At 46.8% G+C, this 116038-nt stretch overlaps 2 protein-coding genes across 2 annotated transcripts; one reads left to right on the top strand and one right to left on the bottom strand.

The window, feature by feature from the left end:
• The first annotated feature begins 15106 nt into the window (after positions 1-15106).
• HOMER2 (homer scaffold protein 2) lies at positions 15107-101587 on the top strand. The gene is made up of 9 exons (XM_065871304.1): positions 15107-15326; positions 62351-62507; positions 71372-71503; positions 87060-87152; positions 91998-92104; positions 95979-96135; positions 98127-98237; positions 99420-99500; positions 100696-101587. Exons 1-9 carry the CDS (start codon positions 15322-15324, stop codon positions 100882-100884), a joined length of 1032 nt encoding a protein of 343 aa, XP_065727376.1. The 5' UTR covers positions 15107-15321; the 3' UTR covers positions 100885-101587.
• Positions 33205-33360, bottom strand: LOC136118827 (small ribosomal subunit protein eS27-like). Its single transcript, XM_065872145.1, has one exon. It carries the CDS (start codon positions 33358-33360, stop codon positions 33205-33207), a length of 156 nt encoding a protein of 51 aa, XP_065728217.1.
• Positions 101588-116038: the final 14451 nt, after the last annotated feature.

The raw sequence follows: 116038 nt of genomic DNA, 5'->3' as shown, positions 1-116038 counted from the left end.
ACAACTAACACTGTCTTAAAAGAAATTGTGAGGTTTGACTCTTTTCTTTCTCCTCCTCCACTTTCTCCTCTTTTTTTGTGTTTATAATGCATTGATTGACCCACGTAAGTACATATTTCTATATAACCTGTTTCAAGGTTGATTTGATTTCTTTAAAAATTTTTGTTGGAGTATGGTTGATTTACAATGTTGTGTTAGTTTCAGGTGTACAGCAAAGTGAATCAGTTATACATATACATATATCTACTCTTTTTTAGAATTTTTTCCGATATAGGCCACTACAGAGTATTGAGTAGAGTTCCCTGTGCTATACAGTGGTCCTTATTAGTTATCTATTTTATATATAGTGCTGTGTGTATGTCAATCGCAATCTCCCAATTTATCCCTCCCTCCCCTTACCACTTGGTAACCATAAGTTTGTTTTCTACGTCTGTAACTCTATTTCTGTTTTGTAGATAAGTGATAAGTGATTTGATTTTTTAATTTTTAAATTAAATTAAATTTAATTTAATTTAATAATTTTAATTTTTAAATTTTCCTTTCCCCTTACATTTTACTGAACCCTCCCATTCATCCTGGGCCCATCACCCTGGCCTGTTCCTCCATATTGCCTCCCAGTTGCTCTGAGTTTTAACATAACATCTCTCTTCAGTTTATTCTTACCCGTTCACTCGTCCCTCAGTTCTCCTGTACTCCTAATGCCATGTGTGCCGTACCCTCTAAAGTGACCACGAGTTTACCTGCTGGGAAATCGAGCCCAGAAGTGGGTTGGAGGACCCACCCTCCTTTAGGAGACAATGCATCTATTGTTTAACAAAGCACCTCAATGTGTGCCTTTATCTAATCCTCACCAATACCTTCAAAAGGAGGTACCGATATCACCCATTTTACAGTTGGGGAAACTTGAGGCACAGGGAAGTTAGGTAACATGTCTCAGGTTAATAAGTGGGGGAGCCCAGGTAAAACTCCAGACAGCCTGCTTACTTAACCGCTATGCTCTACCGCTTAACGCTAAGAAGTGGTTACACAGACCAGTACCTCAGAGGGAGGAGAGATTCACCTGAGATCAAGCAAAGTAGCAACTGCTTCTTTCTTTTTTTAAAAAAAAAATTAATTAATTTATTCTTTGGCTGTGTTGGGTCTTCACTGCTGTGCGCGGGCTTTAGTTGCAGCAAGTGGGGGCTACTCTTCTTTGCAGTGCGTGGGCTTCTCATTGCGGTGGCTTCTCTTGTTGCGGAGCATGGGCTGTAGGCGCGCGGGCTTCAGTAGTTGTGGCGCACGGGCTCAGTAGTTTGTGGCTCGAGGGCTCTAGAGTGCAAACTCAGTAGTTGTGGCTCACAGGATCAGTTGCTCCACGGCATGTGGGATCTTTCCAGACCAGGGCTCAAACCCACGTTCCCTACATTGGCAGGAGGATTCTTAACCACTGCACCACCAGGGAAGTCCCAACTGCTTATTTCTTATAGGTCAAGTTGGCTCTGGGTAACGGTACCCTTTATTATTTTTTCTTTTTTTTTTTTTTTGCAGTACACGGGCCTCCGTGGCATGTGGGATCTTACCGGAACGGGGCACGAACCCGTGTCCCTTGCATCGTCAGGCGAACTCCCAACCACTGCGCCACAAGGGAAGCCCTATTATTTTTTCTTAAAAAAATTTTTTTTCTAAATTTTTTTTGTTGAAGTATAGTTGTGTTAATTTCATGTGTATAGCACAGTGATTCAGTTATACATATACATATATTTTTTTCAGATTATTTTCCCTACAGCTTATTACAAAATATTGAGTGTAGTTCCCTCTGCTATACAGTAGGTCCTTGTTGCTTATCTATTTTATATATAGTAGTGTGTATACGTTACTCCCAAACTCCTAATTTATCCCTCCCCACCTCTTTTCCCCTTTAGTAACCATTTCTATATCTGTGGGTCTATTTCTAACAATATCCTTTACTTTAGCATTTCTCAAAAATGTGTCCTTTGGAAAACTACTTAAGGTTTCATTGTTAAATTCATTTAATTTAGGAAATACAGTGCACTGTATTCACTTAGTAGAGTTTCCTGAATCTACATTGACATATTAAAAGTTCTTTAAAAAAAAAAAAGAAACCCACACTCCACAACTAAGGAGTCCGCATACTGCAACTCAAAATCCCGCAGGCTGCAACGAAGATCCCGCATGCTGCAACTAAGACCCGGCTCAGCCAAATAAATAAATAAATGAATAAATAAATATTAAAAAAACCCAAACCAGTAAAGAAACCTATTTCAATTTGTTTAGCCCAGTATTTCCCAAACCTGTGAAATATGGAACCTTTCCCCGCTGCATAACACCTGTTGATATTCCATGGAAACACTGCTTTATGTAACTTTCTGGAGTGATGATAACAAGGAGCTGTTTCAGAAATTGCGTTTTAATTCAAGCCTTACCAGCTTTATTAAGAGGAAGACACTTCTGAGTTTCTAGGCTGTTTTGCCGTAACCCTCTCTGACTCATTGTACGGTGGGGTAGCTGTTGAGAGTGGGGAGGATGTCATATTACAGTTGCACTGTACGTGGGGGGGGCCCACTGGAGCAACCAGAACGTGAATGAGCCTCCCAGGCTTGTATCAGAAGGGCCTCAAGGTGAAATTTCAGCTCAGACGGTGTAGCTGGTATCCAGTGTCTCTGTAAAAACTGACCTTGGATTTGGTAGATATAAGCTTCCCGACTTATTTCCATACAATGACCCAGCTGGGTCTAAAGGTAGGATATGATGTCACCAGCTATCTATAGTCACTCCCTAATTAATACGTGGCCAATGAATACCTGACTCTGTTCTAAATTGGGACTACATCTCATTGTCATCCCTCAACTGTGGGAAACCAAGCCAGGGGACCGGGACAGGGCTGCCAGAACTTGGGATCAGCCGAGGTCTTCAGCAGTAGTGATAGAAGTAAGAGGCAGCACGTGGACCTTTCTTGGAGAATGTGGGGGGAGGAAGGGCCAAGTCTGCAGGGGCAGCAGGCCCACGGGAGTCTTGGGGCCCACTGGACCTGCAAGAGTTTGGGAAAGTAGTCTGAGTAGCTTCCGGAAGCGTGAAGTAAGTCTGGCTGGGAGCCTTTACCTACACAGCCCCAGGCAGCTAGGTTGGACCCCCTTTGCTGATGGAACACTCTAGTTCATTCTTTCCCAAATTTGCCTTTCATAAGAATCACTCCAGGGCTTCCCTGGTGGCACAGTGGTTAAGAATCCGCCTGCCAATGCAGGAGTCACGGGTTCGAGCCCTGGTCCGGGAAGATCCCACATGCCGCAGATCAACTAAGCCCGTGTGCCACAACTACTGAGCCCACGTGCTGCAACTACTGAAGCCCGCGCGCCTAGAGCCCGTGCTCCGCAACAAGAGGAGCCACTGCAAGAGAAGCCCGCGCACCGCAACGAAAGAGTAGCCTCCACTCGCCGCAACTAGAGAAAGCCTGCACACAGCAACAAAGACCCAACACAGCCAAAAATAAATAAATTAATAAATAAAATTTATTAAAAAAAATAAAGAATAACTCCAGGCACTTATTAAATATGCAGATTTCCATACCCCACCCCAGAAATACTAAATTGGTCTGTTTAATAAATGCTCTGAGTGATCTATGTGATGAGTTTGGGAAACACTGCTGTAGTTGTTCAAGGGATCTTGCTCAGTAGTAATGGACTCAGTCCATTCCTCAAAGTGCTTTTTTTTTTCCTGTTGAGGAGGAACAGAATATGCCACCCCAAAATATGACACTTTGGCATGAGAATTATTATTATTATTTTTTAATAAATTAATTTATTTTTGGCTGTGTTGGGTCTTCGTTTCTGTGAAAGGGCTTTCTCTAGTTGTGGCAAGCGGGGGCCACCCTTCATCGCGGTGCGCGGGTCTCTCACTGTCGCAGCCTCTCTCGTTGCGGAGCACAGGCTCCAGACGTGCAGGCTCAGTAGTTGTGGCTCACAGGCCCAGTTGCTCTGTGGCACGTGGGATCTTCCCAGACTAGGGCTCGAACCCGTATCCCCTGCATTGGCAGGCAGATTCTCAACCACTGCGCCACTAGGGAAGCCCCTTGTTTTGAACTGAAGACAATCAAGACCCAACAGACTCAGAAAAAGCTGTTTACCTTCCCTTACCTGACTAAAAGAATTTAAATAGAGGGCATGTACCAGGAAGATAGCTAATACCAAAGTTAACTTTTTATATCAGGAAGACTTATCTGCATGGCACAGCAAACATCTGTTTACTGAACATCTGCCCCTCTCATCTTCCTGTGATTTGTCTTCCCTTTGAAGCCCCTGACCCCCACCCGCTTCTCCTTAGCTCAGGATGGCATGGAAGCCTCAACGGCCTGACTGTCTTTGGGTCTCATATCTTTGGGGCTCCCATACATATGAAAATTGTTTTTCTCCTGTTCATCTGTTGTATGTCAATTTAAATATTAGACCAGCCAAAGAACCTAGAAGGGAAGAAGGGAAAAGCTTTCTGCCCCTACACTGTCAATTAATTTTTTGGCCTGACTTGGGATTCCGCAAGGGTCTTGTGTTCTCTCAGAAGAGATGACAAGGATCTTACCCTTCTCATTCTCATCTTCTTCAGGGACTTTGGACTTCTAGCCCCTCTGGCTGAGGCCAGGTCATAGCCTGTTGTTGGGCCCCAGCTAGAATAAGTTTATATGTTTCCTCCCTTTTCTTGGGTTATCATTCCCCCTCTTGTTTTAATAAGAATTCATTTTAGAAGAGGTGGTTTGGTGGGCTGTTCGTGCCCATTTGGTGCCTTTTATATTAAACCTCCTCTTTTATATTATCTCTAATTAGCCAAGAGTATTTTTGGAACACATACTATGTGCAGAACTAGGAATAAAAAGTAAATTAAACATGTCTCTACTTTCTGGGACATGTTTGGATTTGGGATAAAGAAAAAGTGCTGGAGACGGATGGTGGTGATATTTGCACAACAATGTGAATGTACGTAATTCCACTGAACTGTACACTTAACAATTATGAAAATGCTACAATGAGGTATCACCTAACACTGGTCAGAATGGCTATCATCAAAAAGTCTACAAATAATAAATTCTGGAAAGGGTGTGGAGAAAAGGGGACCCACCTACACTGCTGGTGGGAATGTAAATTGGTGTAGCCACTATGGAAAACAGTATGCACATTCCTTAAAAAACTATAAAAATAGAATTACCATATGATCCAGCAATCCCACTTCTGGGCATATATCCAGAGAAGATGAAAACTCTAATTTGAAAAGATACATGCTCCCCAGTGTTCATAGCGGTACTATTTACAATAGCCAAGACATGGAAGCAACCTAAGTGTCCATTGACAGATGAATGGATAAAGAAGATGTGGTATATATATATAATACAATGGAATATTACTCAGCCATAAAAAGAGTGAAATAATGCCATTTGCAGCAGAATGGATGAACCTAGAGATTATCATACTAAGTGATGTAAGTCAGACAAAGACAAATATTTTATGATATTGCATATATATGGAATCTAAAAAATAGTACAAATGAACTTATTTACAAAACAAACAGACTCATAGACATAGAAAACAAACTATGGTTACCAAAGGGAGGGGGGATAAATCAGGAGTATGGGATTAACAGATACACATTATACACATTACCATATGTAAAATAGATAAAACAACAAGGATTTACTGTATAGCACAGGGAACTATATTCAATATCTTATAATAACCTATAATGGAAAACAATTTAAAAAAGAATATATATGTATATGTGTGTGTGTGTGTGTGTGTGTGTGTGTGTGTATCTTACCGAATCACTTTGCTGTACACCAGAAACTAACATAATATTGTAAATCAACTATACTTCAATAAAAAATTATGAAAGTGGTAAATTTTATGTTATGTATGTTTTACCACAATTGGGGGAAAAAACTTTTCAGGCAACAATACACCCTAAAAACCAACTGAGGAAGACATTTACAAAAAAGTGATAAACCAGCAAATGTAATGGAGCCCATGAATTTAAAGGGATACTTGAGTAAAGTAGACCAAACACTGAAACAGCCTTTGTGCTAGTTTTGAAGGAGGTAAAGAACCGGTAGATTGGAGAATTATAACAATGAAAGAGATGGCGTGTGCAAGGAGAACAATAGATCAGATCCAATACAAAGCAAGTTTCTAAAGGGGAGGGTCTGTCAGAAAGGCAGCCCTCACACTACTGACCAACCTGGGCTTGGGAAGTGTTTGCTGGAGGAATGAGGTGATAAGGAATCGCAGGGAAAATGGTGAAAGAAGTCTCTGCAGGTGGCTGGTGACTATGAGGGATCAACCAGCCCCTTGCTTTGAGTGAGTAGAGAGGTATTGTCTTGATTCAAAGTGATTTTCTGCTAAGTGTTCTGGTATTATTACTGTGAAGTTACTGAAAGGAAACTCCTGGAGACCCCCGAGGGGTGAGCTGTTGGAGAGACGGTTAGAAAGGGCCAGAAAAGGTATACTCATTTCTGGGCCCACTGCCCGACCATGTATCTCTGCCCTGTGCAGGAGCTGGGAAAGAGCTGGAGGTGGGTTTGGGAGCAGAAGCCGGCTCTTACTGGGGAGCCCAGCATGGTCAAGGTATTTGTGGAACAGAGCCAAAAACCTGCTGGGAAGCTGAGATGAAACAGGTGGCTTTCCTAAAAGGTGTTATTTATGAGGAGGACCCCAGATTTGTAGGGGGACCTCACTTAGAACAACTGGCGGATGAGCTGAGCTTTATTGGAGGCAAAGATGCTACGAACCGGAGCCACTGTGGCCTCCCAGATGGGGCTGGGGAAGAGGGTGGGAGTGGGGCTGTGTCTGATAATCTCAGCATGCCATTCGAGGCATCTGGGGCAGGTCTGGCACATAGTAGGCGTTCAGTAAATATCTGCTACATTGAAATGAATTGAAAACCCACTTGTTTCTATTCCGTATTTGCTTTTTGTTTGTCTTCGTTTTGCTCTTAGTTTTCTGGTGAAGAGTTATGACATTTTTTAAAAGAGAAGATATTTGATCCAGCTAAATCCAGCTAAAAGGGGGTGGATCCACATCTAGAACAGAATGGCACCCCCCGCCCCCTCCGGCTAATGGCCACTCTTTCACCCTCACAGGCTCCCTTTCCTCCCCTATGCCTTCCTGCATCCCACCTCTGCTCCCATGACACGCTCTCCCTGTGTTCAGATATGGTCTTGCTAATGGCTCCCAAGTCTCCCATCCCAGCTCTATGCCTGCCGTATCTAACTGCCTACTGGACATCTCCGCTTGCTTGTTCCTCAGTATCCTGCATCTCAGCATGTCCCAAATTGCACTCGTCATCTCTCCTCTCTGATTCGCTGCTGCCCCTCTCCCTCCAGGATTCCACGTATCCTTGAGACATGTCATCATGTGGACAACATCTCGAGTTGGAAACTTCAGTGCCACACATGACTCCACCATTTTCTTCATTCATCCACAGTCTTGTGTCTACCTCAGGCATGACTCTGGAATCTCACCTCACCTGTCCAAGCCTGCCCCATCCCAGCTACTCCAGATACAAACAGGTACCTCTCTGTTCTGCTGCTGGTGTCAATCAGAGGCAATTCATCCATACAGCTCCAGCCCCTCTCAGAGAGATCTAGCAAGCTTTAGAATTGATTCCTTCTGCCCTGTGCTCAAAGGAGGTACAGAACTTCCTTGGCTCCACAGATTTCTTGGGTTTCTTAGTTCCCCTCCGGAGCCCTAAGTCTCAAGAAAGCCTAGCCAACAAGCTAGGGAGGGGAGAGTGTGTTCCTTTTTGTTCCTACCAGTTCCCGAGCTCCTGGGGCTCTGGGTCTCACATCCACTTCTTTTGGGGGCACTATGAGGCTTAGAGCAGTGGCTGGCAACCTTGGCTGCACATTGGAACCACCTGGGGAAGATTCTGATGCATGGGTACACACCAAACCAATTAAATCATTCTCTCTGGAGGTGGGGTCCTGCCACTGGCATTTTGTCACGGCTCTCTAGGTGATTTTAATCCTCAGCCAAGGCTGTGAATGACTGGTTTAAAACATCTATTTCCACTCTCTCTGCCTTGGGGTCTCAGAATTATGCCCCCTCTCCAGCTTTGCAGCCTGGCCCTTTCAAGTTTTTCTCCAGGAATAGCAGCTTAACTTGGAATGACTCTGCTACACCCTTGACTATTTTTCATCCAACAATTCATCCATCTATTCTGTACCTGGCACTGGGAAATAAATATAACTACATGCTGGGCTTCCCTGGTGGCGCAGTGGTTGAGAGTCTGCCTGCCGATGCAGGGGACATGGGTTCGTGACCCGGTCCGGGAGGATCCCACATGCCGCGGGGCGGCTGGGCCCGTGAGCCATGGCCGCTGAGCCTGCGCGTCCGGAGCCTGTGCTCCGCAACGGGAGAGGCCACAAACGAGAGGCCCGTGTAACGCAAACAAAAAAAAAAAAAAAAAAAAATATAACTACATGCTTAGAGTGGGCATCTATTATTTGGGGGCACCATCCTGTGTCCATTTACTTTGATTTTCCCAACCCTTGGTTTTCCTTTGCCTGTCTGTTTCAGTCCTACTCCAGTCCATGGCCTTCTGTGAGAAGCTCACTCCAGGGCTGCATGTGGCCCAGACTAAGCCAATAAGGGTGTTTCATCCTCTGGCCACAGCGATTGGCTCAGGGATGGGCCCGTGCCCCAAGTCAGGCCAGTCAGGCATAGTGCAACTCAATTCTGGGACTTTGAACTGTTTGGGGATTTGCTCATTTCTTGCTACATATGAATGTGAGACCAGAGCCAAGAAGAGAGCTTGTCTGAGGATGAGCCCAAACAGAGCAAGGAAAACCCAGGGAGGGACCCTGTCCTCGACCGTCTAGTGGAGGAGACTCACCTGTTGACACATCCCAAAGGAGTAGTAAAGGGATAATCAGTGAGTTACCTCAGGGCAGTAGAGCAGCATGACCTGGATGTCCCTGGGGGGCACTAGACTGCCCATAGGGTCATTTCTATTTTTGCCTCTTGTAGTTAAATTCTGTGGGGAGGCAGCCAGTGAGGCCCAGCCTCTCCTCAAAGCCATTGGGTTGTTTGATGATTGACCCCTCTGCCCAGGAGCTGCAGCTTCCCAGGGCCCTGCGTCGCAGGAGGTCGCTGGTTCCTCCCTCCTCATTCAGGCTCCCATCCCTTATGGGAGGCTGATCAAGACACTTCCTCTTCTTCTGTGGTGACCTAAATTGGAAGGAAATCCAAAAAAGAGGGGATGTATGTATATGTGTGGCTGATTCACTTTGCTGTACAGTAGAAACTAACACAACATTGTAAAGCGATTATACTCCAATAAAAGTTAATTATATAAAAAAAAAAAGACACTTCCTCTCCTTTTCTGGCCTTGGCTGAAACCTCACTTAGATCCTCCTAACAAATTTCTCTTGCCTCCAGCCTTTGCCTCTCTGGACCATTCTCCCTACTGCTGCTAGAGAATATAAGATGCTAATCTGATCATACCAGCCTCCTACTTCAGAATTTTCACTCGCTCCCTGTGGCCCTCAGCATCAAGTCCAAACTCCTTAACATGCCCCTGAGGTCTTTCACAATGTGGTACCAACTTACCTCTCATGCCTGGTCACTTCCTACCACACACTATTGAGCTAAACATGTGGATATTCCCTATCATTCCCTGTATGAATCATACCCTTTAATGCCCCCATACCTTAGCTTATTGGACTTCTCTCCCATACATCCTTTAAGATCCCGCTGAGATGTCCCCTTTCTGAAGACTTCCCCAGATGAAGTCAATATCTCATGGGACTTTATTCATACCTTGGTTACATTATATTTTGCTTATTAGGTTGTTTGAGGACATAGATTGGTCCTCAATCTATGTCAGAATTGGTGCTAAGTTAAGGTTGAATGAATGAATGAATGCTTTCAGAATCCTCAGAGGCATCTAGGACAGATAGACTTAGGAGAGCCCTGGATGAAAAGAGCAGAGGACAGTTGGGATGTTGGAAGCCATTTAGAGCTCATCTCTCCAAGAGCAGGCCCTCAGTCAGATTGGAAACAGAGGGGCTGGGGCTGGCATATTAACGAGGTGGTCCATAGTCTTCTCTGACCCTCAGGTGCCCTTCAGAGAAATCCTGAAGCTATGAAGAGCTTTGGACACAGGTTGGCAGAATGTTACCAGGCAGGAAGTGCATGAGCTGTTTCCATACAGTTTCAGAATCCTCAAACAAATTTAGTTTATTAATTTTCAGTCTTTTTTTTTTTTCTTTTCCTTTTGGCCGCACCAAGCAGCATACAGGACTTCCCCGATCAGGGATCAGACCCGCGCTCCCTGCAGTGGAAGCACGGAGTCTTAACCACTGGACCACCAGAGAAGTCCCCGCCGCCGACCACCATTGTTTACCATGGGCCTTTTTTTTTTTTTTTTTTTTTTTTTGTGGTATGCGGGCCTCTCACTGCTGTGGCCTCTCCCATTGTGGAGCACAGGCTCCGGACGCGCAGGCTCAGCGTCCATGGCTCACGCGACCACCATTGTTAACATCTTACATTACCACGGAACATGTGTCATAAGGAAGGAACAAACACTGGTACATTACTATTAACTAAACTCTAGACTTTATTTGGATTTCACAGATTTTTCTTCTCTCTCTTCCAGGATCTAATACAGTATTTAGTAAATCATCACGTCACCTTAGTCTCCTCTGGTCTGTGACAGTTTCTCAGTCTTTCCTTGCTTATCATGACCTTGACAGTTTGGAGGAGTACTGATCAGGTAGTTTGTAGAATGTCCCTTGATATGGATTTGTCTGGTGTGTTTATCATGATTAGACTGGGTTATGGGCTTAGGGAGAAAATAACATACAGGTGAAGTATACTTCTCATCACATCCTATCAGAGGGTATGTGATACCAACATGGTTTCTCACTGGTGATGTTAACCTCGATCACTTGGTTAAGGTAGTGCCTGCCAGGTTTCTCCACTGTAAAGTTACTGTTTTTCCCTTTCCATTCTCTATTCTTTAGAAGCAAAACATTAGGCCATTAAGGCCAGCCTACTCTCAAGGAGGTGGAGGAGGGGAGTGTTAAACGTTACCTCCTGGAGGGGCGAGTATCTACACGTATTATTTGAGATTCTTCTGTAGGGAAGATGTGTCTCTTCCCCACTCATTTAATGATTTACATTAGTATGGACTCATATGTATTTATTTTATATTTTGCATCATAATCCTGTACAATGTTATTGATTTTTTTTTACATCTTTATTGGAGTATAATTGCTTTACAATGGTGTGTTAGTTTCTGCTTTATAACAAAGTGTATCAGTTATACATATACATATGTTCCCATATCTCTTCCCTCTTGCATCTCCCTCCCTCCCACCCTCCCTATCCCACCCCTCCAGGTGGTCACAAAGCAGCGAGCTGATCTCCCTGTGCTATGCAACTGCTTCCCACTAGCTATCTACCTTACGTTTGGTAGTGTATATATGTCCATGCCACTCTCTCGCTTTGTCACAGCTTACCCTTCCCCCTCCCCATATCCTCAAGTCCATTCTCTAGTAGGTCTGTGTCTTTATTCCCATCTTACCCCTAGGTTCTTCATGACATTTTTTTTTTCTTAAATTCCATATATATGTGTTAGCATATGGTATTTGTCTTTCTCTTTCTGACTTACTTCACTCATTGATTGTGTTGCTCAAATTGTTCCAGCTTTGGCCATTGGGAGCTCTTTCAGTTAGCTCCTGTATCCCTTCCATGTACCGCCATCCCTTAGCTAGTGGGGAGCAGCCGCATAGCACAGGGAGATCAGCTCGGTGCTTTGTGACCACCTAGAGGGGTGGGATAGAGAGGGTGGGAGGGAGGGAGATGCAAGAGGGAAGAGATATGGGAACATATGTACACGTATAGCTGATTCACTTTGTTATAAAGCAGAAACTAACACACCATTGTAAAGCAATTATACCCCAATAAAGATGTTAAAAAAACCCAAAAACATACTGCCATCCCTTCGGTTTTTTGAGTACCTCCTTACTTTCTGGTACTACAAGATGCTTTATATTGGTCTTGTATTTTCCCTGCCCCAGACTACACTCAGCCATTTCTCCAGGAGCTAACTTTTGAGATACAAGAAGCAGAGATGTGGAATGTTACCCTCCTAGGCACAGAGGGTGCACAGTGCTTATCTGCCCAGGGTGCTTGGGAGATTTGCTGGCAATACAGAGGAATGGTACAGGTGGAGCCGCTCCCTGTTTCCGTAGTTTCACAGGTTTGTATAGCTCTCTGGTGAGCCATCCATGGTTATTCCATTTGCCCCGGTTAGAGTGCAGAATGTCCCTCAGACCGGCTATTCACGCCGGGTGATCAGATTCTGGAGCCTCTGCTGCCCACACAGAGTGGCAGGAATTCCAGGTCCCTGAGGTTGTGCTGGTCAAGGTCTGGCCTCTCAGACTTCTGGGGACATCTCTGCCCTGCTCATTCCCAACACTGGGTCTATCCAAATGCCAGTTTTTATTTTCCCAAGGCTGTTGTTTCAAAGTTGGCTTCTACCCCACCTCCTCTCTCTCATGCACGTTCAGTAGGTATCCTTGCTTCCATTAGAAAAAGGAGCCCACCAGGCAAGTGTTCCCTCCACCTCTCTCTTCCACCTTCCCCTGTGGACCCTTCTCCCCCCTCCAAGGCCAACGCCTCCACCTGGGCCTGGACCCCATCCTCTCCCGGTTTCCCCAGGACCTCCCCTTCCTTCTCACATCTTCAGTCTTGTCCCCGCTCACTGGCTCTTCTTTGCTCAACCTAAAAGGATCCTCAAATCTCTTGCCCTAAACAGAGTCTCCTCGGCCTCGCCTCAGCCTCCAGCCAGCATGGAATCTCTCCCCTTGACTGCAGGCCTCTTGATAGGAGAGACTTCACCAATCATTTCCCTTGACAACTGGGGCCACGAAGACCACGTTGATGGGAGATTTTCCACAGAAAAAGGGTGACTGTATTGGCTTCAATGGAGGGAGGAGGTATCGATAGGGAAATTAAGTGGCCTCTCTCTAGGGAAGATTCCAAGATAGTGGAATACTACCTTTTTGGCCTCACTATGTCTACCCAAGGTAACTTGGGTGTGCCCTTTCCATCAGTGGAGAGAAAGGAAACTCCCATTCAGGGTTTGGGATACTACTTGGCCCAGTGCACTGTGAATCTATCTTCTGGTACTTCTATTCCAGCCGAGCCTGCTTCTGCCATTCATCCCCCTTCTGCTGACTTCTCCCTTTGACACTGCCAGAAACCCGCACCCCTAACCAGCTTCACCTGGCCTTTGGAATTCAGCTTGTGATAAGTTTCCTCCAGGACCAAATGCTTATCCAGTCCTGGCTCTAAACAGACTTACCTGTGCTTACAGACTCTGGCCAATTCTGTGTATCTGTGGCCCGACCTATTTGCTAATTCATTCATTCAACAAATATATATATATATATATTTTTTGCGGTATGCGGGCCTCTCACTGCTGTGGCCTCTCCTGTTGTGGAGCACAGGCTCCGGACACACAGGCTCAGCAGCCATGGCTCACGGGCCCAGCCGCTCCGCGGCATGTGGGATCTTCCCGGACCGGGGCACAAACCCATGTCCCCTGCATCGGCAGGCGGACTCTCAACCACTGCGCCACCAGGGAAGCCCTCAACAAATATTTATAGAGGACTTTCAGGTACAGTTCGAGGCACTGGAGAGACAATGATGGGCAAAAAGATATGGCTTCATAGAGTGTGCAGATGTGCCTGGGAGACATACTAAATAATTTCACAAATATAAATTACAAACAATAATTTCAATGAAGAAAAAGTACAGGAGTTCACAGTCTTGTCTGGGGCATTAGGTAAAGGTTCCACAAGGAAGTGACAGTTTAACTGAGATCTGAAAATGAGTAGGAATGGACTAGGCAAAGGGGCTGGGGTGTCAAAGACAAGAGAGGACAAAATCTTCCCAGACTGACAGAATGGCATGGGCTGAAGGGAGGATGACCAGTTGGCTGGAGTGCAGAAAGCAAGGGGAGAAAATAAAGAGGAGAAAAGGCTGGAGAGGGCAACGGGGTTACAATGCAGCAGGGCCTTACAGCCATGTTCAGTATCTTGTCTTCATCCCAAGGACAGTGGGAAGGAAACCACTGGAGCATTTTAAGAAGAGTGGTATGATCTGATTTGTAATTGAGAAAATTACTCACAGGGAGTCGCTAGCCACATGAGAAGACCCTGATGGTTAGCAGGTAAAGTTGTGGTCCCAGGAGACATGAGGGTAGGGTTGGGGTGTTGGCCCTCCTCTATATGCTTATTCCTTGACCTTTTTACTGTCCTGAGTAAAAAAAAATCCTGCCCAGGCTCATGTGGGCAGTATGTTCTCAGCAGAAAATGATCCTGCAAAAGGCCCAGAGGGCGATGAAGATTAGGTTAGTCCCAGTGTCGGCCTTTAGTAGGGGATCCGGACCTGATACGTGGAAAGGAGATTAAGACTGCCCTTCTTTAAGCTCCACTTTTGCCATCTCCATTTCCCTTGCTCTAAGCCAAGTTGATTAAGCCCCCATCCCATCTTTACCCAGGGAAGAGCCCAGAACACCTGCTGCGGGTGTAGGATCCTCCCTGCCCTGCTGGCTTCCAGAATTTCATGGTGGGGGTACCCTGAGCCACCCACCTGGCGGTGGACGGCAAGATGAAAGGGGGCTATAAGGAGGGACATAGCCGTGCCCATCACAGATTCTGAAGACCTTGAGCTCAGATCTGAATGTGTGACCTTGGGCAAATCACTTCCTCTCCTGGGGCCTCGTTCCAGCATCTGCAAACTAAGGGTCGCCCCAAGTCCCCTCCAGCTGCGAGCGAGCCTCTAAATCCCCGCAGGCTGGATGCTTGCTCGCGGCACTGCGCCAAGCCCCCGGGTGGGCGTGGGGCGGGGGCGAGCCAATGCCGAATCTCAAAGGTAAGGGGGTGTGCTCGGGAGGGGGGTGGAGACCGCGGGGCGGCGCCGGGGGGACGCCGCACACACGGCCGCGCTCCCAGCCCCTCGGCTGGGCGCCGGCCCCGGGGGCCAAGAGGTTACGTAAGGAGCCGGGCGGCGGGAGCGGGGCGGGGCGGATACCGCCCGAGCGCAGCAGCCCAGCCCCCGGCGACCAAGACCCCGCCCGCCCGCCCGCGCCTGGTGTCGGCGGCGGCGGCGGCGGCGGCGGCGGCAGGCGCGCAGCCCCGCGGAATGGAGCGGCGCCGGGGCTGAGCCGGGCGCGCACGGGCTGCCGCATGTGCCGCGCGGGGAGCGGCTGCAGAGCGGGCGGAGAGCGAACACGAGAGGCCCCGTCGGAGCGGCAGCCGGAGCAGCGCCGGAGATGGGGTGAGTGAAACCGCGCCGCGCGCGCCCCGCGCGCAACCCCAGAGGGGCTGCGGGGCCGCGGCTCGCGTCTCCCGGGCTCGGAGCCCCGAGAGCGAGCGCGCCCCTACACCCCGCGCCGGGACCCTGGAGCCAGCGAGCAGTCGGCTCCTGAGAGCCTGAGGCCGCCTGACTCCGCGCCCTCCGGCCCGGCGCGCGGACACCGGCCAGGGGCACCCCGGCCTGGGCGCGGACTTTCAGCTCCGCGCCCGTGGCCTTTCCCCTCCCAGGCAGCCCGGGCACGGGCGCGGGGGCACCGGGCGGGGACAGGCACCCTGGCCGGCCTCCGTGCTTCGGCCGTTCCGGGGTCCCCTCGCTCCAGGCGCGATCAACTCCAGGGCCTGTGTTTTGGAGTCTAAGAAGCAGTTAGTCTTTCTGCACGATTGGGTTTATTACAAACAAAATGAAAATCGAAGTTTTCCTGGAAAGGGAACACACCAAATAATAATAATCCCCAGTGAAGTAATAGTGGACTTTGAGTCTGCTTTGAGATGACTGAGGATGTGTAGGTAAGGCTTCAGTCTTTGAAACAACTGAGTTGATGCTCAGGAGAGAAGTTGAAGTACTCTGTCGAAGTGACTAATGCTTCTGAGTATATAAAGTAATTTAAAAAGCAGAATTGATTTCTCCTGGGCGTCTCTCTGAGCAGTAGGCGCTGTGAGTCAGGCAGCCGCTGTGCTAATAACAAAATTAACTCCTTACATCTACTTACCCGATGTGAGACCATATTGATGGTGTGCTATGCACACTCAGGGAACGGTTGCTATTCCCATTGTACAGATAAGGAAGCTGAGGCCTGAAGTGGTGGGGTGATTTCTCCCAGGTTGGGCAGGCAGCTGATGAGTGTTTGTAGAAGGACGCTGAGCGCATCGGCAGAGGGGAAGCCACAGCCTGACTGTGGGCTTGGGAGTGGGGGGTGGGTAAGTGAGCCAGAGTTCCTGAGTCTCTGTGTCCCCTGCTGCTAAGTTTAGCGGTCTTCAAACAGCTTCTCAAGACCCAAAGACTTCTGCTGGGTGGGTCTAGAGAGCTTGCTTTCCTGTATGGGATTGGTGAGGAGTGGAAAGGGGAAGGATTGCCCTGGTGGCCTGACCCAGCTCTCATGGGTCAGTGGCTTTGTTGCACCTTACTCCTTACTTTACTCCAGGTAAGTTTCTGGAGTAATTCTACCCAGTGAATTTTATCTGTGTGGTCTGTAAAGTGTTTGGAGGAAACAGAGGGAGGTCAAGAGGAATTTTGAGAAGGGAAGTGTGAGAACTCCAGACCAACATGGGCAGGTCAGGGGGGACAGAGAGGGGCCAGGAGATTTGCTTAAGACATTGGTGTGGATCCAGATTTCACACATGCAGGAGGTGTGAGTGATTCTACCAGAGGCACCCTGGCTGGGAAGCAGTTTTTCTGTAACATTTCCAGTGACCTCTTGGTCAGCGATGAAAGGGCTGCTCTTTGTGCAGTGGGAAGCTTTGAGGCTCTCAGATTTCATACTTTAGAAAAAAAAAAAGTATGGGAAGAAGGAGTTCGCAAATGTAGGTCTCAAGATGGAAGATAAAAGGGATCTGGGTAATTTTAACACTCTCTCTCCCCCCTCCCCCCAGCCAACACAAAACCAACCCAACACACTTGCATGATCAAAAACAAATATTTAAGTTCTATGGTTGAGATCAAATAGTTCTGTGGAAATAAAAATGTTTACTCATAAAAGCTTAAAGAAAATGTCAGAAAATAATTTTTGTAGAGAAGCAGGGAGGAGTAGCTTGGAGATTTTGTTTAAACATTGACTATGCCTTTCATGTAATTTTAACATCATCTGATAAATATCTGTTACTCACTTCTTGTAGGTAATGGTTGGTTTGTAACTCCTACCTACTTCTGCCATTTTAATATATCCACCTCTTCTATAATTTATTTGAACGTACAAACCATGGCTGTAAGTTGAGATGGAGCTAAGGGCTGGGTAAGCAGTACAGACAGAGGAGGGTGGAGGGAGCCATTTTAACCGAAAATAGAACCAATGTCATCCTTTCTGAGAGTTGAGTAGGATGGAGGGGGATGAACCAAGAAAGGGCAGCCAGTAGAAAGGCTTGCTGTGATCCTACAGCTTTGTCATGGCTCTACTGTCTAGACATGACCAAGATTTAAGGGAAAAAAACAAAAAAACCCTGAGTTTATCTCTTCCCCACTTAAGATGCTTTTCCTCATTCAGATGTTCACTGCTATTTCCCGCTTCTCTTCTGAGAAGTATTTTGCATTAAGTGTGTGGTTTCCCCAGTAAGTTTGTGTTCTTACTCCCCAAGGAAGCTGCTTCATACTTTCTCCCCTTCTCAGACCTCTCTCTCCTCCCCATGCACACCTTGCATCCCTTTTCATTGACAAAATAGAGCCACAGTCCAAGGAAAAGCCTCATCTTCTTGCCACGCCTACAGTCCCGTGTGCAGCTGCTCCTGTGTTTTCCTTCCCACCTGTTGTCCTACCAGAGGCTCACCCCTCCTGGCGGACCATTCATCCCATCCCCTTTCACCTTGTCAGGGAACATTTCTTGTTCTCTCACCTTCCTCTCTCTCCAGGGTCTTTCCCATCAGGGCACAAACATGTTTTAGTTCAGTGCTGTCCAGTAGAACTTTCCACACTGATGGAAACATTCTGTATCTGCGTGGTCCAGTACCGCTGCCACCAGCCACATGTGGCTCTGGGGCACTTGAAATGTGGCTAGTGCGGCTGAGGACCTGAATTTTTAATTCAAGTTTAAATAGCCACAAGCGGCTAGTGGCCGCCATATCGGACAGCACAGCTTTAGCATCTCTTGTTTTACATCCCTGTCCTTCTTCTGTTCCACCTCTTTGCTCCCCTTCACCTGAAAACATCTCAAAAGAGATGTCCAAACCCACTGTCTCCATTCATTTCCTTCACCTACCATTTGTTAGCCCTTCACAGTCTACAGTCTGGCTTCCGTCCCCACCTCTTCACCAGAACTGTTGGGTCACTGATGACCTTGTCCTTGTCTTCCTCCCCTTCTCAGCAGCCTTCCTCCGCCATGGCCACTCCCTCCTCCTTCCCACCACACTCTCCTGGGTTTCCTCGTCCCTTCCTGACGGCTCCCCTTCAGTCTCGCTGCTGGTTGCTCCTCTTTCTGACCTCAGTGTGATGGGGTGGGTTGTTTAGGAACTTGTCCTGGTTCCTTTTTGCTGTCAACACTCTCTTCCTAGGTAATGTTATCCCATCCCAACCCCATCCCCCCATGGCTTTTTAAAATTTTTTAAGTTTTTAAATTTTTATTTATTTATTTATTTTGCGGTACGCAGGCCTCTTACTGTTGCGGCCTCTCCTGTTGTGGAGCACAGGCTCCGGATGCGCAGGCTCAGAAGCCATGGCTCACCGGCCCAGCCGCTCCGCGGCATGTGGGATCTTCCTGGACCGGGGCACGAACCCGCGTCCCCTGCATCGGCAGGCGGACTCTCAACCACTGTGCCACCAGGGAAGCCCCTTTTTAAAATTTTTTATAAATTTATTTATTTTTGGCTGTGTTGGGTCTTCGTTGCTGCGTGCAGTCTTTCTCTAGTTGTGGCGAGCAGGGGCTACTCTTCGTTGCAGTGCGCTGGCTTCCCATTGCGGTAGCTTCTCGTGTTGCAGAGCATGGGCTCTAGGCGCTCGGGCTTCAGTAGTTGTGGCACGCGGGCTCAGTAGTTGTGGCTTGCAGGCTCTAGAGTGCAGGCTCAGTAGTTGTGGTGCACGGGCTTAGTTGCTCTGCAGCATGTGGGCTTTTCCCAGACCAGGGATCGAACCAGTGTCCCCTGCATTGGCAGGTGGATTCTTAACCACTGTGCCACCAGAGAAGTCCCCCCATGGCTTTAAATACTCTCTATATGCTGGTGACTCCCATGTTTGTATTTCTAACACAGCCCTTTCTCAGGGCTTCCTGCTCTTGTCCACGCATGGAGCTCTTGATATTCCTTCCAGATCTCTCCCTCCCTCTTTCTTCCCCATCCCAGTCCATGGCCCCACCGTCCACCCATTTGCAAGAGTTGTCCTTGATTCTTCTCTCCCTTACCCCTGACATCCAGGCTGTCAGTGGGTCCCAGGGGTTCTACTTCTGAGATATTATCTGGGGTGCATTCTCCTCTCCCTAGAATCATAGCTCCTACTCTAGCCCTGGCCACTGTAGCCTCCTTCCTGGGCTAACTTCCTAACAGTCCCCCCAGCTTCCACTCTGGGGTGTCTCCAGTCCATTCTCCACATGGGAGCCCGACTGATCGGCTTTTCAATCAGGTCACATCACTCTTTTCCTTAAGCACCCTCCAGCCGACAGGCAGCTGGCTTGTGCCCCGCCCTCCCAGTCACTCTGGCCGTCCCTCACTGCCTTCTGCTAACACTGGCCTCCTTTCTTTTCTTGCCCTGCCTGGGAGGCCTTTGAACTTGCTCTTCCCTCTTCCTGGAATGTTCTTGCCCTGACTCTGCAAATACCTTTCTCCTTCTCATCCTTGGCATTTTGACATCAGGATCTCCTGCTCAGGGAACTTTCCTGACCACCCCTGTTAAATGCTGACAGTAGCCACACTTTGTTCCCACAATTGCTCACCACAACACACCTGCTGTCGTTTGAGTTCTACCTACTTGTTTATCATCTACCTTCCCCAGTAGCATCCCTAGAGGACAGGGTCTTCTGTTTTTCACCAGTGAATCCCAACAGCTAGCACAGTGTCTAGCACCTAATAGGTCCCCAATAAATTTTTTGATTGAGTTAATGCTTGAATGTGGTGGGCAGCCTTGCTTGGATTATGGCCTGGAAGTTGTGGATTACCTTTTCTATAGCACACTAAATTGAGAGTTGCAAGGGCCAAGAGAGAAAGAAATCACATTTGGATGCAGTTTTCTTTTAATGCTAAAGCAAGCCATTGAGCTTTTATTGTGACTTGGGTTAATTTTCAGGCTGTCGGCTCTCACCCGATCACTGGGGTTGTAAATTACCTTTTTACCCGCCTGCAGAGGGCTAACAGAAAAGCCAGCTTGTCTGCTGTTGTGGCTTGTGGATGATTTTGTCAGTGTTTACAAACAAGATCTACTGTATTTCTGTTTGGCTTCAGTTTACACTCACTTGTTTTGTTCAGCCAAGATTACCTTGCAATGTAACGATCTTGGTTATCTAACACCATGGGCCTTCTTTTGGTAATCTATACTGATTAGCTTTCTCCTGATGACCATTCCTTCTCCTTTCATTTTCCACTCCCTCTGAATCACACCTAATTACATAGTTCCTACAAATTACAGACTTTTCTTTGGGGTTTGTGTTGACTAAAATAGATAACAGTCTCTCAGATATATTGAGGAAACTTGTCTTCTCTTGGTCCTGTTGTGGGGTTTTTTGTTTTGTTTTGTTTTTTTATCTATTTTTGGCTGTGCAGTGCAGCTTTGGGATCTTAGTTCCCCAACCAGGCCCACGACAGTGGAATGCAGAGTCCTAACCCCTGGACCACCAGGGAAGTCCCCGGTTGTGGGTTTTTTAAGCTTTTTGAGGTTCACTCAGTCTCTTCATCTGTAAGGCAGTTGGAGAGTCTACTGGGGATCCGGGATGAGCAAACCTACTAGTTAGTTCCTGCCCTTGTGGAGTTTTGAGGAAGAGGAGATAAGCCACATATACAAATACCAGCTTTATGTGTGAGTTTCAACAAACTATTGTAATCCATAGGGTGTTAGAGGAACTATCTGGGGAACTTAGGAAAGATGCCCCAGTACACTATGGGGAGATGCTTAGGGAGACCATTAACATGTAGGATCACCCTCATTATTTAGAAGCCCTTAGTGTCACCCTGAGTGTCAGAGATGGAAAAATACACAGTACTTGGCATGGGGTAGACACTAAGTAAATATGTACTGAATGAATGAGTGAATAGGAATAAATGAATACTCACTTTAGGTTGACTTTCACTTTGGGAAGATGCCATCATTCTTGTTGGAAACAGTCCTGAAACAACTAGCCTTGAAGGTTTTAGAATGGAATTGAGGGCACGTTTGCTGCTGTGCACAGTCCCCTGAAGGAGGACCCAGAGCAGAGCAGGTGGTTTGATTTTGTCCGCGGGACTCAATGATTTGTGTAAATTACTAGGTTTCTTTTCTGTAATGGCTTCTGGGGAACTTAAGAGACAGATGTGCGGTCCCCCTTAGGCAAATTTATCAGACCTCATCCTTTACCTTTATTCCTCATTCAGTTGTATGGCCCTGCCCTTGTTTTACCTTCACCCTTTTTCATCTACCGCTTTTTTTTTTTTAACAAAATGTAAATAGCTTTGCTTTTTTCTAATTATAAAAATGTTACATGTTCCTACTAAAAAATAACAGCATAAAGGAGGAAGTGAAAATTACTTGTCATCCCACATTGCAGGGATAACCTCCATCAGCAATCGTATGTCTGTCTTTGTAGACTTTTCCATGTATTGGAATATATATGTCTCCGTGTCTAGATCTATGTCTACATAAAACAAGTATATTTTTATCCAAATGGAATCATATCATACATCTGTTTTGTAACATAAGTTTTTCAACTTAAAATACCTTGAATGGACATCTTTCCATGCCAATCACTATAAATATACGTCATCATTTAAATCCAAAACTACTTCTGATTTGTCATTTTGCTGAATTTCATACATCCTTGCAAACCTGCTTAAGTCCTTTCTAGAACAAGGCAGGGTATAATTTAAAAAATAAAAACGACATTTTGATAATCTTTTAAAGCAGTTGTTTGCTTTAAATGAATTGCTGAAGGAAAGAAATGGTAGAGGAAACCAGGATCACAATTAACGTTGGGTAATTTGCAGTGACTGTGTAATTTTGAGTGAGTCACTGCTCCTTAGTGAATCTTGGTAAGAACACCAAGGATTTGTCGTTGTTGCTAAGGGTGTTGGTGGACCAGGACCCAGCTGCTCAAACTGTTTCTGCTTGTTTGGAAATATCAGGGCAGAGTAATTCTGCTTTAAGACCTGGAGGAGAAGGCGCTCTACAAGCAGAAAGCACCCGTGCCCACCCCTGAGCACCCCTTCTCCTGCAAAGCCCTTTGTCTGGTGGGCATCAGGCCCCTCCTGCAGAGAGGCTTCCCTTGGCGAGGGGATTGGCAGGGACATACATACAGGAGGGGTGGTACAGTCCCTGCTTCAGTTGTCAGGCAATTAAAGAAAAACACCTGGGTAAATCCTGTGACATGTTACTCAGCCAGCATTGGCGTCTAAAACCTTTGGAGAAATACTTCCTTTTGGCATATGGAGTGGGGCTGGGAGCTCCTTTTCCCTTTAAAAAGAAAAACTTCCTTCACCTTTGTCAGACGAAAGTGAACAGCAGCCCCCAAACAGGTTTACAATAGAGAAAAAGCATTTCTCCAGAGTATTCGAACTCTCAGGTGTAACAGGTCCTGACCTTGTGGATCTTGAGGGTTAGACTTTGGTTTTTTTCTAGCATGAAGATAAATTAAGCAAAAAGCAGCCTCGAGAGGAATTGAGGCAAAGAGCTTCTTTCTAAATTCGCATGGGTTTGGAGACGCTGGTCCCCAAGCCCCGTGTGTTCTGTGTCTGCACTTCCAGGTATTGCTCATGCAGGCTGCCCCCAAGTCGTATTTATAGGCTTGGAGGCACGCGCTGGCAGCAGGAGCCGGTGTCCTATAGCGGGTGTGCGTTGTGTGGGAACAGTGTCAGGTTGGAAACCTCTGCTGAATGTACGATGAAGCCTCCAGAAGTTCTGCCGCCGGGTGCTGTTAGTCATATGGTATCATTCTGGTAGAATTTATTTAAATTATATTTCAAATTAGCTTGTTAGAATAAAAATACGCGTGTGGGGAACACATTTAGACATTTGTCAACGACTAGAGATTTTTTTTTTCTTTTTAAACAGTTTTATTCACAAGCCTGGTTGATTGTCTTCTTCTTCTTCTTCTGAGGAATTGGGGACCGTGGCGCCCCCTCACCCCATGCAGAAAAGCTTAGGATAAGGCATCGCCACCAGCCAAAGCAGTTAGCTTGAGAGCTGTGCAGTAAGAGACCCTTTAGTACCCAGGTGCCTCCCAGCCGAGTTGAGGCTGAGGCCCAGCTACCAGGGGGGCTCTGACGGTCCCTTTTTTGTTGCCTTGTCCTGGGGAGATCTTGGTCCAGATCACCAGTGAGGGGCAGAACTGCCCAGCCAGCCCTTTGTCCTCCTTCCTCCCTTTGTGCTCTGGGGGAAATCTTGTGTGTGGGTTTTGGGGTAGGGGTTGTCCACAGGGATCCAATTAATGAGGAATATTGTAGACCCTGCTGCCCAGGCATTGGATCCCTTTGGGGATTTTTAACTGGGAAAGCTTTTAATTGGGGTTGTTGAGATAAATGCAGAACAGGAGAGTTGTTTGTCCTGGGGGGGCGTGGGGTGATGGAGAAAAGGTCCTCCTGGGGAAGACGAATGGAGCCTGTTTCGGGAAGCTCCAAAGGGCAGGAAAAGGAGGTCTCGGTGGAGGCATCATCAAGGCTGATTTCAGGTCATGGGCCTGAGGATGAGCTCTCTAACTCCTCCGAGCGGACTGAAGATAAAACTGGCTGTCTCGGACTTCCCTGGTGGCACAGTGGTTGAGAGTCCACCTGCCGATGCAGGGGACACGGGTTCGTGCCCCGGTCCGGGAGGATCCCACATGCCGCGGAGCGGCTGGGCCCGTGAGCCATGGCCACTGAGCCTGCGCGTCCGGAGCCTGTGCTCCGCAACGGGAGAGGCCACAACAGTGAGAGGCCCGCGTACCACAAAAAAACCAAGAAAACAAAAAAACTGGCTGTCTCAGCAAGATGAGTCCATTGTCATGGATGGCCACCTGTCAGGGGGGCTCAGTACAGACCCCAGCCCCCCTGGTTGGCTGTGTGAGCTTGGACAAGCCATTTTATCTAAGCTTCACTGTCTTCAGCTGTTAAAGGACTGAGATGATTAATGAGAAAAATGTGTGTAGAGCACTTAGCACAACGTCTCACACATAAATATTTCATCAGTGGTGGCCAAATTCACCGTGATCATCACGATCATTTCTGTTTTGGGTAGGAGGTTGGCAGGTGTACTCCTCAAGGTACTCCTGAGGTACCTTATGGAGTACATGGTTGGGAATGGTCCATTCTTCATCTTTAATCCTCTTGGGCGCTCCCCTGAGTCCTCAGCTGCTGGCCAGTCCTGAGTACTGCCAAGGTTGGTTCCCTGTCACTGGGTGACCCGGAGAATATGCGGTTTGCCTTCTGAAGCTCTCGTTCATATCACTAAGCCTCTCCAGTCGTGTGGGTGGAGGAATGTTACCAGTCGGTGGACAAGGAAGGTTAGGAAGCTGACCCACCCATCCCAACAAGAAAGCCAGTCTACCAACCAGTTGCTTTCATGGGGAGGTGCAAGTGTGGACAGAAAACCCAAGGAGCTCTCCCCGTTGTGGGCATCAGACTAGGGATTTGTGTTGCTGGTTAGGGAACCCTTCATTATATATTCATTCTCTTATTCTTTCAAGGAATCGTGGCCATCTACCTTGTGTCAGGCACTGTTGTAGGTGCTGGGAACAAACACAATGATGACCATTCATGGTCCCATGATGCTTGCAGTCTAGTGGGGAGGTGGACATCAACCAAACATTACCTAGTGGACTAACGTGGGAGGGATATGGGACCAGGGGCCATGTGGACTAGACAGTAGTTGGTTTCAGAGGCTCTTATCTCTGATTCCCACCCACTTATATGGATCTGAACTCCTTTCTCATCACCCTTCATCTGTTCATCAGCTCCTGTAGCTTTCTTTTTTATAATTAAAAAAATTTTTTTAAATTAATTAATTAATTTTATTTTTGGCTGCATTGGGTCTTTGTAGCTGCGCATGGGCTTTCTATAGTTGCAGCGAGTGGGGGCTACTCTTTGTTGCAGTGCATGAGCTTCTCATTGCAGTGGCTTCTCTTGTTGCCGAGCACGGGCTCTAGGCACGTGGGCTCAGTAGTTGCAGCACACAGGCCCTAGAGCATGTGGGCTTCAGTAGTTGCGGCACATGGGCTCAGTAGCTGTGGCGCACGGGCTTAGTTGCTCCACGGCATGTGGGATCTTCCTGGACCAGGGCTCAAACCCATGTCCCCTGCCTTGGCAGGCGGATTCTTAACCACTGTGCCACCAGGGACGTCCCAACTGGCTTTTCCTTCTCAGTGTGAGCTGAGGAATTGATCTGAGAACCAGGCGGTAGTTTGGGAACAGAGGAAATGCTTTGGTACAGCTGGTTGTTGGGGGTGGGGCAGGGGGTTAGCTGGGGCAAATACAGATTTGTGAGCAACCTGAGGGACTAGTTGGAGATTCAGGAATGTGAGTTTGCAAAGGTGCCAGTCTCCACAGCTAGACTACTTGCCAACATCCAAGCGACCTGGGGGCAGGAGCAGAGGCAAGCAGTCCCAGACCCAGATGATGGGCAGTCAGAGACGGCCACCCTTGTTGGATTCCAGGTGCTTTGCTCTCCGCAGCTGTCAGGGATGCTGCGTAGGAGGAGGGGAGAGCCTGCTTCATCCCCATCAGTCCCCTTTTTGCTTTCGCTTCTCTGAGTAGCCAGTGACTGTTCTGTTGTTAATAATTCTTCCAGACCTTTTCTAAAAAATGCATTAAAGTTCTGGCCAGCATGACCTCTTTGAGTAATGAGATCTGTAAGTTTATTAACCTCTGTGAGAAGTGGATTTCCTCGCTCCATGGGAGCAGATAATCTCTTGGAGGGAATGAACATTAATGTGGTGACCCGCAGGGTCAGCTCGACACCTGAGGGCAGAGGCAGGGTGGGGATGGCTTATCTGTGCCCTCTCCCCGACCATCTGATGTAGGGTGTGTCCCATGGAAGATGGACTGAGTGCTTCTGCACAGCGCCGTCTCCTTGACCTCACTCTGAGTCTTGCAGTGGCCCAAAGCTGAGATGGTAAGAAAAACCAGACCATAACAAAACCTCATTTCTTTTGATGAGTCTGATTCTCTAAGTATGAGAAGGGGAAGGGAGGGCATGAGAGCGCTGAGTCTTACGCAGACAAGAATATCTAGACTGTGGGTCAATTCACAGGGTGCCCAGCTAAGTAGCAATGATTCATGACTTCATCTTCTTTAGTTTGGCGTTTCCAGCCTGCTCTAACCTAGCCTGACCTACCCGTCTTCTGTGTACCTGAATACTTGGCCCATGCCCCTCTATATTGTTTATCACATAAAACATTTGATTATAAGACAATGGGTTTTTTTGTTTGTTTGTTTGTTTTTGGCTGCGCCATGTGGCATGCGGGATCTTAGTTCCCTGACCAGGGATCGCACCTGCGCCCCCTGCATTGGAAGCACAGAGTCTTAACTACTGGACCGCCAGGGAAGTCCCTATAATACAATGTTATATCAACATAATATCATAATCTGCTTCCCCCCAATCCTTGCCAACCAGACCAGCACAGTCCAATAGAAATATGAAGGCCACATATGTAATTTTACATGTTCTATTGTCCATTTAAAAAAAAGCAAAAGAAACAGGTGAAATAAATTTTAATGTATTTTAAACAAATATATCCAAAATATTATCATTTTAACATTTAATGATTTAAATCAGACATGGTTCCTCTTATTCCCATGGAATTTACATTCTGGTGAGGGAGACAGATTCCTCCTGTCTCTGCCCACTCCCAGCCCTCGCCTCCCCCCAACAACAACAAAAAAACCTCTTAAAAGCATCCACAAATAAAGTAACTGCAAGTCATGCTCAGTGCCATGAGAGAGAAGCAAGGGCTGAGACTGACTTTAGAATGTATGTTTATGAGCTGCCTCTGAAGAGGTGACATTTAAGCTGCTACATCACGTGAAGAACAGGAGCAGACCATTCTAGGTGGAGGAGCAGGTGTAAAGACCCAGCGTGGGAAGGAGCTGCCCAGAATGTTTGAGAAATTGAAATCAGACCTGTGGGGCTGGCTGGCAGCAGTGAGGGGAGGGTGCCCAGTCTGAGGTTGGAGAGAAGTAGGAAGGAATGAAGGTGGACGGGACCTCATAGGCTGTGGCCTGGACTATGGTGTTTTTTTGTTTGTTTGTTTTGCGGTACGCGGGCTTCTCACTGCTGTGGCCTCTCCCGTTGCGGAGCACAGGCTCCCGACGCGCAGGCTCAGCGGCCATGGCTCATGGGCCCAGCCCCGCCGCGGCATGTGGGATCTTCCCGGACCGGGCACGAACCCGCATCCCCTGCATTGGCAGGCGGACTCTCAACCACTGAGCCACCAGGGAAGCCCTGGACTATGGTTTTTATTTGAGATGCCGTGAGATTGGATAAGACTGAAGGTTTTTTAAAAAATTTATTTTTGGCCGCGCTGCGTGGTGTGTGGGATCTTAGTTCCCTGATCAGGGATCGAATCTGCACCCCCTGTATTGGAAGCACAGAATCACAACCACCTTACCGCCAGGGAAGTCCAAGACTGAAGGGTTTTAATAGACCTGCGACACGGCCCTTCTTAATTTTTAAGAAGACTTTTCTGGTGCTCTGTGGAGAATGGAATGAAGAGGATGAGCCCTGAGCAAGAAGTGACAGGGTTCCTGGGTTCCAGTTCAAAGAGGATGCTGGCTGAGCCTAAGGTTGCAGAGGGGAGGGAGTGAAGTGGGCAGATTCCACAGATGGTCTGGAGACCTTTCAGAGGGATTGGATATGGGCTAAGGTTAAGGGAGAGGGAGGAAATAAAGAGGACCCATTTGGTTTGGGGGTTAAGCAAATAGTAGGTGTAGGGAGGCCTACAGGAGGAGCAGGTTAGGTGTGGAGTGGGTGAGTCAAGGTCAGGTAACTGCATCATATTGAGCCAGAGGTTGTGAGTGGAGCTGGGCAGAAGGCAGTGGATTGTATGCAGCTTGGGCTCAGCGGAGGTCAGACTGGAGGTAGATTGCGTGAGGTCACGATGGATCGGGAGGGTAGGCAGAGGGGGAGAGGGCTCACAGTAGAAGAGGAGGAGCCAGCAAGGAAGACAGAGGAGGAACGCCCAGGGAGGGAGGAGGAACTGGGGCCGTGCCTCCAGGAGGAGGGCTTGGGCATCAGTGTCAAGCGCTGCTGAGAAGTGGCCTGGGACTGGGTGCCATGGTGGCCGCTGGTGGCCCTGACCTCAAACCAGTCAGCGACGAGGTGGGGCCGGACACCAGGTGGGCTGGAAGTTGAGTGGGAGGCTGGAACAAGGGTTGCGTGGGGGATGCGTGGACCACTTTTTCAAGAAGTTGACTGTTTAGGGAGCAGAGGAATGAGAGAACATGAGAGGCTGTGGGTAAAGGGGGAAGGTATTTAAGATAGGAGAACTCCAGCATGCACGGATGCTGGCAGGAACGCTGCCCGAGAGAAGCGAGGTGACAGAGGAGCCCAGGCCTTGACAAGATGACAGGCATGGGGCTCAGGGCATCAGGGGAAGAATTGTCCCTTGGAGTGGGGAGAGGGAGGCACCCTCTCCTGGCAAGGAGGGAAGGAGGCCACAGTGGGAGCAGATAGAGGCAGGTCTGGGTGGGGTGGAAGATGCATGAGTTCCAGTCCAAGCCTCCTGTTTTCTCCATGATGCTTGAGACAAGGTCATCAGCTCACAGAAAGGGTGGAGGGGCTTCCCTGGTGGCACAGTGGTTAAGAATCCGCCTGCCAATGCAGGGGACGTGGGTTCAAGCCCTGGTCTGGAAAGATCCCACCTGCCGCGGAACAACTAAGCCCGTGTGCCACAGCTACTGAGCCTGCACTCTAGAGCCCACACCACAACTACTGAAGCCCGCACGCCTAGAGCCCATGCTCTGCAACAAGAGAAGCCACTGCAATGAGTAGCCCCTGCTCGCCACAACTAGAGAAAGCCCACGCGCAGCAACGAAGACCCAACGCAGCCAAAAATAAATAAATAAATAAACAAATAAATTAATTAATTGAAAAAAAAGGGTGGAGGACTGGGTGTGGGAAGTTTGAGAAGAAGAAAAAGGTGTGAAATTGGGAGCAGGTGGTAAGCCTCCCAGAGAAACCCAGGCTTTGTGGGCCATTGCAGAGTGACAGTTTGAGGTCCGAGAACATGCCTTTAAAGTGAAACATGTCCACCCAATTTTGTGATGTTGCCCGGTTGCTTGGGTGTGGGCATGGGAAGCGGATGGCAGGACGCATCAGGCTGAGAGGCAGGGTATTCCCACGCGGTTGGGAACAGTGATAGCCCGTGGGAAGGGTATGGGCCATTCAGGGAAGGAAGGGAAGTCACTGAAGGGCATGGGGAAGAAGGCAATGGACTGGCGGAGGTCAAGGGGCTGAGTCCAGGGTGCTGGGGGCTATCCGTGTGGTGACAGGAGGTGGCTGGAAGAAGCAGCTGGGCTCGGAGCTGAAGCCCCTGATCAATGACCGGATCAATGACCGGAAACACCTGGAGGCTGGTGAGGGTGGGGAGGGGAGGCAGGTGGCTGGAATGGTCTCGCCTTCAAGCGCTCAGAGAGAGCCACGTGCTGGGGGGGGCCACAAGGACACCAGTCGCCCGTCTCCCCTTGTGTTCTGCTTTTGTAGGAGGCGAGAGGAGCAGACTGGCTGTGCGTGGTGTGCGGAGTGCTATCCTCAGGGACCAGCCTAGTGTCAGTTAAGGCATGAAGGTGAAGGGAATATTCTGGCTGGACAGCTGGTGCCCGCTGATTTCAAGGACTTCAGTGAGGCCACAGAGGATTTGAGAGTGTAGGGAGGAGCGAAGGACTGGCTCCGATTTGGGGATGAACAGAGCAGGGAGGACCGAGAGCCTGGATGATGCTGGGTGACTCAGAGGGTGTGGCCTCCTGGCTCTCCCCGAGGTAAAGGGGTGGGAAGTGGGGCACATCTTCCCGAGCATGTGAAAGACTTGGGCATTTTGAGTTGATGGTGAGTTCCATGTGAGTCCGCCCAGGTGGTGTGGTTGTCTCGAAGGCTGGCTAAAACTTTGAAGACTTCAGTCGAAGTATGAAAATAGCTATAACAGAGGTGATGGGTCTGCTTCACTCTGCATCTAGAATGTTGTATTTGGTTCTGGGTGTCAGAGTTCATCCAATTTAGAAGGGAGAGCAGAGCAGGAGGGGTCTGGACACGTGTTTCCTGAGGATGATTTGAAGGAAGTTTTCTTAAAATGAAGTCCCTATCTGCAGTTCAGGGGTCTGTGAACACCCCTCCCCACAAACTGTATGAGCATTGTGTATGTACATGTGCTTTTCTAGGGAGGATGGCTATAGTTTTTTTGTGATTTTTTGCCATAGTTTTTTTTTTTTTTTTGGTACACGGGCCTCTCACTGTTGCGGCCTCTCCTGTTGCAGAGCACAGGCTCCGGACGCGCAGGCTCAGCGGCCATGGCTCACCGGCCCAGCCGCTCCGCGGCATGTGGGATCTTCCCGGACCGGGGCACGAACCCGTGTCCCCTGCATCGGCAGGTGGACTCTCAACCACTGCGCCACCAGGGAAGCCCTGCCATAGTTTTTTTTATCAGATATTCAAAGGGGTCCTTGACTCAAAAAGAGATTAGAACCACTTGTTTAAAGGATTTGGGCATGTTCAGCTTAGAGAGGGGAGAACATGGGCCAAGAGGTAGGGGGAGGAGAGAGCTGTTTCCATGTAGGTGAGCACTGCCATTTGGTGGAGGGGGATTTGCTCTTGTGGACACATCTGGAGGAACTCCGACCAGTGGGAGGGAGGCACAGGCAGCCGGGTGGGTGTCTGAGGGAGCCTGAGGGCACCTGTTACAGGTTGGGTATATACACAGGGCAGGGACAGAAGGAGGTGGCCTGTGATGGCTGCAAAAGCTTTGTCCAAACCTTCTTGTTCTGAGGAGCACACAACTCTGGGCATTGCCGGGTTTTCCTATCCTCAGGAAGACCGTGTTGTGGGCTGAGCTTCGCTGGGAGAGATGAACCCCCTGCACGTGCTCAGGTATGCAGCTCTGGGGTGCAGAGGCCCCCTGGAAACGTGCCTGCCTTTTTGGAGACAGTGCATTAACTGTCCTTTTAGGGAGTGGGCCCTCCACCCATCCTGGGGCCTCAGGTGACCCCTCTGAGGTGTGGGGACGTGTTCCTTGGGCATTGCCATGGGGTGTGCCTAGCCCCTCCCCATGTCTTATCTGGGGCTGTGAGCCCACCTTTGTGGGCCCTCAGGTGCCCACCTAGATGGCCTGTGGCATCTCTTCCAGGATGTGGAGTTGGGTGAGACGAGCACTGAGTTGGACCTGGGGTTGAGCGGTGCTTCCTGTCTTAGGGGGGCCCTGTACCTCCCTGCAACCAGCATGTTCCCAAGCAATAGTTGGGCTCCTCCCTGACTTTGGCACCAACAGAATCTGATCCGCTAAATTTGAAAGTGACTCCCATGGGACAAAACTGATGATTAATCGAGTTTGGCCTTTGTCAGGGCTTCCTCCCTGTTTTTTCTTCTCTGTTTTTTTTTTTTTGCGGTACGCGGGCCTCTCACTGTTGTGGCCTCTCCCGTTGCGGAGCACAGGCTCCGGACGCGCAGGCTTAGCGGCCATGGCTCACGGGCCTAGCCGCTCTGCGGCATGTGGGATCTTCCCGGACCGGGACACGAACCCGTGTCCCCTGCATCAGCAGGCGGACTCTCAATCACTGCGCCACCAGGGAATCCCTGGTTTTTTTTTTTTTTAAAGCAGGCATGTTTCATCAAGGATGGAATATTCTGGAAAATTGGAATTGGAATCCCACAACCTGACTGAAAGCCATATCCCTTACTTCAAGGGAGGGAGCTAAAAAAAACCCACTTCTTGGCTTCTCCCGTGAATTTTAAATATTCTGAAAGCTTTGCCCACAAAGGAAACAATGCCTCATTCCTTAAATAATTAAGTAGAGTACACCAAGCATGGCCGTGTGGCCCAGGCCTGGTCATACTGTACCTCTGGGAGCCTCTCAGGGGGAGAGCTTGGCTGGGTGCCCAAGGAGGTTCTCCTCATAGAGAAAGGGATGCAGCTTCCAACAGCTGCCTTGCAAGCAGCCGGCGAAATTGGCACAGCCCTGGAAATGTCACGAAAGCAGATGAAGGTGTCATGTGATATAATGCAAGTTTTCCCCTGAGAGGCTGCATCCATCAGCTGTTTGTATCAGCCCCGTGAATTCTTAGTTGGTCTTATTTGTCCCTTCACTGCCACGTGACTGCACACGTGAGATAACCATGTCCTTGGGCCACATCTGCATCCTCCCAACCACTGTAGTATTGGCACTGGTTTCTATATGTACTTGGTGGAGATTTCTGGAGACTCTGCAGGGAAGAGAAGGCTACTTTATCTTCTGGCGGATGACCCTCCCCTCAGGAGCCATGGTGGCATCTCAGAACTGGCCGATTATTTCCCAGTTTTCTTCCTGTTCTGTAATTACACAGGTTCTTTTATCTGTGAGGCCACAGAATGGTGTGCTGGACAGACATAGGTCATGCCAGACGGTCATTGTGGTGTCTTACTTGGATTCTGTAGAAGATTGAGTTCTGCCAGGAGGAAGGGAAGTAATATTTGTTGATTATCTATAGGCATTATTTCATTTAAGCTTCATGTTTTATGGATAAGGAAATGAGTTCAGAGAGGTTAAGTTACTTGTTTAACGTCGCACAGCCAGGACTCTGACTGGGCTGGTGGTTATATACGTTGTATTACTCTGAGACTTTTACAGTTCCATGACAAAAACAATCTTTGTTTCAAAAGTACCACTTGAGGTTTAAAAGAAAAGAGATGTGTTTAAGGAAGCTCTGTTAGCACACCTTCCAAAGGGCAGGGGTCATAAACAGGTATTTAGTCTGATGTGAACCCATGGCTGTTCATGCAGCTGAGTTTTCTTTTTCTTTCCTTCCTTTTTTTTTAATCCAAAATGTGTTTATTGGGGTGGTTTCCCATTCATCCTGATTCAGGGTGCTTTCAGTGCTGCCTCTGTCTGAAGGAGCATCCTCCTGTAAGCCTTGCTTTTCCTCCTGTAGGCTGGCAGAGGACGGTAGAGCAGCCAACGCACAAAACTGTTTGTGCACGGCTAAAGACGGTGGTGATTTTATAGCATCCTGGGCATTTCACATCCATGAAATAGGAATTGGGGCTCTGCACCAGGCGCTTCTTCTTGTGTTTCCTCTTCTCCTCCTCTGGAGAGGGATGAAGGAGATCCTTTGCAAGAGGTGTATTCTCGTGGGGAAGTCATCACCACCGGAATGCAGCTGAGTTTTCTACAGATTTTGCCCTGAATCTACCGAACCCATTCCTTTTCTCATCCTTCTCTCTTCCAGTTTCTCTCCGGTCCTTTTTCTCAGATTTCAGTAGAGGTTCTCAGAATGACTTAATTCTTCAGTCTTCTTGAGTTGTATGTTGCAATCACATCTATTAAGACAATGTTCAGATCACGTAGTAGGCATCTGAGTCCCCAGTAAGTAAACCTGTTAGGCTGGGTCTATGTTGGATGAGTTATATCGATATTAATCTTGACACAGAGCAGGGTGGTAAGCTCACCAAAGCCCACATTGCTCTCACCTGCTTTTTGGCTGTGAATCAGGATCTTGCCCACACTTGCCAGGGGTTCAAGCTTTAGCTGATTGCCTGCATTGTTTGTCTGAAAGATGCACGAGAACTTTTTTTTCCCCAAGCGTCCTGGCAGCTTTGCTGTAGCTGGGCCTCTCCTGGCTGTAATAGAAGGAGCTGCCTGTCAGGAACTGGAGCTGGAAGGTGCTTGAGTGATGTGATTTTCAGGACTGGTTTCCCTGTCAGCACTTTATCTCCACAAATGGGAGTGCGTTTCATGCCCCTTCATCCTAGGTGAGAGGTCAGACTAAGTCTGAAGTAGTGACATTTGGTTCTGTTTGTGCATCTTACAAAAATTGTTTGGTTTATTTGTATGGTTTTTTCCTAGAGCAAATCCCTTACCCACGAATGGCTAAACTAACCTAGTGAGTCATGAGTGCAGCTTGAAGGGGAAGTCACAGACTGAAATTATGATCTGAAACCTAGATAGGATCTCGTTCAGTGTCTTTTGCTGGGAGGAAGTTCATGGTTGAGCGTCTTCTAGGTAATCTGTTTTTAGAATGAACTTTTTCAGGTAACCTCTGAAACTATTCTTGGTAACAGGTAAAATGAATTTCCCCCACATCCATGGGATCAAATATTTGCATGGCAGCAGCAGAAAGCACTGTTTATGCTCAGATCTCTGTGTCTGTGCGCTTCTGATGCTTCATGCTTGGGTTTATCAGAAGCAACAGCTTTATCTAGGTCACCTGTATTCAGGTGGCAGCCAGTGGGAACAGAGCTGCATCCAAGCAGTCTGGGTGGAAGTTACCCTTGCAAGCAGCGGGTTTAGCCCAGCAATGCAGTTCTTAAATATGAACTTTGCTCCTCCATTCCCTCAGTTACGTAGTATTTACTGAGTACTTCCAGGGGTGACTAAGATGGATTTGACCTCTGTCCTTGTAGAGCTTACAGTATAGCAGGGGAGATGGAGATTGAATAATTACAAAAGTAAAAGTCATTCATTCAACAAGTGTTTGTTGAGTATCTCGTATACCAGGTGCTGCACGTGGTGAACCAGACAAGAATCCCTGCCTTTGTGACACTTACATTTGAACGAGACACACGATAAATCAAACTGTAACAAATAAGGAAATTTTATGGCATATTAGAGGTGACAAATGCCATGAGCAATAGAGCAGGTAAAGGTGACTGGGAGTAGGAACCGGGCACGGTGGGTGAGTGGGTGCCAGTTGCAGAGGGTGGGATGCATGGAATGAAGATTATAGACGGGTTTGGAGTTATTGATAAATGACAGGTTTTGACAGGGAGTTGGAGAGGCTGAGGGGGGTTCAAGCAGTTAGGAGGCCAGTTGGAAGGATCATGTATGTGTGGGTCGAAATGACTGAGAATCGGGAGAGAGAGGGCCTGTGATCCTGATATCATCCAGAAGTGAGGGGGAGTGACACGGGGTTGGTGGTTGACAGCAGCAGGGAGGGGTAGAGGATGACAGTCTGATGACAAGAGATTGAAGACCTGGGACTTTGAGGGAGGAAGGAAGAGGTAGAGAGGAGCCTGGTCATCCAGCTGTGCTCTGCAGGAGAGGTACAGGGTGTCGCGAGAGCAGATGGTAGGGGTGTCTGGCCTGGAAGGGAGAGGCTGGGGAAGGCTTCTGTGATAATTTATAATAAATATATATTTGATCTTTGTCTTGTTCCTGGCACAGAGCTCCTCAAACCCTTGGAATTTCCTGTGAAGAGAGCCTTAAAGGTGTCTTGTTATGTTAATGAGGTGACTTGGAAAGCACCTAAGGTTGGGGGACTCAACCACATGATCACAGGGTTGGAACTTTCAGCCACGCTCCCCCACCTCTGGGGAGGGGAGAGGGACCGGAGGTTGAATCGATCGCCAATGATGTCATCAATCATGCCTCTGTAACGAAACCTCCATAAAAACCCAAAAGGGCAGGGTTCAGGGAGCTTCCAGGTTCGTGAGCATGTGGGCATTTGGGGCGAGTGGCACTCAGAGAGAGCAGGGACATTCTGAGTCCTTTTTCTATACCTTGCTCTATGTGTCTCTTCCATCTGGCTGTTCCTGGGTTATATCCTTTCATAATAAACCAGTGATCTAGTGAGTAAAATGTTTCTCTGAATTCTGTGAACTGCTCTAACAAATGAATCGAACTGTTGAGACCTTGAATCTGTCGCCAGCTGGTGAGAAGCACAGGTGGTAACTGGACTTGTGATTGATGTACGAAGTGGGGGCGGGAGGGGCTCTTGTGGGACTGAACCTGTAACCTGTGGGATCTGACCCTCTCTTCGGGTGGATGGTGTCAGAATTGAGTTGGATTGTAGGACACCCAGCTGGTGTCTCAGACAGTTGCTTGGTGGTGTGGGGGAAAACCCACACATTGAAATTGGGTGTAGGGACTTCCCTGGAGTGGTTAAGACTTCGCCTTGCAGTGCCAAGAGTGCGGGTTCCATCCCTGGTTGGGGAGCTAAGATCCCACATGCCACGTGGCCAAAAAACCAAAACATAAAAAAAAAAAAGAAGCAGTGTTGTAACAAATTCAATAAGGACTTTAAAAACGGTCCGCATAAAAAAAAAAATCTTTAAAAAAAAAAAAACGAAATTGAGTGCAGAATCTTAGCTTCCCAGAGGAAGTGCTGTTTGAGAGGGTGGTAGGTGGGTAGATGTGGTCCAGAAAGGTCAATAGGGAGCACGAACTCTGGAATGGTCAGGAGGAGGCCTGCCTCACAGATCAGGGGTGAGTGTGGACAGGAGCTGGAGAGACAAGGGGGTTTCCTGAGTTAGTTGTTTAGTGCTGCAGTGGGAAGAGACCTGTTTGGGTGACTGGTGGCTGCATAGAGGCCCAGGTGGGCCAGATGGACATTCTCTGTGGCCACCCAGGAGGCCAGCTGTTGAAGCACCAGGTGGGCCAGCTGCTGCCTGCTGCCCCATCTTACTGCCTGGTGGGTGGTTCATCAACATGGTCCAGACAGGCCCCAGGGGCACCTTTAGGAGTTGTGAGCCTTTGGGCAGGAACCTGAAGGTTTGGGGGACTCAGGAGGTATTTTCTGGGTTTTCTCCTGACTGTGGAGACTTTGGGAAGGACTGTGGGGTTGCTGCTGGTGAGCAGGATTTGGATTTCTGGATCATTCCTTAAGGCCTGGGATGACAGCCTTGGTAAGAGATGGATAAGGATGAACCTGTTTGCCGAGAGACCCGCTGAGGTCCTCAGGAGGGCTTCTGCCTGAACATGGTGGCAGGGGAGGCAGCCTGGGGAGGAGGGTCAGGGAACACAGGTGTGGGGCCTCATGGAACAAGTGGGAAGGGAGCCTGAGGGGTGTGTTGGGTTTAGGTGACCCAGGTGACTCCCGCCTGACAACTTTGTGTGCCCTTGGGTGCGTTACTTAATCTTTTCCCCCTGTTTTCCTCTGTAAAATGAAGACACAGACACTGATTCTCAAGGTTGTTGGGAAAATGAGGTGAGCTATGTATGTCAGTGCCCAGCACGATGCCAGACACCGACAGATGATCAATACATGCCAGGACCTCTAGGAAATACCTTTTCCGAGGTACTGCCGAGATCTGGTGAGTGGATCTCAGCATTGCTCTAGGACATGGGAAAGGCATTTCCTATTTAAAAACCAGATGCCTTAGGAGAGGCACACGAATTGCACTGCAAATGTGAGTGTGCCTGGAAACCCGTGAATCTGAGGATGGAAGCTTGATGCAGAGCACTTGGAGGAGATAAAAAGGAAGTGGGGAGAAGTCTACGCACAGGCCATCTGGGCCTTTGGAGGGGACGGGCAGTGTGTCCTTGGTATATGGGAAGGAGCACGGGCTGTTCTGGGCACACGTAGGCCCCAACTGTCTGGACACCTGCTAGCTGCCTGGGTCTGCTAAAAGTCGAGTGTCAGACCTTTTCCAAAAGGGAGAAAAACGTGTAGAAGATCCAGTATGATAAATAGCCCCCATCTGATTCATCGTAACCAGAGCACAGTGTGATGGGAAAACATGTCATTCTTCTAATAGTCACCTATTTGTGTCTACTGAAGACCTACCAATGCTGTGTACATTTCCTTCCAAACCTAACGAGGTATAAATGGAACTTGACTGACTGTTTGCTCGGACACTTTTGTTCTCTCTCTGCACCCTTCTGTCTCACCCCCTTGTTTTTTTTGTTTTGTTTTTTGGCTGCGCCATGCGGCTTGCAGGATCTTAGTTTTCCCCAACCAGGATGGACCCTGGGCCACGGCAGTGAAAGTGCCGAATATTAACCCCTGGACTGCCAGGGAATTCCCTCACCACTTTGTTAAGACACGTCTTCTGGGTGCCAGGCTCTGGCTGTGGCGTGGCACATAAAACATAGTCCTGGCCCTTAAGCTCACCCCAGTAGAGCTGTGCTTTCAGGCCAGGCAGAGTGCATCGGGAGAGGTCATTTGTGCAGCACCTGGGATAAAGGGAGGAGTTGCTGGTGGAAGCCGTAAGCTGGGCCTCCAGCTGTCCTGTTGCAGCCTGGAGCTGAGAGGGTCAGTATATCTCTGCGTGCCTCTGTGTGTGTATGTGTGCATGCACGTGTGTATGTGTGCTTGTGTGTATGTGTGCCTGGAAGGAAAACATTACCTAGCAGTTCTGCTGTAGAGAGGGGTTCCCACTGCTTTCAAACAAAGGTCTGCTTGTTTGCCCTGTGGAATTTCACAGGGGTCACACCAGCCAGCGACTAGTCCCTCTGGGCCCTCTGTGACTTGGGTTCACTCAAAGCTCTGGCCACAACTTCAAGCACTTCCTCTATCAAGGTGCTGCAGGGGCTCTGGAAATGAAGACCTGATTCCTGCCCAAGGGGGCTTACAGTCCAATTTGGGGGGTACGGCACACCTATAGCTACCCAAAGACAAGTCAGAATAATATGAGGGCCACAGAGGAGACACAGAAAGCTGGACTCCAGAGAGAGAATCCAGTCTGATGGTGGACCCAGGTGCCCCTGATGGAAGAGGTGACTAAATTGAACTTTGTCTTGAAAGATGGTAGCATTCTGACCAGTGGGGGTGGGCTAAGCGGGGGGTGGCCGTGAACAAGGGGGCATCCCAGGGGGAAGGCACAACTCCTCTGAAGGCACAGGTATGGGTGAGAGGAACTTCTGTTTTGTTAATCCTGTATGTTGGTGCAGGGGTTGATAGGGAAGAGGAGACAAAGGCTGGGTGAGGTCTTGGATTTGGGCTCCGGGGCTGGGGCCGGGGGCTGCCTTCACAGCCCTTGTATGAATAGCTAGACAGAGCAGACGCCCGTGGTTGGTCTGAATGGGGTGCAGTTGACGCTCTGTAGTACAAGGGAATCCAGCACAAAAAGGCTCCCTTTACTCGTGTATCGCTTGTTTGAGGTCCACAAGGGCTGACTTTCTATTGAACGTGGCCTGTCTCAGCTCCTGCGGGGTCAGCATACACCTGGTGCCATGGGGTTCTGTGGAGCCTCGGGCACGAATTATTTTTGTGCTCCTTCAAATGCCCGTGTTTATTTTTAAACTTGAGCCTTGGTGAGGCAGGGATGTGTCATGCAGGCTTCGCTTTTGAGTGAAAAGGTTCTCTTGGGCTGATGGAACCTGCAAAAGATGTTCCCCATTTAACACTGTCCCTTCTCTTCATTTCATGTCCCAGTGCCTGTATTCCAGCCTTATAGGGAAGGCCACAGAAGTAATTTGCTTTTAAAAAAAAAATCCTGGAAAGAGGAAACCTGCATGCAGTCTGCCAGTCTCATAACTCGCACTGGCAGATCTGTGTCAGGAGGGGCAGTGCTCAGACAAGGAGAGTCTGTGTGTGTCGGAGGTGGGTGGGAGGTGACAAGCTGGGATGTGAACCCGAAACCTGCCGTCCCCACTCCCACTTCCCACCAATGGGAGCCCACGGACAAGGGGCTTAGAATAGAATGTCTGTTATCTTTGTGGCATATGCAAGTTATAACTGAAAAGGTAATGAGATTAACTTAGAGTTCAAGATGAAGGATTCAGCGCATGTGCCTCTGTCTATCCTTCCTCCCCAGAACCCATTAAAATGATAATAAAGAGATTATTAAAAGTATAATCCTATGACAGTAAAGTGGATGGGAGGGGATTAGCAGCAGCTGAGAGATTGCAACAAATTTCTGGACGATAGAAAGCAGAGGTATGGCCACATCAGAAATGTAGCAGAGAAGCCCCAGAGCCCAGTGGGCCCGAGTGGAGCGGGCCAGTCTGCCCTGCCCAAGAACCCCAGAGAGCCTCTCAACTAAGCCTGCAGGTCCATCCCAGGGCAGGAATGAGACGTGGTGCTGAAAGCTGGGACTTTAATGGAAGGTCTCAGGGGAAAATGAGGACAGGTGAACTTCGTTGGCAGAGGCAAGGCTTGGGGTGTGGGTGCTGGCCTTCTAGAACAAAGCCTTCCTTCGTCTGGCGTGGATCTGGGGTCAATGGATGGTGTTTGAAGCCATGGTACCTACTCAGTTAGATTAGCTGGGGAGGGAACGAGGAGTGCTCTCACGCTGAGGAATCAGAGAGAGGAAGAGGCAGCGAAATAAACGTCTAATCAGATAACATGGATGAAAGACAATCAGTAGTAAAGCCAGGCCTTCAAGACACTGAGGGAAAATAATTTTTTAACCATTGGAAAAAATTTTTATATCCTGCAGAGTAGACTGAAAAATGCCCCCTATAAATATCAGGCCCTAATCTCTGGAACCTGTAAGTGTTACCTTATAAGGTAAAAAAAAAGGGTCTGTGGATGTGATTAAGGGGAGGATCTTGAGATAAGGAGATTATGGTGGATTATCCTGGTGGGCCCTGATGCAATCACACGTGTCCTTATGAGGGAGAGACCTAAGGAGATTTTACTATACACAGATACAGAAGAGAGATGGGGACATGAAGACCTCAGCAGAGAGAGATTTGAAGATGGAGGGAGAGGTCAAGGAATGCAACCCTAGAAGCTAGAAAAGGCCAGGAGTCGGATTCTCCCCTCAAGCCTTTGGAGGGAGCTTGACCTTCCTGACACCTTGGTTTTAGCCCAGTGAAACTGATTTCAGACTTCTGGCTTCCACACTGTGAGAGAATAATCCTGTTGTTTTAAGCCACCCAGTTGGTGGTCATTTGTAGCCCTGGGAAGCAAATACACCTAGCCAAATTCATCCAGTGTCAGGGGGGAGAGTGAAGGCAGTTACAGGTATGCAAGGACTTAAAAGTTTACTTCCCACTCATTCTGAGGGTCTACACCAGCCAAACAAGGGTGAAGCCTATGAAGGAGGCAGTTGGGGGCAGAAAGAGAATTGGTAGCTTCTGGGAGCCTAAAGAAAAGAACTTCCAGACAGACGGCTGTGAGTGGGCCTCAGAAGCACCCAGTCCAAATTAGAACTGGAAGTCGTCAGCTCCAAGAATAATATCTCCAGGACAGAGACTGGAATGGATTCCAGGAAATGTTCAGAATGAACAAGAAGCTGGAAGACCACAAGGGTTATAGGAAGATGGGCTGTGTTTCTTTTCTCAATAGGAAAAAGAAGGCAATAGAAAAATGCCACAAAAAAGAAAAATGACCGCAAGCCTGTTGTGATCCAAATGTGAAACACACTAAGATACCACCACCACCTGCTTTGAACAGTGGGGAGAGAGCTGGAGAGGAGAAGCTTCTCTTTGACCTGGATGCTGGGAACTTTTCCCTTTGAGGAGCACTTGGCTCTTGACATTGGAACTCTACAGAAGGAACTAGAATTCCTGGCACATTTCTTGGCTCTGCAGGGAACAATATTTATACAGTCATAATAATGTTCTCTTTTTAAATGGTGATATAGTGCTCTACTGTGGTAATGTATTAGCTGAACTCTTCCTGGATATTCCATTTAACTCCTGGTTGACTCTTTGACTTTCTTTTGTTGTTGTTGTAACTAATGCTGGAGTCTGAGGTCAGTTTGACCCATGAAACCTCTTAGTGGGGAGAGTTGAAGAACTGAATTGTTAGACTAGTAATGTGTGACCATGCACCTGAGGCGCCCCAGGTGGAAGAGTGATGGCGGGATTCTGGACGGAGGTGGTTTCGTGGCCCACCTAGACTGTCCCCATGACTGGGCCTTGGTCCTCCTGGATCCTTTCCTGGTGAGCAGCCTGGCGCTGCTTCCTGGAGCAGTGACCTGTGGGCAGAAGGGGGTGTTGGGTGGGGCAGGCACGCGGCCTTACAGGTGGTGCAAACGGGAGAAACCTGAGCTTGTTTAGATGCCAACAGAAAGGATCCAGAAACAGAGAGAGGCTGTGGTTGTAAGCGAGGCCAGAGTTGCCCAATCTTCTTAACGTCATGGACACACGGAAAATATTTGTACCGCTCATGGGTAAACGGACGAGACTGCTCATGGTCAGAAGCGACCAGCCCAGGCACTCCAGTCGTCCCCGGCTCTGCTGTGCACCCGAGGGTTGAGGAGATCCCCTGGTCAACAAGCTCCTTCCTCCCAACGCCATGACATCTTTGTACAAATGAGAAAAAAGCCACTTCTTTCTCAAGACACCTTCCAGATGCCTGCTTTCTGCCAGGCAGTTGACAGAGCCAGAGTGCAGAGCTTTCATGAGCCACACCGCCACGGATGGATGCCCTCCGAGTTCTGTGCCGTGCAGGCTCATGGCTCAGCACACCTGTGGCCCATTTGAGGACGCTGCTAGGAAGAAGGTTAAGGCCCCGAGCTGCAGGGGAGCTGACAGAGGCCAGAGATGTTCCTGCTGTGTGCTGGCATGAGACTCCTCAGGATTCTGCCGTGCTGACGGAGCCGGAGGTGGGAGCACCTGAAATAGGGCTGCAGGGAGGGGAGGTGTGGGCGCCATGTTCAGGAGAGACACCTGGGCTGTAGGCAGACCTCTCGGCACCATCACGAGGAGCTGGTTCTTGAAGCTGTGGAAGTGAGCGTGTGGAAAAGCTCCATGGAGAAGAACTTGGGAACAAGCAAGTAAGCCCCTGCGGATCACCCAGCACCCCTGCTAAGGTGGGACCTGATACTCAAGTAGAACATGGAAATGAGGCCCCAGTGGGAGGGGAATCTGTGATGTCCTGTCCCATGGCTTTTGGGCACTGTCCCAACCAGATCGAGGATCCCTGGCAAAGACCTCTGACTGCCGTACCTGAGCCCTCAGGTCTGCACCCTTAGGTGCTGGCTTTCTTTACCCAGTACTCACTCGGTGTCACTGCCAGTATGTGCTGTCTGGGACAGCATCTCATTCATCTCTCTGTCCCTAGGGCCAAGTGTTAGATTTTTGAAGGGCTTTTAGGAGTGTAGATAGAGGTCTGGGCCTGGATGCTTGGAGGATGCAGGGCTCCAGTAGCCCTGCCTGCTCTTGGCCCTGGGCGTCCTTGGGAATCCACTGCCCGGGTGTTCTCCACAACCCTTGACGCTGAGCTGCTCCATGGAGTGTAGGGTCCAGTCCTGTAGAGCTCTGGCCTCGCCAGCTGTCCCAGGGACACTCTCCGGAACTGAAGGAGGCCTGCTTTGGGGCCCCCACACCTGAACTCTTGGACCAGATGAGCTGTTTACACATTTGCCCTTGACATTGTGGGTAATAATAGAAAGGAATTTTTGCTTCGTTGGGCACATCCGATATAATTTCCACATTACATCGAAGACAAATCATTTAGTTCAGCAAATATTTTGGACCAACTGTGTGCGTGGGACTGCAGCAAATAAAAGGCTGGAGAGAGGTGCATTGCTTCTGCATGTCAGAGTGAACTCACAGTGGCTCTAGAACAAGGGATTTATTTTTATTTACTAGGCTTCCTTCCCTTAAGACATACAGTGTTTCAGCCTCATAATGTTAACTGCTAAACATGTCACTTCTGCCTTACGTGGTGCTGGGACTTGTTGCTGTCCCCACGGGGGCAGGTCCTCTCTGCTTGTGCCTTCCCGTGTGTCTTTGGCGTCATGTGCAGTGTCCTTGGGTGCAAAGGAAATGGCTGTCCAGCAGTTCCCACCCAGGGGCCTGGGAGGGTAGGAACCGGTGTCCAGGCTATTTTATTATTTCCCCAAGACAAAGGGCAGTTGTTCTGCTTTAGGCTGCTTGGGCAGGTAACTAACATACCTTCCTTTTTGGCTGGAATCCTATCAATTCTTGAGGCCACCTTGGTGAAATCCTGCTGATTAGAAAGCTATTTGGACGTTATACATGACTTCAGTCATAAAGAAGTGAGAAAACAAATTATTCTTTCATAAATACTGCCTGGAAGGTCAAAATCTTTCAATCAGTGCGGTCCACAGGGAAGATATGAATGATGAGTGGCCACTTCTTGGTCAGTAGGTTGGAAACCAGTGGATTAACTGTGAGTTAGAAACAAGCCCAAACAACCACTGAAAATGAGGGTTCTGGCTCTTTCCAGGGCAGTCCGTGGTTTGGAGATATCCAGCCCAGCTCCTGTGCACTTAGAGGGCACCTTGGGTCTCAGTTCTGTTGGTGCCAAGTCCCTATCCAGCTTCTGTCATTTCTGTTCCCTTGCTAGCTAAACTTTTTAAGAAAAAACAGTTTACTGAGGTATAAATGGCATACAAAAAGCTGTACATATTTGATGTACACAACTTAATGAGTTTGGAGATGAGAACACACCTGCGAAACTATCACCACAATCTATGCCATAAACAAATCCATTCCCTCCAAAAGCTTCCTCCCGCCCTTCTTGCTTATTATATGTGTGTGTGACATAAGAACACTTAACAGAAGATCTTTGCAAAATGGTAAGTATACAATATAATGTTAACTCTTGGCACCGTGCTTTTTTCTTTTCTTTTCTTTTTCTTTTTTTTGGCTGCGCGGCATGGGAGATCTTAGTTTCCTGACCAGGGACTGAACCCGTAACCCCCGTGGTGGAAGCATGGAGTCTTAACCACTGGACCGCCCGGGAAGTCCCTGTATAAAGTTCTTCAGAGCACCTACCCCTCTCCCTCTGTCAACCGTGGTGTTTGGGGTCCTCTCACACCTGTCTTATTTGGTCCAGGTGGTTCTACACTTGACCTCTAGGTTGGGAAGCCAGCGACACCGGCCTCTCTCTTGCCCAGACACAATTTCAGGTTGTAGCAAGGCTCACTGTCTTCACCTCGCACACATTCAATAACCCTCATTTCTCCCTTTGCCAGAGAAAACCCCAGCTCTGTCGTCACCATTCCCTGGTCTTCCTCATGCACACACAGGTAGCTCCAGAGCTCCCTGGATTCTGAGGCAGAGGCCGTGGTGGTCTTGTTCTGGGGTATTCCCAGTGGTCAGCATAGCTCTCCTATGGAGCTGTGGAGTAGATATTTGCTAAGTTAATATATATTTTTATTAGTATGCGTATTTATAAGAATGAGATCTTGGTAGGATGCTTTTTTGTAAGCTCTTTTCATTTTAATACTATACGTCCTTAGTAGCATCTATAGTCCTAGTGTTGGTGAGCTTTTGTTGGAACTCTGGAACCTATGAGTTCTTGTTTGTTTTGTTTTCTTTGAAGAAGAGATTTTGAGTGACACTGAAGCCCTTCAAGTCCTAGCTGGTTCTGTTCAGAAGGAAAGGGGACACAGACTGTACTCAGCAACACCTGTTGGCCTCCTTATTCAGTAACTTCTGGATGTAAAGCATTGAATGATAATTTAATGAAGTAAAGAATAAATCATGATGGGTAAAGGAAAAAAGAACATCTTTCCATGTTAGTAAGCACTACAAGTTTTAAAGGCTAAGTGGTATGTCTTGCATGGGTATATTGTGCTTGATTTAAACAGTCCCTCACTTTGGAGCATTTAGGTTATTCACAAGGATTGTATGTTTGTCAGGGGAGGTGTGTGTCATAAACAGCTCTTCAGTGACTGTCCTTTTGCCCTCATAACTTTGCACGTCCTCATTTATCGCCCTTGAATAGGTTCCTAGAAGTGGAGTTGTTCGAAATTGAGTTATTTGTAGTGAGGTGGATGGACCTAGAGTCTGTCATACAGAGTGAAGTAAGTCAGAAAGAGAAGAACAAATACCGTATGCTAACACATATATATGGAATCTAAAAAAAATGGTTCTGAAGAACCTAGGGGCAGGACAGGAATAAAGATGCAGACGTAGAGAATGGACTTGAGGACCCGGGGAGGGGGAGGGTAAGCTGGGACGAAGTGAGAGAGTGGCATGGACATACGTACACTACCAAACGTAAAATAGATAGCTAGTGGGAAGCAGCCGCATAGCACAGGGAGATCAGCTCGGTGCTTTGTGACCACCGAGAGGGGTGGGATAGGGAGGGTGGGAGGGAGATGCAAGAGGGAGGGGATATGGGGATGTATGTATATGTATAGCCGATTCACTTTGTTATAAAGCAGAAACTAACACACCATTGTAAAGTAATTATGCTCCAATAAAGAAGTTAAAAAAAAAAAAAGTGGAGTTGTTGGCTTCAGGAGAACGCATTTTTTTTTGGCCGCATGCAGCATGTGGGATCTTAGTTCTCCCACCAGGGATTGAACCCATGCTGCCTGCAGTGGAAGCGCGGAGTCTTAATCACTGGACCGCCAGGGAAGTCCCAGGAGAATGCAGTTTTAATCAATTTATTACTGATTCAATAAATTGCCTCCCAGAGAGCTCTCCCGGTCATACCCCATTAGTAGTGTAAAAGAGACAGATGCGTTCCACTCTAGCAGGCTGGATTTTTTTTTAATCTTTTTTTTTTTAATTGCGGTAAAATGTACACAACATATGTACCATCTTTTTTTTTTTTTTTATTTTGGTTTTTTGGCCACGAGGCATGTGGGATCTTAGCTCCCTGACCAGGGATTGAACCTGCACCCCCCACATTGGAAGGTGAAGTCTTAACCACTGGACCACCAGGGAAGTCCCTGATGTACCATCTTGACCATTTTTAAGTGTGCACTTCACTGGCATTAAGTGCTTTCACATTGTTGTACAATCATCACTGCCATCCATCTCCAGAACTTTTTCAGCAGGCAAGTGGTTTTTGTTTTTGTTTTTGTTTTTTTTAGTCTTTGCAGTTTGATGCTGAAAAACCTCTCATTGTTTTAGTTCACAGTTCTTTTCTACTGAGAAGGTGCAACTTGCTGTCAAGTGCTGTGGACACTTTTGTGTCACTGTGCTCTCTGCAGTCTTCAGCATCCTCGGAGCCGCTAGAGGCTCTGGACAGCTCCCTCCTTGAAGCTTTGAGCTCCCGGGCTTGGTGTTGGCCGTCTTCCCTGGCTTCCCTCCCGCTTGCCCAGCTTGCCCAGCTTGCCCAGCTTGCCCACCTCTGCTCCACCTGCCCTTTCAATGCACACTGTTTGCAGTTTTCCCTCTGCTGCGTTTGAGCTGTTGTTCTTCAGGGTTGCTCTTCCCTGCCCCGTCCTCCTGAGGCCTGCTCCATCCCAGCACACTCTGCCACTGTTGTTGGAAAATATGCATAATGTAAAGTTTAGCATTAAAAAAATTTTATTTATTTACTTTTGGCCGCGCCACGCAGCTTGTGGGATCTTAGCTCCCTGACCCTCGCCCCCTGTGGTGGAAGCTCGGAGTCTTAACCACTGGGCTGCCAGGGAAATCCCAAAGTTTAGCATTTTAACCACTTCTAAGTGTGTTTGCAGTTCAGTCGCACGTAGAACGTTCACCGTGTCGTGAGCCTGTTACTGCTGCCCCTCTCCAGACCTTCTTCATCGTCCCAAACAGAGGCTCTGTACTCGTTAAGCAGTAACGCCCCATTCTCGCCAGCCCCCAACCCCTGGTAATCATCATTCTACTCTCGGTCTCTATGCATTCGGCTGTTTGATTCATATAAGTGGGATCATATAGTATTTGTCCTTTTGTGTCTGGCTTATTTCATTTAGCAGCATATTTTCAGGGTTCATCTGTGTTGTGGTATATGTCAAAAGTTCATTCCTTTTTACGTCTGAATAGTATATTCCATTATATGTATGTAACCCATTTTGTTTATCCATCCATCTGTCGGTGGACATTTGGGTTGTTTCTACCTTTTGGCCATTGTGAATAACGCAGCTATGAAGATTAGTGTACGAGTATCTGTTTGAGCCCCGGATTTCAGTTCTTTGGGGGTATATACCTAGAAATGGAATAGCTGGATCATACGGTAATTCTGTGTTGAACTTTTTGAGGAACTGCCAACTGTTTCCCACAGTCTTAGCACACTTTTTGAATAAATGACCAGAAGAGATGGCACCTGAGGCTCCCCAGGCTGAGGGACTCTGCCATGCAGGGAACCTGGACCTGGGAGTCTAGAGAAAAGGATTCAGGCAGGGGGACTGGGACAAGAACCGTTCCCTAAGGCATGTAGAGCTTGACTGTGTAACCTACCGTCTGCCTGTCGTAGTTTACTCTTCTAAGCAGTGGTTTCTGTAGCTTTTTAAAGAAGGTAGCCTGAGAGAGAGCTGCTGTTGGGCACAGAAGCAAAGACAGTGGCCAAGACAAGGGGGCAGGAAGGCGGGGTGATCTGGGCTGTAGGTAGACTCTCAGTCAGACTCTCAGTCTCTACCAGCAGGCACCACTGTCCGGAAGCAGCCAAGGGGCTTCCAGCTGCACAAGAGAAGTTCTGGAAGGATCCAGAGCTCTCTTCTTGTAGCTCAAGCCTCTGTGAGGTGGTCAGAGTAGCTTGGAAGCAAAGCAAGAACAGTAGACATGCTCTTGAGGCACTGGGGACTTCCATAACCACCTCTCCGCAGCCCGCAGGGATGCTGAGTTTCAACTCTGTCCAGGCCACTCCAGACAAGGGGAGAATGGCAGAGCCCACGAGAACATCTTCCTAGTCTTTGAGATATGACCTGTCCACAATCTACAGCTTTGCTTGTATCTCCCAAGGTTGCCTTACCTAAAAACCCTTTGCTTCAGTATTTACGGAACTCCTTCCTTGCCTCTCTCGAAACCTCCGTTTTCTGTTATCAATATTTCTAAAAGCATTAAAAAAATTCTCCTGTTCATAAGAGACCCTGAAATAGGCAGCCTAGTGTGAGGTGGGTTCCTCCCTGGGATAGCAACAACCCAAGTAAGACAGTGGAGGCCCAGAGTGGGCACACACTCTGTCTGTCTACCTAGGGTGTAGGTCACCTTCATCAAGTACACCATTGTCCCCCTAGAGATGTGTTAGGTATCTGTTAGCCTCTACTTCATGCCCACTGGGAGGGCTGTAATAAAAAAGACAGACAATAATAAGTTCTGGAAGGGATGCAGGCACGTTGGAATTCTCAGACAGTGCTGGTGGATATGCAGAATGGTGTAGCCTCTTTGGAAATAAGCCTGGCAGTTCCTCAGAAAGCTAAGCATAGAGTTACCATATGACTGTTTTCACTCCTAGGTATAAACGCAAGAGCCAAGAAAACACGTGGCCACATAAATCTAGTACACAGATATTCGTAGCAGCATTATTGATAATAATAGCCAAAAGGTGGAAACAGTACAAGTGTCCATCAACTAGTGAATGGAGAGACAAAATGTAGTATATCCATACAATGGATTAATATTCAGCCATAAAAAGGAATGAAGTACTGATATATGCTACATGAGGGATAAACCTTGAAAACATTGTGCTCAGTGAAAAAAGCCAGACACAGAAAGCCACATACTGTGATTCCATGTATATGAAATGTCCAGAACAGGCAAATCCCTAGAGACAGAAGGTAGATCAGGGGTTGCCTGGGGCTGGAGGTGGGGAGAATGGAGTGACTGCTAATGAGTATGAATGGGGTTTTGGGGGTGACGAAAATGCTCTGAAATTAAATAGTGGTGATGGCTGTACAATGCTGTAAGTAAACTGAAAACCACTGAACTGTACACTTTAAAAGGGTGAGTTTTATGATATCTGAATTATAGCGCAATGAAAATAATTTTAAAATTATCCATGAAATTTAAATTTCGCCAGTTCTGTATTTGCGTATATGTGTGTGTGTGTCTGTGTGCGCGCACACCAAATCTGGTGACTCTATACTTGCCACCTATTTTTGTAGAAAATTTTGTATTATAATACACACATAAAATATCTATTAGCCTGAGAGACCAACTGATAGTGCAAATGAATACATCACAAATGCTTTTTTGAGGTATGTCTGCACCTTTGGTTTTGTATTTTACATCTTTTGCAATTGACTTGGCAAGTTACCAGCCTCTTCACACCATGCAATTCTAATTTTACAGGAGAGTTCCTAGGAAAACAAAAAGAGCTTTTCCCCCCTGAACCCAAATTCAGAGTGGTAAGCTATATACTTAACCGCAGTTGGTTTCTAGAACTGGTACTAGGATCCCCCTTGCTGCTACCCAGGAACCCAAAAGACAAAAATGAACCACAAAACCAGTTTGCCATAGTTAGTACTAATTTGCCAGTAAAGGAAAAAATAAATCCCAGGCTTCTAAATTTTTTAAGCTATAAAATTTTTTTTTCAGTTGTGAAAGTGCACAGTTATTCTTTTTGAAGATTCTCTTTTGTTTAATTTGCTGATGATAACAGGGAGAGAGAGCTAGGTCTCTTTGGGCATATTGAGCTGTCTAAGGTGGAAAAGGGGATTGTCTTCCCTGAAGTGATGTCTCACGTGTGTAATTAATATATTATCATAATATTCCTTTAACTGGCTGCTATTACTAACAAAAAAGCACTTTGCAGGACCTCCCTGGCAGTCCAGTGGTTAAGACTCAGTGCTTCCAATGCAGGGGGCGCGGGTTCAATCCCTGGTCAGGGAACTAAGATCCCACATGCTGTGCAGTGTGGCCAAAACGTTAAAAAAAAAAAAAAAAAGGAAAGAAAGAAAGCACTTTGCATATATTATCACATTTAATCTAAACAGTCCCTTGAGGTGGTTCTGTTAATGTTGAGGGAAGTGACTTGGCCAAGGTCACACAGATGATCAGGTCCTCCTAGGGAGCATGTACTGTTCCACAGTCTGAACTAGTCTCCCTGTTACTCTTTTTTTTTTAAAATAAATTTATTTATAAGTTTATTATTTATTTTTTGGCTGCGTTGGGTCTTTGTTGCTGCGCGCGGGCTTTCTCTAGTTGTGGCGAGCGGGGGCTACTCTTCGTTACGGTGCTCGGGCTTCTCATTGCGGTGGCCTCTCTTGTTGCAGAGCGCGGGCTCCAGGCGTGTGGGCTTCATTAGTTGTGGCTCGCGGGCTCTAGAGCACAGGCTCAGTGGTTGTGGCGCACGGGCTTAGTTGCTCTGTGGCATGTGGGATCTTCCCGGATCAGGGCTCGAACCCATGTCCCCCACATTGGCAGGCAGACTCTTAACTACTGCACCACCAAGGAAGTCCCCCCCCGTCCCCCCCCCGCCTCCCGCTTACTCTCAACAAAGAGAAGCAGCACGATTTTGTGGAGCCGCCCTCCTCTTCTTCAGCTTTGTCTCTGACAGGTGAAAAGAGCCAAGAAAGGAACTAGAAGTAAAACCAAACCCTGTTATGTTCCTGATGCGAAATAAGGGCTGTTAAGTCGTTTTGGTATATATTTCATATGTCCACCACTTTGTTTTCCTTTCCCGATAAAGGTTGGGCTACATGGTGGCTTCCAATATGATATGAAGCCAACTGGATTTTTGGAAAGCTCTGTCAGCCTGAATGACCCTGAGGACTCTTGAGCTCCGCTGTGCTTTCCTGGCTCCCCTGCTGCTTTCCTGACCTCTGTACTTCATCTCTAAGGATGGGTCCTCTTCCTGCCCCTGTCCTAGGTGTCCCCCAGCTGAGTTGTCCCTCTCCTCCTCTCTCCCTGTGTACTCACCCTGAGTGGTTTCATCCACCTGTGATTTCTGCTCAGCTGCTGCAGTGGGTTCCCCAGTCTAGTCTTCTAACCTTGAAGAGTCACCCTGAAAAGAGGTCCCATTTGCCTTCTTTTTTTTTTTTTTTTTTTTAAATATTGGGCTTCCCTGGTGGCGCAGTGGTTGAGAGTCTGCCTGCCGATGCAGGGGACACGGGTTCGTGCCCCGGTTCGGGAAGATCCCACATGCCGCGGAGCGGCTGGGCCCGTGAGTCATGGCCGCTGAGCCTGCGCGTCCGGAGCCTGTGCTCCACAATGGGAGAGGCCACAACAGTGAGAGGCCCGCATACCGCAAAAAAAATAAAAATTAAAAAAAAAAAATTTATTTATTTATTTGGCTATGCCGGGTCTTAGTTGCGGCACTCGGGATCTCTAGTTGCGGCATGCGGGATCTAGTTCCCTGACCAGGGATCGAACCCGGGCCCCCTGCATTGGGAGCGTGGAATCTTAACCGCTGGACCACCGGGGAAGTCCCCCATTTACTTTCCAACTTCTCTTCCAGATGGTCCACAGGCAAGGTCCACTCATCATGACTCACATTTCCTCTCAACTGCCCAAGCCAGAAAACTTGGGTCTTTTTCCCTCTTATCCTTTTCTACACTTGATCTTTAAAAAAACCCAGCTTTACTGAGATAAAACTCATGCACCGTACAGTTTACTTATATAAAATATACAATTCATTGATTTCTTTTTACTATATTCAGAGCTTGTACAATCATCAACACAGTCTAATTTTAGAACATTTTTCCCTCCTCAAGGAAACCCAGAACCTGTTACCAGTCACTACCCATTCCCCGCATTTTATGTTTACTGTAGATGAATACAAAAGCCCTCAACATTTAAAATTGAGAACATTATTTTTCCAGTCTTATAAGAAAATCATATCTGCTTAATTAGGAATGATGTTGCCAAGTCATACCCTCATAGCAGACGCAGAATAAAGTCTTCTATATTCTGTTTGCATTGCAGTGTAACAGGAAAATCTGTGTGCACAGATGTGTTACAGCAAAAGGAAGAACGCAAACTGCTCCTTCGGCAATATTTTGCACTCTCTTGAATTAGCTGTCCCAGGAATCATTAATCGTTATGACTTGGCTGCTTGCCACCTGACTTTAGAAATCATCACTTGGATGTTTTCTGGTTCTTGGCTTTTGGTGTTCATAGCAGGTGAATCATAAAACTCTGCTTTTTGTTTTAAAACTCCCATTTATCACATAGATTCAGGTGGAATGACTTTTTTTAGTATAAATGTTCAATATACCACATATAGAGTAAAATCACAAATGTATGTTGAAATCCTAGGATACCTTCCATAGATGAAATATCATGCATAGAAGGTGCCTGTTGATTCGGTGGCTGGTTTGTAAGTGCAGGTGACACGCCCATGTGCAACTCAAAAGACGGGCATTGGTGCATCACCCGTGACCCAGCAGTCTTGGATAGAGAACACAATCTCTTAATGATGATATCCCATAATTATGAGAACAACTATCCAAGTGCATTTAACATTTTTCCTACATATATATTTCTTAGACTGTATTTGGAAGAGAAAATAGCTTTGACATAAATTTTCCACTGAGCACAGTTGGGGACGGTGGCCCCCAAGATAAAGACCAGTTTCCTTAGCGTGTCATTCAGAATCCATGGCTATCTGGCTTCAGCCCACTCTCAGACCTCATCTCTTCTTTTAAACCTATTTATTTAGGCTGCACCAGGTCTTTGTTGCGGCATGCAGGATCTTTCAGTTGTGACATGCAGACTCTTAGTTGCGTCGGGCATGTGGTATCTGGTTCCCCGACCAGGGATCAAACCTGGGACCCCTGCATTGGGAGCATGGAGTCTTAGCCATGGGAAGTCCCCAGGCCTCATCTCTTGCCACCCACTCCTGTAGCCACAAATAGCACTTGCCAGTCTCTGAGCACACCTCTCATGTCTGCAGAGTCATTTTCCCCTCACGTGCTAAACCCAGAAGATTTGCTGGACTCTGGGCCGGGGGTAGAGGGGGACGTTTGGAGGAGGGGGAGGAATTTCTGTGCCGGAGTAGAAGGGTGCTGTTTGAACACGAGATGGTCTTGCAGTGTTGCTGGTGAGTTTTATTTTCTTCCTTGATCCCGTCCTTGGTCTCATCTTCCCATCATATGTTTACCTATCCTGCATCCTCAGAGAAGCCCCTCACCCACCCCATACAAATACTTGCCTTCCATCACAGATTTGCTTTTCTGAAATTCTGCCTCTCCCCTTCCCGACCACTGGGATCCTCACCCACTGCTCTGGGCCCACCACCCCTTTTGGAGAGTACGGACCCTTTTCCAAAGCACATGGCAGTGGACCTCATGGGCCCTCTGGGGCAGCCCTCAGCCTGTGAACCAGTCCCAGAACTTAGGCAAACCCACATCACAGGAGACCCGCAGGAGAACGTGGGTTGAGAGCTCCTGAAAAACTGTCAAGCCCTCTATGATAAAGGTAGTGTCATCAAGAAAGCCTGTCAGTGTTCATCAGGGGTACTTTCCTCATTCTGTTCCGTGATGTAAATGTGACCCAAAAAGGGAATCCCTAGTCAGTGGAGTAAGAAGATTTGTGACAAATGTGACTTATGTGATATCTCTCACTTATCAGCTTTGTTAATCTGGGCAGTTTTGGGACAGATGGAAATCACTTCAATAGAATGGGTCTGCTGTGACCCCCTTCAGGGGGCTCAGACCAGACAAGGAGATGGACTTCTGGCTAAGGTCCAGCAGGTGCAGGTTTTCCCCAGGGAGTTGCTGGTCCATTGCTCTAACAGGGTTTATGGAATGGTTTCTGTGTCCCCACTGATGGGTAATACTGCCTACATCATATACTTAATTCCTTGGACTTCTGCTTCTAGATTCTGTCTGTTCCATTAGTCTGTCTATTTCTTTGCTCATAGCTCTTCATTTCATTTGCTGTAACTTTATAGTAATACATTTCAATATCTGCCTACATTATGGCTAAACCTCCTCATTGCTCTTCATCTTCAGAATTTTCTTGGCTGTCCTCTCATGTTAAGTTTTCCACATGAATAACCCTGTCTAGTTCTAAAAATAATTCCGTTGATATTTGTATTTTGTTAAATGTATGTATGTATTCAGGGGTAATTGACATCTGCGTATATTAATTTTCTCATTTAAGAGCAGGATGTCTTATTTATTAAAGTTTTCTTTTGTATGCCTGAGAAGTTATCTTTACTTTTTCTGTACAGATCTTGCTTACTTTTTAAATTGATTCCTAGAAATTGTATCTTTTTGGCTGCTACTCTAGATGGGATCTTTTAAAATCTATTATATTGTCTCTCTGGTTGTTTGTATATATAGAAAGGCTATTGATGTTATTTTTTTATTAGTAATTTTGTACCTAGTCACCTTACTGGATTTCATTATTCCTATTCACTTTTTCAGTTGATTTTCTTAGGTGTTCTAGATGTGTGATACTATTATCTGCAAATAATGGTAACTTTATTATGGGGATTTTGTGTGAAAGTAGAACTACAATATACTTGTGAGTTTGGCAGATTCTTTGCATGAAAGAATTGTGCTAAACCTTTTGTCTATTATCTCCTTTTCCCCCCAGATCTTTTTCCTGGGCTCAGGGATTTGACCCTGCCAACTAGGGGCCTGTTGAGCATCTAGAATGAGGGCTGAGAGCCTGATGAGCCTATGCTTCTGTTCCCTCGTGACAGGTGCTCAGTCCAGGGCCTGTATCCTGAGAGCACAAATTAGACGTCTCAAGATGCTATGGTAGGGGACTTCCCTGGTGGTCCAGTGGCTAAGACTCCGTGGTCCCAATGCAGGGGGCCTGGGTTTGATCCCTGGTCAGGGAACTAGATCCCACATGCCGCAACTAAAAGATCAAGCACCCTGCAACTAAAGATCCTGTCTGAGGCAGTGAAGATCCCACGTGCTGCAACTAAGAACTGGCACAGCCAAATAAATAAATATTAAAAAAGAAAAAAAAGAGAGAGAGAGAAAGATAACTACCTTGCCCAAGTTAAAAAAAAAAAAAAGAAGAAAAGATGCTATGGTAGAACTCAAAGGACTAGGGGGAGAGCCTTTCTGGCGAGTCAAGGGTGAAGGATATTTTAGCCCCAGTGAAGGGCATGTGCATGGTCTTGTGAAAATGCAGGTGCTTTGGAAGTGCTAGCCGAAAAGCAGCAGAGCCTGTCTGGTGAGGGGACAGGGACAGGTGCTCAGGGGTCTGTGGATCATTCTGATGCACTTGGAGCTGGTCCTATGGGGCATAGAGCCAGGGAAGGTCTTTGAAGCCGGGTGGGCAGTGCCATGCCCATCGAGCTTGGGGCTGCACCTTTCTCTTGGTGCTGTATGAATGATGTGCGGAAGGATTCAAGAGTCAAGCCAGGTAAGCTCATTAGGGCATCCTCTGAGACTCTGAAACATGTTTAAATGTCTGTAAGGTAATGTCTGAATGGTTTGTTTTAATTCAAAGCAGGTAGAAGCAGGAATAATAAGAACCATGAGGTTTTACAGGTTCCTGTCAGGAAAAGCCTGGTGAACATTGCAAGTGAGGGATTATAATAAATTAAAATATCATTTTTATTTTATTTTTTCTGCAAAAAGTAGTCATGCCAGTTCTTTTCAGAATCATTTCACATGGAGCCAGAAATCGTTCAAAGGGGGAGTGGTCTGTCTGCCGAGTGTTTTTCATATTCCAGGCATATGTCTGTTTCACAGTGTCTTAATTATTCTTGGGGACAATTACTGTCAGGTTCCAAAATGTGTTCAATGAGCAACAATTGGTGTTTATTCAGCTCTAAAAAGACTATGCAAGGGAACAGTAGGTTGTTATTGTCTGCCTAAAGAAACGTTCTGCCATCCGGAAACATCTGCTTTCTATTTAAAGCACTGAAGAAGGAATGGGAGTATATTTGAAATATACTCCCTAAGCATCAAACACCAAAGAAAGGAGAATAAAATTGGATATGAAGGTAATTTCTGTTCTCTGATACACACTCTCTTCAGCTTTTCCCTGCTGGGGAGGAAAGGTGGCCTCTTGGCTTGGAAAGTTCTGCTTCTCTTGAATTTTTCTATTTATACTGATTTGCACACTTCCAGGAACTGACTTCTGTGTCCTAGTTCCAGCTCTTTTAGTTTCTCAGGTAGGGCAAGGTGCTCTTTCAGAGTTGGGGTCTGCTTTTCTGTATTTTGTGGTGAGGTTTGTTCTCTGATTTTGCTCATAAAGATGTAAAGATTTGCTGTCCACGTTGCGTGAAATCACCCTGTGACCTTCAGTTTTCTACGGGGAGAATGCTGCCCACTCACAGCTCTGTCCAGAGGGTTTTAACCCTCTGAGAACATATACAGTCTGCTTGGGGTGCAGTAAATTTTCTGTGAAGGTCAATATGTTAGTTACCTATCACTGTGTAATCAAGTGCTACAAATTTAGTAGCTTAAAACACATTTCTGTGTATATCCTGGACAATTGTTGAAACAAAGAATTAACGGGTTAGAGGGCTGTAGTCTAAATCAAAATATGTGGGTCTGCTCTCATCATTATAACCCCTTTTGGCAATAAAAAAAAGGATAAAATATATCTGCATTGCCTTTACCTGGTTTTGAAAGCAGAGTGGTTATGACCTGAAAGGGAATTTATAGGCAATGAGTTTGAAAGCAGGCTGAAGGCCAAGATTTCAGAGACAAAGGTAGGTTACTTCAAGCACTTCCCATAAGTGCCAGTAGATATTTATAAAGTACATCTAGAAAGATATATTCAAAAACTACATAAGTGTTTCCTTTGGAGAGAACTGAAGGCATAGAGACAGGAGAGAGCTGTGCCTTTCACTGTATGCCCTTTGGTGTCATCGAAATTTTGTACCATGTTCACATATTATCTATTGAAAAACTGTTAATAAAAAAATAGGAGACCTGATTCCTACTCACAGAAAAACAAAAACAAACAAAAAAACACATTTCTGTGAGTCAGGAGCCTGGGAATGGCTTAGCTAGGTCCTCTGCTTCAGGGTCTCTTAGGAGGTGTCATCGAGGTGTCAGCCGGGAGTGGGGTCTCATCTGAAGGCTCGAGTGTGGACAGATAAGCTTCTAAGCAGTTGTTGGCAGAATTTCAGTTCCTCAAGGATATTGGACTAAGGGCCTCCGTTCTTCTCTGGCTGAAGGTCACCCTCTCTGGCTGGAGTTGCTGTGGGATCGTCCTCCCCAACATGGCAACTTGCTTCAGCAAAGCCAGCAAGAGAGTCAGTCAGGGGAGTCTGCTAGCAAGACAGAAGTCACAGTCCTCTGTCACTTGCTCAAAGTGACCTCCTGTCACCTTCACCATATTCTGTTGGTTAAAAGCAAGTCAAAGGTCCCACCCATGCTCACAGGGAGGGGATTACACAGGGGATCACAGGAGTCACATCAGAACTGCCTACTACAGACAGGTATTACTTTAGGAAGAGAGTATAATGGCTAAGGGGGGGTGTTGTCTGTGTCACTTAGAACTGACTTCAAAGCTCAGATCTGCCACTTACTAACTGTATAACACAAGGCCAAGGTCCTTGGCCTCTCTGAGCCCCGTTTCCCCACCTGGATCCCCATAGGATCATTGGGATCTTAAATGAGAGCTCATATGTGAAGCCTGGCAGATGGTAAATACTCAGTAAATATTAGTTGGCTTTAAACTAAATATCAGCTAAATATTAACTGGCTTTTCTTTCCATCCCCCCCTTTTTTTCTTTTTCTTTAAATACCATTCGATTTTTGAATTTTAGAAGAATAAAATAGAACTCTCCAGTGGCCAAGGACTTGGTTATTCACATGGAAATCCCAGTACTGTGGGTAGTTTTCTGGACTCAAAGCTGTGTCAAGCTGGCCTCCAGGTCCCCAGGCCTGAGGATCACAGGTCTTTGACCTCAGAAGGGCTGTGGCTCTTCCCATAGTGCCCATCCTCAGCATGGGGTCTGTGGGTCTCCCTTCCTGGGTCACTATGCTGTCTCCACGCTGGAGCAGCCACTTCCCCTTCAGAGGCGTGACCGCGGGACCAGGGCTGCAGCCACTGAGGGTATGGCCAGCTGAACCAACCATGTCTCCCAACATCCTTGCATTTCTGGTTGGGGTCCCGCCATGGTGTCACTCCATCCACAGAGCTGAGTGGACAGATTTGGAGATGGGGTCCTTCTTGTCTGCATGCTCACCTTGACCTGAATCATGCCAAGCAGATGACTTGTGGCTTTGGCTTATCCGTGGTCAGAAATCTCTACCAGCTTCTCTTGTCTCCCTGTCCCTCCCCCAGCGTCCCTCTCCACCTTGCTTTCCTTATTCTCTCGCTCCTGTAGGCCTCAGGCACACAGAGCACTTTCAGAAGGTCGCTGCTTGACCACCACAGGCTGCTGTCTGTCCTGACCAGAGCACCTCTGCCTCTCCATGCCCCTCCCCCCAGCCTTTGCACCCAAAGATCCTGTTCTCTGTCCCTCTGTTGTCCCCTTCACGCTGTGGAAGGATGTCTTGGAGTCGTTTCCATCATTCTGGAGGAGAGATGACAGCTGTAGGGGTGACTTCTTCCATTATTTCTAGAGTGTCTGATAATGTCTAATGTGAGTATCTCCCCAGCTTCCTAGAGGATAAGAATCACCTGTAGCTCTTGTTAAAAATAGAGCTACCCAGGCCCCATCCCTGGACAGCCAGGTTCCTGCCGGGATAGATTGGGGCGCAGGAATTTGTATTTTTACTAAATGCCCCAGCTAATTCCTCTCAGAGGTTTAGGAAACACTGGTCTAAAGGTCCTAAAATCTAGACCCAGTCCCTCTTCCTCGGTGTGGAGGACACAAGGGAAGAACCGAAAGTCTGGCTGCTTACCCTGGGAGGGCTCCTGGGTGACCATGGGTCCCTGCCCAGCTCGTAGCGCTCTGTAAAAGAGAGGCAGAGATTTTAGCATAATTCAATTCTCTTTTTTAAATTGAGGTATAATTGACATATTAACATTATTTTGTTTCAAGTGCACTACGTAATGATTCAATATTTGTACACATTGCATAATTCGGTTCTTTTAAAAACCTCTTCTGTATTCTTGCCCTTTCAATTGCTCCCTCCTCTTAAATATGCAGAAGAATTCCATGTGAGCAAGTGCTTTCTTTTATGGTGCTGTACTTGGATGATTAGCAAAACATGGTGCCAGGGCTGCAGTACCACAGCTGGGGGATGCAGATGTCAGGCTTCCCCACGTGGATTGATTAGGAGGGCTGGTATTCACAGGCACACACGTTCCCCCACGGGCTGGCCCCTCTCGACAACAGATGCAGGAAATTACAGTGAGAATATTCCTTTTGTTTCTACAGCTGTCACCCTGCGGCTGGAAGGGTGTTGATTTAGAATTGAGTGGGTGGGTGAACTTGGTCACTGTTGAGGGAAGACAAACGGCCTAGTGATCCACACCCCAGAGGCTCTTGCCCAGCTCCTGGGACCTAGAAGGGAAGCTTCAGGGGGCTAGGAATGCTGGGCTGTGTCCGTCTGGAAGGCTGGATTCTAGAAACAGCTGCATTGAGGTAGCAGGAAGAGCATGTCCTTGGCTTTTATTGATTCAGAGAAATAGTCATGAAAAAGTTTCTGCATTTATCTACATCCACAATTGATGGTTAATGCCAGTATTCATGGTGTTATTCAGTATTCCTTGCATGAGGCTCAAATAAATAGTATTTTCTTTTCTAGGAAAAAGTTTCTCTCTTTAATGAGCCTTCTATAGCCAGGATGGGTTGAAAGACAGCTTTACCTAAAACCACTCCATCGAGAGACGGGAACACTTAAAATTCACCTTTCCTTTTGATTTTATTTTTTGTTTCCGCTTGGGTATCCTTTTATGTCATCTCTTTGAAATTATGAGGATTAAAAAAATTTAATTTTTCTGATTTTGATTTAATTTTATACCTCTAATAAGTGCTTATTAAATCTATAGTATTTTATGAATGATGGGATTATTTTTACATCCTGCTGGCTTCCCCCTACCCATTTTGTCTTATTTTGGACCACTTAAAAGGATTTGCGAGCCAGTTTGCCTGAAGACCCTTTCTTCAAAAATAATTATATTTAAAAAAGTCATATTTTGTAATGAGTCTATGATTTATTTTGTGTTACTCTGTGAAGTAGATACCTTAAAATATGAAATGCAGTGAAATCCATTACAATTTTTATCCACCTGCCTTATTAGTGCTTATTGTCAAGATCTAATTAATTCCTCACTCAACAGAAAGAAACATAGATACTGTGCTAATTCGGTTAATAATTGCATGAAGAATTTACAGGCATGTGAGTGAAAAAGCAACAACAATACAGAGGCAAGAATAACAAAAGAGAGAGATTTGATAAAACCCAAAGATTTATAAGTTGGAAACATAAAACTTTAAGGCTCAGTCAGTTATAAATGAATGCATCATTCATAAAATGCTGCAAATCTGAGAAATATTTAGTAGAAATATAATATGATGTCACAAATGGTTTGCAAAATCCTAAAACTGTTGCGTAATCCTCCCCACTCCCCAGTGAATTTGTTGCAAAATCCTAAAAATGCCAACAGGATGTCAGAAAAAGAATAGGACACTTGACGGAGATGCAAAAACACTGCACCGCGAGTTGCCTTCTTTTTTTTTTTTTAACATCTTTATTGGATTATAATTGCTTTACAGTGGTGTGTTAGTTTCTGCTTTATAACAAAGTGAATCAGTTATACATATACATATGTTCCCATATCTCTTCCCTCTTGCGTCTCCCTCCCTCCCACCCTCCCTATCCCACCCCTCTAGGTGGTCACAAACCACCAAGCTGATCTCCCTGTGCTATGCGGCTGCTTCCCACTAGCTATGTGTTTTACACTTGGTAGTGTATATATGTCCATGCCACTCTCTCACTTTGTCACAGCTCACTCTTCCCCCTCCCCATATCCTCAAGTCCATTCTCTAGTAGGTCTGTGTCTTTATTCCCGTCTTACCCCTAGGTTCTTCATGACCTTTTTTTTTTTTCTTAGATTCCATATATATGTGTTAGCATATGGTATTTGTTTTTCTCCTTCTGACTTACTTCACTCTGTATTACAGACTCTAGGTCCATCCACCTCACTACAAATAACTCAATTTTGTTTCTTTTTATGACTGAGTAATATTCCATTGTATATAGGTGCCACATCTTCTTTATCCGTTCATCTGTCAGTAGACACTTAGGTTGCTTCCATGTCCTGGCTATTGTAAATAGAGCTGCAATGAACATTTTGGTACATGACTCTTTTTGAATTATGGTAAAAGGAATCCAAATCGGAAAAGAAGAAGTAAAGCTGTCACTGTTTGCTGATGACATGATACTATACACAGAGAATCCTAAAGATGCTACCAGAAAACTACTAGAGTTAATCAATGAATTTGGTAAAGTAGCAGGATACAAAATTAATGCGCAGAAATCTCTGGCATTCCTATACACTAATGATGAAAAATCTGAAAGTGAAATTAAGAAAACACTCCCATTTACCATTGCAACAAAAAGAATAAAATATCTAGGAATAAACCTACCTAAGGAGACAAAAGACCTGTATGCAGAAAATTACAAGACACTGATGAAAGAAATTAAAGATGATACAAATAGATGGAGAGATACACCATGTTCTTGGATTGGGAGTTGCCTTTTAAGCAAATTTCTCATTAGGCCAATTGCCCCGCAGCTTCAGGGTGTTGGGTTTCAGTAACTACTCCTGCTGGTGTCTCTGTTTTTCTCCTCTCTTCCCTTTTCTTATTTTAATTGTTCTCAGGCGTAAGTATCTTTCTCCATAAATGATTAAAATCTTAGGTGGCTTAGAAATCATAAATTATACATAAAGTTCCATCAACTCATTGGCCCATCTCTCCTCTTGCAGAGAACAGCCCATCTTCACCACCCGAGCCCACGTTTTCCAGATCGACCCCAACACCAAGAAGAATTGGGTGCCTGCGAGCAAGCAGGCCGTCACAGTCTCCTACTTCTACGATGTCACAAGGAACAGCTATCGGATCATCAGTGTGGATGGAGCCAAGGTACCATCTCGCCGGCTCACTTGAAGTCACTTATTTTCATGAAAAGCAATACGATACATTTGAAAAGTGGAGGGAAAAGGGTGCACCCCAAAACCTGCCACCTTAACAGAGATGTTATTGTTATCATGTCTTTATAATCACAGATCCCGCTTTTTTTCTTTTTTCATTTAAAATTATGGCCAATTAAAAAAAATTTCCCTGTTAGCACACTGTCTTCATAACTAGCATTTTAATGCTGTTTTAATAATTCCACCAAGGACCTATAATGTCCTTAATCTCTCCCCTTATGGTTAGATACTGAAGTGGCTTCCAATTTTTTTACTATTATAGATAATGAGCATCTTCATGAAACAGATAACCCCATTTGGTCATCATGCCTATTGCCTTTTGGATATTTCCTTAGGATAGATTTATGGAAGTAATGTTATAGGTCAAGATATTAGCGCTTTATGGCTCTTGATGGTTATTACCAAATGGCTTTCCGAAGAGTTCTGTCTTCCAGCATGTATGAGAATGCCAGTTTGTTGCACCCCCGACAGCATTGGGTATTGTAACTAGTCGGGTTTTGGTGTTATTAGGCATGGGAGTTGAATTTCGTTAAATGGTTTTGGAGTATTTCTTGAGATACTTTTTTTCTGGTGTTTTCATTATGCTGCTGTCTTCCTCAATATTTTTGCCACATTATGATGGGAGCAGAATAAAGAAGGATTATCAGTAGATGTATCACCAAGTTTACAAAAGAAAAAAAAAGTAGACTTGATGCTTTATAGTTTCTTTTCTGTCTTTAATCTGTGTTCATCCTGATGGACATTTTTACATGGATAATCTGCTGTCACCTGAAATTCAGTGTATCTGAAGCTGAATTCCCCTATTTGCCCTCTAAACCACCTCTCCATTTTCACTTCCCAGTCACTTGTTGCTGGAAGGAAGGAAGGGAGGGAGGAAGGGAGGGAGGGAGGAAGGAAAGAAAGAAGGAAATGGAAAAGCACAGTCATTCCCTTTTTAGTTGGTAAAATGAATCTGTCTTTGAAGTGTCTCACGTTTATACCTAATGCTTTGTTTCAAGGCCATAACTCTTGTCCTGGTACAGTCTTGCTCAGACTGTTGCAGTAGCCTTCTGACTGGCCTCCTCTCGTCTGCAATCTGCCTCTAGGTCAGCGTTCCTGGGGAGTTGGGTCAGGGCTGGGTAGTAGAATGGGGCCTGGCTGTGGGCTTCTCCCTCCACAACCCCAGAACCACAGAGCAGGAGGCACGGGAAGCCTCCACTGACCAGGGTTCTGATGAGCGCTTAGGAATTGTAGAAGTGCCTGGCGCATAGTAGGTAGGCACCTTGTGTTTGAGGATTGACTATCTGAAAGATGCCTTTATTATTTCTTTTCTTCTGGGAGACATGGTGATATGGCGGTTGTATTACCACTTTCCTTCTCTGTGCTTTTGAGCTGGAATCTTCTCAGCTCTTGCCAGGATGTTCTGCTAGCAGTGGTGAATCAAGCTGACTTGCTTTCTTTTATCTGTAGATTCTGTGAGTTCATCTGCTATCCCTTGAGATGGGTTTGCACTTTTGTCAGTTGAGTTATCCCAGGACACAGTGGGCTTAAATACAGATAAAGTGCATTTTATCTGTATTTAAATACAGATAAAATGCACTTTTGTAGAGAAAGCGCTTTAGTCCTATTAGCTGGGCTTTGAGTAATTTGTCAGTGTGTCAGCCACTGCGTTGTACGGGTCTGCAGCTCCTGAAGGCTGTGACAGTGGTGGGGTCCGAGCCAAACGAGCCAGCTCTGAGAAATCAGGTGGGTGGAGGAGGGTGGGCTATCCCCCGGCTGAAGAATAGAGCTAGTTCTGGCTCAGTGCGGGGGATCCTTCAAGTTACGGAGTCACTTAAAGAGTGGGAATTGGGAACCCAGGCTGTGGGGTGCCGCTGGAATCCAGCAGTGGAGCCCGCGGCCCTCTGGCCACGCCTCCTAAGCGCCACACCACCTGGCATTCCAGGAGCCCACCCGGAGTTCCTGCCTTACTAGCGGGGCACAGGCACTGTGATGGGGCCTTGTTCTGCAAAAGGGAGTGTCCTGCGACAGAGCATAAGGCCCAGGGGAGTGGGTAGGGACCAGCCTTAGTTGTTTAGTGCCTGTGCCTGGCACTTGGGGCCACGGGTGGGTGGCAACTGTCCTGCCCTGAGAACTGGAGCACAGAATACCAGACAGTGGTCCCCAGGCCTCCTCAGCTCAGCTGTACCTTGCCTGGAGCTGCTCAGCGACAATGTGCAAAACCAACAGGCCAGGTCCAGGTCAGGTCCCGTGCCTCCAGCTGCTCCGCAGGTCAGGTGAGACATGGAGAAAGACCTCCGGATGGTGATTTCCCCAGAGTGGTAGCAGCTCTTGACACTGCCCGGTCTTCTGCACCTTCCTCCTCCCCACCCACGGCTGAGTTCCTGATCCCCCCAGCCCCAGCTTCTGCCCTGCCCCAATAATCCAGATGGGTCTCCTTCCTCCCTAGGGGCTGGAGTAGGGCGCAGTCTGCTGACCTGATGCCAGTGCTGCGCTGTCCCAGGGCTCTCGTCCGCTGCCCCTCTGCATCCCACCCCTGCCCCTGGATCCTCATCCTTGCGTTCCACCATGTTGAGACAACCCCACTTGGTTTTAGGCCTTTGATTCCAAATGTTAAAGGAACTAAGATGACAGATGGTCAGATGCTTTTAGCCTTTGGGGTGGTGTCTTGGCTACACCTCTGACCTTGGGCAGTTCTAGGACCCCCGGTCCTGCCTCTCTCTCCTGGCCTGGCCATGTCACATCTTCTGCTTGGTGCTTCCGGGCCAGCTTCCCTCCCAAGGCGGGAGGCTGCTGCGGTCTGGAAGGGGAAGCCTGCTCTGCCCCTCCCAAATGAAGTAGATGTGCTTCAGGAACAGGTCGCTGGTGTGGAAGGGACTTGGAGGTGGTTGTGAGCAAAGACCACAGTGGACTCAGCCGCTGAGTCAACCGCGGGCAGCCCACAGAGCATGGGCCCCCCGTGAAGGGAGGAGGTGCAGCCAGCAGCTTCAGCAGCTGTCGTTCCACACCAGGCGTAGCAAGCTCCTCTTCCCGTCCGAGCGTTGGTCGTGCCCTACTTGGGGAAGGATGCGGGGAAGCCCTCTCCTTCCCCTGAGAGCCTTTGGTGCTGCTCATCGTAGGAAAAATCTGTGTGCAGACCTTTTCTTCCTTCTTCCAGGGAAAGTATTTCATGTGTCAGTCGCAGCTGCTGCTCAAGACATACGTGGGTGGGAATACTGTGGTGCGTAGCTCCAGCATTGCCTGGGGGTTCTGTGGATCCATGTCTGTGGGGGGGGGGCGCTACCAGGAGACTGTGCTCTTTGAGGAACGGGCCTGGCCCATCTTTGGAGTCTCAGCATCGAGCTAGAGTGGGCCACGCCGTAGACATGGGTGGGTGACGAGGTCAGGCCTGGCCACATCCTTGCAGGAGGTGTGCCGTGTCCGCAGTGGGACAGCGGGCAAGAGTAGGATCACCGCCAAGAGGGAACCAGGACCAAAAACTCAGAATGTCACCCAGGGTCAGCCCTGTGCATGGACAGATGGGAGCCACATGAGGGCACATCCCGTCTCCCAGCTTCCCAGAGCGCTGATGTGAGCCATCACATCACCGACAGCCGCAACCAACAGCCGTAACCAACAGCCGTGCGACTGATGGTGAGTTTTTGTGCGGAACAGCCGACTCCATTTCCAGAGCATTTGTGAGTTGAGCCGCCGCAGCACTTGGTTTCATTGTGCTCTTGGCACTCCTTACAGACTGAGTTAATCATTGCCATCCTTATGAGGAATTGCCTTGCCTGCACCTGTGGACAAGACCTGCCTGGAGCAGGTGTTTCTCCCGGGTGCTCTGGATGCCTCCCCTGCCCTGGGTTCTCAGTTATTTATAGGATCACAGAAGCCTATATTGGAAGAGACCTTAGAGGTCATCCATTCTACAGATATTTAGCAGTACCCGCTGTGTTCTGCCTAATCACGATGGTTTGGAGGATATAAGCCTCTGAAACTCAGACTTGTTTGGTGTTTTGTCTGGGAATGTGAAATTGCTTTCAAGAACACAGTCAGGGTCCCCTCCTCCACCCATCAGTATAGTTTCCTCTTTTTTTTTTTTGGTCATTGTTTGGTTTTTGTTTTTTGATGTGGACTTTTTTTTTTAAACATCTTAATTGGAGTATAATTGCTTTACAATGGTGTGTTAGTTTCTGCTGTATAACAAAGTGAATCAGCTATACATATACATATATCCGCATATATCCTCCCTCTTGCGTCTCCCTCCCACCCTCCCTATCCCACCCCTCTAGGTGGTCACAAAGCACTGAGCTGGTCTCCCTGTGCTATGTGGCTGCTTCCCACTAGCTATCTATTTTACATTTGTTTGGTGGTGTGTAAATGTCATGCCACTCTCTCACTTCATTGATGTGGACCATTTTTAAAGTCTTTATTGAATTTGTTACAATATCGCTTCTGTTTTATGTTTTGGTTTCTTGGCCATGAGGCATGTGGGATCTTATCTCCCCAACCAGGGATAAAACCCACACCCCCTGCATTGGAAGGCGAAGTCCTAACCACTGGACCTCCAGCGAAGTCCTTAGTTTCCCCTTTTGGATAAATACAGAGCACCTTCTGTTAAGGGAGCAGACATATGGAAGGTTCTCAGCACACAGTAGGATTTTCAATGAATGTTGGTTTCTCTTCTTCCCTGACTATGGTTTTAAAAAAAAAAGAATAAAAGCATCTATTAATACCTTTCCTGGAAGCAGGCAACAAGTCTTTTAATTGCTGTAACTCGTCCCCAGCCTCTTCTGCGTTCTGACTTCCATCTCTGTGGATTTGGGGACTTGCCCTGAATAGGAACCAGGGGGCCTGCCTCCAGCTTCCTCTGAAGCCCGAGCTGCACTAGGGACTGGAGGAGCTTAGCTTTTTGCTTCTTCCAGGTACCTCTTGGTTGCATGTGCTCTGTGCATTGTCTGAGAAGTGGGTTCCAGTGATCTGCAGGAACTGAGTCTTTTACTGGGGAGTCTCTTTTATTTTTTCCTCCATGAACGTTTCAGAGAGAATTCACAAAAAAGAGGAAGGGGGTGGGCATAGGGGTCAGGAGCCCATATTAAAGGTTGTGCTTTAAAGCAGCCCCTTCATCCTTCTGAGCTTCACTTTCTAAGGGTGCTCCCCTGCCCCCCCGGCCCCCCCACCCCGGCCTTCCCAAGTCCCCAGGCAGGCACCAGTTCTGGTCCTGCTGAGTCCGTCTGCTTCATCGAACACCCATGCGTGCCCTTTCTCTCCACACCCAAGGCCTCATTCTTCCTTGTTCCCTCCTGACTGTCCCTTCTGCGTGCCTTCACTCCTCAGGCCCTGCCTTGGTGCTTCTAAAGTCATTTTCTACCCAGGCCTCTTCCCTTGAAACTCTGTCCTCTCTTGCTGGGTGACATCCTCCACTCCTGTGACCCCAGAGTCTGCTGAGCCTCCCCCCGCTTACCTGAGGCCAGAACCCACAGGTCCAGCCACTTCCTCTGACCCCAACACGGTTTTCCAGTGTCCCCATGCACAGGGCACCGCCTTCCCTTTTCACAAGCTTCTGCTCCCACGGGGGATTCGTCTCCCTGACAGCTTTGTTATAGCTTTGCATGTGCTTTATTTTTAACTGTTTATCTGTGTCATTTAATGTCTGATAACAAAGCAAATACTCATGTACCCAACACCCAACTGAGGAAGTCTGTCCTTTACTAGTCCTTCAGAGGTCCCTTTCTGGACCTCTCCCTAATAGAGGCACCTGCCGTCCACCCTGCAAGAGGTTACCACTTTCTTGAAATTCGTGTTAAACATTCCCTTGCCTTCCTTTATACTTTTGCCACCTGTGTATATATCCCTAAGCCAGAAGTTGGCAAACTTTTTCTCTAAAGGGCCTGATAGTAATTTTCTTATGAGCTGTACAATCTCTTTCACAGCTCTTCAACTTTTCTTTTGTATCAATAGCAAGGAAATGGCCAGAGGCCAATATGTACCTGAATGGGTGAAGCTGTGTACCAATAAAACTTTATTTACAAAAACAGGCAGGATTTGGCCTGAGGGCTATAATTGTTGACCCTTGCCCTAAATATATTATTTAGTTATGCCTGTTTTTGATTTTTACATAAATAGAATCATACGGAGACCTATACTGTATGTCTTCTTTTGTGACTTTTTTTTAACTTAAGTTTTTGTCGTCATCCGTGATGATACCTATAGCTTTGGTTAATTTTCACTGCTAGGTAGTATTTCGTTGTATGAATATACCATAATTTATCCATTCTGCTGGTGGTAGACATTTATGTTTGCAAACACGGCGACTGTGAACATCCTTGTGCATTTCTCCTTGTGTACCTATGCAAAGGTTTCTCTCAGATATATACTTAGGAGTGGAATTGCTGGGTGGTAGGGAATGTGCATTTTAAACTTTATCAGAGAAAGCCACATTATTTTTCAAAGTGATTTTGCCAATATGTGAGAGCACCCATTGCCCCACATCCTCACCCCCACCCTTGGTATCATCAGACATATTTTGAATTTGGTGAGTATATAGTAGTAATGGTAATGCAGTTTCCACATTCCTAGTGACATTGAGCTTGTAGCTTATGTCCGTCAAACTCAACCTCCCTCATTCTCTCCAGTCTCACAAGAGAGGGGTCCATTCACCTGGCCAGAACTAAACCTCCCTCAGGTCCCATCTCCTCACCCCCACCCCCAGAATATCCCTCCCATTCACACAACTGCACTGGGCACTCAACCGTAGCAGACCCAGAGTAGACAAAAGGTCATATGTGTCCACTTCCTTTCACTTCTTGCATGCTTGAGGAGGGTGAAAGTCAGAAATGAGTCAGAGCCTCAAAGAGAAACAGGCAATAAGGTGGATTCCAGGTGCAAGCGCAGTTAGCCAGAAATGATTTGGGAACCCAAGAGGAACACGCACAGAAGGAATGTGTCCTTAGAAGCTTCGATCTGCCCAACTTCTCAGGAGGACTTGGTGTTGGTGGGTTGAGCCAAGCGTAGCACAGGACAGAGTTTCCATGTTAGTGGGAAGTGAAAGAAGAGGGTCCTGGGATTGACCACTTCTTAATGGCTTGATTGCCCCAGCTGTCCGTCTTGCTGCTTTTTTTTTTTTTTTTTTGCTGTACGCGGGCCTCTCACTGTTGTGGCCTCTCCCGTTGCGGAGCACAGGCTCCAGACGCGCAGGCTCAGCGGCCATAGCTCACAGGCCTAGCCGCTCCACGGCATGTGGGATCTTCCCGGACCGGGGCACGAACCCGTGTCCCCTGCATCGGCAGGTGGACTCTCAACCACTGCGCCACCAGGGAAGCCCTGCCCCCATTTTTTGATAGTGTCCAGTGACAGCAGGCAGAGCTCTTTACTAACTGTTGCATTCAGTTATCTGAAAAACATGTGATAAAAGTCTCTTAGCTCACACAGTCTTGAGAATTAGAGGAACTAGCACAGGAAGGAAAAGCAACCTGGAGTGCGGCGAAGGCATCAGTACTTCATAGCTGGGGCAAGAACAGGAGAAGCACGTCATACAGAAGTTCAGAATACAGGACTTTGAGTCAGACAATCTGGGTTTTACCTCTAGGCTTTGCTACTTGCCGACTCAGTTTCTCCTGTGAAATGAAGGTGGTAGTCATACCTCATAGGCTTGTTGTAAGACTTAAGAGCTGATATAAGTAGTTTTTTTAGTCTTCAGTAATTTAGTATTCAGGCTGCCAAGGATTTCTGCCGAGTGAGCTTGTTATTGATACTTTATAACACTGATCAATTGTTTAGTGATTACTTACATGTCTCTACCCTCTTCGTGACTACCTGCAACTTGAAGACCAGGAATCTTGACTCCTTCCTCTTTGTGTCTTTGGTTAGCAGAATACCAGGTATATGGTGAATGTTCAGTGAATGTTTGTTGAATGAATGAATGTACTGTGTGCTGGATATCATCCTTTTACCTCCACATTCATCCTCTACTCTTCTTCACCCTGCTCTGGTCCCTGAGGGGCTGACCCGCAGATGACATCAGTGGGCTTGTGGGGCCTCTGGCTTCTGGTTGGGTTTGGCCAGTGGCGGGAAGTCAGAACGGCAGAGGCGAGGGCATTTGTCCCACTGGCTCCCTCTCTTGTGAGGTCACCATGTGCTGGTGTGTCCCTCAACAGAAGGTCTCCTCTCTTGTTAAGGGAGCCTGTGCTCCATGACTCTCTCCTTCCACATCCCATAGCCTCTTCACCCCCTCATCCTTTAAAGCCAAGGAGAGGTGGCAGCAGCTAGCACCAGGTCCCTGCACTGTCCATACACCCAGCTCACACCTGTCTGATTAGTCTGTAAATTAACCCTCCACAAATTATCCCAATTAGAGTGTACCTTTTCTTTCCCGTGGGGAAGCAGCAAGCCCCCATTGCTCATGGAAATTTTAAATGGTTTGAGCTGGACCCCGGGGGCTCCAGGCACTTAAAAAAGGTAGGCAGCGTGGTTCTTCAGAGGATGTGTGACATGGCTGGCCGTTAAGGGCAATCGGATGTGCGACACCTTTGGGGAAAAAAGTAGCAGTTTTGGAAACTGTTCTCTACCTAGGAGAGACTTTCTCCCACTGATAACCTGTGAGATCTTATTTTAGGCTGACTGTCTGTTTTTAAGTCTCTGCAATTGCCTGTTATCATGGTTGTGTGTATATGACTCAGCGTGGGATGTGCCAGGAGAGGAAGAACTCAGGACCAGATATAACAGTGGGGATGCAGGCTTTACCTACTAGCTTTGCCAACAGAGGAGTTTTTAAGGAGCTACTTTGGTGTCTAATTCAGTGTTTAAATGTCGACTCTTTGGGCTGTTTCGCTGCAGGTGATCATAAACAGCACAATCACACCCAATATGACTTTCACCAAAACATCGCAGAAATTTGGGCAGTGGGCCGACAGCAGAGCCAACACGGTGTTTGGTTTGGGGTTTTCCTCGGAGCAGCAGCTGACAAAGGTAATGTGGTCCTTCCCGCAGCGCCGTGGGTGCCGCGTCCAGTGCTCTTCTCATGCAGTAGGTAATTGCTTGCTGAGGGATCGGGTGCTGCTACTACTGGTTGAGCAGATTCCTCTCTGGCCTTCAGTTTTCTCCCCTCTGGCGCTGCAGGGCTGCCAAACCAGATGACCTTTTAGAAACATCAGTTTCCTTGAAAATGGAGATGTTGTTTAGAGAAGGAAAACATCTCTAACAATGCTGCTTCACAGCCTGAGGTGTAGCCCCAGGACGCAGCCTTGCCAGTCTTCCTTCCCCAGGTGTCCGCCCGGCTCCTGCACCCAGGATGTGTCTGACAGCCATCAGTGTCACTGACTCTGGTTGGAGCCCTCAGAGAGGGGGAGTAAGGTGACTCACGCTCAGTAAGAGTTTTAAAAGGTTTCTGCTCCCAATTTCCAACATGCATGTGGGTGGGGGGGAGGGGTACCCCGAAGCACCAAGCACTTCTCAGACCCCAGATGGGTGTCCTGCGATGCAACTCGATTCTGACACTGCCTACCTGGAGGAATCATCCAATCCCACAGGTGAAGGGCTCAGTCCTGCAAGATCCCCCCCAACTTCAGACTTCAGTTGTAAGCCCAGGGTGTCACCTGTGCTTCTGAATAACCAGCTATAGATCAGAGGTTCCAGTGACCCCCTCCTAAGGTTCAATTAATTTGCTAGAGCTGCTTATAGAAAGAGGAACATTTTACTTACTAGGTTACCAGTTTATTATAAAGGGGTACAACTCAGGAACAGCTGGATGGAAGAGACATAGGGCAAGGTATGGGGAAAGGACGGAGCTTCCACGCCCCTGCTGAAGTCTGCCACTCTCCCCAAATCTCTACATGTTCACCCACCCGGAAGCTCTCCAAACCCATCCTTTTAGGGTTTTATGGAGGCTTTATTAATTAGGCATGATTGATTCCATCACTGACCACTGGTAATTGATTCAGCCTCCAGCCCTCTCCCCTCCCCAGAGGGACTGAAAGTTTCACCCCTCTTATTCATGATTGGTTCCCCTGGAAACCAGCCCCCCATCCTTAGGTCCTTTGCAAAAGTCACCTCATTGACATAAAGCCAGTTTTGACAGAAAGGGGCTTGTTATGAATAATAAGATACCCATTTCACCTTTATGGCTCTGAACTCAGAACTGAGGACAAGAAACCAAATATTGTGACAAAAGATGCTCGCATTGCTCTTAGCGCTCAGGAGCTGTGAGCCAGGAACCGTGGAGGAAGACAAGATACATATTTCTTATATGTCATAGGATCATAAGTTCTTAACTTGGAGTCCCCACAACCCTTAAAATGTCACACAGTGTTTTGTGTGTGTGTTGCTTTTTTTCTAGGGAGAGCGTTTATAGCTTTGCTTTGCTTTCCAAGGGGTCTGGGACACGCTCTGTGGATAGTTAAAAAGGTGTTAAGGAGCAGGGCACGACTGACCACAGACTTGGAGAAGCCCAAGGACCGAGGAAACAAACTGACCACCTCTGAGAGGCCTCACCTGGCCGATTGAAGGGGCCAGAAGCTTGTTTTAGGAGAATAGCCTTCCTTTTAGGATGGGGGAGAGTCCTGTGTAGGTATTGAAAACGTACTGGTTAAAAGCAAGACTGACTAGGGACTTGCCTGGCGGTCCAGTGGTTAGGATTCCGTGCTTCCACTGCAGGGGACCCGGGTTCAATCCCTGGTCGGGGAACTAAGATCCCTCGTGTCCCGACGCAGCCAGAAAAACAAAACAAAAACAAAAAACAAGACTGCCTAGTTTATGTGACACAAGAACTTACTGGAAGACTATGAGTGTCTCAAGGAATCCAAGAGAGAGTTGAAAATCCAGGAAGGGCTGGAGCCAGGCTGGCTTTGGGAATCTTGGCTAAAGGAGTTCTAGGCCATTGCCTTGACCGTCCCACTGACTGCTGGGCAGGTGTTTATTGAGCTCCTGCTGTGCCGACACCGTGCTGGGCACCAAGGATGCAGAGCTGTGGTCCCGTCCCCAGAGGGCCTTACAGAATTCCAGACGCCTGGGGAATTGACAGAGCTGCTTAGTACAGACTTGGTTGCTTGGGTTCCCTGTGTACACTAAGGACTATTTTCACAGGGGGTTTAAGATGAATCAGGCAGCCACCCTGGCAGGAACTTGCTAAATGCACCTTTCATTTGTCCAGTGTGTGTGCATGTGTGTTTGTACACCACATACACACACATGCACATTTCTAAGGAGGCCTCCAGCCCACAGACCCAGCCACAAACAAGCCCCCTAAGGAAGGGTACCCCACAGTCTGTTGTGGGGTATGCTGTTCCCTAGAAGCCCAAGAAACCCAAAATGGCCTGGTGGCACGCCACACATTCTCTTACGCCACCCACTCCTAGAAGCATCCTTTCCTGGGTACTAAAATCTCCAGATCCCCAGGGCTCAGCGACATGGGGCAGGAAGCAGAAATATTAAGGGTAGCTCACGGAGTATAGACATGGGAGATGTCATCTCCATCCCTGATCCCTCAGTCCCTGGACTGCGGCTCTGAGGAGAAGCATCACGCCCCACAACTCTGCAAGATGTGGTGTTCTAGCAGGCAGCACAGCGGAGTTCTGGAAGGCCTGCTGCTTCTGCTGATAAGGTTTGTGGGAGGATCCAGAATCCTGTGGCAAGTAGACCTTGCTTCATTTCATTTGCAGAGAAGTTGGTTGGTTGGTTGGTTGGTGTAAGGTCGGATCTTAACAAACGGCACCACAAAACAGAGGAAAGCTTCAAGTGAGCTTTATGAGGGAGCGCTCCCGGGCGAGGTTCACTGGTCCGAGAGAAAGGGGCCAGAGAAGTCGCACCGGGCGAGGGTTGGGCAAGATTTTATAGGGGAAGAAAGGAAAGGGGTGTGGTGAATCTGGGAGGGCGCAGGGTATTCCTTATTTGGTGGTCTTTTCGGGTATCCTCGGGGACCGTTAGTCCCGCCCCTCGAAAGGCGGGAAGGCTGGGCTGGGTTCAAAGTCCCCAGGTCAGTTCCTGGAACTGGGTGGTGGTCCGCAATGTCTCCAGGGCAGTTTCTGGAACTGGGTGGTCCGGGGAATTTCGGTCTGATGCAACCTGTGAATCTGATTGTGTTCCCCTGCCTCGGGCCAGTTGGCCTTACAGTTGGAGGTGGTGCTGTGTGGTACAGAAGGCATTAAGTAAGTTTGTGGGTTGGGGGTTCGGGAGGCATGACAGTTCGTAGTATACGTCTGTCCTGGTGAGGGTAAATTACTGTGTGCTCTGGAGGAAGGGCCCTGCGTAATCAGCTTTCCACCAGGGAGCTGGCTGGTCACTTAGAAGTGTGATGCAGAATCAGGGCCTCAGGGTGGGTCACTGCTGTTGGCAGTTGATACTCAACGGGGCCAGAGGTCAGGGTGGCCATGACAGGAGTAGGTATTGTCAAGGCCACGCCACAGTCTCTCCCCGGCACCAAGGCCAGTGTGTCCGTAAGCCTTTTGAGCCAGGGCCAGGCTGCCTGGGGAAGAGAATGACTGGGTACCCATAGAGCAGCCTTCCTGCCCCTAGTTCTAAGGATTCTTTTTGCTGGAGGGTGGAGGCTTCCGAAGAGCATTGTCTTGGTCTGTTCAGGCTATTATAACAAAATACCATAGACTGGGTATTTAAACAACAGCCTCTCACAGTTCTTTTTTTTTTTTATAATTAATTTTTATTGGAGTATAGTTGCCTTACAATGTTGTGTTAGTTTCTACTGTACAGCAAAGTGAGTCAGCTATACATATACATATATCCCCTCTTTTTTGGATTTCCTTCCCATTTAGGTCACCACAGAGCACTGAGTAGAGTTCCCTGTGCTATACAGTAGGTCCTCATTAGTTATCTATTTTATACATAGTATCAATAGTGTATATATGTCAATCCCAATCTCTCAGTTCCTCCCACCCCCCCCCTTTCCGCCTTGGTATCCATACATTTGTTCTCTACGTCTGTGCCTCGGTTTCTGCTTTGCATAAAAATGGTATAAGATCATCTATACCATTTTTCCAGATTCCACATATATGCGTTAATATATGATATTCGTCTTTCTCTTTCTTACTTCACTCTGTATGACAGTCTCTAGGTCCATCCACATCTCAACAAATGACCCAATTTCATTCCTTTTCATGGCTGAGTAATGTTGCATTGTATATATGTACCACATCTTCTTTATCCATTCCTCTGTTGATGGGCATTTAGGTTGCTTCCATGTCCTGGCTATTGTAAATAGTGCTGCAGTGAACATTAGGGTGCATGTGTCTTTTTGAATTATGGTTTTCTCAGGGTATATGCCCAGTAGTGGATTGCTGGGTCATATGGTAATTCTATTTTTAGTTTTTTTTTTTTTTTTTTTTTTTTTGCGGTACGCGGGCCTCTCACTGTTGTGGCCTCTCCCGTTGCGGAGCACAGGCTCTGGACGCGCAGGCTCAGCGGCCACGGCTCATGGGCCCAGACGCTCCGCGGCATGTGGGATCTTCTCGGACCGGGGCACGAACCTGCGTCCCCTGCATCGGCAGGCGGACTCTAAACCACTGCGCCACCAGGGAAGCCCTATTTTTAGTTTTTTAAGGAACCTCCATACTGTTCTCCATAGTGGCTGTATTAATTTGCATTCCCACCAACAGTACAAGAGGGTTCCCTTTTCTCCATACCCTCTCCAGCATTTATTGTTTGTAGATTTTTTGATGATGGCCATTGTGACCGGTGTGAGGTGCTCCGTCACTGTAGTTTTGATTTGCATTTCTCTGATAATTAGTGATGTTGAGCATCTTTTCATGTGCCTCTTGGCCACCTGTATGCCTTCCTTGGAGAAATGTCTATTTACATCTTCTGCCCATTTTTTTTTTTTTGATATTGAGCTGCATGAGCTGTTTGTATATTTTGGAGATTAATCCTTTGTCAGTTGCTTCGTTTGCAAATATTTTCTCCCATTCTCAGGGTTGTCTTTTTGTCTTGTTTATGGATTCCTTTGCTGTGGACAGCCTCTCATAATGCTGGAGGCTGGAGTCTGAGATCAGGGAGCTAGCATGGTCAAGTCAGGTGAAGGCGCTCTTCCAAGTTGCAGACTGTCAGCTTTTCATTGTATTTTCACATGATGAAAAGAGGGCAAGAATGCTCTCTGTGGTCTCTTTTTTTTTTTTTGCGGTACGCAGGCCTCTCACTGTTGTGGCCTTTCCCGATGCGGAACACAGGCTCCGGACGCGCAGGCTCAGCGGCCATGGCTCATGGGCCCAGCCACTCCGCGGCATGTGGGATCTTCCCGGACCGGGGCATGAACCCATGTCCCCTGCATCGGCAGGTGGACTCTCAACCACTGCGCCACTAGGGAAGCCCTGCGGTCTCTTTTATAAGGGCATTATTCCCAGCCATGAGGGCTCCATCCTTATGACCCAGTCACCTCCCAAAGGCTCCACCTCCTAGTCCATCCCACTGAGGGTTAGGATTGCCACATATGAATTTGAGGGAGACACAGACTTTCAGTCCATTGCAAGCATTCATGGGGAACGTGAATATCTCCAGGCTCTGGTTCGATTTGGGCCCATTGTTGTAGCCATTTCCCAGATCTCTTTGTCACTACCCCTCCAGCTTGATTTCTTCCCAATCCCTCCCATGCAGCTAGGCCCTTAACCATTTCCCCAGGGTTCAGTGTAGACTCCAACTCCAGGTCACCTCTCCTGTGCACACCGGACAATGAGATGTTCCACGTCGTGCCACAGGGAGGATTTCCTTTTTCCATCATCCTCCAGACAACGGGAGGAGTACAGGCAAAATCCTGACACTGTGTGAGGGAAACTGCAAACGGTTCACTGTTAACAGGGTTGCCCAGGTGTTGGGGTGGGGAAGGCTGATAGAGGCCAGCTGTTGGAAGGCCTTCTGTGTCATGCCAGAGTTTCTGGACTTTATCCTATGGCCTGTGAAAGATTTTAAGCCAAGAAAAAAAATGATCAGATTTTCATTTTAGGTGGATTATTTTCTGGCATCAAGACAGATTCGCTTGTGTTAGTCCAGATCAGAGATGATGAGGGCTTGTGTAAGAGTTGGAGAGATTTAAGAAATACTGAGGAGCTAAACTGGTGGCACTCGGTGAGTTGATGTGGGAGGCAAAGACTGGGGTGGGGATGGATGGATGATGTGATGCCATTGTCTGAAATGAGGAAGAGGAATAGGTGCTGTGAGGATCAGAGTGAATTTCTATAAAGTGGAAGCAAGTATGATGGTGATTTGTTGAAAGAATAATTAACCAGAACCTCTGTCTGAAGTGGTTCTTGGGGATTGCATGCCTTTTCCCTCTGAAGAAGTGCCTGGTGGGGAGAAGAGGGGTGGTGGGAGCAATGCCTCCCCTGCCAAGTGTCTCCTATCCAGACTGATAGGCCTGGAAGCCTCAGACTGCTGGGCAGGGTCAGATGGGGGGCTTCTGTCAGCGAAGGTGTCCTGGCTAGGCCCACCTTGGCTCCACGGCCCCTGATCCCACCCAGGGCTGGAGTTCTTCACGGAAGCCTAGGATGGTTTGAGGGTTACTCTCAGTTGCCTGGAACAATTTCTTCAATCTTTGGAGGACTCAGAGTAGCTAGGAAGGATAAGGGGTAGCGTATCAACGAAAAGAGTTGAAAGGAGGGAGAACTCAGAACAAAAATGAGAACAAGTTGTTAAAGTCCCATTCTTTGTGCCCCTGAGAACTGAAGAGACCTTGGGCTGCGCCTGCTTCCAGATGTGGCCACTTCTAATTTTTCCCAGACAGAAGAAGGTGTCCTATCATTAAAGGGGAGTGCCCTGTCTTCCCGAGTTACCCGGTCTCCTCCAGCGGCATTGGAGTCCCGCTTTGTGACTGTGACCTGCCATTGTCACAAAGCCGTACCAAAGAAGCCCTCAGATGTCTCCTTTGTTCAGAATGTTTCAAATCAACTTGTCCCCTTCCCTTTGAAGGGAACTATTAACCACACACTGATAAATTACCATGATGTGAGGCTGGCACTCTTCGACAAGTGGCAATTAGCACAGAGGAACTTGGGCCTCACGGGTTCCCGAGGTGTGTTGCTGAGAGGACAGCTGTGGCTGAATATTCTCGACTTCACAGAGCAGCCACCCACAGACCTGAAAGGGGAGTTGGTAATCAAACACTATAACTAGGCTAGAAAAAGGGACACCAGTGTGGATGTTTTCATTTAAGAACACTTTATACACACTTCTCTTTTTACCCCCCAGGAGGAAAATAGATACCTTTGTCTTTACTGCTCCCTTTATAAGGACCACTACACAACAAAATCCAGAAAGTATTACAGGGACACTTTCTGCTCTTTATATAGGCTTTCCAAAATGACAGGAGCTACATTTTCCCGGAGGTAAGCTGGGAGTCTGTCCACCCGCTGAAGAGGGCATAACGCCTCAGCCTACTGAAGAATGTTGAAAAGGGACTTACGTGTTCTGACAAAAGGAAGGGCTTCTGAAGAGATCAAAGGAAGGAGAACCAAGTGTAAGAATGATCCAGTTGTTAAAGTTTAGATGGTTTCTGGCATATGACCTTGAGATGTTTGTGTCCATCTCACTCATTGCAGGCAGAAGGAAACACATTCTGCCGCGAAGCGGAGTGATCCAGGGTGGACTTGCTAGTGCTCTGTGATTGGTCCGTCTAAACCCTGACCCATACGTGGCGTTTGCTTTTGACCCTTTTCAGTTATGTCATTTCAAATTCAAATTTGTGTCCTTACGCTCACTTCATTAACTCAGTGTAGTTGTGAGAGCATTGCTCTATCTCCTACCTTTGTGATTTAAAAGGCTAATTTTTCTTTCAGTGGGGGATATTGAACATTCTTTTGATATGTTCTAGTTAGAACGTTTTTGGCTGCAAGTAACAAAGAGGGCTTATGCTTTTCATACAAAAGACAAGTCCTAAGGCAGGCAGTTGCCAGCATTAGTACAGTGGCTCCGTGATATCGGGTGTAGGGCTCTGTGTGTTTTGTTTCTTTGACTATCCTTTTCCTCATGATGATAAAATGGCTTCTTAAGCTCTATCCATCACATCTGCATTCGTGGCAGGAGAGTGGTACCACAACCCTCCCTGTAAACTCCCTTGGCAGATTTCTTTTGGGGATACTGTTATCAGTCTTGGGTCCCTAGGCCACCCTCCCACACCCACCTTCAGGAAAAAAAAATAGAGGCAGACAAATGTCTTACCATGGTCAGCTTAGATCAGTTCTCATTCTCTACCACCTGGGAAATGTCCTGCTCTAGACAAATTGAGATTCTGTTAAGCTAAGGGAAAAGAAGAAATGGATTTTGAATAAGCAAATAGGTAGCGTCTGCCCTAGGGTCTTCAAAGACCCAGGCCAAAAAAGCCACAAATGATATAAAACAATAGTCTTTCATTTTCTATCATAATATATGAGGATGATGATTTTGATTACAAAATTATTACCACACATTTAAAAACTATAGAAAATGATCCTAATAAGAAAAGACATGAGAATTTGGCCTATATTAAGAAACATTTGTGGTTTGAATGTCCTTTGATCCATGAGTTTTATTTACAGGAATCTGTTCTAAGGAAATAATTGTAACTGCGTCCAGAGAATTAGCTACAAGAATTTTCCTTGCAGCATCACTTATAATAGCAAAAACAGAAAGACAAAAACACCAGCCTAAGTGTCCAGCCATAGGAAATTAATTAAATAAACTCCAGTATATCCTTCAGGGTGATATGTGCAGCAATTCAAGTAATGTAATAGGCGATCATATAAGTGCATGGAAGTATTGTCATATCGTTAATATCAAAAGTAGCTCGAGGGCTTCCCTGGTGGCGCAGTGGTTGAGAGTCCGCCTGCCAATGCAGGGGACACGGGTTCGTGCCCCGGTCCGGGAAGATCCCACATGCCGCGGAGTGGCTGGGCCCGTGAGCCATGGCCGCTGAGCGTTCGCGTCCGGAGCCTGCGCTCCGCAACGGGAGAGGCCACAACAGTGAGAGGCCCATGTACCACAAAAAAAAAAAAAAAGTAGCTCGAAAAGCAGATGTACAGTATTCTATTTTTTAACGAATATGTGTAGTGGATGCATGTCTACAGATAGGAAAAAAATCAAAAATTTATATGGTTAATGCCTATCTCTGGGTGATGGGACTCTAGGTTTTAAAAAGATATTTTTTCCTAAATTATACTTACTAAATGTACAAGCATGTGTGCTTTTTTTATAATAAGGGGGGAAATATGAGAAAGCTTAAGACTTGGAGAGAGGGGCTTTTTCACCAAAGGACGGTCATCTTGGCACCTCGCTCAGTGAGGACTGCTTTCATTCCAACAGTTGGAGGCTGTGAGTGGAAACCTCCCATCCTTCTCCCAGGGCGCCCTGGATTGCTTCCAGTTTTTCATGATTATAGTTAATGCTAAGGTTAACATCTTTATATTGAAGGCCTTTTTTTTTTTTCATAGTCCCAATTATTTTTGAAGAATAGTTTCCCAAAAGTGATCTCACTAGGTCAGTGGGTAGGAACATTTTTTTCTCACTTACGATACATATTTCCAAATTGCTTCTCGGTGGGGCTGTACCAGTCACAATGCTGCCAGGAATACCTTTGCCAGCACAGGATATTATAATTGTTTTTAGCGTTTGCTAATTCAGCAGGCAAAGAACGGTGCCTCAGTATTTTGCTTTGCATTTCCAGCAAGGCTGAACGATCTTCTCTATAAACTGTTTACTTGTTGTATTTTTTTTTTTTTTTTTTGCGGTACGCGGGCCTCTCACTGTTGTGGCCTCTCCCGTTGTGGAGCACAGGCTACGGACGCACAGGCTCAGCGGCCATGGCTCACCGGCCCAGCCGCTCCGCGGCATGTGGGATCTTCCCGGACTGGGGCACGAACCCGTGTCCCCTGCATCGGCAGGCGGACTCCCAACCACTGCGCCACCAGAGAAGCCCTACTTGTTGTATTTTTTATTCCTGAATTTTGCCATTTATCTCTCGGGGTTTTCATATTTTCCTTTTCAATTTGTACAAACTCTTTCTATACTAAAGATAATGGCCCTTTTTCTGTTGTACTGGCCTAGCTATAGATATTTCCCCCATGCTGTTGTTTCCCTTCTGATTTAGTTTTTTTTTTTTTCTTTTTATATGCGAAAGCTTTGAATTGTTAGGCAGTCAAGTCTGTCACTTTTGTGATTTTCTTTTGTTTCTTACAAGTTTAGAAAATTACCCTCTCACCCCTCAAGCAGAAGTCTGATGAATGTTCAACTCTGCTTGCATCCAGATTTAAAAAAAAAAACTTTCCCCTTTAACCCATCGTTGATTTGTCACGCTCCTGGTTCGCCAAAGGATTTAAATTCATTTCCCCTCAGTGTACCAAAATTATCTCAGTCATATTTTTGAATAATTTTCTCCATTAATTTATGATTCCTCCTTTGTCATAGCTATTTTTTATATAAATGGTAGGGCCTATTCCCATAATGCCACCTCTTTTTAAATGATTATTTATTTACCTAAAATGTATCTGGTAGAGCTTATCCTACTTCATTACATTTTAAGCTTATTTTCTGATAAAAATTCTTTTGATTCTCACCCATTTGAATATAAAACGAAATCCCCTACAGACTCAGAATTCCTTTGAGGACAGGAACCAAGTCTTTCTTGGGTATTTCAGTGTACCCAGCACAGTCCCTAGCACACAGAGATAACTAGTTAATACTTTTGACTGAATGAATTCACCCTTTTGTGACATTCTTTTACTAAAGTTCGTGGTATTAAGTCCAATCAAGGCCAGAGAAGCTGTGCTTCTCTCTCTGTTGAACCCCTATCATACACCCAGCAAAGCCCCCATCTCTCATCCTCCAGTGATCCGTGTATTAGTACCCACATTTCATGTATAAAGAAACCAAGGTACAGAGCAGTTCATTTGCCCGCATTTGAAAGGCATGTGTCAGAGTTGGGCATCTTAGCTAAGGTAGCAGTTAAGCAGATAAATCATAGGGCCCCGGAGTGTCCAGCACTGGCTTCAGATGGCCTGTGTTCAGTCCCAGTGTGAACTTGGCCAGTTTCGAAACCCATCTGTGCCCCATTTGTATACTGACAGTAGTAAGAGGACCTCAGGGTAGCTGTGAGTACACAGTAAGACTGTACATTCTAACCGAGTGTCTTATCTCATCCCTAGGAGTCGAGAATACATGTCCTTTTCTCCCCTTTTTTGAGATGTTCTAGGCTGTTACTGTTCACAGGCGTGCCTTGGAGATATTGTGAATTTGGTTCCAGACCACCGCAATAAAGCAAATCCTGCAATAAAGCAAGTCACACAAATTTTTTGGCTTCGCAGTGCATGTAAAAGTTATGTTTACACTATACTGTAGTCCGTTAAGTGTGCGCTAGCATTATGTCTAAAATAACAATGTATATACCTACATTTAAAAAATACGTTGTGGCTAATAATTGCTAACCATTATCTGAGGCGTCACTGAATTTTAGTAACAGCAAAGATCAATGATGGCAGGTCACCATGAAAGTTTGAAACATTGTGAGAATTAGTGACACAGAGACATGAAGTGAGCAAATACTGTTGGAAAAATGGTACCGATAGACTTGCTTGATGCAGGGTTGCCACCAGCCTTCAATTTGTAAAAAACACGGTATCTGTGAAATGTGATAAAGTGAGGTCTGCCTGTGTAGTAGCACTGTCACCTTGAGGTCCTATCAGGATGTGTGTTTTGATGTATGTGTGACAGTTGTTCCTTGCCCCTCTTCTGTAACTGAGAAAAAGAACAGCTAAATAGTGAAGCTGAGGAGAGCTGTAAAATCAGAACTTGTCGCCTGGGCCCCTCATTCTGTATCTGCTATTCTAATCCTCAGGCCTTGTCTTTGCCTTAAAGGTTCCCATGGCGTTAAAGCTTTTAGAATTTTCTTTTAAAGAGGAAGTGAGTACAATTCTATTTTAAGGTAAGGGCATCTCTTTGCAAATGGAAAATCCAATCAATAAGTGTTTAGCAACGGCTGTGGACAAGACTCTTGGCATTCTTATAAACACACGAAAGTAACTGGATGTGTGGATGATTGTGTGGAAATCAGATCTGGGCTCAAGTTCAGGTTTATTATTTACTAGCCATGTGACCATGGGCAAATTTTAACCTCTCTAAGACTCCATTTTCTTTTCAGGAAACTATACATAAGAATTCCCATCCTAGGGACTTCCCTGGTGGCACAGTGGTTAAGACTCCGCACTCCCAATGCAGTGTTCGATCCCTGGTCAGGGAACTAGATCCCACATGCGTGCCACAACTAAGAGTGAGCATGCCACAACTAAGGAGCCCGCCTGCCACAACTAAGACCCGGCACAACCAAATAAATAAAATATTAAGAAAAAAAAGAATTCCTGTCCTACAGAGGATGGAGAGGAGCAAACAAGAGAATGTTTGTTAAGAAGCCATTAAACTCCTTACCTTGTAGATGTGCCTATGCTGAGGGTCTAGGGGAAGAGGGTACTAAGTAGGCCCACCCAAGACAAAACTGTGGGACACCTGGAGGGGCCACCATGATGGGTGCCAGGGGACAAAGAGAGAAGGGCCCATTGGAACTGAAGGTTTGTGCTCTGGGCTGAGTTTCCAAGAGTTGAGCCAAGGGTCATCCCAGATGTTCAGGGTCAGGTAGGAGGAGACAGACAGAATGGAGGCCCCCAAGCTCCATCCAGAGGCAACTTGTTCTATCAAAGCCCGGCAGGGCTTTATTTGCTGACTTCTTTGCCACTATCTCCTGCTACCCAAGTCTCGCCCTCTATCTGATACATACACAGTGTTCACGCCGCAGCACCTAACCTAGGGCATGGCCCAGCTCATGGTGAAAATTTTTGTTTGCTGAAGGTGTGAATGGTGCTCAGACCATGTTTGTTGACTGAATAAGCATGACCCTGGCTGATGACATGTCCAATCTAGTTTACAAGCAACTTCGAATAAGACCCTGAGAGAAAGAGACCCTGACAGGCACAAGGACAGGCTGTAAAGAACAATGACTTTTGGTTTGGGAGCCTGGTGAATTGAGAGGCTTGTGGGAGACAGCCAGCCTCACCTTCCTAAGCACAGCATGGGGGGACTCCATTAGCAGGTGTGTCTACTGAGAACCACATGCATTACCGTTTTCTTCAAATCACGTTTGACTTTTAGTTGATAGTGGGGCACAAAAACATTTAAGATCATACCTTTTAATAGTTGCATCTTTTAATGTCTTAATAAGATTGAAAGGCCTTTATAGTGCCTGCACAAAATCTCTTCCGGGATAATGTTCATATTCCAAGTGATGCTCTATCTAGTTCCTAGGTTGATCCAATCAGTTAAGCTTAGGAAGCAGAAAGATGGGGCAGAATACTCCCAAGACACTTACCACAGTACCTTCTTAGGTCCTTAGGTTTGGCCTGTACTTTGACATGATTTTTTTTCAAGTGGGCGTAGGTGTGCAAATCTGGAACCCAGAGCTCATTCATTCACTGAACAAACTTATTTGTGCCTGCTCTCTGCCAGGTGTCAGGGGAGGGTGCAAAGAGGAAAAGCGTGGACCCTGCCGTCAAGGAGTTCATGACATAATGTTTTTACTTACGGGGCCCCTAAAAGGAAGGCGGGTGCTTTGTCCATCCTTGCTAGACCTCACGTCTTTTAAGCAACAGGTAATGTGATTTTTCTCTGACAGCTCTAGGTTGGTTAAATGAAGCCCTGTAGCTATGGCTTTATTTACAGGCCTGTGGGGGCAACACAGGCCAGCGTTGCCACACTGACCTTCTCTGCCTCTACTGGGTGCTTGGTTGACCAACGGCTATCACCCGGCAAGGTTTCCCAAAGCAGACCATTGTTGTTGGCTTTGTGAAGCACTCAGAGGGCGGCCTGTGCTCAGAAATAGAGTTCTCAACAAAAGCCACAGAATTGTTGGTGGGCTTGCCACTTGGCCAGCTGTTTTTCGTTTCTCAGCAACATTTGGCTCTCTCTTGCTGTGTGATGTCAGCATTAGCTATCATAGAATGTTCTCTGTTCAAACAACGTATTGGCTGATTAAAATCAGTTGCCTTGTCAGTGACTATAAAGCAGTGATTGATATGATTGCCCTGGGATTTTAAGAATTTTTTTCTTTTAAGAAAATATTAAAACATTTTTGAAAGCAGAGAGCATAGTGTAGTGGGCACCCATATGCGCATCACGTAGATTTAACAGTGAACACTGTGCCACATTGCTTCATCTGTTTTTATTGCTGCTGAAGTACTTTAAAGTAAATTACAGACATCGAGACATTTCACACCTAAATACTTCAGTGTTGATCTCTAAAGAATCACATTCCCCAACAACCAAAACATCATCAGCACTTTTAACAAAATTAATAATAACTCCTGGACTTCCCTGGTGGCGCAGTGGTTAAGAATCCACCTGCCAATGTGGGGGACACGGGTTGGAGTCCTGGTCCGGGAAGCTCCCACATGCCACGGAGCAATGAAGCCCGTGCGCCACAGCCACTGAGCCTGCGCTCTAGAGCCCACGAGCCACAACTACCGAGCCTGAGCGCTGTAACTACTGAAGCCTGCGTACTCTAGGGCCCGCAAGCCACAACTACTGAGCCTATGTGCCACAACTACTGAAGCCCATGCGCCTAGAGCCCGTGCTCCACAGCAAGAGAAGCCATTGCAATGAGAAGCCGTTGCACTGCAACGAAGAGTAGCCCCTGCTCGCCACAGCTAGAGAAAGCCCGTGCGCAGCAACGAAAACCCAAAGCAGCCATAAATAAATAAATAAATAGATAGATAAATAGATAAATAAATAAAGTAACTCCTTGGTGTCATCTTATCCAGTCCATGCTCACATTTCCCTCCTTTTTGCCCAGAAGTCTTCTACTTGGTCTGTTCAAAAGAGGACTCAGTCCTAGGCTACACGTTGCATTTTGCCGTTTTATATCTTAGGCCTTTAAAATCTAGGACTGGGCTTCCCTGGTGGCGCAGTGGTTGAGAGTCCACCTGCCGATGCAGGGGACACGGGTTTGTGCCCTGGTCCGGGAGGATCCCACGTGCCGCGGAGTGCCTGGGCCCGTGAGCCATGGCCGCTGAGCCTGCGCGTCCGGAGCCTGTGCTCCGCAACGGGAGAGGCCACAACAGTGAGAGGCCCGCGTACCGCAAAAAAAAAAAAAAATCTAGGACTGTTCCTTCTCAACTTTTTGGGTGTTTTTGTTTTTCATGACATTGACTTGTAAGAGTTCTTGGATTTTTCAATAGGGATTATGAAGTTTTTCGTGGATTCCTTTTGCACTATAGCTAAATTTCTTTTGTTGCATTTGTATTAGGTGCTGTTAGCCAGAGGTATGTGTTTTTAATATTTCGCCATCAAATCTAGCTTCAGTATCTTAGAAATTCGTTCAGATCTGACCTTGGCCAATAGTGGTTTTTTTTGGAAAAAGCATTCATTATATTCATTTCTTTTAAATCTCAAATAAAATCCTTCTTCTGGATTTATACAGGATTTATTGGCTTAAAAGGAATGCAAAATAATAAAGGTAGGTTCTGAATATCAGCCATGTGTAAGGTTAAGGAAATCCCTAGTAATTCTTCTTCATGTTCAGTTTGCAGAGAAGTTCCAGGAGGTGAAAGAAGCTGCCAGACTAGCCAGAGACAAATCTCAGGAGAAAATCGAGACCTCGAGCAATCATTCCCAAGTAAGTAATTTGTCCGTAAAATGAATGACTATAATCAGCGATTGAGACTCTGTTCCTTGTCACTTTTGACAAGAAATAGGAAATTTTCGCAGTAGGGCATTTTGAAAACTTTTTCAACTATTAGCCTGCTCACAGTGAGATGAATGTGACATGTAAGAGACTCTTGAATTTTTCAGGATGTGGTGATATATTTTGGATGGAAAACGTTTGATGAGATTAGAGTTAATGCATGTCTGGGATGTCCTCTGGTCACGGTTTAAAAACCAATGCCAATGGGCTTCCCTGGTAGCGCAGTGGTTGAGAGTCCGCCTGCCAATGCGGGAGATGTGGGTTCATGTCCCGGTCCGGGAAGATCCCACATGCCGCGGAGCGGCTAGGCCCGTGAGCCATGGCCTCTGAGCCTGCGCGTCCGGAGCCTGTGCTCTGCAACGGGAGAGGCCACAACAGTGAGAGGCCCGTGTACCACAAAAAAAAAAAAAAAAAAAAAAGCCAAGGTGAAGTGTTTTCTTTCTGTGTTGGGAGGTGAGGTCTGCATGAAGGATGCTCATGGACAAATGCAGGTACCTGTGCCCATGACAGAGAAAACTTGATCGATGCCAGAGAGTCCTCGTCTGTCTCCCTATTATAACAAAGTCAGGTGGGAGGTGGTATTCCAACAGCTCTGGTTTAGCCAACGTAAATGTGGCTTTGCCAGGAACTGAGTTATCTGTCTACTTAAAAGTGTGATAATTGACTAAAAGGGACCTATTTTAACCTGAAATAAAAATACCTGCCTTCCTGACGTCTAGATTGGGGTGTGTAGTGGTAGGTGGAAACCTTGACCTAGTGACATGGTTATGTGTAGAGAGACAGGGAAAGGGAGACCTGACGAGACGTAGGAGCTGGGGTCTGGGATTAGGGGTAAGCATGATGTAAATGCAAGGCAGCCAGGGGTCTCCCTGCCTAGGGGTGAGGTGCACCGTGGGAGGAACAGAGATGCGCTTGGAGGTACTGTGGAGGACCTGAAATTCTTCATGGGTGGATCATTCTTACTTATTTATTGTTGGATAATGGGAAGACATTGGAGATGTTTTATGGCTACTGATCAGGAATTGCCATGAAGGTTGCATGCGGGTGGTGAGGAAGTCAGGGAGGAGCTGAGGGCAGGAAGATCGGAGAGGAGGCTGTGGGGTGGAGAATGGCCAGGCCAGACCAGCTATGGATGGATGTCGGGACAGCTTGTGGAAAGAGAACAGGAGGCGTGGGCATTCCTGAGCAGTCAAGATCAACACCCTAGACTTGGCCGTCAGCACTAGCTGAAGCTGAATCCTATAAAAGATGCCCCTAGGGATTTATGGAAATGAATGTGTATTAGACTTCAAGTGGGCAGGAACTTTCCCGAATCTTTGTAAATCATCTTTAATGACATCTAAATGATACTGTTAATTTAGTATACTAATTATTGTACTGAGTAATCGCTGAGGATCTGTAAAATTGGGCACTTGAAATGGTCCATAGTCTAAGGACTTTCTCTGTGTTTTTTTTTTTTGGAATGCTAAGATTATTATACAATAAGAGTTACCAAAGATATTTTGTTAATGTTTTTGTGTGTTTTTTCCTAATATAGCTTTCCAGTATATTTTTGTGTTATTCTTTTTGATCATTTTTAAAAAACTTATTTGTTATGATCCTTTCCTTGTGTTTTCAAATATCCCTTTTCAAAACTATTTTAATGGCTAGATAGTATTCCAGTGTTTGTATCACAACTTATTCCATTAACCTCCTATAATTTGGGACATCGGTGTTGTTTCTAATTTTTCATTAATATAAATAACACCATGCTAAGCATTCTTGCACACCTTTTGTGCATTTGATGGTTTCTGCAGGATAAATTCTTGAAGTGGAAGTATTAGGTTAAGGGTAGGACTTTTTTTTTTTTTTCTGGTCAACAATTTTTTTTTTTGGATTTTATTTTATTTATTTTTTATACAGCAGGTTCTTATTAGTTATCCATTCTATACATATTAGTGTATACATGTCAATCCCAATCTCCCAATTCATCCCACCACCACCACCCCCGCCACTTTCCCCCATTGGTGTCCATATGTTTTTTCTCCACATCTGTGTCTCTATTTCTGCCCTGAAAACTGGTTCATCTGTACCGTTGTTCTAGGTTCCATATATATGTGTTAATATACAGTATTTGTTTTTCTCTTTCTGACTTACTTCACTATGTATGACAGTCTCTAGATCCATCCACATCTCTACAAATGACCCAATTTCGTTCCTTTTTATGGCTGAGTAATATTCCATTGTATACATGTACCCCATCTTCTTTATCCATTCATCTGCTGATGGGCATTTAGGTTGCTTCCATGACCTGGCTACTGTAAATAGTGCTGCAGTAAACACTGGGTTGCATGTGTCTTTTTGAATTATGGTTTTCTCCAGGTATATGCCCAGTAGTGGGATTGCTGGGTCATATGGTAGTTCTATTTTTAGTTTTTTAGGGAACCTCCATACTGTTCTCCCTAGTGGCTGTATCAATTTACATTCCCACCAACAGTGCAAGAGGGTTCCCTTTTCTCCACACCCTCTCCAACATTTGTTGTTTGTAGATTTTCTGATGATGCCCATTCTAACTGGTGTGAGGTGATACCTCATTGTAGTTTTGATTTGCATTTTTCTAATAATTAGTGATGTTGAGCAGCTTTTCATGTGCTTCTTGGCCATCTGTATGTCTTCTTTGGAGAAATGTCTATTTAGGTCTTCTGCCCATTTTTTGATTGGGTTGTTTGTTTTTTTAATATTGAGCTGCCTGAGCTGTTTATATATTTTGGAGATTAATCCTTTGTCCATTGATTCGTTTTCAAATATCTTCTCCCATTCTGAGGGTTGTCTTTTTGTCTTGTTTTGTAGTTTCCTTTGCTTTGCAAAAGCTTTTAAGTTTCATTAGGTTCCATTTGTTTATTTTTGTTTTTATTTCCATTACTGTAGGAGGTGGATCAAAAAAGATCTTGCTGTGATTTATGTCACAGAGTGTTCTTCCTATGTTTTCCTCTAAGAGTATTATAGTGTCTGGTCTTACAGTTAGGTCTTTAATCCATTTGGAGTTTATTTTTGTGTATGGTGTTAGGGAGTGTTCTAATTTCATTCTTTTACATGTGGCTGTCCAGTTTTCCCAGCAAGGGGTAGGACGTTGTTTTTTTTTTTTTTTTTGCGGTACACGGGCCTCTCACTGTTGTGGCCTCTCCCGTTGCGGAGCACAGGCTCCAGACGCACAAGATCAGTGGCCATGGCTCACGGGCCTAGCCACTCCACGGCATGTGGGATCTTCCCGGACCGGGGCACGAACCCGTGTCCCCTGCTTCGGCAGGCGGACTGTCAACCACTGCGCCACCAGGGAAGCCCGGTAGGACGTTTTGAGAGCTTTTGACACACACTGCAAACATCCCTACAGAAATGTACAATTGTGACTCCCACCAGCAGTGAATGAGAGCATTTTCCCCTCCCGTTCCCTCCCCAACAAAGCTTTGTTGATTTGACAGAAGAAAAATGTACTTTATTGGCTTTTTAAATTTTGTATTTCTTTACTAGTGAGATTAAATTTTTTTGTTTATTAATTCTATGTATTTCTTCTTCTGTAAATGTCAATTGCATATCCTTTCCATTTTTTTGTGTTCATTTCCAAGAACTTTATTTTTTAACATGGTTAGTTTTGAATATATACAAAACTAGGCAGAACTGGGTAAATGAACCCCCATGGACCCATAGGTCAGCTTTAACAATTAGGACTTTATGACCAATGGTTTCATCTACACCCCCCTCTCCCTCCGTCTTTGTTTTAAAGCCAGTGCCAGACATCATTTCATCCATAAATATTTCAGAGCGTCACTCTAAAAGTGGAGGACTCTAGGGGTTTTTTAGTATAGGAATAGTATTAGCATTTTTGTTTTTAGTATGCATTGAAAATATTTCCCCCACATTGTTGCTTACATTCTGATATCGTTTATGGCACTTTTTTGCGATGTAGAAATTTAGTCATACGTCATTCCCTTCTTGTCTTTCCTTTGCCCTTATTCTTCTTGGACGAAATAAAATCTTTCTAAGATCTTATCCAAGACCAGATGAGGTTTCACCTCCATGTAGTATGGTTTATTACAGCAAACATTTCAGAATATTCATAACATTGCTAAATAGTCGCAGACACCCATATCTGGTTCCTGTTTGTTTGTTTGTTTTTTTTCAAATGAGTGTGTTCATCTCTCTGTAGCCCCGGGATTTTTAAGTCATCTCAGCTTCTTATACTTTTTCTCTTAACTCATTCACTGTTTCTTATTATAAAACCCTCCTCCCCCCTTTCTTTTTCTTTTTTTTTCTTTTGGCCATGCCCTGCAGCATGTGGGGTCTTTGTTCCCCAACAAGGGATTGAACCTGCTCCCCCTGCATTGGAAGCACGACGTCTTAACCACTGGACCGCCAGGGAAGTCCCTAAAACTCTCCCCCTCTTTCCATCTGTGGCTTCTGTCCTGTGTTATTTAAGGAGATCAGGTATCCGGGCTTGTTAGGTTTACCTGTAAAGTTTGAGTGAAAAGGTTCTGCATAACGGCCCGGTATGCTGTCTTGTGGGTAAAATGCACAGACTGTCTGGACTCCAAGTGGAGTCTCCACGGATAGTCTTGTTATTAGTCTGTGGACTTGTTAGTCTTTGCTGCATTCTGGTTGGATGCGTTGGTTCTCCCACACTCATAACCACACAGTTCCTCATCATGCCTGATTTGCTTCCGCTGTGAGGACAAGCGATAAGGTGTGCAAGTGATTCAGTCTGGCCAGGAATCTGGGTGTGAAACCCCATCTTCCACTCAGGCATCCAGCATCAACGGAACGGACGATGAAAAGGCATCTTCTGCGGGTCCTGCCAACACACACCTCAAGTCTGAGAACAACAAGCTGAAGATCGCTCTGACACAGAGGTGAGCATGTTCAAATCCAGGTGCTGTTGTCTCCCAGGTCAGCACTTCCCTGCAGCCTTTCCCACTGGGCAGGGTTTCAGGAAGTTGGGAAAGGAGACTGGGTCCTGCTCAGAGCATCCGGTCTTGACTCCTGGCCAAAGGAAGACCAGCTGCCTTCATGGTTGTTCGCTGTGCACATCAGCATCTATGTGTGTGTGTGAGAAAGAGAGAGGTGTCCCTGTGCTTTTTTTTTTTTTTTTGCCATGCCACGAGACTTGTGAGATCTTAATTCCCCAGCCAAGGATGGAACCCAGGTCCCCTGCAATGGAAGCATGGAGTCCTAACCACTGGACCACCAGGGAAGTCCCTGTCCCAGTGCTTACGTTTCATTTTTTTTGAGGGGGTGGCCCGTGCCATGCGGCATGAGGGAATCTTAGTTCCCCAACCAGGGGTCAAACCCATGCCCCCTACATTGGGAGTATGGAGTCTTAACCACTGGACAACCAGGGAAGTCCCTGTTTTGGTTTTTGAGTAGCCAAATTTATCATTTATTCATATATGATAACACTGAAAAACATATTAAAACCTAAGAAACTATCTTGAAAATAAAATAAAATCTCACAAAAATTAGTAGCTTTTCTATATACAAACAAACATCACGTAGACTATATATTTGAAGAAGAGATTTCCTTTACAATATGAACTAGAACCATAAAATACATGGGAATAAACTTAAGAAATGTACAGGATCTTTGTGAAGAAAACTCAAATGATTTTGAGGGCCATACGTGAATAATTCAACAAATAGAAAAAGTCTATTGGGAAGTGGTAGGAAGCCTCAATATTTTAAAAAGTATCAATTTCCCTTAAATTGATCTACAACTTTAACACAACCCCCATGACGATATCAACAAGATTTTAACTTTTAATGACAATACTAGCTGTGCTTGTGTTTTCCTTGTTTTTTGTTTGTTTGTTTGTTTTTTGCGGTACACGGGCCTCTCACTGTTGTAGCCTCTCCCATTGCGGAGTACAGGCTCCGGACGTGCAGGCTCAGCGGCCATGGCTCACGGGCCCAGCCGCTCCGCGGCATGTGGGATCTTCCCGGACCGGGGCACGAACCCGTGTCCCCTGCAGCTGCAGGCAGACTCTCAACCACTGTGCCACCAGGGAAGCCCTGTGCTTGTGTTTTCATATCTTGAGAATGTGGCCTGTTTCCCAAAGGCTAGGCTGGGTCTCACGGTGTAAGGCTGGCCCCATGAGCACCTTCAGAACTGCTGTCTTTGGGAGTCATTCTGCTCACCTGGCAGGGGACTCGGCCGGCTTCCCCCAGCCTCTCTGTGGCTGAGAAGCTGCTTTCCTCAGACCTGCCCCGTTTAAGAACTCTATCATATTAATTCCCCCATTTTGCAGGTAAGGAAACTGAGTCCCAGGTGGTACAGTGAGTCCTTGCCCAAGGTCACATGGCTGGTAAATCTTCCCAGAGGCACCCACCTCTGCAACCCAGCCAGCCTGACCAGTGTGCGTGGAGCTTAATTCCTGTGATCTGACAGGAATTAAGGAATTTCAGAAAGAACATAGGACCCTTAGATTCAGCCGCCTTCTTTGGACCCTGGGTTTTGTCAGATACTTCAAAGGACAAAACTGTGACCAGCCTCTTTTACTCATCAGGTGATCTTGAAGACTATTTTTGGTTGAGTCACAGTGGGCTGCCTGGATGAAAACATTCTACCCCTAAAAATAAATGTTTTTAAATCCCAGTTGAATGGACGAGTGAATTACAGGAATGGGTGTGAAGCCATTTCCCGAAATCAGCTCAATCATTAACTCTGAAATTAATCACATAACAATATTTTGCTATGTTTTCAGTCTGTGGTTTGAAACCAGTCACAGTTCTAGGACCTTGAGGTGGATGAAAGATAATGCAGATTATTAAAATACAGTTGTATTTACTTTTTTAAAAATTAAAAAAAAAAAAAGAAGCCTTTAGAGACACAGCTCTCCTCAGCCAGGCAGTATTGATTAGAAGCCAAAAACTTCCTTTTTTTTTTTTCAGAGTGGCTAAGTCTGAGGTGGTTTTTTTGTTGTTGTTAATTAATTTTTATTGGAGTTTAGTTGCTTTACAATGTTGTGTTGGTTTCTGCTGTACAGCACAGTGAATCAACTATACATACATCTCTTCTTGTTTAGATTTCCTTCCCATTTAGGTCACCATACAGCATTGAGTAGTATTCCCTGTGCTATACAGCAGGTTTTCATTAGTTATCTATTTTATACATAGTAGTGTATATGTGTCAGTCCCAACCTCCCGATTCATCCCACCCCGCCACCCTCACCCCCTTGATAACCATACGTTTGTTCTCTACGTCTGTGTCTCTATTTCTGCTTTGCAAATAAGTTCATCTCTACCATTTTTCTAGATTCCACATATAAGCGATATTATGTGATATTTGTTTTTCTCGTTCTGACTTATTTCACTCTGTATGACAGTCTTAAGGTCCATCCTCGTCTCTACAAATGATCCAGTTTTGTTCCTTTTAATGGCTAATATTCCATTGTCTGTATGTACCACGTCCTTATCCATTCCTCTGTTGATGGACATGTAGGTTGCTTCCATGTCCTGGCTATTGTAAATAGTGCCGCAGTGAACACTGGTCTCCAAAACAGGAAACAAAAGAAGCGTTGAATGGGACCAGCAACTGAGGGCAACCTGATTCCAGTTTGTTTTTTCAAACTTCACTGATCACAGAGGATTATCATGTGGATTGGTGATAACGCAGAGGCGTCCCTGGGACCTGAGGTGACCTAGGGTCGGCCAGGGCTCCCTCACACATCCTGTGGTTGGAACCCCAGTTCTGCCCTCAGGGGACTCCCAGCCCCTGTCTCCTCTGTCCTCAAGTCCTCAGCTCTCAAATCTGGACCCAGGCTGTTTGTTTAAACCTGGGGTTGTTGGGCTCCAGAGAGGGGGTGTCAGGAGCTTGTTGAAAGTGTCCGCAGCTTTCATGAGAGTGTCAGAGGGCCTGGGGTCCACCCCAGCACTTCAGAACCTACATCCCTGAGGCTCATTTCAGGAAGGAACAGTCCTGCGGCCAGGGGTCAGTAGGGAGCAGATGGGGGAGGGGTCTCTACCACAGTCTGTGGCTTCATTCTTAGTTTCTTTTTTTTTTTTAATTGAAGTAGAGTTGATTCACAATGTTGCGTTAATTTCTGCTGTACAGCAAAGTGACTCAGTTATGCACACACACACATATATATATATATAATTCTTTTTTATATTCTTTTCCATTATGGTTTATCCCAGGACGTTGAATATAGTTCCATGTGCTATACAATAGGACCTTGTTGTTTATCCATTCTGTATATAATAGGTTGCATCTACTAACCCCAAACTCCCAATCCATCTCTCCCTCAACCCCTTCCCCCTTGGCAGCCACAAGCCTGTTCTCTTATGTTTATGAGCCTGTTTTTGCTTCATAGATAAGTTCATTTGTGTCATATTTTAGACTCCACGTACGAGTGATATCATATGGCATTTGTCTCTGTCTGACTTACTTCACTTAGTAGGATAATCTCTCGTTGCATCCATGTTGCTGCAAATGGCATGATTTCATTCCTTTTTATGGCTGAGTTCATTCTAAGTTACATCTCTTCCTTCTCTGAGAATTCTGTTCTCTTCTAAAGTGATGCCTTGAGAAAATCACCCAACAAGGCAGCGTGTTCCCACTAAAGGGAGGTGCCAGGCCCTCTCAGCACGTGGTTCTCGCTGCCAGGCCACCGGCGGGAGAGGGTGTGGCCCCGAGGCATGGGCTGAGGGGGTGGCCGGGTGCCCCCTCCGCAGGGCAGCCGGGTGGACGGTGCCCACCCTCCCGGTCACCGCCTGGCCCCCGCCCTGCAGCGCCGCCAACGTGAAGAAATGGGAGATCGAGCTGCAGACCCTGCGGGAGAGCAACGCCCGGCTGACCACGGCACTACAGGACTCGGTGGCCAGCGTGGAGCAGTGGAAGAGGCAGTTCTCCCTCTGCCACGACGAGAATGAACGGCTCCGGAACAAGGTGGGGAGGGCCGGGGTGGCCGTGACCTTCCTCTCCCCACTGCCTCCCACTTGGCCCTCGGTCCCATGTCCCAGGGGCAGGAGGAAGACCCGCTGCTTCTCCCTTTGTCCTCCCCTCCGCCTCCCTGCCTGCCTTAGTGGGAACGCTACTACGTACAGAACTGACTGATTACCTTTCCTGAACCAAGTTTTAAAATTGCAATCGCAAAGGAGAAGAGAAATCAATGGGAGATTGCAGCTTTGTCTCCCGCAAAGATCACCCTCTGATGCGAGCTGTGGGTTGGCCTTTCGTGGGTGGCCTCCCTCTGGCATTTTCTGTGGTTCCGTGATCTTCGGTAGAGAAAAGGGATCCAGAGGGTGAGTGAAGAAAATAGATTCAGGAGATGGTGAGGCGTGATTGCTCAGAAACCCTGCTTCCCTGCAAACTGCTCTTTCTAAAAATGTGAGATAGGCAGCAAGGAAAGGAATACAGCCCTTGACGCGTGAGGTGGGCCCATGCGGACGGGCCTCGTGTGCCCTCTACCCTCCTACCCTGACATGGGGGCTTTGCAGTTTTTTTCAGAATTCACCCCCGCCCTTCCCTGTCATTAGTCGCTCATGCTCTGGAGTTGGGCTGAGTTGATGCGGTTGTTTTAGGGTTCCCAGGTGAGGTCCTGGGGTTGCTGTGCTGTTTTGCTGGTCAGCATTTTTATCCCACAGTCAGTGAACACAGTCTGCTCCATAAATGCAGGATTTCAGGGTACGGGTCGCATTGAGATTGGTACTCGCTCCCCTTGCCCCCGTGTATAACCCGCCCACCCGTTCTGAGTGGAGCCCCTGGGAACCACTCCCCTACTTCACGTCTTACTTCGGAGCAGGTGGCATGTGAAACTGCCTCGTGTCGTTTTTTCATAAAGTGCTGATGGTGAGGGGCGCAGGCCAAGTGCTGACTCTGCACCTTCCCTTCTGAGGCTGGCAGAGGGATTGATCGCCCTTTGTTTCTTTTTCCAAGGGCAGAGCTGAGTTTCTCACTTTGCGTCTGAGTGTAAGAACCAAAGAGCCGTGCTGGGGGTGGGGGGTGGGGCGTGGAGGAAGTGCGTGCACTGGAACCTACTCCCCGTGCGGAGCGTCAGCTTCCCTGGGCGGGAAGCACTGGGAACTTGATTCCCAGGGCGGGATGTGGACGTTGGTGGGATCTCCGGCAGCTCCTGTGGCTGGAGGTTCAGATCCTGAGGGCTGGTGCAGGTCACCTCTAAGAATTGTCCTCATGTTGACCCCCTAGTGCCCTGCACCCTGAGGACTGCCGCTGCCTGCTTGTGGGGAACCCCATCAACATGGTGCTCTTGTGTTACTTGCTGGTTACACCCCTGCCGTCCACTCTGCACCCATGCTTTGGCCCCTGGGAAATGCCCAGTGTCAGAGGTGTCAGGCTTGGATGTACCTCAGCCTGCACTTGTCATCTCTCCAGGAAGAGGCCCACGGGCCAGGTCCCTTCTGCGTGCATCAGTGGGGAAAGGTCATCTTGATTTAAAACGTTTGAAATGTCATTGAGTCCCAGTTGGTAGCCACTGTCCCACAGAGTTGCTCGGTTCTCTACCCTGCTTGCTTAACCCCTTGAAGAGCAACAGAATCATTCAGGGCATGATTAAAATGATGTGACAGTCATTCTGCGAAGAAGCAGATAGATTCATGGGACGTCTGGCCCCGACTTGTGACAGATCCTTAAAGCAAACCTAAAGCTACCGTCCTGTGACTGTGAGAGAAAACCAGAGGCCCAGAGCATACTGAAGCCAGGTTTTGTGACTTCTGTGGCTTTGTTGGTGTTAAATGAGGGCATCTGTGCCCGCAGGAGCAAACAGCCCAGGGGGAGCCCCGTGGAGTTTGTCTGTAGCCACAAGGAAAAATTTATAAGTGGGTTAATTTATGGTTTACTTTAAAAGAGCTGTGGTGATCTTTTGTTTAATGACTACAGTAAACTGGCATCCCTGCTTTAACATGTGATATTCATTAAAGATTGACGAGCTGGAAGAGCAGTGCAGCGAGATAAACAGAGAGAAGGAGAAGAATACCCAGTTGAAGAGAAGAATTGAGGAGCTGGAGTTGGAACTCCGAGAAAAGGAGACGGTGGGTCGTGGGGCTCCGAGCGGTGCTGCTTGGCGTCCCCTGGGCCTTGGCGGGTGATCTCCACCCAAGGACACGGCTGGCAGCTGTGGGGCATGTGACTGGCCCTGGCAGCTGCCCGGATCTCAGCACAGAGACAGAGCCAAAAGCTACACCAGGGCACAGATAGTCCAGAGCAAAGGGCCTGACCATTACCCTCTGCAGCCTCCTTGTTGTACTTATTCTATAATCAGTCGCTCAGGTCCGAGAGAGAGCTGAACATGAGCAAAAGCACTCGGAAACTTTCATAGGTGGTCTTTTATCAGAAGTTGTGTTCTGCTGTCAACTTAATGCAGCAAGAACCCCCTGTCACAGAGTCGTTTATTTTCTGGGGGACAGGACCGCTAAGTACAGCAAGTCCCCTACCCACGAACGAGTTCGACTCCAAGAGTGCACTTGCCTAAGTCCCGTTTGTGCGTAAGTCCAACAGAGTCAGCCTAGGTGTGCAACTAACACAACCGGCTGTGTCCTACTGTACCGTAATAGGTTTATCATACTTTTCACACAAATAATACATAAAAAACACACACAAAAACCAAAGGAAACATTTTTAACCTTGCAGTACAGTACTTTGAAAAGTACAGTAGTACCAGCTACATCACTGCTGCTTCTACGCTTGCTTCCGGACATCCTGGGCATGAAATAAAGATACTGTAGGACTGTGCTCTCTACAGCGCTGTACAGTGAAGTACACAAACGCACAGCCACTTGTAGAGGATGCTCGCACGTGACGATGTACGCCAGACACGTGGACTGACTCACATGACTGGACATGTGAACGCACATTTGCATCTTTGAAAGCTCGCAGCTTGAAAGTTCATATGTAGGGACTTACTGTATACAGAGGGTGGAGACCATGGGCAAGTTACCAGTCCTCTCTCAGCCTCGGTTTCCCCATCTCCGAAACAGGAATCATACTTCTCTTTTCATGGTGGTGTTCAGCCTTCATGCATTCATTCATGGAACATACTCAGCCTTTAGAATTACCTCGTGTGTTAAGTATAACATCGTCGCCATTATTATTTACGCAGACAACACAGGTTCCGAAAGCTGCTTCCATTATTGTATGCACGAGTTGGGGGTTTTCAAGAATACATTTTATCTGACTTGCTTTCACATTCTTTTTCCAATTTCTGTCTCCTGTAGGAGTTGACAGACCTCCGAAAACAAAGTGAAATCATACCTCAGCTCATGTCGGAGTGTGAATACGTCTCTGAGAAGTTAGAGGTAAGGGCGGGGAGCACGTCCACCTGGGCTCAGATGAGAAGGCATCCACTGTGTTACCCATTTCTCCGAGGCCTCTCCCTTTCACGCCTGGCTTGGTAAAGAAGGGAGACTTTGTATTCCTAGAAAGCCAGCGTAACTACACGCCAGATGCCAGCTTTCCTCCCGGGTGCAGACTCAGCAGTGTTTGTCTTCTGTTTTCTCCACTTATACGAAGGTGTCCTATGCATAACCATAGTGTAGGTGACTGTTTCCTGCCCACAGAAGTCCCTACAGAACCACAGAAGGGTGCGAAGCAGGGGACGGAAAGGAGGGCTGAGAGCCTAAGACCCAGGGGCTATTTGTACCTCCCCAGCCAGTGACCTTGGACATGACCTTGGACAGCCCCCCCCGCCCCCCCCCCGCCTCCCCACCCTGCTGGCTTCAGATTTCTGATCCACCTGCTGCATTTCTGAAGGAGCATTTTCAGATCCTCCTTCACCTCCGAGGTTCTCCTCACTTCGAGAGCTCTTTGTTCAGATATACAACCTTGGTATTAGTAACTGGTTCTTGTACACCCATTCAGAAATTCTCATTTTATGCCCGTAAGATGAAAGCTCTTATTTGGACTCACAGCAGTCCCGCCATCGGGAGCTTCAACATCTCCATGGCAACACCACGGGACGGACAGAGCACAGACCTACTGTCCCTGCGTCTGGCATGGCCAGTCCTCCCTCGCTGACGAGAGGCTGGCCTGGGGCCAAGGAGACCTCGCCTTCTCAGTGGAACCGGCAGAAACAAGTCACTCTTCCATTTGTGCTATTTCTCACTCTCTCCCAGAATGGAACCCAAAGGGGGCCTCTGCTGACCACTGTGGGCTTGGGGCTGAAAACCCCATGTGCTGGGATTTCAGGCTTCCTCTGCTGGGCACTTTGTGAAAGCATCACTTAGCACCAGGCTCCCTTGGGCAGGATGCTGAGTTCTGTGTTCTCTGTGGGGGCATCGTATTAAGGCGAGATGCTGGCTGTTGGTACCTCTGCCAGAGAACAGCAGGAAGGAGGGGCACACACCTGATGCCAGGGGGGTGGGGGCAGGACACTTAACACCTCCAGGGAGGCAGGCCCGCCCGAGGGGGACGGACAGCCTGGCTGTCTCAGGTCTCAGCGGGGCTCCTCCCGCTCTGTCCCCAGACCCTTCTTTCTCTCTCGCTTTGCTTCAGGCGGCAGAGAGAGACAATCAGAACCTGGAAGACAAAGTGCGCTCCCTGAAGACGGACATGGAGGAGAGCAAGTACCGCCAGCGCCACCTGAAGGTGGAGCTGAAGAGCTTCTTGGAGGTGCTGGACGGGAAGATCGATGACCTGCACAACTTCCGCCGGGGCCTCTCCAAGCTGGGCGCCGACAACTAGGGCTGCGCGTGAGTCCCCAGGGTGTGTGTGACACAGAGTAGCACTAGGACGTCCTCCCGTTCACGTGGCTTCTGTAAATGCAGGCGCAGTTTGTCACGTTTCCAAACCAGGGGTGCCGTCCACTCTCTCCTCTCCAGAATAGAAACCTCCCCTTGCTTCTCTGGCCTTGCGAGGTCATGGACAACTGGACGATTCTGACTCAGGAATCCAGAACTAGGTCTACCTTAAACATTTACGCAGTCAGGGCAGGGATGTTTATAACTTTCTTAAGGGCTGTTGCAACCATATGAACTGGAAAAGTATTTTCTAATTCAAGTATGAATACCCTTTCCAACTCCTTTTTTTTTGAGTAGCGTTCAGAGTATTCGAATGTTCACCAGGCACCAATGCGTGGGGCGTGGTGATAGCAGTTTTCCTCTCAGTATATACAGAGATGCTTTAAAGAAACCACTTAGTAGAGACTTGTCCCAAGAGAGAAAACACATTTCTGGTGGAGGCGTTTTCTGGCAGGGGAATCGCCTGCATCCACTCCGCCCACTTCTACCCGCCCCCAGTTTGTAGGGTTGCGACAATGTTCCTTTTCTTGGTTTTAATTTCTGAGCAGGTTACTGTGCTGTGGCGACAGCATGCAGCGAGGGTGCCTAGCACAGTGCCTGGCACAAAGTAGGTGCTTAATAAATATTTGTTCATTTAAACGTATAAACAGAATTTAGTGTTTTCATCACATCCCCCATCAAGCCCCTGTTGGACAGTCCACCGTCCTGGTGCACTGGGTCATTATCAGGCATGTATGTGACTTTGTAGACAGACTCGTGGGTTGGCTCAGGTGGCCCTGGGGCCAGGAGGGTGGCGGTGGAAGCAGCAGGAGCTGGTCTGAGGTCCCCCCCTCCCAGCAGCCCATCCATGGTGCTCTGCCCCTGGGGGCCTCTGACACTGAGATCACCCTTCCTTTCCAGGAGTGTGGCCGGTGGCCTAGGGATTCTAGGACCACTGACTGTCCCTGGTATAAGGGCTGCCCAGGGCTTGGGATCTAGGGTGGGATCCTCTGTTGGGTTTAGACAATTGAAAAAGAAATCACACAGGCCCGTGAGGGAAGGAGTGGGCTCAAAGTGGCTGAGCCTTGGCCTTAGAGCAGTTCTGCCCAGGTCTGCCTCCCCCTGTTCCTGCTAAGGAAGGGACCAGAGCCATGGACCTCTTCTCTCTTACTGAGTTTCTCAGTGGGGCCAGTGGACATTTCATTTGCCCCATGCATGGCAAGATGGTCTGAATCCCTGGCCGTCGGCATTTCTAAATCCCTTTGAAGGAGGGGGAGGCTTTGCTGCCCCCTTACCTGCTTTGAGAACCACTAAGAGAACTTCCCCCTCTAGAAGGATTTTCTCACACATTAGAATTGCTCCCTGCTGAATTGTCCAGATAAACAATAAAATAGCCTGAGGAGGTGGGTAGGGTACACACGGATGTGGCCCCGGGCCCCAGGGTGACTTTACAAGTCCTGCTGCTCTCTTTCGTGTAGCTGAGACCATCTCCCTGAGCAGGGAGGTCTTATTTAGGATGGGGAAAGCACCAGGACATGTAGGGGAGACCCGCAGGCTGAGTGGGGCAGCTGGGGTGGAGTTCACTGGGCTGGTGGCAGATGGAAATGGAAAGCGTGGTCAGCCCTCCTGCTGATTTGTGACTGGGCGCTGCTGGCCCTGCCCTGTCCCTGGAGCTCCAGATGGCTCTCAGGACAGCGGTAGCAGCTCTACTGACCTGGAGATCAGAGAGCTGGGCTGGCTGTGAGTTGGCTTTGTGGCCCAGCAGTGGGCTCAAGAGGATTCTTCTCAGGCTAGGCCAGTCCACCTGCCCAGGAGCAGCAGACACTGGGATTCTGAAACCTCAGCTTGGGTCTTCTGATGCCCACCACCCCTGTCTATGCGGCAGCTTATTCCTCCAGAAGGAGCTGTCTTGACTGACTGGACATGCTCAGGTGACGTATTCATCGGAGGACAGAGTTGTCAAAGCTACTTGCACATTCCGGGCAGTGACTGGAGAACTAGTGGCAGCAGTAGAGCCATTACCACGGTGGGCTGCTGTGTCCCTGTACAGTTGAGACCCATGACGCCCGCTCACCAACCGTGGAAGACTTTGGTGAGCCCTTGTAGGCAGTAGGTGAGGAGCTGAGAGCCCCACACTGTGTGGCCCCAGCCAGCTTTACACCATGCAGCCCAGGAGCTAAGAGCAGTAGGGGCTCCTCTAAAGGAGAAGCTAAGTTGGGCTCAGCAGGGAAAGCACACCTTTACAAAAGCCCTGGACTTTCAGTTCCTTCTGCTTTTCTCTAAAGGTCTTAAGGTTTCTTCATTTACTTTCTTCAAAAAAAAAAAGACTTGGGGCCAACCTAGACAGTCTGTCGAGAGGCTAGCCCCGTCTAACAGCCTCGGGACATAAGGAGAATGACCCGCTGAATTCATCCCAGTTTCGCTTGAGCCAAGCCCTCGTTTGTTAGGACGTCCAGCTCCAGTCTCAGCACTGATGCCCTTTGTTTGGTGTGATCTGAAGCCAAGTGCAGGCAGGGCATAACCCTTGCCTCACAAACACCCCAGCCCCGTCGTGCTGCTGGAGGATTTAGAGCTAGGACTGCGTCTTTGTTTCCAAGTGATGTCTCCTGATTTGACATCTCCAAGACTGGCTGCCTGAACCTCAATTAGCTTTTTTTTTTCCTCTGCATCTGTGAAACCTGGGGCCTAAAAAAAGCAACGGAAAATTTGGAATCCTTTAACCATAATGATCCTTAAAAATAATTTTCATTCCAAGTAAAGACCCACTGGATGCGTGATACAGTTGAGAGCGGCAAGGGGAGATAAAGTCTTCCTAGTGCCTCGGGAATAGAAAGCCACCTGAGTGACAGGCTGGGACAGTGTGGTCAGGCCTTGAAAGAGAGCCAGCGTCCACATGAGACCCAGAACTTGTACACTCCCTCCCTTCCACGCTCCCCTGCATGCCGTCACTTTAGACCTCAACTGGGTGAGAGAACGGGGCAGAGATCATTCCCCATTTTGCAGAGGAAGCAGAGACAGGTGACTCACCCTGAGTCACCCAGCTAGTGAGCAGCAGCGCGGGCTGCATCTGGGTCTCCTGAACCTTGGTCCAGTGTCTTTCTACGAGTCATGCTCTCTTCTCCCTTTAGTGACCTTTGGGTGCCAAGAAAAAAAAACTCTCTTGTGTCCTGATAAGAGCACATTGCAGTTACACTGTTTTAATATATGTCCACAGCAAATGACAACTTATAAATGAATGAATCAGAATTACATTTACGTTCATTACAGCAGTAAGTTCCACTTTTGAATGATTCTGCTTTTGTAGGGATCTTTCCAAGAGATTGTTGGTTAAAATGATGTTGGTGCTTTGAGAGGCCAGAGCGATGAGACACATTTTGAGTTCTTCGTTGATGGCTTTCGTGGAGGCAAAGCAGTTTGTTCAAAACAAGCAGGAGGCCCCAAAATGGCAGAGCAGTAAACAGAGTGATGGAGGGGCAGGTGGGGTGTGGGGGGATTGCCCATCACTGCCCAGCCCCTTCCCAGACAGGAGCCAACACTGGGGAGGGAGCAGACCAGCCAGTGGTTAGAGCAGGTTGAGTGGCACCTGATGGGCCCCGGGAGGAATGTCCACAGTGGGTAGTTGGTCTCCATCCTGCAGTCTCATCATGGACATCTCTAGACTTGGGCGGCCCACGGGCACAGCCTGGACGGTGGTTGGCTAACGCCTGGCCAGTATTTACTACATTTGACGTAAAACATCAAATAAAGGGTGTGGGATATAGTGCTACTCAGAGGCGTCACGATCGGCCTGTTGTAAAAGGACTCCTTTTCTATAGGCAAGACTGCTTTTCAATAGAAATGGGGGGCAACTTTGGGTGAGAGCCAAAGCCAACCACAGGGAGTGCCAGGGACATCAGGTGTGGCCAGGTGTGCCCTTAGAAGGCAGGCAGCCGGGATTGGACTTAGCAGAGGCGCTTGACAGAGGTTGCCCTTTAAGACAGAGCTAGCCGCTGCATTCTGCTCATTGCTGAAAGTGGCTCTTTGTGCCATGTGTCCATCTAAAAGCTATGGGTTCTTTCATTCACTCGAAAGATCACTGGATTTTGAAGCACTGGTGATTTAAACTAGAAGCCTGCAAATCAACAACCATATATATTCTTAAATGACATGCATGGTTTAAAAGAATTCCAATTTCTGCATACATAGTTTCCCCCAAATAAATATATATTCTTGGGATGGTGGGGGTGACGGCATGGAGAGAGAATCCTGTATAGAAATGTGTGTTGTTTTACGTGTCTTTTTCATACACCTATCTCAAGAATATGGGTTTTTCCAGTTCCTCTTTAAACACCAGCCAGGAAGAAGGTGATTATGGTAAGAATTTGGCAGCCAGATGATATGGTCTAGTGAACTTTTGGAGTGTGTGTGTGTATGTGAGTGTGTGTGTGTGTGTGTGTGTGTATTGGGGGAGGAAGCAGCAGGGGGAAGCAGGAGAAACGACAAGGAAGGGTTTTCAATTAAAAAATATATGTATAGCTAAGAGGAGTCTTTAATAATCCTGGCGGTGATGTTATATGTTCTGGAATCCATCTTTGAGAAGAGCTTGTGGGTCTTTTGTTTTGAGCGGAATTGTACAGTGCCCTACTCTCTTTGACGAATGCAGAGCCTTGTGAAGAGTGCCCCCACCCCCAGGCCACACAGACCCCGGGTGCACCTGCCAGGAGCCCAGAGAAACCACGGTGGAGTCCAGACTGTGGGACATTTTGGCGGATGACTGACAGGTTCAATGATATGCAGCTGTGGGGAATGTGTCACTGTTCTTACCCTATGGACCACTTTTAATATAAAATCCTGACTTTAAATAAATTGTTGTAGCAATGTCTTATGGTGTGACAGACAATTAGGCACTTCTTGCCTCAAATGTAAGAATTTAACGATTAGCATGAGGTGGATAAATGGACTCTCCCAAGAATACTGTTTTTTTGTTTCTTTTCCCTTTTCAAATGCCTTTTTGGTACATAAATAATATATACTTTTCTAAGAAGAAATGAAAAAAATCACCTGTTATTACACCATCTGATTATAACCACTGTTAACATTTTGGTATATATCTTTTCAGACTTCTTTTCTATGCATCTATAGCTGTTTTATTACTTTTTTCATGAGATACAATCATATTATACATATACTGTTTTATAACTTGCTTTTTTCCCTTTTAACACTATATTGTAAATATATTTCTATGTCAGTAAATATGTAACAGCATCATTTTTAACATCTATGTAGGTTGTACCTTGGGTACTTGTTTCCAGTTTTATACTGTTGTACTCAAGGATATGATGGAAATCCTTTCTTCTAACACCTTCATGAACTTTTCAGAATATTTACTTAGGATAACTTGCTAAGATTGGACTTGCTGGCTCAAAAGTGTAATGGGTGCTACAAGCACTGCTCCGTCTCCTCCTCTCCCTCCTGGGCACACAGGAGATGCCACTTACCAGCCCCTATAGTCACTCAGGGTCCTGGTGCTAATGCTGGCCAATAAAGTGTGAGCAGAAGTGACATGTGCAACGTCCAGGCTGAGACTGTGACATGCCCCCAGGGAGGTCTCCAGTCTTTCTGTTGCCTTGCCCCACAGGTGGTGATGTCCCAGGGCTGGAGCCTGTGTCAGCTGGAGACTTTGTCAGCCTGGGTCCCTGAGTGACTGTGTGGAGAGCTCCCCTTCTCCCGTCATGACACCCCCCTCCCCACTTGTGTGGATTTGTACTGTGAAGAGAGAATAAACCTTAAGTGTTACACTATTGGGATGTCAGGGTTATTTTGTTACGGCAGCATAACATATCCTGACTAACAAAAAGGTGCACACATGTTGGGGACTTTTAATATATCTTGCCTCAAATTGCCTTCCAGAAAGATGATACCAAATTATGCTCTCACCAGCAATGTGTGAGAATGTCCAATTCCCCTCTTTCACACTGGTGTTCCCATGGGGACTGGGGGGCTAGTTTTGATATGCATTCTTTTGATGACAGTGTGACCCTCCTAACCAACATATTTATTAGACCTATTCATCTTCTCTGGCCAATTTTCTCACAAGGTGTTTGTGTGTCTCATTGATTTCTAAGAAGTTTTTTTTTTCCCTATAAATATTATTTTTTAAAAGTTGCATGTATTTGGGGCTTCCCTGGTGATGCAGTGGTTAAGAATCCGCCTGCCAATGCAGGGGACACAGGTTCGAGCCCTGGTCTGGGAAGATCCCACATGCTGCGGAGCAGCTAAGCCTGTGCGCCACAACTACTGAGCCTGTGTGCCACAACTACTGAAGCCCGCACACCTAGAGCCCGTGCTCCACAACAAGAGAAGCCACCACAATGAGAAGCCTACACACCACAAGGAAGAGTAACCCCTGCTCACTGCAACTAGAGAAAGCCCGCACACAGCAACGAAGACCCAACACAGCCAGAAATAAATAAATTAAATAAATAAATTTATTTTTAAAAAAGCTCAATATATGGCATAGATTGAAAAAAAATTTTTTTTAGTCAAATCTATCTTTTCCTTTATGGTTGCTGCCTTTGCTGTCATGCTTTTGAAGATCTTTGCAATTCTGATTCCAAGGTTTTATGAATTTTCACCAGTATCTTATTCTTGTACTTTTATTGTTTTGTTTAAGCAATTAAATCTATGATCCGTGTGGAATTTATTTTTTAAATTACCCCAACATCACTGATACAAAATCCCATTTCCACTATATATCCAATCCTTATATTTCTTTCTTTTTTTTTTTTTTTTTTTTTTTGCGGTACATGGGCCTCTCACTGTTGTGGCCTCTCCCATTGCAGAGCACAGGCTCCGGACACGCAGGCTCAGTGGCCATGGCTCATGGGCCCAGCCACTTCACGGCATGTGGGATCTTCCCAGACCAGGGCACGAACCCGTGTCCCCTGCATCAGGCGGACTCTCAACCACTGCGCCACCAGGGAAGCCCCTCCTTTTTTTTTTTGTTTTTTAGAAAGCATTTTCTTTTCTTTCTTTTTTTTAAAAATTATTTATTTTATTTATTTTTGGCTGCATTGCTGCACGCAGGCTTTCTCTAGTTGCGGCGAGCAGGGGCTACTCTTCCTTGCGGTGCACGGGCTTCTCATTGCAGTGGCTTCTCTTGTTGTGGAGCACGGGCTCTAGGCGCACGGGCTTCAGTAGTTGTGGCTTGCGGGCTCTAGAGCACAAGCTCAGTAGTTGTGGCACACGGGCTTAGTTGCTCTGTGGCATGTGGGATCTTCCCAGACCAGGGCTTGAACCCGTGTCCCCTGCATTGGCAGGAGGATTCTTAACCACTGCGCCACCAGGGAAGCCCTCAATCCTTATATTTCTTTAAGCGTACTTCTGAACTTTCTATTGTGTACATTCTGGCACTGGTACCACATAGCTTGATCATCTCAGGTTTAGACTAAATGTCGCCATTAATTAAACGTCTTCAAAAATGTCCTAGTACTTTTTGTATATTGACAGTTCCAAAAGAAATTCTGGATCATTTTGTAGCATTTAGAAGAATTGGAAATTGGATTGTGTAAAATTTATAGGTAACTATAGAGACAATTAACATCTTCATAATATTTAACCTTTCATTTCAGTAAATTTATAAAGTATTATGTTCCTCAGTATATTTTTTCTAGTACAGGTAATTTTTTGTAGTTGTGGTTACTATGGTAAATGAGCTCTTTTGTCCATTATATTTTCCAACTGCTTATTGTTAGTATAAAGGTACATGACTACTTTTTTTTTAATGGAAATTAAATCCATTGATTTTTTAAAATTTAAAATATTAAACAAAAGCTGTGTAAATGGAAGCATTATGAAAAAACATAATATGGAAACGGAAAGTCCCCCATAATTAAAATCCCTCTGCCCCCAAGATAAACAGTCAACAGTTGACACATAGTCCTCAAATCTTCTTTTCCTAAAGTATGTTGTATCATTTTGACCATATGATAGAACCCTTCTGCTGCTTGTATTTTTCATTTGGCAATAGATCTTGGACATCTTCCTGTTGGTACCATATCAATCTACCTCATTCTTCTTAACTCTGCATAGCGAGTTCTGTGGTTGTTTACTAGTTTGTTTAACTTGGCAATTGGTTATTTGTTTATTTTGTAGCTAGCCAATTACTGAATTTCCTTTTGTTTTAATAGTTTTGTTGTTATTGTTAATTCTTTTGCCTTTTTCATGTAGCTAATAGTTCTGAGTAGTGATGATAACTTTACCTCCATATTTTTAATAATCTTATTTCACTTCCTTATCACACTGACCAGCACTTTTTGAACAATGGTAAATAACACCTATATAAATTGTGCCGGTATTGTACATTCTTCTTTATATATATTTTTTACTTGGTGAGAATACCTCTAGTGTTCCTCCAAAAGTACAAATTTGACACTTAGTGTGAGATATTCTTAATATTTGAATTTATATATTAAAGTTATGCCCTCCTCTTTCTAGTTTGCTGAAAGTTTTATCAGTAATGGTTGTTGGAATTTTATTAAATGCCTTTTTTTTCACATCTGTCAAGATGATCAAATGGTTTTTCTTTTTTTTTTTTGCGGTACGCGGGCCTGTGGGATCTTCCCAGATTGGGGCACGAACCCGTGTCCCCTGCATCGGCAGGCGGACTCTCAACCACTGCGCCACCAGGGAAGCCCGGTTTTTCTTTATCATAACTTAATATGAATCATTTAAATAGATTTGCTAATGTCAGACCCTGTCTGCATTTCTAGAAAAATCTGATTTAGTCATGGTATATTATTCTTTCAATATATGTCTCCACTCAATGTTAACAGTGGTTATTTATGATGGGTTGGTTTATGGTAGACTTTTATTTTTTGTTCTTATCTGTATTTTCTGATTTTTCTACATGGCTCTCATATTACTTGTATAATAATAGTAAGAGCTTTAAAATAAGAAAATTACTCTGGATTTGGTTTGCTCTTATTATTTTGGAATTTTTCAAAATTTTAGGTGGATAGTTATGTAATTTTTTTTTCTGATGTCTTTATCAGGTATTGGTGTTGGGTTTGTGTTAACTTCTTTAAAAAAAAAAAAAAGAACTTGGGAAGCTCTATCTCTTTTTTTCTATGCCCTTGAACAATTTAAATAATATTTAGAATTTTTTGCTCCTTGAAGTTTTTATAACATGTATAAATCTGTCTAAGTCTAGTGCCTTTTTAGGAAATAATTCTTTGACAATTTTTTCAATGTTTTTCCATGCTCATTAGTCTCTTTAAGCTTTCTTCCTTTTCTGTAAGTTTTTGGCAACTTAAACTTCCTAAGTAATGATTCTGTTAAGATTTTCAAATTTGCTAGCCTGGAGCTGTCGTATTTTCTTCTCTCATTCATAACGTTCTGTGTCTGTGCTTTCCCTTTTTATTCTGGGACTTTAAATCTTAATTTACTGTTTTACCATTTTATGATTTTTTTTGGTTTGTTTTTGTTCTTATTAATTTTCTTCCTTTATTTTATTATTTTTTCACCTTCTCAAGTTGGATGCCATTTTAACTCTTTCCTGTTTAATAGTAGATATAGTTACTAGTACTCATAGGCTACATGACTTTTCTTCTGAATATTTCTTTATCCATTTCTGTTAAATTTTTAGCTATGGTGTTCTAAGTTATAAATAACTTGTAATTTCATATTTGACTTTTTTTTTACTTGAGTTATTTGAAATTAACTTTTAAATTTCTAGATAATTTGATACTTTTTGTTGTTGTTATTAACATTTGTTACAAGTGTTGTCAAAGAGGGTATGGCCTGTACAATTTCTGCATTTTTGACTTTATTGATGTTTTCTTGGGACTTAATAACTTGTTAATTTTAATCAATATTCCCAGGAAACTGGAAAAGAAGATATATTCTTGGAAGGGAACAAAATTAAATCTGTATGTATTAATTTGACCTTATTAATTATAATCATATGGACCTTTAATTTTTGCTTACCTGATTTGTTTAAAGACTAAGGAAAGTGTGTTCAGACTACTGTTGTATTTCTGTCTATTTCTCTTGTGTTTCTAACAGTTCTTGCTTTATGTGTTTCCGTATGACGTTATTTGGCAAATTATCTTTTTATACTTAAGGGAAAAAATATTTTCCTTTAAAGACTTGTCTACCTTTGTGGATTTTACCTGATTTTGTTGTAACAGAGTTGTTTGTGTAGAAATACATAGTTCAGTAAAATGTTTGTGTCTGTTTTTAAGTCAACAAAAATCTTTCAGAAGCCCTTTGTGTCTTAAGATATTTTGGAAACTCTGGATCTCCCCAAGGGTAGGTTGATGTTCTCTCTAGGGTGACTTCCTGAGTCAAAGCAAGGAAGGCAGTGTGGGTTAAGGCACGTAAGCCTTTGGAACAGAATTAGGGTTTGGGGTGGTTTGCCAACATTTCCAGTGTCTGCTTCAGGGCAGCCCCGTGCTTGGTATGGTTAGGGGTCACCTGCCCTCCAGCTGGTCACCGCCTGCCTCGATGGGGTCAATGCTGAAGCTTTTCTTAACCCAAGAGGCACTTTTCTTCTGCAGGGCTGGCCTTCTGAGCAGAAGGCAGCTGAGGGTGTATGCTTATGTTCCTGGCTGTTGGGGGAAAAGCTAATCTCGGAGACTCATTCTACCAGAAAAGATTTTTCCAGAGCTATTCAAGCAGATTTTTCACATGGCAAAGTCTGTGCCCGGCAGCGAACCAACTTTTCCCAAACACGTGGAGGAGGTGTGAATCTCAACCCACAGCTCAGGAGTGAAAGATATACCACCTTCTCTATTTTCCCTTCATTCAAGTAAGTTTCTGTTTTGGGCCCTCGTTCTACCAGGCTCATGCAGTTGGATCTCAGTCAATCCCAGGACTCCCTTTTCTCCAGACGTGAGTTTTCGAAGGCTGAGGGCTTGCATATTCCCAGGGTGGTGGGGGTCAGGGGGTCTATGTCTGTTGAGATGTCCCCCGTTCCTGCCCTCTCACTCTACTACCGCTGTGTCACAAGAATTCCTCACAGGTTCCTGTGCTGCAGAAATCTCCATGAGGCTGTCTGAGGCCCTCTCTCTACGCAGCCATCCCACGTTTGGCAGCAAAGGTTTCGGGTGGAGGGTGATTTAACTTAGAGGGACCGCTAGATAAACCAGTGCGTGTTTGCACAAGAGAGCACGCTAGTGAGCGGAAGTGATTCTTTGGCCACCCATGCCCGCTTGCTTTGCAGGCCCTTGCAGCTCACTTGCAGGGGGCGGGGAGGGGCTCTGGCCCAGATCCCCATATCAACCACCTCCCAGAGGGGCCTCCTTAACACCAATCGGGTCCTAGGCTTCCCTTCTCCGGGGTGCTTGGGAAAGTTGACCTCGCTCTTTTGCAATAATCGTCCCGTGAATGAAGCTTTCCTTCCCAATTCTTGTCTTGCTCCTGACTACTCCTTTTCCTTCCCCTCCTCCTCCTGCCCTGTAGTGTTGGGGTCTCCAAGGATCCGGCCTGGGCCACCTTCCTGTGACACTCTCCCCTGGCAGTTCCAAGGCTTCCCCACTCCACCTTGTCCCAGCCTCCTGGAGTCAGCTCCCCTCTGTCCAGTGCTGCCCCCTCCTGATCCCTGACCGTGGCACCTCCCCCCTCCAGGTGTTGGCACCATCTGTATCCTTGCCCTTGCTTCCTGCACAATGAGTCACCATATTATGCTTCTTCCTCTGGTTATCCCAGTCTCTTCACTCCATCACTGCTTCTCTCACCAGACAGTCCCTATCCTGTTCCTGATCCCCTCACTCCAGGATCTCCTCCATCGTCTGGTGCCTTTTGGGTAAAGCTTCCAGAGGCCTCTTCCTAAAGCTTGAGTCATCAGGTTCTAATCCCCTCTCTCTATCCTCCCCCCATGAGGTCACACTAGCCGCCTTCCCTGGTCCTGCCCAGGCCTTGCTGGTGCATCCTTTCTGTGCTCTAGTTCTTGCTCTTCCCGCTGCCTGGAATCCTTTCCTGTTTCCAACCCCATTTCTCTTCTTAGACACAGCTCAAAGGCCTAGGCCCTCCAGATTAAAATCAGCCACTCCAGGGGACGTCTCATGCTTCTTGGAGAGCTCTTTTCACACTTACAGCTTGTTTTTTTTTTTTTTAAACATCTTTATTGGAGTATAATTGCTTTACAATGGTATGTTAGTTTCTGCTTTATAACAAAGTGAATCAGCTATACATATGTCCCTGTATCTCCTCCCTCTTGCATCTCCCTCCCACCCTCCCTACGCACGTATAGCTCTTAAATCATTAATTCGTGTATTCATTTAACAAATATTTCTTGAGCACCTTTATGCCCCAGGCCCTGGGAACACAAAGGTGAAAAGACACAGATATTTTCAGCAAATCTATTACGTTCCAGTGGAGCCGTGAGGTGATACATTGCAGGTGCAAATGGAACTCAGCTGATGGAGGATTTGTGAGACTCCCCCTCAAGCAGGGCTCTCACAGGTGTTCAAGAACAGGTGTCAGGGTACACCCTGCTTCTCCAGAGCTGGGGTGACCCTGGGCCACTCTGAAGACTTTGTGAGACATCCAGCTCCAAGGCTTTTCATCTTGGAAGGAACCTGCAATGACTCTAAGTATGCCTGCCTCACTCTTCCCTTTCACAGCCCCCTCATTTCCTGTCTGACTTGTATATATTCGTGTTTTTCTAAGGATGGTCTGCAGACCAGCTGCTTCAGAGCTATCTTGGGTTTCCCAGAAAAACCTACTGGATTAGCATTTTTGCAGGCCAGGCCTTGCAGTATGCATTCTAGAAGCTCCTTGTGCTAGACAACAAGATGATGGCTCCCCAAGATGTCCACATCCTAATCCCCAGAACCTATGAATGTGTTACCTTTCATGCCAGAAGGGACCTTGCAGATGGACCTTCAGATGGGGAGATTATCCTGGATTATCTCCGGGGGGTGCCCAATCTAATCACATGAGTTCTTAAAAGCAGAGTACCTTTCCTGGCTGGGGTCAGAAAGAGATGGTGATGGAAGAAGAGTCAAAGAGATACCATGTTGCTGGCTTTGAAGATCAATGAAGGGGCCACAAGTCAAGGAATGCAGGCAGCCTCTAGAAACTGGAAAAGCTTCTAGCTTCTCCCCTAGAGCTTCAAAAAGGAACACAGCCTTGTTGACACCTTGATACTAGTCCAGTGAGACCCATGTAGGACTTCGGACCTATGGAACGGTAAGATAATAAATTTGTGTTGTTTTAAGCCCCTATAATTGTGGTAGTTAGTTCTGGCAGCAATAGAAACCTGATACACGCCTCCCATGAGTTTACATATCTAAGAGTTGAGAAACTGCTGTACAGTGAGTCCCCGACATGCAAACGAGTTCCGTTCTGAGAGTGCGTTCATAAGACCAGTTTGTCCGTTAAGTCCGGCAAAGTTAGCCTAGGTACCCAACTAACACAATCGGCTATATTGTACCGTACTGTAATGGGTTTATAATACTTTTCACACAAATAATACATAAAACACACACACACACACACAAATAGTACTGTACGGTAAAGTACACAAAAGCACAACCACTTGTAGTAGATGCATGCACATGAAAATGTACGCCAGATGCGTGAACTAACTTACATGATTGGACCTGCGAACGCATGTTGCCATCTTTGAAAGTTTGCAACTTGAAGGTTTGTATGTAGGGGACTTACTGTATAAATTCACTCAGCTACATGGTTTCACATGATGGGTGGTCATTAATCAAAAACCTCTTGATTCTGGCCCTGCAACTACCTGCTTGATTCCCCAATTCAAATGCGGGAGAGGGAACAAATGAACAAATGAATAAGTCAGTCTGATCAGCCCGGCTCATGGTTTTTCACTCCGGGACAATCCATAGGAGGCTTCCAGTTATGGATTGGCTGTCCTAGCATCAGCTTTAGCCAGAGGGCCCAACTCAGGCTCTAAAACGTGGCCAAAGTGGGCTGCCCTTGTAGCCAGGGCTGTGGGTTGGAGGAGGCGTTGTGACTGGTGTCCAGGACAAGGGGCAGTGGTCCTAGAGTGGAGGAGGGCCCGGGAAGACTTTGGAGAGGAGGACGCGATGGAGTTGAGACTGAGAAGTGGGTGTGGATTTGCCGGACGGGTGGCAGAGGGCTGGGATGCCCTGGGTGCTGAGGCTTAGGAGAGCCATTTGAGGGCAGCCTGCTTGGTATTGCTGGAGTAAAACCTGTGGTGGGGAAGGGGCGGAGGGGCAGCAGCCAGGTTTCTGAGGGGCAGGCCTTTACCGGTGTGGGTTGGAGAGTGGAGCGGGACGTCGAGGGGGGAGGTGGGGATGGATTGATGGCACTTTAGCGGGTGGACTGCACAGGTTTGAAGCTGGACAGTAGCAGACAATACTTGACCCTCCCCTCGGCTCTGGATCCCCTGAGGCCAGAGTCTGGACTTAAGCCTTGGCTGGAAGAAGGGGGGAAATGGAGAAATGAGGGAGAGAGGATTCCAGAGAAGTTTGGGTGCTCGTTAGACAGTTGGGCGAGGCGTTTCAATTGGAGAACTCTCTGGAAAAGGATCTTTTTTTTTTTGAGTCTTCTCATCTTTGGCAGGCCTTAGAAAGCAAATTCTGAGAATTATCCAAGTCTGAGTAAGCTCACTGGTGTCTCAAAATACTGAAATTACAAGAATTAAAATAAAAATACCAAATTGCATAATAAGCATAAGAAAGTCCAGCAGAGCTCTGATGTTGCCATTTTTAAAAATACCAGATTCTTTCTAGAGAAACTTTTTGTGCTGAGCTCGGCCTGTCTATGGTGGCGAAAGAGGCCTGGGAGGCTGCCACTTGGCCTGCCGCTGGGATTTTCGACTGAGGCCCGGCAAGTAGCCAGCAGGGACTGTCCCCCGTGCTGCAGCACTGCCCCCCCCCCACACACACACCGGGAACCTGCAAAAAGGAAAGGGAACAGTGGGAACAGAGGCTAATGCCGGGTCAGGGCACCAAGGCCTGGGCCCCGGGAGCAGAGTGAGGCACCTTCGTGTACAGGAGCTGGGTCTGGGTCTGCATCACTTCAGGTCAGGGAAAGTAGGACACCTGACGGAGCCACGGGTGACCTGGCAGTGGCCACACTGAAGGATGTCCAGCCATGCACGGAGGTCCAGGCTGCAGCTGCTGAAGGACCCATACCCCTCC

Source organism: Phocoena phocoena, chromosome 2 (assembly GCF_963924675.1).
Source record: "Phocoena phocoena chromosome 2, mPhoPho1.1, whole genome shotgun sequence".
NCBI classification, from domain to species: Eukaryota; Metazoa; Chordata; class Mammalia; order Artiodactyla; family Phocoenidae; genus Phocoena; species Phocoena phocoena.
This window is presented reverse-complemented; position numbering and strand designations above follow the sequence as displayed.

Bases quoted from the DNA above. Each gene is read 5' to 3' on its own strand.
- HOMER2 (XM_065871304.1), top strand. The intron at 87,153-91,997 runs GTAAGTAATTTG...TCTTCCACTCAG, and splicing joins CCTCGAGCAATCATTCCCAA to GCATCCAGCATCAACGGAAC. The intron at 99,501-100,695 runs GTAAGGGCGGGG...GCTTTGCTTCAG, and splicing joins ACGTCTCTGAGAAGTTAGAG to GCGGCAGAGAGAGACAATCA.
- LOC136118827 (XM_065872145.1), bottom strand. From the start codon at position 33,360: ATGGATGTGAAATGCCCAGGATGCTATAAAATCACCACCGTCTTTAGC.